This window comes from Lethenteron reissneri, chromosome 16, assembly GCF_015708825.2.
Source record: "Lethenteron reissneri isolate LAM-NWPU_2019-01 chromosome 16, ASM1570882v1, whole genome shotgun sequence".
In the NCBI taxonomy this organism is placed as follows: Eukaryota; Metazoa; Chordata; class Hyperoartia; order Petromyzontiformes; family Petromyzontidae; genus Lethenteron; species Lethenteron reissneri.
Window position 1 is genome coordinate 1,296,612 of NC_083794.1, and position 144,179 is coordinate 1,440,790.

At 49.7% G+C, this 144,179-nt stretch overlaps 5 protein-coding genes and 1 long non-coding RNA gene across 7 annotated transcripts in view; 4 read left to right on the forward strand and 2 right to left on the reverse strand.

Annotated features, from left to right (window-relative positions):
- The first annotated feature begins 15,746 nt into the window (after positions 1-15,746).
- Positions 15,747-53,681, forward strand: LOC133342847 (copper-transporting ATPase 1-like). The gene is given in 23 exon segments (XM_061552173.1): positions 15,747-15,835; positions 16,393-16,554; positions 22,492-23,049; positions 23,051-23,750; positions 24,529-24,774; positions 29,868-30,034; positions 30,453-30,614; positions 31,336-31,415; positions 32,483-32,657; positions 33,543-33,776; positions 34,794-34,885; positions 35,986-36,113; positions 40,357-40,511; positions 41,192-41,326; positions 44,277-44,471; positions 45,526-45,708; positions 46,408-46,621; positions 47,098-47,235; positions 47,750-47,892; positions 48,474-48,677; positions 49,467-49,584; positions 50,956-51,058; positions 52,353-53,681. Coding segments are annotated over 22 exon segments (4,482 nt in total). The 5' UTR covers positions 15,747-15,835; positions 16,393-16,437; the 3' UTR covers positions 52,588-53,681.
- A 2,746-nt stretch (positions 53,682-56,427) lies between these two features.
- LOC133342848 (endothelin-converting enzyme 1-like) lies at positions 56,428-91,277 on the reverse strand. The gene is given in 21 exon segments (XM_061552174.1): positions 56,428-57,620; positions 57,958-58,053; positions 58,586-58,788; positions 59,387-59,454; positions 60,735-60,845; positions 62,071-62,183; positions 62,482-62,559; positions 64,635-64,733; positions 65,566-65,679; positions 67,238-67,352; positions 68,229-68,371; positions 69,984-70,163; positions 75,619-75,684; positions 79,457-79,627; positions 80,062-80,189; positions 80,552-80,600; positions 80,602-80,777; positions 83,937-84,069; positions 87,661-87,705; positions 90,706-90,905; positions 91,162-91,277. Coding segments are annotated over 20 exon segments (2,331 nt in total). The 5' UTR covers positions 90,769-90,905; positions 91,162-91,277; the 3' UTR covers positions 56,428-57,440.
- Positions 91,278-106,432: 15,155 nt separating this feature from the next.
- On the reverse strand, positions 106,433-108,171 carry LOC133342810 (uncharacterized). Its single transcript, XR_009755184.1, has 4 exons — positions 108,084-108,171; positions 107,696-107,862; positions 107,186-107,344; positions 106,433-106,986 (listed from the first exon to the last, which is right to left on the reverse strand). It is a non-coding gene; the product is annotated as an uncharacterized LOC133342810 (long non-coding RNA).
- Positions 108,172-108,264: 93 nt separating this feature from the next.
- LOC133342811 (nicotinamide N-methyltransferase-like) lies at positions 108,265-115,655 on the forward strand. Its single transcript, XM_061552110.1, has 4 exons — positions 108,265-108,737; positions 111,186-111,364; positions 112,056-112,263; positions 115,125-115,655. The coding sequence occupies exons 2-4, from the start codon at positions 111,199-111,201 to the stop codon at positions 115,549-115,551; spliced, it is 801 nt and encodes a 266-aa protein (XP_061408094.1). The 5' UTR covers positions 108,265-108,737; positions 111,186-111,198; the 3' UTR covers positions 115,552-115,655.
- A 4,476-nt stretch (positions 115,656-120,131) lies between these two features.
- Positions 120,132-134,905, forward strand: LOC133343097 (putative beta-lactamase-like 1). The gene is made up of 5 exons (XM_061552601.1): positions 120,132-120,225; positions 122,263-122,452; positions 128,522-128,711; positions 130,649-130,790; positions 133,175-134,905. The coding sequence occupies exons 1-5, from the start codon at positions 120,132-120,134 to the stop codon at positions 133,234-133,236; spliced, it is 678 nt and encodes a 225-aa protein (XP_061408585.1). The 3' UTR covers positions 133,237-134,905.
- A 4,802-nt stretch (positions 134,906-139,707) lies between these two features.
- LOC133342812 (caspase recruitment domain-containing protein 11-like) overlaps positions 139,708-144,179 on the forward strand; it is a 47,677-nt gene continuing 43,205 nt past the window's right edge. For both annotated transcript variants that reach the window (XM_061552112.1, XM_061552111.1), the window contains exon 1: positions 139,708-139,887. The gene's annotated coding sequence lies outside the window, so the exon portion shown is untranslated. The remainder of the gene's footprint in view (positions 139,888-144,179) is intronic.

Genomic DNA, 144,179 nt, shown 5'->3' on the forward strand with positions numbered 1-144,179 from the left:
GACAAACTCTTTATTGAAGCCTTCCTGTGTCCACCAGACCGCGACATTGGTATTTAGCCCCTGAAAGTGTCAGTGGCAGACACAAGAACATAATCACCCAAAGTAAAGTGCTTCTGTTTAGTAGTGGCACCATTGTGAACAATGAGAAGGCAGAGAACGGAGAATTTGATAGTCCGTTAAAAAGAGTTTCCAACAGTGCCGTTTATGATAGTGATGAAAAGTAAAATAAAAACTATCCGTACCAAAGGGAGGATTTTATGCAATGGTAAATGTTCAACATCCGTTAAAATGTGAAGGAGTCTAAGTGTGGCAATAACAAAGTTGTAAGTTTAACACTTTTAGGCATTGCCACGTGTGCACCACATGACCTGTTTGCCATTACTCTGACAAATGTAAATGGTAAAATACAAGAAAATAATTAAAGCGAGAAGATACTCAAATTAAAGCTTTATTTTCACAGTCTTAAAGTGAGAGCTTTGCAATTTTTGTGTGGCGTGTAAGTAAGATTGTGTGATGCCGCCGCCACGAAGCCGTTCGGCAGACACCAAATCCCCGACCTCGCCACCACCAAGCAACGGAGCCGACCCCGCGTCCCCCTCACCTCACCTCACATGAACACACCCGCACTCATTTCCCCCCCCCCCCCCCATAGAGCTCCGAGGGGAGGTCGCCTGACCGACCGGTTTTTATCCGAGAGACCCTTATCGGGATTAATTCTCACGGTTTCCGGCGATCAGGGAATTGGATGACCTCCCCCGTGCTACGTGGCACCGCGGCGCTGTGGCCGGCCTTAATATGGTGTGGTCGCGGCGTGGGGCATTCGGCCACCGCGGTTGAGGCGCATTTTCCCCCCACACACACCCCCACGAGTCGACGGGGCAAGCAGGGGAGGCACGGGACAGCAGGAATAGCGGGATCACAGGGGCTGTTGCGCATAGTCATGGAGGTTTGGGATAATTGCGCTTGAGCGCGCAGGCCCCATTGTCAGGGAGGGTAAGGGATTAAGTAGGATTTACGCCTTGCACGCAGCACACTGATTAGCATATCAACAGCGCCCAGAACCGCCGTGCGCGTGCCAGAGGATCGCGAGCCCATTGTTTAGCGCAGCATCCCCTTTGAGGTAGGGAGGATAAATAGAGGGGCGCAGAGGGAAAATAGCTCTCTTCTCTCCAGCGCCAGGCGACAGGACGCTCTCCAGTCCAGCGACCCGATCGTCCGTGAGACGCATCGAGGTGCGCTGCGAGCACGGGATCAACGAACCGCCGTGGGCATCCAGCAGGAAGTAAGTAGGTGAATTAGAATCATAGCAGATAAATCGGGAATAGGTATAAAGGTATCAGCGTAGGCCAGCCTCGTCGACTCACTGATTTAACATTAAATTACCAGGTATCAGATAAATCATTAATAGCGAAGCGTGGTCTCGCGTGATATTGTCGTGCAGTGTGAGCGTGTGGGTGCGCGTGTGTACACTGTGGTTCACCACGTGAGTGAGCGCTGCATAGAGCGGCGCACGAGTGGGTGTCGCGTGTGTGCAGGTGTGTGCGCTCGTAGTGTGGGTGAAGGGGTCGGTGCGTCCGCAGGTCCCCGATCCGTCTGTCGCCGCCGGGACTCGCGCAGTGTGAGGGCAGCGTCGTTCGCCCCCGACCCCCGTTTAATAGCGCGTGATCCGTGGAGAGACAACGCAGCGTCTGCAGGTGAACGAGGGCGTGCGGCGAGCTATGCCTCTCACACGAGCTCGCGGAGGGACGGACCAGGGAGGGGAGCCGTCGGGCGATGAGCCCAGCGACGGCAGCAGCTGCTCGCAGAGCAGCGAGGGGTCGGCGCATGGCGGAGCCCCTGCCATAGGCACGGAGCAGGGAGGGACTCCGGGGACCAGCGGCCCCAACAACTTGGTGTCAGAAGTGGGACGAACCCTCACATCTTCACGGGAAGGTGGCGCGCTACTCCACGCAAAGGTAAGGCATGTGTTCACCGGCCAGGGGACCCCTACATGGAAAGCGTTTTCCCGTAATATCATAGGGGATAAAGAGCTTAATGGCTGGTCGGACGCGCAGGCGTTGCGACATCTTACGTTAAACTTAGACGGGCGGGCAGCCGACTTTGTAGAGGCACTACCCGAAAGCGCGCAAACCCAACTAGAAGAACTAATGCGTAGATTAGACCTGCGTTTCGGCACGCGCAACGCGATACGGGCGAAGACCGCCTTAGAGGCGCGCCGACGCCAAACTGGCGAGGACTTCCGAGACTACGCTGAGGACGTGCGATCACTAACCCGGATCGCCCGTCCAGAGTTCTCGAAGGAGGTCATTGACGCGCTAGCTGCAGACAAGCTACTCAGGTACCTAGCTCGCACCGCGTGGTGGCAGCCCAAAAAGAGTAGCGCAGGCCTCCCTTTCGATACCCTAGTCGAGCAAGCGCTGGAGTGTGAGGAGCTCTCCAGCGAACGCGCGCAGCTCCGAGGGTCGGGACAGGAGTACACCGTGGCGAGCCTGATCCCTGACGAGGAGGAGGATGGGGATGAGCCCGCCAGCCCCATGGGGAGACGGGCAAGAGAGGCCCAGAAACCCCGCGAGACAACCCCGGGTTGGGTAGCTGGGTTACAGACCGGCATGGGAGATATTGCTGGCCGAGTAGACCGAATGGACGGTAAGGTAACCCAAGTAGGGGAGAGGGTAACCCACGTAGGTGAGAGGGTAACCCAGGTACGCGAGGAAGCGAATAAAAATATGAAGACCCTCCAGTCTGAGATGGGGGAACTACGCTCGACCGTAGGGGGGCTGGCCAGGAGAGTAGCCCTATTAGAGTCCGATGTGGGACAACTTCGTACTGGGGGAGGGAGAGGGAGCGGACAGGGGACCCGCTACGGAGCCGCCCCCCCTCCCCGGGCATGTTATATGTGCGACCGCCGAGGGCATCTAGTGAGGGACTGTCCTCAGGTCGCCCGAGCTAGACAAGAGCTAAGGTCAAACACTAAGGCCCCCCTAGAGAGGGGACCACCGGGGGGCGAAATCGACGTAGCCCCGACACAAACAAGCTGTGAGAATAATGGCGAGCGAGTGATCTCCACACAGGTTCCAGCAACAACGCCCACAGAAACGGTGACTCCTGGCGACTGGCTGCGGGAACTGGTGGCGGGGATCACGGGGGCCACGTCGCTGGTGGAAGGGGAGGTAAACGGAGTGCGTACCCGAATCCTGCTGGACACGGGGGCGGTGGCCTCGCTCGTGAGCGCAGCGCACTGCAGCGCGATCGGGGTCGACGTGCGTCACCTGCAGGCCCCGGACCGCGCGCTGCACACTGCGAGCGGAGCCGGAATGGGGCTGCTGGGGAGAGCCACCCTAGAGGTCCGCATAGGCAGCCAGGTGTGCACGCAGGAGTTCTACGTGTCGAGTGCGTTGTGTCACGAGTGTATCGCAGGCACCGACCTCCTAGAACGGTTGGGACTCAACGTGCAACCCCGCCAGCGATGCGCCACCATGGAGAGCAACGGCGAGCGGATACCGTTCCTGGGACGAGAACCAACGCGCCGCCGCTTTGCACCTGTGGCCGCTATCCTGGCGACGACAGTCACCATCGGCCCGCTCACCGAGATGCTGGTGCCGGTGGCAACATCCCCCACCGACCCCGCGCTCCGACCATCAGGGGAGGTAATGCTAACTCCTCACCCGGAGTTGGCAAAACGGTATGGGGTTGTGGGATCCGCCACGTTGGTAAACGCAGATGGGGACCGATTGTTTATGCGGATGTTTAACCCCCACAATACCCCAGCGATACTGCGACGGCGCACCCCGATAGCCACAGTACACCCCCTGCACGCACGCCACTCTAACGACTCGGTGTTCGCACTCTGGGCTGAGGACCCCGGGCGTCCTGAGGGTGACCAGGACCTGGCCTGGCGAGTCGGCCCGACTCCCCGAGCCGAGGTCGTTCCCCTGCTCGACGCGTTACATGTACCATGGGCGGATTTACCTAAGGGAGAGGCCGATCGGCTGCGCGAGTTACTGCGGGAGTATGCCGACGTATTCAGTGAACACGACTCGGACGTGGGTCGGACCGATCTTGTTAAGCACCAAATTGACACCGGTGCAGCCCGACCCATCAAACTCCCTGCGTACCGAGTGGGCGCACCCGAACGCGCCCAAATCAAAGAGGCAGTTGGGGACATGCTTCGCGATAACATAATTCAGCCCTCGGCGAGCCCCTGGTCAGCCCCGGTGGTACTAGTAACGAAAAAGGATGGGTCAACACGGTTCTGCGTCGATTACCGTAAACTAAATGCAGTCACGCTCGGCGATGCCTTCCCTATACCCCGCATCGACGACACCTTCGACAGCCTCGCCGGAGCGCGATATTTTTCCACCCTCGATCTCGCGTCCGGGTACTGGCAGGTGGAGATGGCGGAGGAGGATCGGCCGAAAACCGCATTCACCACCCCGATGGGGCTATTCGAGTTTCGAGTACTCCCGTTCGGACTCACCAATGCGCCCGCGACGTTCCAGCGGCTGATGGAGTTGGTGATGCGGGGCTTGTAATGGGAACAGTGCCTGATTTACTTGGACGATGTGATAGTGTTCAGTAGATCTTTGTCTGAGCATTGGTCCAGGCTTCGAGAGGTGTTCCAGCGACTGCGAGCGGCTCATCTCAAGCTCAAGCCACGTAAGTGTTACATCGCACAACGCGAGATGGGGTACCTCGGGCATCGCGTCAGCGAGGCAGGCGTGCACACCGATCCGGAGAAGGTACGCGCCGTAGTGGAGTGGCCACGGCCAAGGAATCTGACGGAGATCAGATCATTTTTGGGGCTTGCCACCTATTATCGTCGATTTGTAAAGGGATTCAGCGAGATTGCACGCCCCCTCACCCAACTCACTTCCCCTAAGCACCCCTATCAGTGGACGGGGGCCTGCCAGACGGCCTTCACCACTCTCAAAGACCACCTCACCCACGCCCCCACCCTCGCTTTCCCCGATTTTACCACCGATTTTATTTTGGACACCGACGCCTGCAGCAGCGGGCTGGGCGCGGTGTTGTCACAGGTACAGGATGGGATGGAACGAGTCATCGCGTATGCCAGCCGGACCTTGAGTGGGGCCGAGCTGAACTATTGCGTGACCCGCCAAGAGTTGTACGCCGTGATTTTCGCATGTAAGCAGTTCCGGCCGTATTTGTACGGCAGGAGATGTCGCGTACGCACTGACCATTATGCTCTTCAGTTCCTTCTTACATTCAAGGAGCCGCGGGGGCAGATGGCCCGTTGGTTGGCGCAGTTGCAGGAGTACAACCTGCAAATCGAGTATCGGGCTGGCCGGACGCATGCAAACGCGGACGCCTTGTCAAGGCGGCCCACGGTGTACGCCGAGACAAGGGCGGAGGAGGCCTGCCCCTGTTTCACGGGGGGACGCTGCCGGCAGGCAACGGACCCCCGAGAGGCCGCGGCCACTGACCCCCCCCCAGCGAGAGAGAGTGCAGTGTGCGCCACAGAGACCCTCACAGGTGGCACCGAGGATCCCGTCGACCGCCCGGCAAGCGCGGGACCCGCGGCTCGGGACCCGATCGGACGGATCCAGGAGGACGTCGGCTGCGCCTTCCCGGGCCTGAACGACGAGCAGCTGAGACAGACCCAGCAGCGAGATCCGGATCTGGCGGCCGTGGAGGCGGCACTGCGGGAGGAAAAGAGCGCCCTACCAGGACCCTGGAGCGGTTTGTATGCCCGGTTGTGTGTGCAGAACGGAGTGGTACGGGAGTTAACCGAGGCCGGCCAGCCGGGGTGCATCTGTGTTCCTGCCCAGGTGCGACCCCAGCTGCTACGGCTGGTGCATGACCACCCACTCGGGGGCCACGATGGGGAACGACGCACTCGAGAGACCCTGCGTCGCCAGTATCTCTGGCCCAAATTGGCACAAGACGTGGCGGCCTGGGTACAGGGCTGCCGCGCCTGTCAGCAGTGCGGGCCGAAACCGGCACGATACCAGGTACCCCTAAGGCCGTTCCGCGTCAGCCGCACGAATCAGCTGGTCGGGATCGATCTACAGGGGCCATTCCCACGATCCCATCGAGGCAACCGGTATATTCTAGTCGCAGTAGAGTATTTCACCCGCTACCCCGTGGCAGTGGCCATCCCTGATAAAACGGCCTTGGTGGTGGCCCGGGCATTTGTAGAACATTACGTACTCAAGCACGGGATCCCGGAACGAGTCCTCACCGACCAGGGTAGCGAGTTCGAGGCCGAGCTGTTCCAGGCACTGTGCCGAGAATTCGGAATCCAGAAGGACCGAACCACAGCGTATCACCCCCAAGCGAACGGTATGGTAGAGCGCATGAATCAGACCCTAGCAGGGAAACTCAAACGTATGGCGGCCGCAAATCAACGGGATTGGGACGAACACCTCCCCTACGCCCTTTTCGCCTACGCCACCACCGTACACACGTCGACGGGACAAACCCCGTTTTTAATGATGTTCGGCCGTGAGTCTCGTTTACCCGCAGATCTGCTATTCGGCGTCCCTTCCCCCCAGCCGGAGGAGGGAAGCCGCCCCGTGGAACACCTGTTGGAGACCCTGCGAGAAGCCCGAGGCCGAGCATACCCGCAAGGGGAAGCCGCGCATCGGCGGCAGGAACAGGGCACCCGACCCCGCATGGAACCCCCCTTATTCCTGACAGGCGCTAAGGTGTGGCTACACACCCCTCGCGTCGGGGCCGGGCAGGTGGGGAAACTGACGACCTACTGGCGGGGACCCTGGACCGTGGTGCGGCAGATATCCCCCTGGACGGTACTAATTTACGGCGGGGAGAGGGGTCGAGAGACGGTGGTCAATGTCCGCCGCTTAAAACCATGGAAAGCGGCCCCGGCGAGAGAGGACTCCGTCACCCGAAAGCCCCGAAATCCAGGAGTACCCGCACCCCTCGTGTTGGGGGGCCTCGCACACTACATGGGCCCCGCCTGGTCCCCGAGACGCCCCGATCCAGTCCGGAGACGGCGCGGACGACGGCCACTAAACCCTTCCGCTGCTGAGTTTGTGCCCCAGCCCACAGGTGCCGGGGGACGGGGAGAGCCGCTGGAGTGGAGGAGGAGACCGCCGCAGGAGCTACAGAGGACGGAACCACCCGCCCCGAGGCCAGCCACCAGGTCCGGACGGATCCCCCGGACCCCGCAACGTTTCCTCGTGGGCGCGGCCCAAGCGAGGTGCTCCAGTCAACCCGGGACGGGGACTGGCACCTCGGGGGGCTATGTGATGCCGCCGCCACGAAGCCGTTCGGCAGACACCAAATCCCCGACCTCGCCACCACCAAGCAACGGAGCCGACCCCGCGTCCCCCTCACCTCACCTCACATGAACACACCCGCACTCATTTCCCCCCCCCCCCATAGAGCTCCGAGGGGAGGTCGCCTGACCGACCGGTTTTTATCCGAGAGACCCTTATCGGGATTAATTCTCACGGTTTCCGGCGATCAGGGAATTGGATGACCTCCCCCGTGCTACGTGGCACCGCGGCGCTGCGGCCGGCCTTAATATGGTATGGTCGCGGCGTGGGGCATTCGGCCACCGCGGTTGAGGCGCATTTTCCCCCCACACACACCCCCACGAGTCGACGGGGCAAGCAGGGGAGGCACGGGACAGCAGGAATAGCGGGATCACAGGGGCTGTTGCGCATAGTCATGGAGGGTTGGGATAATTGCGCTTGAGCGCGCAGGCCCCATTGTCAGGGAGGGTAAGGGATTAAGTAGGATTTACGCCTTGCACGCAGCACACTGATTAGCATATCAACAGCGCCCAGAACCGCCGTGCGCGTGCCAGAGGATCGCGAGCCCATTGTTTAGCGCAGCATCCCCTTTGAGGTAGGGAGGATAAATAGAGGGGCGCAGAGGGAAAATAGCTCTCTTCTCTCCAGCGCCAGGCGACAGGACGCTTTCCAGTCCAGCGACCCGATCGTCCGTGAGACGCATCGAGGTGCGCTGCGAGCACGGGATCAACGAACCGCCGTGGGCATCCAGCAGGAAGTAAGTAGGTGAATTAGAATCATAGCAGATAAATCGGGAATAGGTATAAAGGTATCAGCGTAGGCCAGCCTCGTCGACTCACTGATTTAACATTAAATTACCAGGTATCAGATAATAAATCATTAATAGCGAAGCGTGGTCTCGCGTGATATTGTCGTGCAGTGTGAGCGTGTGGGTGCGCGTGTGTACACTGTGGTTCACCACGTGAGTGAGCGCTGCGTAGAGCGGCGCACGAGTGGGTGTCGCGTGTGTGCAGGTGTGTGCGCTCGTAGTGTGGGTGAAGGGGTCGGTGCGTCCGCAGGTCCCCGATCCGTCTGTCGCCGCCGGGACTCGCGCAGTGTGAGGGCAGCGTCGTTCGCCCCCGACCCCCGTTTAATAGCGCGTGATCCGTGGAGAGACAACGCAGCGTCTGCAGGTGAACGAGGGCGTGCGGCGAGCTATGCCTCTCACACGAGCTCGCGGAGGGACGGACCAGGGAGGGGAGCCGTCGGGCGATGAGCCCAGCGACGGCAGCAGCTGCTCGCAGAGCAGCGAGGGGTCGGCGCACGGCGGAGCCCCTGCCATAGGCACGGAGCAGGGAGGGACTCCGGGGACCAGCGGCCCCAACAATTGCAGTGTACGTAGTTATTTGCAATATAACCTACAACACTACTATATGCTACATGGGATTGTTATTACTATTATAAGACATAAAATGTTAACGTTTATAATGCTAATTTATAAATATGGATGCGGCAGTGGTGTAAATAGCACACTGGAATCCATAATACGTCGACAGTTGCATGAGCATTCTGTAACTATGTTGGCAGGCGCGCTTCGTCCACTAGGGGCTTCGGGGCACTGCCCCAACAAGCAGCTGGAGATGAGAAATTATTTTTAAAAAACCTTTTCTATAAATTGTTTCACTCTGTTTAAAATCAATAAAATTGTATTCTTTCCACGTGAATTGCCTAATGAAGATAGCATTTTAAGTTGTTCATATTGGAAACCGCTGCCACACCAATGTCTGATTTGTGCCTCGGGGAAGTCTCGGGGCGGCTGTGAAGACGTCCGAGTGAGAGATTTCTCTTCATCAATTGCGATGAGCTTCTCGCATTTTAGCCACGCCGTTTGAGACCCATTCAGGGCGGTGAACAAGGCGCCCATGGCTACAGTGACGATGTCACAACGCGAGGTGGCACTGTGCAAATCGAGCAGGTCACGCCTTGCACCCACTCGGCTCTTGCCAGTGTCAAAGGGGTTGTGTGGTGTGGACTTGAGAGTCGTGGGGACAGCATTTGAGTGCTTTGTTCTTCTGCTTCGTATTGTTTATAAATGCCTCACCGTCGGTAGACAAGGCAGTGAAATCACTTCCACGTGGAGGCCAATAACAAGACGAGGTTTTTCTCAAGTAGAACACCGTCTCTTCACAGGCCGCTCGCAGCAGCCCCACCTAGTGGGCATGCCACGAGCCACCCCACCCAGTGGGCATGCCACGAGCCACCCCACCTAGTGGGCATGCCACGAGCCACCCCACCTAGTGTGCATGCCACGAGCCACCCCACCTAGTGGGCATGCCACGAGCCACCCCACCGCTGCTGCTGCTGCCACCGCTGGAGGAGTGGCGGTCCCTGACCGCACTGCTGCCCACGTGGGTGGGGAGCGGTGGCGCAGCGGTCAGGGCCTTGCGCTACGAACCTGCCGACCCGGCTTCGATTCCCGCTCACGGCCACCGGGCACCAGTGACGATTATGTGAACCGGTCCTGGGCCTCCCCTAGGTCGACTCAGCCTCAAAATAGTATCTTGTGTGGTGTGTAAATATCGCTACTGGGGAGACAAAGGCGGGCCGGGCGTGGTGCTGGCCACCCATCCCCTCGTCTGTCCTGTGCTGGCCTTCATAGGTGCTACTCGCTAACAGCACTTGCCCCAACAGTCTGTTACGGCTATACAGGGGGCGGGGGGGGGATGACAAAGTAATAAACAAGTCATAAGAGCGGGTGAGAGCGCTAATGGGCGTTCGTTCTCCACGTGCTGGCGGAGAGGGCCTCCACTCGAGGCAGCCACGGATGTGGTTGTTGTCGCCGACTCTTTCACGCCGAGAAGACACCGTGGCAGAGGTGGGCATACCCAGGCCCCGGGATTGACCATGGGGGGGGTAACAGTCCGGGCACATGCCCGGTGGGACCGGTCCATTCCGAGGGCCGGTGGACCAATCTGTGTAGAGAAATTGCAAATGTGATCAGAGTAATATTTAAAAAAAAAAGTATTGTATTACCTCTACTGTGTACACTGCATTGCTTATTTACGTTCTCAGTTGGAGTGAGGTCCCTTATTCGGCAGTCCCAAATATTCTTCCTCGCCTTGCCCATTTCTTTTTGGGACCCAAATGGGCCAATTAATCTCACGGCAGCATCACGCGAATACGTCGTTTCGCAACATCGAGCTACGGGGTCCGACACATCATGGGACCTTCCTTGCAAAAGGTGTCTATTTGGTGTAGGCCTTGGCAAGGTAAGGTAATTTACCCTTTTTACCGGTTAAAAGGGTAAAGGTGTCGACATGCCAAGGGGTAAGGTCAAGGGTTAAAGGGTAAAGGTAGCTCGCAAGAATTACCCAGTAGGGTAAAGGTAGCGCGAAGTATTACCCAGTAAATACGGTGCCTTGTTTACCACTAAAAGCTCCGTGGCGCAGTCCGTGGCCTCCATTTAATAAGTAATATAAAAAAAACTCTTAAAAACACGCTTTTATTAAATGTACGAATAATAGCAGAACTCCACGACTCCAGGAAGTGGCCCCGAAGCTTGTCACGACATGAGGGACCGTGGCCAATTACAGCCAACGTCAGTTGAGCGTGGACAATTAGACCCAAGCCGAAACATAACATATAAAAAAGGATTTTATGATAGAATATAGTGTTGTCATCAGTATGACATAAGTATACCAAGTTTGCAGTCGATACCACATTAGGAAGTGGGTAAAAATGTAGTTACAAAATTTGAGGATACAACAACGACAACAAGCGTGTAAAATTGTAATCATCGAGAGTATTCTATATGAATAAAGCGCTCTACCTTGTAGCATTCACCGTTATACACCTTGTTCATGTGTAGTAGTTCCCCAGTAATTACCCTGTAATCGGGTCATTTGTATGGGGTAAGGGTAAAAGGTAGGCTCGTTGCTTTTTACCTTGTACCTTACCTGCTAAAGGGTAAAAGGTAGGGTAGAGTGATTGTATTGTGGTAAGGTAAACGGTAGGGTAAAGGTAGGCTCGTTTTTTTTACCTTTTAACTTTTACCTTACCTTGCCGAGGCCTAATTTGGTGTTCACATACAGTGTCAACACGCGCGCTTTAGCCGTATTTTTGTACAGGCAAATAGAGTTTTCAGGCCCACGCGGCGTACAGCCGTTTCATTATGGGTGAAACAACACATTGTTTATTTGTGCTCTTTCGTGATGAGAATTTGTAGGATGAACGTTGAGACGTATAAGGGCACGGGTTGACGAATAAGGTTTGAATTGGTCTGGAATAAGGTTGGCACTGATAAGGGGTTGGCAGTTACGTGTTCCAATATCCTAACGCCTGTTTTATTGCCAGAAAGGCTAACACATTATTACGAGTACTACACAGTTTACATGTTATCGCACAACCCATTTATGGCCCCAAAAAGGCGTCTAAAAAAACGAAAAGGGGACGCCGAACATTTAAAAGAGAAACATTCATATTTGTCCTTATCCCGAAATTGAGCCGGTGTGTTTACAAAGGCCTGGGTCGATCTTGTTTTGCCCCAGTCCGTCACCGGACGTGCACACACTTTACCCCACGCCGCTCGTCACCTGCGGAGCGAGCTGTTGCAGTGCACCCCCCATTGACTTCTCGTGTTGGGTGGATAGAGGAGGCGGTGGAGGGTGGGTGCCGGTGGGATGTGGCGGTGGCGGTGGGGGCATTCAATCAACGAGTCCCATTCTTTAAACTGCTACCGCCGCCGGGAGATGGGATCGAACCGAAGCCCTCTGGATTGCAAGTCCAATTCGCTGACCATCGCACCGCCGCTGTGGCAGACACTCACCCCCCTTCGCTTCTCTCACTTCAAGAGATAGTGATGTAGCGTTTAAGACTCGACACGTCATCTGTATGTTCGGTGAACCGGTAACCGGTTTGTTTCCTTTTTCTCAGACGGCCATAACCAATTTCAACAGCACCCCCCCCCCCCCGAGTTTAACAGTACCACTTACCTGGGTGGCTTTTGTAGCTGGGTGCTTTGTCGAGTCGTCAGGGGGCGGCGAGATGGTAACTACCTCCTCGCCGGGTGCGAAGAAAGTCGTGGGTTCGATCCCGACCCTGACGCCCGCTGTTTTATTTGGAGTTTGCATTTCGTTCTCACCGTGATCGCGTGGATTTTTCTCCGTTTTTTCCCCTTCCACATTTACAAAAAAAAGTGCGTTTAGAGTATTTGGCTGCTATGCATTTCCACGTGACCAGTCACTTCATTTGGGCTATCATTTGTGGCCAGGGCGCGCTTCTGTTAAAGTAAAAAAAATAGTTAATCTACGTGACTGCGTTTGTTTATGTACCATTCCACGCGTGCGTCCACGTGTTTTGTGCTGGAAGGTGTGCGAGTGAGTCCGTGAGTGCGGAGAATTCCCCCGAGTCTGGCCAGATGCCACGTTGCGTAAGCGTCTTAGGATCGGATTAACGTGGCGCACAGAGCCTCGTTACGCGATGTTAAACGCACGGCAGATAATCGCAGGTGCACCTCATTAGAGAGACACACTTGAGCAGGTGAGTTGTAATAGTTGAGGAAGAAGGATTAAGGTTGGAATTGTCATCACCCTTAATTCAAGGTCTGAGCACTGGCTTGGAGCTGATGATGCTGGATGTAATCCGGCGAAATGTGCGTAACCATTCTTTAATTTTGCTGGGAAACTGGTGAAAATGTCTTTACTCATCCCTGGGTGGTGCTGGCTGTGGCCGAATAACCCCATGCCGGCTACGGTTAAGAGGAATTTATTGTCTTCTGTGCAGAGTAATTGAGCGAATATCACTTAACCGAAAACCAGCAGCTGTAATAATAGCACGAGGTTCCACATGCAGAGTGAAAAGTTGAAAGCTAAAATTAGCGTGCGGATTGAACCACCTCCCCCCCCCCCCATAGATGTTATACGTTAATTCAATGAGACATTGATGTTGTCGGTCGTAGCCGGTGTAAGTGATTAGTGAACGGGACTTCTGGCGTGTGAGGGCTGTGACTGAAGGAGGAGGAATGAGGCCATTGTGAGTTCCCGGCCCTCGCGTTTCGCGGGTGACGTCACCGGGATACTTCAACTTCGCGGATTTCGTCCGAGGAGGAACAATGCCGCGGCGCGGTCTTGACTTGGCTTGGCTGCTCAAGTGCATAATCAAAGCTGTTAACTCGTCGGCCAGGGTTATATACAGAGGCGACCTCGAGGGTGCGGCGAATCGGGGCGACTGCCCCGGGCCCCGCACATTGGGGGGGGGGGGTTACGATGTAATACAGTTTAGTTTGATGGTGTCGGGCCCCCCCCCCCCACACAGCGTGGCATTTGCCCCGGGCCCACGACCCCCTATGGACCGCCCTGGGTACAGTATCATGTATTGAACTTATTTAAATACACGCCAATGAAATAACACGTGTGTTGGTTTCGTCATTTTTAGTTTTTACCCAAGATAATAATTCGGGGAGATGTGCATGACGACGTGCGGGGTGTGTGTGGAGGACGTTGGTGATGTTTTATGGATTTCCCCACCCCCCACCAACACCTTTTCGTGCGAACACAAACACGAGAAGCAGCGATAAAGTCTCCCGTCTCGGCCGTGGACCCCAGCAGCAGCAGCAGCAAGCGAGTGCGTCTCCACCCCCCACACCACCCCGACCCGTGTGTGACCCCCTCGCACATGGCTCGCAGTCGACACGCGCTCGCCGCGTGCTGCTGACGCTCTTTGTTGCCGCGGTCGCGTTGGGAGAGTTTCTCGCGTTCGGTGGAGGCGGCGACCGCGGATGCGACGACGCCAGGTGGAGCAGCGGGCTCCCTCATGGCTGGGTTGGCGGTGGGGGCGCGGCGGTGGCGAAGAGACGTTAACTACCTCGCCTGGTATCTGCTGTATATTTGGAGTTTGCACGTTTTCCCCGTGGTCGCGTGGACTTTTTTCTCCAGGTCCTCCGTTTTTTCCCCTCCACGTTTAGGAACACGATCGTTCGGCTGCTCTACATTGCCGCGTGATAAGCCACTTCGTTGAGCTATCATTTGTGGCCAGGTCGCATCTGAAAAAGAGCTGTATCGCTCTGTAGTGCTTTACCTTGTAAAATAAAAAAACGAGTCTTCGGGATGATGTTTACGGTCTCCAAGTTACTGCTCCACGGCTCTCCCATGCTGCCCATATCCTAGTGACCTAGTCTCAGATTCTCCGTGTTTACGTTATTTAACCAGCATGGTGAGTAGCAGATTCTCCCGTGGCAAAGTTTTCTGCTCATGAAGAGCAATGGCAGGGCACAAAACAAACGTATACATCATGAGAGCGTCATTATTACGGCGCTGTGAATGAGGTCTTAGCTGTATATTTGCTTGACATAATAAGCAACCAAGATTACATCGTTTTATACAATAGAGATTGGCATGATTTTTTTTATTTTTTTCTATCTACGTGGCTTTACCGAAAGACCCCAAGAATTGTGATTAATGTCATCGGAGAATGGTATGCAGACAGATCGCACTGCTGCATGTATTTTAAACATTTGGATTTGGTTGACTTTGAATTTAGAGCGATTTCTTAATTCCATGAGCCTGCTAGCTCGTTGGGACGTGACCACAGCCCATGGCTTTGTGACCATAGACCCCTGCGTACATCCGTTACAGATGTACACACGTACGAAGTGGACGTGCCCAGTGACACAAGCACGTGCCTGGTGGAGAGTACAGTCTGTTCTACAAACAGTCTGTTCTATGACGCCGCGTGTTGTTTTCACAACGTGAATTAGATATAAGGCAATGAACGTGTTGGGGAACATATTTTTTCGAACGCGGATGCGAATTGGATATAACGCGATTGAGTGAATGGAAACTCCGTCGCGCGAGTCGGACTAAGCGGTCCTACGGCTGCCTCGGCGTAGCATCATCGCACAAGGCAGTGGGATGCTGCTGGATGATTCTAGACTGCCACCCACGCGCCCTCAGTCTTTGTTCAGCCCGCGTAGGCATCTCACGTGTTATCATGCGAACTGTGCTTTACCCCCTATGTTATATACTATTATGACGGAATCTTTCCATAACGTGGTGTTCTTCTGGAACGTAACAACCACCGCGTTATAGAAGAGACTGCGAGTGCAGGGCAACTTCTGACGTTACACGCAGTGTGCTCTGTGCTACTGCATCACGATCGTATGATTCATGCTGTAGATTCAAGCTGGCTACTGTCGTGCTTATGAATGACTCCGCCGAGTTGTGTTATGAAATTGTGGTAAATGAGGTTATGCTAATCGGCATAATGAACCAAGAGGGCATTCATTGACTTAAAGAAAGAGCAGCAGTTGGCAACGATGGCAGAATGCTGCGTGAAATCCAGGCCCCCACCAGCATGAGTTTGCAGTTTTCCATACGGGACACTGCTCTTGAAAATCAGTTTTTTCCGTTTTTTCTGGCAGCTTTGTGGATCCATTCATCGAGGTCGGCGCGGAGCTCTGCGGTGGGAGGAGGAGGAGCAGCAGCAGCAGCAGCAGGGGTCGGAGTGCGTGGAGCGGGAGGGGGTCGTGCGCTGCCCACACAACACCCACGGGGACGGTTCACGTTGGTCCATCAGTGGTGGCGCATCTTCGCCGCCACCGGCACGGCAAGCTGACGGAGGTGTGTGTGTTCCGGAGGTTATGGTTGATCCAGGTTGATTTTTGACAGCGCTAATAGTTGGTAAATGATTACTGATTTTTATTAGGCGTTAGTTGAATAGCTGTTTTGCTTCTCCACTCGCGTAGCCATCGGTCAGTAATGTCCATTTGTCGGTGCTGGATCCTATCGATGTGTTTGTTTTTCGCTGACTCTCTCCAACTGTACACATTGTGAGTCGATCGATAGAAACGTGGATGGTTGAAAATCTGCGTACGGGCGTATTGAATCCTGCGACTCCCCCTTAACTTGTATTTAAGAGCTTGTTTCTTGGAGTTTTGCCTCACTTGATACAGTAAATTTAGCTGTGACGGTCCCACCTGATGACGGAGACTTGTGTTGCCTCCGAAACGTCGTGATTTATTATTTTATTTCTATTATTATTTCTATTATTTTATTGTATTATTTATTTTTACCTACGTGACTTTACCGAAAAAACCTAAGAGAATGCTGCGACTGTTTGAGAACTCTCCGGCTCGCCGATATCATCTGGAATTTTTTTGTCACGTGTATGTTTACAGCGATCGCCCACGATCCCCCGCAACTGTGCTTGCACACCACACGAGATGGCTGGAGGAGAAGCTTGGTGTGTGACCCTGGCCGTGGATGGCATGACCTGCGACGCCTGTGTCAAGAGCATTGAGGAGCAGCTTTCCCAACTCCCAGGAGTTTACGATATTAAGGTAAGCCAGCTGTCGCGGTGGCCTCTGTGCGTAGAGAGGCAACATCGATATTATTGATTTGAAGCTTTCGTGACTGCAGGAATCCATACTCTTTGGTTCTTTCGGTAAAGTCACGTAGGTAGAAAATAAAATAAATCACGACGTTTCGGGCGCAACACAAGCGTCCGTCATCAGGTGCTTTCCCGCGCCCGAAACGTCGTGATTTATTTAATTTTATACCTATGTGACTTTACCGAAAGAACCAAAGAGTATAGATATTATTTTAACATTAAAAATATATATTTGCGGTCTTTTTTTTCCGCATTTATTCCCATTGTGCTTTTGGCACCGTGTCATGAGATGGAAATTCCATTTGCAAAGCTCGCACCATGTGTGAGAGCGGCTACAGGAGAGAGATTCGACAAGACTCTGGAACAATCCTTCCAGCGGCATTTTTATCTTTGGCACAAGAGGGGGTCGCCACTTTTCCACGCACTCCATTAAGAAATAGCCGCTTTAGCCAAACCGATACGTTTACATTTTCAGTCCAGGAATCGAGTTAAAACGCACGTGGATTCCATGCACGGATCCCTCCCGGCATGTGCTCACTCCATCCGTGGCCCCGTTGTGCGTGGGTGAGGGCAACTCGCCTGGCACGTGGCCCCCATCCCTCCCGGCCTTGCTGAGCAACTGCTCAGGTCGTTTTTATTTTGCCGACTGTTTACATCGCCGCGGTGGCCAGGAGATGTTAACTACCTCACCTGGTATACAGGAAGTCGTGGATTCGATGCCGACCCTGACGCCTGCTGTATATACGGAATTTACGTGTCTCTCTCCATGTGGTCGCGTGGATTTTTATCCGGGTCCTCCGGTTTTTCCCTCCACATTTTAGAAACATGCGTTTAGAGTACTTGGCTGCCTATGAGTTTCCACGTGAGAAGCCGCTTCGTTGAGCTATCATTTGTGGTAGCCAGGTCGCTTCTGAAAAAAGAGCTATATAGCTCAGTGGGCCTTACCTGGTAAATTAAAATAGTGTATTGTTTAATATCAATCCATCTAGCTCCTCGACAGTGTTGTGCATGGTTGCGAGGGTGGGAGGGTTGCCAGGTGTGGCAGTGCCTCAGTCCTAATTCCGGTGTCTTAGAGGCTGATTCTGTGGAGCACACAGCGACGAGTAATCGCCCAGAAAAATGAATGAATAACCAATTATTTATCGGGGGAATCCCTCTTGAGGCTCAACACCTTTCTAAGAGGGATCTGCCTTTGTGATATTTGATAGGTGTCGTAGCGTTTGACCAACGCCTCGGGAATTCACGTTGGGCATTGTCTCATGGATGAGAAGAAAAAAGTAAATTTTATTTGAGGCATTTTTTTTTGCGTTTAAAAATTGGCATTTTGAAACTAAATGTGCAAGCCTAGCGCTTACGTCGGTAGACTTGGCCAAGTGTGCACGGTGATGCGTCAAGTGGCAGGGAATCTGTTTATCCGTGAAGATTCCCATTGACATGCCACCGGACAGACCTAGCCCGCCACGAACTGCGTAGGGTGGTAATTAATGGCCCGGTGTAAACGCCATGGCCTATGGGCCCTTGGCCACGAGCTCTCACCAACAACAGCTGCCAAAGCACTGACGGGTGAGCTGTGAATCGCGCCCTGTAATGAGTAATGTGCGTTGTACCTTGAAGTGGGAGTTTTTATTGTCTATGGAGGACTTCACTGAAACGTTTCACTGCCCATTGAACAGCCACAGCCTTTGGTTTACAGTCCACTCGAGGTTGTTTTTGCACTCGCGCAAGCCCATTGCCTAGACAGGGCCTCTTCCCGCGCAACGTGAGGTGTTGGGGTTTGTTTGATCATACTTCACGACGTTCAGTGCGGATTTGTCGAAAGGGGCGTAAACGTGGGAGCGTGGAGTACATGACAGCGACATGTTTTGCCGTGCTGTCCTCTGCTGCTGCCCACTTCGTAGCCACGCAGCAGCCTGTAGCACCTGCTGTACATGCTGGTTGCCCCCTTAAAGCACTTTCCAGGCTCATGCTTGCTTAGTTTCTGGGATCTGATGAGATCGGATGCATTCCGGGTGACTTGGTTCAAGGAAACTTGCACCATCCTGCCCTGGCAGGAGTGGTGCAACTGCGTATACCGCATGTTTCGATGGAGAACGGCACGTGCTCTGTATCCGCATGGCATTTGATTAGCACTGTTGGCTACGTACGGCGCGAAGGAAGTTCCACTCCTCCTGTCCACGATCAAAACCCAGAACTACGTTGTTGTTGGATCGTCAGAAATTCCACGTTTAGGCCCCATTTTCAGATGTTCCGGGCGAGGTTTGCTATTGTTCCGATCGAGAGGATCCACGGGTAGCCTCCTCCACGCAGATGTGGGTTGCCAGAGTTTCCCTTAAATGTTCCATTTTGTGGACAGCTACTCCGGTGTTTACAATGCATCCCGTAACAATAGGAACGTGAAATGTACACAAATGGCTCCGAGCGACCAACAGAGGTGGGCACTGCCACTGACTGCCCGAGCTCAACTTGTGATTGATATGAATGCTGAACGTACGTCAGCCGTGTTGTGCGTCGCGATGGATCTAAGTATATTACTGTAATGAAGCCAGTCACGTCATTCCCCTTCCTGTTCCGTCAAACCCACACTGACCGGCGTGGTGAAGTATGGTCAAGAAAACCCCCACGATCGACACGGCATGGGGAGGCCTTCATCCAGCAGTGGATTGACAGAGTGCTGTCAATTATAACTATTATAGCACGTGAGCAAAATCCGGGCATCCCTCGCATAACGAGAAACATGCGTTCCGGGAATACAGCGCGCGAGTCGAATCGCGCTGCATGAAGCCTATTATCCCACAGACATTGTACATGTCATACGGGGGGGTTGGGGGAGGGGGTGCGTTACAGAATAAAAATTAAGTATCATTACATCCTTTTACCCTGGATTTCCAAAATGCGTATAAAGGTAAAAATAAATAATGTTATTAATATTACAAAAAAATTACTGAAATAGGAGTTAAGAACGAATAATGACAATTAAGATTAAAAAGATTGCTACTTGCAAACATTAGTTAATGAGGATGAACTTCAGGGCTTCCACTCAGATCTAAGGGTGGCTACGCCCAGCCCATGACACTGGGCGCTGCCATGATGTGGTGACGCCATCATATTGGGATTCTAGTTGGTTAACCTGCCAAATATTTTATGTAATTTTAATTTTGTCATTCAAAGAATTGTTTGGGAAAACGATAATGTATTTTCTTTCTTTTTTCTTGAGCGCGTAACTGTGAAACGCATTGCTAACGTGTGTCCCTAAAAGATGAGTTGCGTCACTGCGAATTCACGCTATTGGGGGGCATACCTCGCATTACGCTAGGGATGCCTGGATTCACGTTTGTGAAATTATAAACACATGGCTGCTGTCGTTTGTCAGCAAGGCGAGCAGGCGGTATTGAGTTAGCAGAGCCGAGTTTCTCACCAACAGTCCTACTTATTGTTTTAACCCTCTCACCACGCCAAAGTGATTTGTTTGGACGATTTATTGTAAAAGCCTTGCGCGTGGCCGCATCGTTCCTGACATTGAAATAGCAACCATCCCGGCGCAGCTGGTGGTGTGGCTGCGACGTTTGGTTTGTGTTCACCTCATCTCGGTCGCATTGAGTTGCGGTCCTCGGTCACAGCGCTGCGGTCATTGCCGACTCGGGACGCACAATGACCGCGTTCGCGTCGTCGGCCCGGGCGAGCCGAGCTCGCGCCGCAGCCGTCGCCGTTTCCCGCCGCGAGCCGCCACCGCCGCGCGTTCTGCGTGCGTCCGCGTGGACCATCGCGTGGTGGTGCGCGCGCATGTGTGTACGCACGTTTACTGCACGCATGTGTGTACGCACGTTTACTGCACGCATGTGTGTACGCACGTTTACTGCACGCATGTGTGTACGCACGTTTACTGCACGCATGTGTGTACGCACGTTTACTGCACGCATGTGTGTACGCACGTTTACTGCACGCATGTGTGTACGCACGTTTACTGCACGCATGTGTGTACGCACGTTTACTGCACGCATGTGTGTACGCACGTTTACTGCACGTGCGTGCGATGTGTGAACGTTGCCACCGGGGTATACAAAGGCGGCCGGGGGTGGTGTTGGCTATCCGCTGACTCGTGCACCGTGCTGGCCTTCATAGGTGCTCGCAAACAGCAGTGGGTTGAGAGAGAATCGTACATCATCATGACGTACCCAGGCTGAGTGCGAAGCGTATGTGTACTCTTTGGGTCTTTCGGTAAGTTCACGTAGATTAAAAAAATGATAATAAAACAATCACGACGTATCGATTGCAACGCAAGCAATCGTCTTCAGGTGAATAAATACAGCAGGCGGACTGCTGAGGCAGGAAGAAATGTAGCGAGAGAGCTACTGCAGCCAAAGGTTATACAGATAGTCCCCGAGTAACGATGGTCCGACTTACGATATTTCGATCTTACGATGGCGATAGCGATACGACAAAATTGTAAAATATTTTAAATTTCGCGAGTCAGCCAAACCCAGAAGCGTACGAATCGTGGTGAGTACAGTACAATATGATACGTTACGGTACATTCAATGCATGTTAAAAAAAAATATTTTATAGCAGATAGGATTGTTTCCTGAAACAACTTTCTGTTAAATTGCAGTTCATAGTCGGTAGGCTAAGAATTTACCTTGTTTTTTTTACTTTACATTTTACTGTGCAATACCGTATTGTAATTAATAAATACATACAGTATATAGTTGATACAGTACGGTACTGTAAACTGCTCTGTTTTGCTAAATTATCACCATTCTTTAAGACTCCTGGGTAGGCTAGGCCATCAAGACGTATGATATTTTTGAATTACGATGGGGTCGTTGTAACGCATCTCCATCGTAAGTAGAGGACTACCTGTAAAGGTTTGAGATGGGTACAACCCCAAGGGTAAGTGGGCGGGGCTAGAGATGGAATTTGAAAGTAAATGTAAGATCGCAGAGCTAGGAATACCTCGGCTATTGTGTTGCTAGATATTAGCATACAGCAGCAGATGTGAGTGTAAATGCGATCGGTGTTACCTTGGTGTCCCGGCATCTCTTCAGAGAAGTGAGCGACTCGATCTAGAGAGCCCTCTTGTCTCGGAGTCTGTTCACATATATACTGGTTGTGTGGAAACCTTCCCCGTAGAGGCGGTTCAATCTTGACTTCAAGCTTTCGTGACTGCAGGAATTCATAAAGTCACGAAAGACCTAAAGAGTATGAATTCCTGCAAGATTGTATTGTGTATGTGTGTATGTATGTTGAACTTCTTTCGAACCGACACTCACATGCTGTGGGTCAATGAGGGGGGGCGGGGCGGTGGGTGAGAGGGTGGAGAGGCGGAAGAGAGTGGCGTAGTGGGCAAGAGGTGAGATGATGGATGAGTGGGAGGAGAAGGGAGGATGATCACAAGCAGTTGTTCAACCTCGCTTGGAGCAATGTGCCGCACCTCTGATAAAAAAAAAACCCTGTATTGGTGGACTTCTTCACAAATCTGACTGTCGCCTGATGAAGCTTGTTGTAATTTACTGGCGAAACGTCATACTCAGATTGTAAATGTTGTGGCTTGGCTCTCCAACACACCGGTGTGCTGTACTAGTGACGAATTGGCCACGTTCTGTTTACGTGACAACCCTTACTAGTTGGTTGTGTCGGGTGGTGGTGGGTTTAACAATACATTTATATATTTACGCGATCTAACCCAAAAACACCTCTATTATGGACTATATATTTTTTCCTGGTAAGGCCCACAAGGCTATGTAGCTTTTTTTCATAAATGACCTGTCGACAAATGATAGCTGATTGAAGTGGCTTATCAACCTAAACAACGAGCTGCAGGCGGGGTGCGTTACCTTGGGGTTGGTTTGTTGTTGCGAGGCTCGTGAGAAGGTCTGCGTGTGCGCGCCAGGTGTCGCTGCGCGACATGAGCGCCCGCGTGCTGTACGACGCCCGGCGCCAGGCGCCCGAGAGCCTCCTGGAGGCCGTGGAGCAGGCCGGTTTCGAGGCGTCACTAAACCTCGATGGCGACGGCTCCAGGTTCCCGGCCGACACCGAGTCCGTCGAGATCCTGGTCACCGGCGCCACGCCGTCCGCCGAGCTTCGCGGGCGCTCCCTGGCGGACCTCGCGGCCTCCCTGCGCGGCGTCACGGCGACAGACGTCGCCCGATTGCCAAGCGAAGAGGCCGAGGACGCGCGCCGTAAGATGACCGTGACCTTTTTGCCGGAGCTCACGGGCGCCAATGCGATCTGCCAGAGAATAGAGGACTTTGGCTACCGGGCCACCCTGCAGGCCAGTCGGCGGCAGCCGGGCCTCGCCACGCTGGTCGTGGCGGTTGAGGGCATGAAGCGGCAGACGTGCGCCCGCCACGTTGAGAGCGCGCTCGCCAAGCTGCCGGGGGTGGAGCACGTCGAAGCTTCTCTCGCCAGCCAGGAGGTGCGGGTCGGCTATAAATCTCACCTGATTAACTGCCTCGGAGCTGCGGAGGCAGATCGAGGCATTGGGGTTCGCTGTGCTGTTGCCAAAATCGCCGTTGAAAAAGATCCAGGCCAGGGAGAAGTCACGGGCGTTGCCTGCGGATCCGCAATCGTCTGCACCGCCCGGCGAGGTTATTCAAAGTACCACGATAACTTTAGGTGTGGAAGGCATGCATTGCAAGTCGTGCGTCAACAACATAGAAAGTCACGTCGGAGAACTGGCGGCGGTTTACAGCATAGAGGTATCTCTGTCTGAAAGTAAAGCCGATATCCGTTACAATCCAACGCTTATAGGACCGGCTGATTTAAAACAAGCCATAGAAAGCCTCCCTCCTGGGAATCTCTCCGTTTCCTTCGGGCTGAGGAGCACAGATCTTCCCTCGCCAAATGTGTACCGAAGCCTGCTCAGCAGGTGCGCCAAGGGGGCGGTGAAGGAGCCGGTGCCCGTAAGTGAAACCACGTTTTCCCTTCCGCGCACCGACAACCCGACGGTGGTGCTGCGTGTCGCCGGCATGACGTGCGACTCCTGCGTGCAAAACGTCGAAGGGGGCCTGGCCAAGCGTGCGGGAGTGCGATCCGTGAGCGTCTCCCTGGGCGACGGGACGGCCACCGTCTCCTACGACCGAGGTGTGACGAGCCCCGAGATCCTACAGGGCGCCGTCGAGGACATGGGCTATGGCGCCACTCTCACCGGTAACGCCCCCCCCCCCCCCTCACCGGTAACATCAACTCACTCTGTTGTTGTTGTTGTTGTATCCTCAAATCGTGTAACTCAATTTTAACCCAGTTCCCAATGTGGTATCTACTGCAAACTTGGTATACTTATGTCATACTGATGACAATACTATATTCTATCATTAAAAATGTTTTAATATTCTTTTTTATATGTTATGTTTCGGCTTGGGTCTCCACGACTCCACTTCCTGGAGTCGTGGAGTTCTTCCATTACTAGTAGGGTACATTTCATTAAAGCGTGTTTTTAAAAAGTTTTTTAAAATATTAATTATTTTATTTGTAAATTTTCTTCAAATTGAGAAAATTTTAACCTTTCGTTATGTCTGAGAAGAGGAAATGTGATGCACATGCAGAAAAGTGCTTACTGATTTTCAAATGTAAGTGTTTGTTTTTACTTATTATATGTTTTGTAAAAGTTATGTTAAGTTCAATCTAGATTTTTACGTTAAGTTACAATAAATGTGTGTTTGGGTTATTTTAATTCATTTTCGTGGTCAATTTTGATATTTTATCGTATGTAATGGGTTTCCAGGAATGGAACTCCAATTCACCTTAGGGAGATAAGGGGGAATCAATTAGGTCGTAGGTTCGGTGGTCGCCTGTAAACTGGGTACTGTAACTTATTCATCATCTTCATTGCTGAATATGTATACGTTCATAATATTTTGAGTTTACAGCTCTATCACGTGGTCTACTCTCTAGACGCTGATAGTCTCCCACGCGTTCTGCCCTCTAGATGGACGTGACTCCGTGCAGGCCCCGCGGGGGTGCAGGGAGAAGGACGTGGGGGGTGCGCCGACGCCGCCCAAGGTGGGGTGCGAGGGGGGGCAGCGTCCCGACTACGTGATCAGCGAGCTGCCGCCCAAGCCGAGCGGGGAGCGCGAGGCCGCGCGGGAGCCTGAGAAGTGCCTCCTGCGGGTCAGCGGCATGACGTGCGCCTCCTGCGTGGCCAATATCGAAAACAACCTGAAGAAGAAGGACGGTGGGTGAAGGCAACACTCGACACCGCCACTGTCGTCATGAATAACGTCCACCACGCCTCCCCATGCAGTACAGTCTGTTCTCCTATAATGCCATACTAGTTGTGTTCCTGAAGAACATCGCATTATGGAAAAACAATCAAGTTACAATAAATAATATGGATTATGGGATAAAGCACGGTCCAGGATAACGTGTGAGATGCGTAACGCAGGCCGAACAAAGACTGAGGCGCGTGGGTAACATCTAGAAGCATCCAGCAGCCAATCCGTGGTCGAGCGCTGCGATGCAAGAGACCCCCACGTGCTTTGTGGGTGACGTTCGGTGTCTTACGGATGACCATTGTAACCACGGCATGCGGCATCCATTTTTTTGCGATTTGAGTCACGTGAAAAGATCCTCAGTGATGTGCACATTCAGACGCATGATCCGAGAGAGACGGATGAGATTGTGGAGTTCACACCATTGGAACCTCCTTTGCCAGTAGCAAAATATGATAATTGTTTTTTTACCCTTTTATTTGGCAACAAAACTGACTACCTTTTTTTACAAGGAGTCATGTTTGCATTGGCCACAATACCTGCGGTTGGAATGCAAAAAAAAACACAACTCTGATAATGTATGCACTGTCCTTGAAATTGATTGGTCCACACCCGAGCCAGCTTTTCTTAGAGCCTCGTCTCACATCGTGTTGGACCAGATGACGCCAAAAGGCGTACAACTCAAAGACAATGCACCATCAGAGTATGAGAGCTCGGGGTAAGCATTTACACCATTGGAACCTCCTTTTCCAGTAGCAAAATATGATAATTGTTTTTTTACCCTTTTATCTGGTGTCAGTTTTGTTGCCAGATAAAAGGGTAAAAAAACAATTATCATTGTGGAGTTCATATCGCCGCCTGGGCTCAACCAAGTGTCATCCTCCTGGGCTCATCAAACGTCTACCACTTTGTGGACAGTCAACAACAATGTTCAAGACGCAGAGGGACTTGCTCCTGTCATGGGAATGTGGCCTCTCCACCGCTAGCTGAGGACGACTGACAGAATCGAGTGTCACCTCTCTAGTTGTTGAGCAGGGAGACGCGTTGGCTGATTTAGTACTAAATGACATTTGCCTGAGGTATCCGATTGTGCAGTTCCTGTAAAAGCAGAGGCTCTCTACTGGTTCAATTGCATTCATTTTATGAGAGGTCCTTTCGGTACTTGTATTTTTCCATGGATTTGCCCTGCGATTTGATATAATATATAGCATTTGCTTGTGCATGCATATTTCTGGATCCATGTGCACATGACGTGTGTGTATCTGCAAATGCACTGTGGAAACAAGCGGTCGTAGGGGTTAGCACGCTGCGCTAGTTCGATTCCCGCTCATGGCCGACACCAGTGACGATGATTTGAACTGGTCCTGGGCTTCTGCTAGGTCGACTAAGCCACAAATGAGTACCTGTTGTGGTGTGTAGTAAACATCGCCACTAGGGAGACAAAGCCGGGTGGCCGTGGTGCTGGCCACCCACCCTGTCGTTTACCATTCCGGCCATAGGTGCTCGCTAATAGCACTTGCCCCAACAGTCTTTTGAGGCTATACAGGGGATCTTTGTCCTTTGCTTAGTGTCTGTAAATGCACTGTAGAAACGAGTGTGCACTTGTTTAGATGAGGAACAATACACCTAAAAACTGAGCCTGGGCTTTTAGCGTCGCGTGTTCAAGTATTGTTACCTGACCCTACCTACAGAGGCGACGCTATCGCTCCACCGGAGGTGCTCGCTGTGGGCAGTGAACGAACGCTACGAGAGACAAAGACAAAGATCCCCCAGTTTAGCCTTTCCAGACTGTTGGGGCAAGTGCTGTTAGCGAGCACCTAATGAAGGCCGCAATGGCACATGAGAGGGTGGGTGGCCAGCACCATGCCTGGCCACCTTTGTCTCCCTAGTGGTGATGTTTTACACATCGCACCAGGTTACCCATTTGACACTGAGTTCAAGTTCAAGTTCATTTATTAGGTATAGCCCTGTGAGCCTTACGGCTCTTGAATCGGGTGCAACCGCAACAAACAAAAAAACTAAAACATGAACAAAAAACATCTTAAAGTGAGTTGACCTCGGGGAGGCTCTGGACCGGTTCAGATGATAGTCACTGGAGTTGGCCGTGAGCAGCAATCAAACTCGGGTCACCGGGTTCGTAGCACAGCGTGCTAACCACTCCACCACTGCTCCCCATCCCTGCATTCACAGACAATAGCAACATGGAAACAATAGCAAAATGGAACCAATAGCAACAATTCACGGCCCTTTGTGAAGCAACAGCTTTGTCAAAGTTGCTTCGCACTGTGTCGTCCACGAGGCTTGGTTGACCATACTGGACCACAGGTTTGATGAAGGGGGTTAACTACGTACGGTCTGCAAGAAGTTCAACATGCGTCCGTCCATACATACACACGCCACTCAGGGGCGGTTTCTTCATTAGGGCGATTGGGCGACGCACCACCAATGTCATTGAACCACAGAGTCACGCTAGACGTCACTGTCAGCCTCTGGATATAGTCCAATCAGCGTCATGTCACGTTATGTGGAGTACCGCCTCTTTTTGGGCGATTTCACTCCGGCTGAGAATCGCCCCGAGTGGCCCCATAGACTTACATTGAAAGATGTTTTTTTTCGACCGGGGGGCGCTCCAATGCATTCTCTATGGCTTCCGGGAGGGCAAGCCCTAACGTGCTTACGTCATCATACGTGCTAACGTCCTCATACGTAAGCACGTTTCATCCAACAATATAATTTATCGCCACTTAGTGGAATCTTCTTCTTGGTTCTTTCGGTAAAGTCACGTAAAGGGAAGTAATAAAATAATAAAAATAAAACATAATAAAATTATTCTCACGACGTTTCGGCCACAACGCAAGTTATTCTCACGACGTTTCGGCCACAACGTTCCACTCACTGGCATGGTGCAGTGTGCAGAGTAATGTATGGTGTCGTAATTGTATAGTAAATATATAGCAGTGTGATACACATTAGGGTGGGTAGAATAATACATAGTGTTATATTAAAATGGATAAGGCAGCAACTGCAGCAGCAGCAGCAACTGCAGCAGCAGCAGCAACTGCAGCAGCAGCAGCAACTGCAGCAGCAGCAGCAACTGCAGCAGCAGCAGCAACTGCAGCAGCAGCAGCAACTGCAGCTCCCTGTGATGCTGTTAATCCTGCATAATGCACATGCATATGTAGTACTAATCACATTCCTGCATTTCCCATAAATATGCTAAATTCCTCTTTTATATGCAAATTCCTTTGTCAAGGCGCCCAGCTTATATATATGCTCCAAGCTCGTGTGCTGTTTCATTCAGACTCTGTCGCCTCGACGGACCTGGTTTTCACCTGAGGATGGCTGCTTGCGTTGTGGCCGAAACGTCGTGAGAATAATTTTATTATGTTTTATTTTTATTATTTTATTACTTCCCTTCTACGTGACTTTACCGAAAGAACCAAGAAGATGAATCCCTGCAGTCACGAAAGTTTTAAATCAAAATCTAGTGGAATCTTTAATAAAATAAACTTGAGTGGTTTGTTTTAATAGTGAGTATAGAAACAAACAAGATGTATTGTAAGAGTCACTTTATTTTTCATTAATATTAAAGAAGTGAAGTTGCCTTTACATGCTTAAGCTGTTAATTTATCCATTGCATGGGTGGACCTTATCCTTATCAATCATCCAGACATTTGCCCCCCCTGAGAGATTTTGCAGGAGCCGCAACTGACGCCACTGATGTTCGCCGTGGCCAGAAACCAAACTCATCAAGCAGCGTGCTGACCACTGTGCCGCCTCTCCAGCCCGTACAAAACAGCCTATCCTGGTGGTGGCGTCACTCATGTGGTTCCCAGAATGCACTGGACCAACTTTTGGGCAGATTTTTGGTCATATTTTCTTAAAGTGTTTTTTTAACGTAATTTGCAGTCTTTAATATATTTTTTTATTCTAAATAACTATTCCTTTGATATCTAACGAATGGCTTCTCTCCGTGTTAAGTGGAGAATGTTAAGGTGCAGCCCTGCAATGCTTTGCTGACGCCACTGCTGGTGGAAGGGCCTCCGCTAGACGGATCTCCACAGAGCCCCCCTCGAGCTTGTCATACAGCAGTCAAAATCTTCTGCCATCTCATTTTTTTTCCAAAGAAGGGTTCTTTTGGATTATTTCGTAATGACATACTGTCCACTTCGCTGGAACACACGGTTAATGAAGAATGCCGCCAATGAGTTTGGACCGCAAATGGAGTAATTACCCCAGTTTATGAGGGAGATGCATTCCTAAAAGGTGTGACCAACATCGAAACGACGCAAATCAAAGCATATTTTTCCAAATCGCCAAAATACTGGACATAAATAATATACAGTATTGTAGTCTACAGTACGGTACATGTCTTGTTGAGCGTCACAAAGTGGTTCATGTGCAGGGTAGGTGGGGGCGAAGGCTGAGAGGCGACGGATGGTGATGTCAGCGACGTGAGTGCAGGTTGAGGTGACGCAAATTGGATAGTGGTGTTAACCCTTTCTCGTTCTGAGACGTCTGCAAGTTGCAGGGTGGATGTCCCATTAACCGCTGAATCTCGGAACGTGCGAGCGGCTCGCCGTTAATTTTATTGAGAGACGTAGAGTTGCTGTTTTTAAAGATATTCTACTGTACTCGCCACAAGGGACTGTAGCGACACGATCGCACCCTGAGATAGCTGGCACCTAAACTGTGCCACGCGCCCTCCCGCATGGCCTTTTACTTCTGATTCCATTCAAAACTGATTCGACTCTAAACAGAATCGTTTACGTTCCGATGACGTAAAACGCACGGAATCGGAAGAAAAACTGACGGTGCACACGTACGCCATCGGCAGGGGAAAGGGTTCATAAAATGACGACGTGTTTGCGAAACGATGTAAAGGGGGGCAGACGTAAACCGGGAGGGGGGGGGGGGTATCCTCGCCGTACGTTGGGGTTAACCCTGAAACTCTAGAGCAGATCGAGGGACTATTCTGCCGCCCAAATGCGAGTGGACGTGCGAGTTTCCGGTGCGTGCCGCTGCCGCCATCGTGCGCGGTGGGCCCCGTCTGCAGGGATCCTGTCGGTGCTCGTCGCCCTGATTGCCGGCAAGGCCGAGGTGAAGTACGACCCGGCGCTGACGAGCCCCGAGGAGATCGCCGCCTGGGTGCGGTGGATGGGCTTCGGGGCCGACGTCGTGGACGTCAACCTGGAGGGCTCAAACGGAGTCGTCGAGCTCACCGTGAGTTCCCGAAAGCGAGCGCAGACCCCCGCGCGGTGATCGCTCCCGGATTTGTACGGTTGGCTAATGTATGGTGCGAAAAAAGTTCAACGTACATGCATACATACAACTTACACCGTATGTTCGTGTTTAAAGAGATACACAACATGTGCATGAAATGTAGATGCACATTGCTCTGACATCTGATGGGCTGTGACTGTACTAATTGCACAAGCTGTCATGAGTGAATTTGCTGAGTTGTTGGCTTTTAGATCTGAGTTTGTAGTCTCGAAATTCAGCGAAAGGTTTATCTGAGTGTCACAGCACTGCGTGCCGTTGCGCTGTGTGTCAGTGTCACAGGGTGCTGTGTGTGAGTGTCGCCGTGCTGCGTGCCGGAGCGCTGAGTGTGCCACCGCTGGTTGGATGCGTCCCGCCCCAGGTGACGGGGATGACGTGCGCGTCGTGCGTGCACGGCATCGAGTCCACTCTGCTCCAAAACGACGGCGTCTTCACCGCTTCGGTCGCTTTGGCGACGGGCAGGGCCCGCGTGGAATTTGACTCGGAGAAGATCGGACCCCGAGGCATCATCCTCATCGTCGAGGTGAGAGCCGCCGGCTGCTCTGTGCGCTCGCGGTTGACTTCACAACGAGGGACCTGGAGTGGCTCGTCCGTCGGTTCTCTCAAATGGCCAGGAGCCCTGCCGCGAGCCCTTTTTACACAACAGAAAATGAGCTCAAATCAACTATTTTTATTCTGTAAGGTAAGACACCACTGAGCTGTGTAGCTCTTTTTCAGAAGTGACCTGGCCGCAAATGATAGCTCAACGAAGTGGCTTTTTGTGTGGAAATTTATAGCTGCAAAATATTCTAAATGTGGAGGGAAAAACCGGAGGACCCGGAGAAAAATCCACGCGACCACGTGGAGGGAGACACGCAAAACTCCAAATGTACAGCAGGCATCAGGGTCGGGATCGAACCCACGAGCTCCTGCAAACCAGGCGAGGTAGTTATCATCTCCTAGCCACCGTGAGGTCACAATGCCTCAATAGCACAATACCAAATTGTCATGGAGGCATGTTATTTTTCTGGAATGTTTTGAAGGAAATGGTCTCAATGAACCTCCTCGTGGTTCTGTCACGTTTACATCTAAAGACAAGGAGTCGATAACACGGCAGGAATGCCTTAACATTATCCCGCGTCATTCCTGTGTTTTTACTGCGTAATGTAATGGGGCGAACAAGCGCTCGCGTGTCTCGTGCTGGCCTGCGTTCCACGTCTCTGACGCGATGTTCCCCCGTTTGTGCTCTTACCGCGGCTGAACAGCGCATGGGCTACACGGCGGCCCTGGTCAAGCAAGATTGCCGTGACACCAGCCACCTGGAGCACACGGACGAGATCAGGCAGTGTGTGGGGCAGCACGCGTTACACCACTTGCACAGAGTTTTGTCGCAATCCACACCGAGCGTCGTTTATTTTAACTGAGCGTTGTTGTTGTTGTCAGCCGTAGGGCTTTACTGTACAAGGCAAAACTAATCTCATCTCGTCCACCTCTCCTCTGCAGGGACTAGGGGTTAATGGTGATATTCTGCGAGGCTCCAATTATAACCTTAAGTAGCTTAGGCGTAATTTTCCATTCTGTTTCGCAGTTTTGTCCGTAATCAAATTTCATTACAATCACTCAGGTTCTCTCCCTCTTTTTACGTCGTTAAAACAACAGTGCTCTTAATTTTCCATTTCCAAACTGCATTCCACTAAATTTGCTGGCCCATTAATGTGACTCAAAATGTATTTAGCGTGCCCCAATAGTACATTTTAAAAAGGACGCGATCAAGAAGCATTGAAATTTAAAGGGATGGAATTATTCTAAGGGATGGAATTTCGTCCGTGTACATTTATCATCCCCACCCCAGGTCACGCAGTGTGATCTTCGTTTAACCTCATTCTCTGGTCAGGAGGCTCGTTGGCCATCACAGGTGGTGATGTTTTACGAAGCAGGCAACTAGAGTGGCTCACACAGCGGTGTAGTTTTTAGTGTAAAAGTCAAGCGGTAATGCGCTCCATCCAAGCCAAGTGGTGTCTAGACGGGTGACGCTGGGCTGACGATGAGCTCACAAGGAGGTAGCAACTCATTCAGCGTCTTCGCACTGGGCAGCCGGACTAACGTCTCTTGCCGGAAATGTTCAATAATTCAGTTTTAAATATACTTGTTGTTTTGTTTTTGTAGCATATTAATATATCCTATGATGCTTTGCAGACTAATCTATTATATCCCATACATCTTGTCGCTGGATCGATTTGCTCTGTCCTCCTAATTAGGGTGTTTGGACTCCGAAGGTCTAAAATGTTGATGTGACCCCCCATCGGCTCTGCACATGTAACACCGGGCTAAAGATGAACGCATACGACAGGTGGGAGAGGATGTTGAACGCCAACGCGAATGCCCCGTTGAGAACAAGCACCTTCCCTCTAGATGGCGGAATGCCTTCCTGCTGAACCTGCTGTTTGGCACCCCGGTGATGGCTCTGATGATCTACATGATCGTGATGGACTCCCAAAAGAAGCACAACTATCTGATGAATCACATGGTCCTCCCTGGGCTCTCCACAATCAACCTGGTTTTCTTTGCGCTCTGCACCCCTGTACAGGTACGATGATGCACCTTGCGCTTTGTGCATCTTCCCAGGAGTTGGTCTCTGTGATCGGCCCTGCTTTGTCTTACCAGTCATTCTCAATGCTCGTCTGTAAAACCACTAGTTCACAAGTTAATCGAATCACCCGCTGGACTTGACATTCAGAGGGCGTCGATTCAATTCCATCTCCTGTCTTGGAAGTTGATACAATGGGTTGCAAGTTTCTTAAATCGCCCTCCACTTCTGTCCACATAGCAGTGTGGATGGGTTCACCACATTTAAGTCACTTGGCAGGTTGTGGAAGAGTAGGCCGAATACCCTCCAGAGGGGCTCTCTACAGCTTTCTCTAATGGAGGAAATTTCGCCGACAGTGGCACAAGCAATCAATTTACTGGGCTGAGACTACTTTTACCTTAGAGGGACGGTTATAAGAGAGTTCCAGCAATGCATTTGGACGACACGGTGGCTAGGAGATGTTAACTACCTCGCCCAGGAGATGTTAACTACCTCACCTGGTATACAGGAGGTTGTGGGTTCAATCCCGTCCCTGACGCCTACTGTATATTTGGAGATTGCACGTTCTCCCCGTGGTCACGTGGATTTTTCTCCGAGTCCTCCACTTTTTCCCTCCACATTTAGAATCAGCATGCATTGAGAGTATTTGGCTGCTATAGATGTCCAAATGATAAGCCGCTTCGTTGGGCTATAATTTGTGAGGGCCAGGTCGCTTCTGACAAAGATCAATACAACGGTTCAGTGGGCCTTACCTGGTAAAATAAAAAAATATTTTATCGCTTTTAGTTCACAAAGCGCAACGCGGCTATTAACCGAGCAAGAACCGCGTCGCGCTTTCGCCGCGTCCCGCGGAAGCCACGAGCGCTGTCGCGTCCCCCCTGGCAGTTTGTGGGAGGGAGGCACTTCTACTTGCGAGCGTACAAGTCTGTCAAGCACCGGGCGGCCAACATGGACGTGCTGATCGTGCTGGCCACCAGCATCGCGTACGTCTACTCGGTGGTGATCCTCCTCGTGGCCATGGCCGAGCGGGCCCCACGCAGCCCGCTCACCTTCTTCGACACGCCGCCCATGCTCTTTGTGTTCATCACGCTGGGCCGCTGGCTTGAGCACCTGGCCAAGGTGAGCGTGCCGGACCCACCGACGCCTGCTGCTGTATATTTGGAGTTTTCGTGTCTCTCTCTCTCCCCGTGCTCGTGTGGATTTTTGTGCGGGTCCTCCTCATGACGGACAGACACTTGTGAATTATATAGATGCAGACACTAACAGAGTCGCATTCAATTTCAGACCATTTCCAACCATGGATAGACGCGGTACACAATGTAAAATGTGCACATCGTGAGTTGTCAACTACCTTGCCTGGTATGTAGGAGGTTGTGGGTTCGATCCCAACCCTGACACCTGTATATTTAGAGTTCGTGTCTTCTCCCCGTGGTCGTGTGGATTTTTCTCCGGGATCTCCGGTTTTTCCCTCCAGGTTTAGAATCAACACGCGTTTAGAGTATTTGGCTGCAATAAATTTCCACGTGATAAGCCACTTCGTTGGGCTATCATTTGTGGCCAGGTCGTTGAAAAAGAGCCATATAGTATCTCAGTGGGCCTTACCTGGTGAAATCAAAAGTGTCGAGTTGTATTTATGCAACGTGTGGTGAGAGTCGAGACTGACTTGGAACGCGGGCCCCGTACCGAACATCGCCGCTACTCTTTCGGTGGCGGAAGCAGCCTGCTTATTAATGCTGATGGACATTAGCGTATACGTGTAGTTTGCATGACTTGTAAAAGATAATTTCTTAGATGCGTGACACAGTGCATGTGTCATGAGCTTGACAATTTATTTTACTCAACGAATCAATGAGATTCCTCACGAACACTTTACGCATGTCCGATTAGCACGGTCGGCTACGTAAACAGTGCGAAACAAGTTGAACACGCACACACACATACGTGTACAGTAATCAAGTTGAACACACACACACGTGTACAGTAATCAAGTTGAACACGCACACACACATACGTGTACAGTAATCAAGTTGAACACACACACACGTGTACAGTACTTCCCTCGTGCACCGTCTCGTATGCCTCTGAAGCGCCACGTGAGTGGCTCGTGGCTGAGCGCTGCTCTGCCCATCGCCGCAGGGGAAGACGTCGGAGGCGCTGGCGAAGCTGATGTCCTTGCAGGCGGCCGAGGCCACGCTCGTCACGCTGGGCCCCGACAACTCCCTCCTCAGGTGGGTCACTCGCGCAGGGGCCAAGGGACTTGTGGGCCACGGCACTTGTGGGCCACGGGACTTGTGGGCCAAGGGACTTGTGGGCCACGGCACTTGTGGGCCACGGGACTTGTGGGCCACGGGACTTGTGAGCCACGGCACTTGTGGGCCACGGGACTTGTGAGCCACGGCACTTGTGGGCCACGGGACTTGTGAGCCACGGGACTTGTGGGCCACGGCACTTGTGGGCCAAGGGACTTGTGGGCCACGGGACTTGTGGGCCAAGGGACTTGTGGGCCACGGGACTTGTGGGCCAAGGGACTTGTGGGCCACGGGACTTGTGGGCCACAGGGACTTGTGGGCCACGGGACTTGTGGGCCATGGGACTTGTGGGCCACGGCACTTGTGGGCCAAGGGACTTGTGGGCCACGGGACTTGTGGGCCAAGGGACTTGTGGGCCAAGGGACTTGTGGGCCACGGGACTTGTGGGCCACGGCACTTGTGGGCCACGGGACTTGTGGGCCACGGGACTTGTGGGCCACAGGGCTCGCGGGGGCCGTGGGGCACGTGCACGCTGGCCTCGGAGCTTGCATTCGAGTGGATATTTTTCACCAGGTTAGAACTCGAGTGACCGAGTCTTCATTTGCTCGAGTGAAAGTTGGGTCGGATTTTTAAGCCATTTACAGGAAAACTGAGTGACAGAAACTTAAACAGATTTAGGATAATTGTTGCCCGAATATGTAAGCAGTGCGTATGGTTTGTGAGTGTGTGTGGTGTGTAGTGTGTGTGTGGTGTAGCGGGGAGCGCTAGTATAGCGGTTTGCGCTGTGCTTCAAACCCGGCAACCCAAGTTCGATTCCGTGACGATTATTTGAACCAGTAATGGGCCTCCCCTAGGTCGACTAAGCCTTAAATGAGTATCTGGTACAGTGTGTAAACATGGCCACTGGGGAGACAAAGGCGGCCAGGCGTGGTGCTGGCCACCGATCCCCTCATCTGCCGTGTCGGCCTTCACAGGTGCTACTCGCCAACAGCACTTGCCCCAACAGCCTGTCAAGGCTACACGGGGGATCTTTGTCTTTGTGTCACTGAGTGCCACGGCGGTGTGCGGCGCGCGTGCAGCGAGGAGCAGGTGGAGGTGGAGCTGCTGCAGCGAGGGGACGCGCTGCGCGTCGTGCCCGGCGCCCGCTTCCCCGTGGATGGGCGCGTCATCGCCGGCTCCTCCATGGCGGACGAGTCGATCATCACAGGTGGGCGCTGTGGGGTCGTCCGGCCCGGCGCTGGCACCGGCTCGAACTCCGGCTCGAACTCCGCCTCGATCTAGCCATCAAACAAAGACGGTCGCCGCATCACGCGGCGCTTTCAGATGCGCTTCTGCGACCGTCTGGAACGCTCTCCCTTCTGATATTAGGAAGCGACCGGAGCTGTGTACTTTTAAATCATCATCTAGATTGTAAACCAATTTCTTTAGAACTGCCTTTTGTCCTTCCCCTGTGCCTCCGATTAGCACGGTTGGCCACGTACGGTGCGAAAGAAGTTCAAATTACATACGTACAACGGCAACAGCGGGGCACGTGCCGCTGAAGCGTGTTTGAACTTTAACGGACAGGCCCATGGGTGGTGCTGTGGCAGAGCAGACTCGGACTATAAATGAAACGTAAGAAGATAAGGCATTTTCGGGGGGAAAATGTCAAAACTGGGTGGTTTTTAACTTTTGCCGACAAAACTGGATCCCAAATGTCAAAACTGGGTGCACCCTGGGTGGCCAAAAACTTGAGTTTTGGACACTCAGGGTGCACCCAGTTTTGACATTTGTCAAATACACTTGATAATTGTATACTAGCACAGTGTGCCAGCACCCCATTCATCAAAACACTTGGTATTTGTATACTGGCACACTGTGCCAGCACCCCATTCATCTAAACACTTGGTATTAGTATGCTGGCACAGTGTGCCAGCACCATATAACTACACACACTTGATATTTGTACGCTGGCACAGTGTGCCAGCACCCCAACGACCAACATTTCAAGCTACGGCTCGGACTCGGAAGTGAGCTCGGGGCGGGCTTGCGACCAGGCGGGCGCACTGCCACCTTGCGTGATGACCTAGACTAGTGACTCGCGTCAATACCAAACTTTTGGATTGTTGGTTGATGCTACGCGCTACTGTACACCCTTAAATTTGCCATGGATTCGACCATAGCCCGCCAAACGACCAAGCACAGAGACAAAGGCGACGTCCTTGGGAGATGGACCAGCCTGCTTGACGCTCCTGACCATGGTCCCAATGGTGCGGAACAAACCAACGAATGCGCATCTCATTGATTGGTCAATCCTTTGGCCCACCGTTACGGTGATTGGCGGAAATATTGTGTGAAAAATCAAATTGCTGGCAATGAAAATAGACATATTGTCTCGTGAAAAATTGAAAGTAGACGTAGAAACGTGATTTTTCACAAGCATTTTTCACGAAACAGGTGGAGGAGCGGCTCACATTCGAATGGCAACCCTCCACCCCAAGAAGACTTTTACCACGCGCCGCGAGGCCATCCACGGCATCCAAGACTTTGCTTTGCAACAAGGCAAGCGCGCGGTCCTTGACCTCAAGCGAAGCGGCGGATGGCACGTTGCCATCGTCTGCTCTAGTTCAACACCTTGTTCCTTCAAGGTGAAGCTGACAAAGGTCACGGGGGAACGACGCGGCTTCCGCGTCTCGGCGCTGTGCACGGATCACCACGGCTGCACGGGCACTACCAAGATCACGCAGCGCCAAGTGGAGGCGAACACGACAGCCCGTTCGGCCTTTCGCGCCAACCCCCGTACCTCCGCACCGACTGTCATTGCCCAGGTCGCCGACGTTGCTCGCGTCATTGTCCCGACCCGGATGATGTACCGCGCCAAGGACACGTGCATCGCGGCGAACGAGAGTGCGGCCCATGCAGGCTTCGAGTTCATCAACTCGCTGGTGGAGACGTTCGGCAAGCTCAACGCGACGACCTGCAGTGTGCGAGAAGACGCGGGCATCTTCTGGGGTGCGTTCATCTGCAACCCGATCGCACGCTCGTTGCAGCCAAGTCTTCAACGCGTCGTCGGCATCGACGGGTCGCACATGAAGGCGCGCGCCTACAACGGAACCATGCTCGTCCTCGTTGGGCGCGACGGCAACAACCGCAACGTCCTTCTCGCCGTGGCGCTGGTGCCGTCCGAGACGGCAGCGGCCTACGACTGGTTTCTCAACTGCTGCACGACCAACGACATCGAGCTCGACGGCACGCCGGTCTTCTGCGATCGTGGCACGGGCATCCTAGCCTCCGACTGGAAGGACCTCATGCTCATCCACTGCACGCGGCATTTGATCTGCAACGGCGTGGACAACATCGGCTCCGCGTTCACGCCCGACCTCCAAGGCATCATCTACGATGCTCAAGGGTGCGCCTCTGAGGCCGCGTTCCGCAGCTCCTTGGGCTGCTTGGACGTAGCTCTGCCTGCGGCGGCCACGTACTACAACAAGATCGACCCCCACACGTGGGCGCTCTACCCGCACCTGCACATGACGCCATTGTACGGCTGGCGCACGACGAACTTTGTGGAGTCCACGAACAGCGAGGCCCTGCCGGCTCGCGAGATGGACCCCTTCCACTTCCTCATGCACCACATGGAAGACATGATGACGACGGCCTTTGCCCACCGCAGCGACGCCGAGAAGTGGGCCGCTCAAGGGCGTGTCATTACGCCGTACGCTCGAGGACTCATCGACGCTCAGCAGGCGTTGGCCCCGAGGTACAAGGTCTACGAGAGTACCTCGACGCGTGCATACGTCAAGGATCCAGACGCCTACGCCTCTGCCAAGCGCCGAGTCGATCTCAGCTCTCGGTCGTGCACGTGCGGGTACATGAAGCAGATGGGCTTGCCGTGTCGGCACTATATTCGTGCCCTCATGGCGTTTGGGCGGATGCCCGAGCTCTACGACGCATGTGCGGTGTGTTACCAAGTCTCTGCCATCAACACGACATGGACCTCGGTTGCCGGTATCGAGCTGCCCATTGCCGAGGAGCTGCAACGCGACAACACCATGATGCCACCTCCTCGCCAGAAGAAGGCTGGCCGCTCGAAGAAGCGTCGGATTCGCAACCGTGGCGAAGGTGGCCCATTGGGCCTCACGCGGTGCTCCTTCTGTCGCGCCAAGGGCCACAACAAGCGCTCTTGCCCGTCGAAGTAGTTATATATATGTAACAAACATGTTTTGTTCTAAGTGTGCAGCACCATACTTCTCGACGCAAACACTATCTACCGTTGTTCTACTGTAGTAGGTGTAGCATGCAAGCTGGCACACTGTACCAGTATACAAATGGCAAGTTCGTGTATGTTCGCGAGCTGAAAGTGTTACTGTAGTTGCAAGCTGGCACACTGTGCCAGTATACATATGGCAAGTAAGTGTTACTGTAGTAGCGAGCTGGCACACTGTGCCAGTATACAAACGGCAAGTAAGCGAGCTGGCACACTGTGCCAGTATACAAACGGCAAGTAAGCGAGCTGGCACACTGTGCCAGTATGCAAACGGGAAGTTTGTGGTGCAAGGTATGGAACATGAGCCACGAGAAACATCATTTGGAACGCTCTAAATCTGTGGCGACATATGGATGAATAACGCAAGGACCTAAACGTGTACAAAATGATACATTAAATCGTACACCTTCTTCACCCAGTTTTGACATTTGTCCACATTGAACATCACCCAGTTTTGTCATATCAAAAAGCACCACCCTGTTTTGCCTGTCGTTTTCCAAGACCACCCAGTTTTGACATTTGGGATCCAGTTTTGTCGGCAAAAGTTAAAAACCACCCAGTTTTGACATTTTCCCCATTTTCGGGCTCAGCCCAGCCACTCGTCCCTCTGAGTGGCAGCCTGTGGGCAGGCGATGTGCACTTCCTCTACCTCGGGCCACCACCGTAGAGGAGCGCACCACAGCCTCGCACCATCGACGTTGCGACACGCCTTCTTTAATTGTCTCAGACAACTCTTTGGTTCTTTCGGCAGAGTCACATAGAAAGAGAAAATAATAAATTAAATAATAGCGTACGACGTTTCGATTGCAACACAAGCAATCATCATCAGGTATAAATGAAAAAGAAAACAAAACCTGGTAGGGTGTTGACTGTTATGTTAGCCGACTATCGGTGTTGTATTGCATTATATTTCTAAGTGTACTAGGTTTTGTTTTCTTTTTCATTTGTACCTGATGATGATTGCTTGTGTTGCAATCGAAACGTCGTACACTATTATTCAATTTATAATTTTCTCTTTCTACGTGACTTTACCGAAAGAACCAAAGAGTAATTCCTGCAGTCACGAAAGCGCCAAATCAAGTTTGTCTCAAACGAATTAATCGGCACCGCTGATGGCGTTGAGAAACGCGAGGACTTTTGCGAGTTTTGTTCACGGGAAGTGATTGCGGGTTCTCTGACGGAGCGTTCGCCACTTGCCCCGCAGGGGAGGTGATGCCCGTGTCGAAGGGCCCAGGCAGCCTGGTGATCGCCGGCTCCATCAACCAGATGGGGTCGCTGCTGGTGGAGGCGACGCACGTCGGCGCGGACACCACGCTGGCCCAGATCGTCCGCCTCGTGGAAGAGGCGCAGACGTCAAAGGTGAGGCTCGCGGGGGTCACGCACAGTCGTGGCGCGGCGACTGGACTTGCACGCTCCGTTGGATAAATTCCTCTCAAATATGTAATTGATACGTTACTTTGTCGTTTGCATGCAATATTCCGCTTGATGTCTATTAATGAAAAAAACCGTTGGTGAGCACGTAAATTAATGTATATGCATGCACCTTATAAATTTAAATGGAACGACCCATTGCAAAGTTGTGAGAGAGCAAGTCTCGCGTGCGTGTCGCATTAGTTATGAAGCAGGGAACTTCCTAAGTTGCCTGAAGAACTTGGAAGCGATGACTTGGTTGATGATAGGTGCTCATGTCAGGAAATGTCTACACTTCACACCATCATGTGAACAGAGACAAATCTCCCTCGGCTTTCTGCGTTTCTGAACCCTATTGTACTGCCTTTGTTGACAACGATCGAAATGCTATACTTTGTGCTTTGCAATGAACCGTGGCCGTGAGCCACTGCACCACAGCGGTGAGCCGAGTCGTCGGGCATCAGAAGCCGTCGCACGCCGTGGCATTCTTCTGAAGTCCCTCTTGCTTGAAATCGAGTGTGACCGGGCAACCACCTGCGTGACACGATAGGCCGTGTCACGTGCGATCTCCGCTACGACCAAAAGGCAGCTACGGCGGCGGTACTTACGGTCCGTCCGCTCTCTTGCAGGCTCCCATCCAGCAGCTGGCCGACCGACTGAGTGGCTACTTCGTGCCGACCGTCGTGCTGCTGTCCACCCTCACGCTCGTCACCTGGATCGTCGTGGGCTTTGCGGACTTTGTGGTTGTGCAGAAGTACTTCCCGGTGAGTGTGTGGCTCGGGCGGTCCGTGTCCCCCGCGGCCTCCGACATTCGTTGAAGAAAGAAAGTTTGTTTCATGTGAACTCCCGACTGTTATGTTAATGCAATCAGTTCATTATCGCTGCACTTGTCACAATTATATTCTCACCAATGGCAATATGTTGAGGATCTAAATGCCAATGTTGGGTTCTGCTGCCTACGAGAGTTTTGCTTTTCCTCCTCCGTTGAAGGGAGCGCAGATTCCAGCGGTTTACTGCATGGTCAATATTTGTTTCTGATTGTGACGGATGCAGTTGCAATAAAATATGATGTACTTATTATTATTGTTATTTATATAATTATATTCGTAATTTTTTCTTGTAAACACCTGCTGTTTCCCTTGATAGTGGTGTGCTAACCACTGTAAAGACATTAGTTCCCATTGAGACGTTCAAGTGAGTCAAATCTCCGCTCCTTGTGCTTGTGCGTCCGATGATGCTGACAATGCAATTTCCTGCGATGACATCACTTCCTGCTGCAGCCTTCCTGGGGTCAGGGAGGCCTAGGGGGTAGCTCTTGATTGGCCAAGGCGGCGTATACATTGAGGCTCGTGAAACCAGAGGTTGGTTTCGGCACAGCTCCAGGGGATTGGGATGAGGGCCTTGAGCTGTTCCTGCGAACATTCTAGGAGTTCTCCATCGCACTGCGTACGTGTCTTTCCCCCGGCGGCACCCCTCCGATGAGCACAGTTGGCTAGGCACAGTGCAACAGTTGAACATACAAAGGCTCGATCAACTTGAGACTATTCTAATACAAACACGACAAATACGTAATTACAAAACACAAATGTCAAATACTGTTAAGTTAACTGTCTAATCATTAATGACACGCAAGCTTAGCGTTGTTAAATATTAAACATCCAGTGAGGAGTTGCTGGGGCAGGTCATTTGTGGACATGCACTTTGCTAATGATTGATCTGGCTGCGGGAGGGACAAGGTAGTTTTGGAGTAATGTGGTCAGTTTGAGGAGAGTTACAGTTTGAAGCAGTTGTTGACTGGTCTGGCTGTTTGGGTACTTGTGTTACCTCATTCAAATTAAACGTTCTAAAATAAAGTAAAAATTTACGAGATTTATTTGGCAGTATAAAAGGACGACTTGAGCATCTGCGATCTCTGTCATAAAATTTACATCAGGTACATCGATATTAAACAACAACAGAATAAATAGTATTAAATATAAATGTATGCCACGTTTAAGGTGAACATGCCAGGGTGAAGGATGTGAACCCTGGTGTCCCCCAGTGGGTGTGGGCCCATGCCAGGAGCCTCCTTGGGACGCTTAGCATGGACCTCTGTGGTTGTCGACCATAAACTAAACTACAAACTATTTTTACACGCTTTATTTATTATTGTTGTTGTCGTTGTTGTGTCCTCAAATCTTGTAACTACATTTTAACCCACTTCCCAATGTGGTATTGACTGCAAACTTGGTATACTTATGTCATACTGATGACAATACTATATTCTATCATAAAGAATATATATTTTAAAACATTCATTTATATGTTATGCTTCGGCTTGGGTCTAATTGTCCACGCTCAACTGACGTTGGCTGTAAATCACCACGGCCCCTTACGTTGTGGCAAGCGTCGGGGCCACTTCCTGGAGTCGTAGAGTTCTTCCATTACTCGTACGATACATTTCATTAAAGCGTGTTTAAAAAAAAAAGTTTTCATAAATATTCTTTATTTTACCAGGTAAGGCCCGCTGAGCTATATAGTTATATTCCGGAAGCGACCCAGCCACAAATGATAGTCCAACGAAGTGACTTATCATGTGGAAATTTATAGCAGCCAAATACTCTGAAGGGATGTTTCTGAATGTGGAGAGAAAAGCTTAGCACCAGGAGAAAAATTCACACGACCACAGGGAGAACATGCAAGCTCCAAATATACAGCAGGCATCAGGGTCGGGATCAAACCCACGACCTCCTGTATACCAGGCGAGGTAGTTAACATCTCGATTCAAAGCTTCCGTGACTGCAGGGATTCATCTTCTTGGTTCTTTCGGTAAAGTCACGTAGAAGGGAAGTAATAAAATAATAAAAATAAAACAAAATAAAATAATTCTCACGACGTTTCGGCCACAACACAAGCAGCTGTCCTCAGGTGAAGACCAGGTCTGTCGAGGCGACAGCGTCTACCTGAGGACGGCTGCTTGTGTTGTGGCCGAAACGTCGTGAGAATTATTTTATTATGTTTTATTTTTATTATTTTATTACTTCCCTTCTACGTGACTTTACCGAAAGAACCAAGAAGATAGTTAACATCTCACCACTGTGGTGCCCAATTGATTATGTGTACAAAAAAATAACAGCTTCTGCACTGCCATTAAACCACAGTAATTCCTTGTTTAGCGCGGTGGATGCATTCCTGAATAGTGCCTCGTTCAACGAGAAATTATTGTATACACATTGCAGGGCATAAATAACGTGCATTCTTATCAAAATCAGGCTGCAGCCATCCCATGGTGGGACAAAGAACTTTGATGAGGTTACGTCCTCCACGTACCGTATCACTCCGCATGGTTTCCCAGAATTCCCGTACCGACCAGCTGTGCAGCTGAAGAAAGTAGTTCATCGTTGGCCACTCAGAAACTGCGCTGTAACGGGCGCGTTGTGTGTGACCAATTCAAGAATCGTGTCATAGCGAAAACGCGTTGTGTGAAAATGCATCACGTGAGGACTTACCGTACCCATATATAATAATACGTTACAGCCTTCTCTAAATTTGTCCACCCCATATCCGCATGCAGGCATTTCTTAACGGTTCATCAGCAACGGGCGGATGAGGATGCACAGAAGCATGGCTGCTGCTGCTGCTGCCACCCACGAGTCTGCTTCCCGCACACTCGCTAACATTGTCGTGGACTTTCTTCCCCCCTGCCGCACTTCCCTGTCTGTCTGTCCGTTCCAGGATTTCGACCCGTCGCTGCCGCACGGGGAGGTGGTGCTGCGCTTTGCGTTCCAGGCGGCCATCACGGTGCTGAGCATCGCGTGCCCGTGCGCTCTCGGCCTCGCCACGCCCACGGCCGTCATGGTGGGCACCGGCGTCGGGGCGCAGAACGGCATCCTCATCAAGGGCGGAGAGCCGCTGGAGATGGCTCACAAGGTACGCTTTCGCGGGGACGCTGCCTTGCTTGACGCACGACGCCGCGCCCCGTGTCGCGTAGCCCAACCTGTGAGACGATGCGGAAGGACACCCGGTGTATGATTGTTGTGTTGTTTTCAAGGACTACAGTCTGTTCTCATAACGCGAATTGGATATAACACGACGAATGTGTTGAGGAACACATTTGTTAGAACGTGGATGCGAGCAGCACTACATCGTGCGAGTAGGAATAAGCGGTCGTACGGCTGCGTCGGCGTAGCATCGCACAAGGCGGGATGCTGCTGGATGCTTCTAAATGCTACCCACACCGCCTCAATCGTTGCTCAGCTTGAGTACGCATCTCATGTGTTATCACAGACTGTGCAGTACCCTATATTATATATTATGATGCGATTTTTACACAACGCAGTGTTCTTCAGGAATGCGCAACTACTCCCAAGTTATAGGAGAATAGACTGTACTTTCCTTTTCTTTTGCTTGCATATCTCAGTTGAGCCAGCGTGCGGCCATCCCTCTTGGCACGGGGTGGTTTTCCACTGGGGATTTTTGCCTCACGAGAAATCCTGGCCCGTGGCCAAGCTGGGCCAGGGACAGGGAGTCGAATGACGAGTTCAGTGCGCGCGTGGCCGTCTGTGCAAGTCAAACAGAGTGTCGCCCCTTCGTCTACACGCGTCTCCACTCGTTGGGTGCGATGTCGGCATCGTGCGGCTCGGTTTCTGCGGTGAAAAATGACGTGGCTCCTCCTGAGCTGTGCCGGGCTGGCTTAATCGCTGCTGAAATTGTGCACCTCCCAGAAGGCCTGGTGATTAAACTAAACAAACATTCTTTAAACTAAACTAACTTGAAGTGTGGTTTTATGTGGAGAGACAGATCTATAAACGAGGCATATCGTCTGCTTATTTATTTTGCTCCCTGTTTTCTCAACAACGGTGCTCGTGATTATTTTGTGTTCCACTATAATCCCCGCCTGCTAGAGGGAACCACCCGAATATGAAAGCCGTGGCCAGGCACCAGAATTGAGCTCACGTGCAGCGCGTCCACCGTGCGCTCGCAGATCAAGGCCGTGGTGTTCGACAAGACGGGCACGCTGACTCACGGGATGCCACGGGTGCTGAGATTCGCGCTGTTCGGCAGCCGAGCGCGCGTCTCCCCGAGGAGGCTGACGGCCATCGTGGGCACGGCGGAGGCGAGCAGCGAGCACCCCCTGGGAGTGGCCATCACCAAGCACTGCAAGCAGGCGCGTGGCGCCCCGGGGGACACGCGGAGCAAAGGGAGATGTAGACTCGCACGTCGCGCGGCGGCTCAACGCCCCCGCCAGAAGAGGAGCTTTGCGGTGGTGCGGTGTGCGTTGGTTCTTAACCGGACAGAGCCTTGGCCCGCTTCGCTCGGGGAACCGCTCCTCGGTACCGAAAATGGTTCTGGACACAATTTTGGACCGTTTAGCCGTAACGCAATAATGTTGTACACGGCGCTCCCTGTAGGCTGTGGATGCCGCTGTTTCCTGCGATCAACGGCTGTGCCTTGAATAACAGGGTGGCCTCTTGTCCATTAAGTGTACGAGCTATTAGGGAATATCAGAAGAATAGTGACAGGCGTTAATCTGATGTATACGAGGTGTCTGTGACAACTGTATAACCGTGTAACGATCAGTCTACATTGCATCTGCCCGAGCCGACTTGCGCCACAGAGAATGTATTACTTAACGTTGTTTTACATTCGTGCAATATATTCCAATTCCCATGTGACACAGTTATTATTTTGCTCTTTATTTCTATTCGCTTAATTTGCTGTTCTCTATTTTATTTCATTTTGTTTTGCGTCTTTAATTTCGGGGACCCGGGTCACTCGTGCAAGTGAGACCCCTGTCATGGCCCCTTGAGTTCTCACCGGGGCCCAACGACGTCGGCCGGACTCGGGCGTCTGTCCGCGCGTGCAGGAGCTGTCCACGGAGAGGCTGGGCTCCTGCCAGGCCTTCCAGGCGGTGCCGGGCTTTGGGATCTCCTGCGAGGTGTCGAACGTGGACGCAGCGCTGACCGCCGTCGATGAGGAGAACGAGAAGAACGAGAAGAACGCCTCTCCCTCCGCGCCAGCCGACCGCTCGGCGCCACACATCATCATGGACGGTGACGAATCGACGGCCACATGTCACGGTAAGCAACGGCGGCTCGGTGCAAACGTGTAGTTGGCTGTCCGTGTCGTCGGCTGTCCGTGGACTTCACCGCGGTACAGGATATGTCGTCTCGCCGCGGTGGCGAGAATGTTGTCCGTCTCGCCTGGTTGCAGAAGGTCGTGGGTTCGATCCCGACCCTTGACGCCTGCTGTATGTTTGGAGTTTGCGTGTCTCTCTCCGCGTGGTAGCGTGGATTTTTCTCTTAGTTGAGCTCTAACTTGTGGCCAGGTGGCTTCTGAAAAAGAGCTATACAGCTCACTGAGCCTTACCCGGTGAAATTAAAATTAGTTTAGTTTAGAAAACGGGTCTTGGGACTCCATCAGGCTTTCCTGGGTAAACAAACGCTGCAATAATTATGTTCTAATAAGCTGCAAGGCAGTGTTCCTGTAATCCTGCGATATGCGGTGGCCGTTGCCGTGGCGACGTCGGTGTCGGTGGTTGTTGGATCGCGTGCAGAGCCGCAGCGCTACGCCGTGCTGATCGGGAACCGCGAGTGGATGGGGCGCAGCGGCGTGGAGGTGGCCCCCGCCGTGCACGCCGCCATGGCCCAGCATGAGGAGCAGGGCCACACGGCCGTGCTGGTAGCCGTTGACGGTACGGGCCCCACGCACGCACACATGCACGCATGCACACACGCACGCACGCACGCACGCAAGCTCGCACGCACGCAAGCTCGCACGCACGCACGCACGCACACAAGCTCGCACGCACGCAAGCTCGCACGCACGCACGTTTGCCGGGGGCCGTTTCCCATTCCGGCAAAACTGGGCACTGCGCTTGGGGGGCGACGGGCCGGGCCCCGCACCACCGAGTGTCCGTTCGTCTCACCCAAGGTCACTCTTCATCACTGTTATGATGGCCCCCCAGGCAACAGCTGTACCCCCACCCCCCCATCAGAGAAGGGCTGAAGCCGTGCCTGGCAAAAACTTTAGTCACAACCAATTTACACCGGTTACATGATGATGCTGCATCTGCTGCTTGCATTAGCAGTGCTGCTTGAGCATAAATAACTAAAGCAAAAAGAAAACATGCGTGCATCAATACCACTGCCTGAAAGGGCTTGCCGGCATGGCGTGCTGCGTGATGGCCTTGCCGCTGCGTGTGCCAGGCCAGCTGTGCGGCATGTTGGCGATCGCCGACGCTGTGAAGGAGGAGGCCGCGCTGGTCGTGCGCACGCTCACCGCCATGGGGCTCCACGTGATCCTGCTCACGGGCGACAACCGCCGGACGGCGCGCGCCATCGCCGCGCAGGTGAGCCAGACCGACACGGCCGCCCCCGAACCCTCCACCCTCGCCGACCTCGCCGTTGCCGTCGCGGCGACACCAGATGCTGCCAGCCGACGAGGGGGAGAGCGCAACGCTCCGTTTGTAATGGGTGGTGGCGTTCCTGTGTGGCTGGTGGAGCAGCTGCGTTCCTCGCAGTGCCGAGCTGGTGCCAAGGGGCACCCGTGGTTACAGCAGGTTCACGGGTGTCTATATCTATCTATATTATAATACACAAGTGTCTGTCCGACATGCTCTGGATCTCCCAAACGTTATGTGGGGGGAAAACACGTGTACAGTTCTGTTAAAAGATCTGCGAATAAACATAAAGAATATATTAAAAATATATAACATTGCTTTATTGAGTGTGTTGCTGAAGCAGGAAAAACAATGTATGCATCGATGCTCATGTCATCCACCCCCCTTGCTCAGTTGGTATGCTGCAGATCTGGGGCAGGAGTGACGTATTCGTGAGCTCCCCCAGTGATTCCTTCCCCATTTCCAGCCCATCGTATGACGCGAAGCGACGCGCTGCTGCTGCTGCCGCTCGCTGCGTCGGCCGCGTGCAGGTGGGCGTGCGCACCGCCTACGCCGAGGTGCTGCCGGCGGACAAGGTGCGCGAGGTGCAGCGCCTGCAGCGGCGCGGCCTGCGCGTCGCCATGGTCGGCGACGGCGTCAACGACTCGCCGGCGCTCGCCCAGGCCGACGTCGGCATCGCCATCGGCTCCGGCACCGACGTGGCCATCGCCGCCGCCGACATCGTCCTCATCCGCGTGGGTGCAGCGCGCGGCGCACGGCGCGCGGGGCGCGGCGCGAGGACCTAGATGAGGCCATCGCCTTCCGCTCTCCGCCTTCCCCCAGGGCCTCGGACGCTCCGTTCCCCGTGGGCCTCGGTGCAATTGCACCAGCCACATGCCCGCAGCTCCGCTGCTTTAGCGAGACGTTACTTGGCTTGGGGAGCTTCCTCCGTGCGGCGACGCGGTGTGCCGTCCCCCGGGCGTCAGCCATTGCTGCTGTCGTTTATATGGCCGCTAAATGAACAGCTGCCACTAAGGTGGGACATTCACCTCCTGTGGTGGTGGCGCACACCTCTGCAAACCTTTGGAGGCAGGGTTGGTGGGTCACCTAGAGATCATTGTGTGTGCTGTGCATCTCCTAAAAACCGCTGGGCTGTAATGTGTCCGGGCAGTACGGCAATGAAATCTTGACTCTATCTGTGCGGAGCTTTGCGTGTCAGCTCCTTGTACTCGTGGGTCTTCTCCGAGTACTCCAGTTTCCTGCCACATGAAAAACGCTCGATCGTAAAAAATAAACTGTCCAACATCCTAATGCACAACCCTCCTGAATAATTCATGTCTCGAGGCTTTCATAGACAAAGCACGTGACTCTATTTTGTATTCATAGCTGTAATGGCTGGAGGTTATTGCGATACTGTATTAGTATTGAAACCAATCAGTACTGCACTTGAGCACGAAGCGTTGAAGTTCATTGCTGCGCTCTCTGGTTCCGTGCCGTCCCGTCGCCTCTGCTCGTGCTCCCGTCCGCACCGTGCGTCTCCACAGAGCAACCTCCTGGACGTCGTGTCGAGCATCGAGCTCTCGAAGAAAACCGTGCTCCGCATCCGCATCAACTTCGTCTTCGCCCTCGTCTACAACCTGCTGGGCCTTCCCATCGCTGCAGGTGCAGGGCTGGGTGCAGCCGGGGGCAGTGTGCCTCTGCACGGGATACGGGGCAGTGTGCCTCTGCACGGGATACGGGGCAGTGTGCCTCTGTACGGGATACGGGGCAGTGTGCCTCTGTACGGGATACGGGGCAGTGTGCCTCTGCACGGGATACGGGGCAGTGTGCCTCTGTACGGGATACGGGGCAGTGTGCCTCTGTACGGGATACGGGGCAGTGTGCCTCTGTACGGGATACGGGGCAGTGTGCCTCTGCACGGGATACGGGGCAGTGTGCCTCTGCACCGGATACGGGGCAGTGTGCCTCTGTACGGGATACGGGGAAGTGTGGCTCTGTATGGGATACGGGAGAGTGTGGCTCTGTATGGGATACGGGGAGTGTGGTTCTGTATGGGATACGGGGAAGTGTGGCTCTGTACGGGATACGGGGGAGTGTGGCGCTGTATGGGATACGGGGGAGTGTGGTTCTGTATGGGATACGGGGGAGTGTGGTTCTGTACGGGATACGGGGGAGTGTGGCGCTGTATGGGATACGGGGGAGTGTGGTTCTGTACGGGATACGGGGGAGTGTGGTTCTGTATGGGATACGGGGGAGTGTGGTTCTGTACGGGATACGGGGGAGTGTGGTTCTGTATGGGATACGGGGGAGTGTGGTTCTGTATGGGATACGGGGGAGTGTGGTTCTGTACGGGATACGGGGGAGTGTGGTTCTGTATGGGATACGGGGGAGTGTGGCTCTGCACGGGATACGGGGGAGTGTGGTTCTGTACGGGATACGGGGGAGTGTGGTTCTGTACGGAATACGGGGGAGTGTGGTTCTGTATGGGATATGGGGGAGTGTGGTTCTGTATGGGATACGGGGGAGTGTGGCTCTGCACGGGATACGGGGGAGTGTGGTTCTGTACGGGATACGGGGGAGTGTGGTTCTGTATGGGATATGGGGGAGTGTGGTTCCGTATGGGATATGGGGGAGTGTGGTTCTGTATGGGATACGGGGGAGTGTGGTTCTGTATGGGATATGGGGCAGTGTGGTTCTGTATGGGATACGGGGGAGTGTGGTTCTGTATGGGATACGGGGAAGTGTGGTTCTGTATGGGATACGGGGAAGTGTGGTTCTGTACGGGATACGGGGGAGTGTTGTTCTGTACGGGATACCGGGAGTGTGGTTCTACACGGGATACAAACTTAGCTCTGGGAGAAATTCTGAGAACCCGGAGCAAGTCCATGAAGAACCAGGGGGCGAACATACCAGCGCCACGCAGAAAGCTTCTTCAATCAGGAATCAAACGCAGGCCGTTCCTGCTGCGAGGTGCGAGCGTTCACTGTGGGCCCTGCCTCTCTCCCACGCCCCCCCCTCCCCCCGTGCCCCCAGGGGTCTTCCTGCCCGTGGGCCTCGTGCTGCAGCCGTGGATGGCCTCGGCCGCCATGGCGGCCTCCTCCGTCTCCGTGCTGCTCTCTTCGCTCCTCCTGCGCCTGTGAGTTTGTCTCCCCCCCCCCACCGCTCACCCCGCCCAGACGAAGCGGCAGAACGCGCTCACGGGCGCATGCACGTTTGTCGCCGTCGCACTGGGATTGAGACCAAAACTCAAAGCTGGGATCGGGGCTCCGTCACCCGTCGCGCTCCGTGCCACACTGGGGCACGCTAGATATTCCGCACGACGTTTCACGATGGGCGTCGTGCGTTTGTGCGCGTTCATCACGAGAGACCGAGGGCGATGGACAACTCTAGTTTGAGCCTGCCCAATGGGTGAGGGTGACTGACCATCCTGGCCAAAAATTTTTGTGTGCCCAGTCAAGAATTTGTGGTGGTTTGGTTTGGATCATCGATGTTATAAATGCCGATTAGCTGAGTGGCTCTACTCCACACACACAGACACGCTTTACGAATTTATTTTTGTCAAAGAGCAGCATTTAAAGAGTTTCAAATCATGGAGGGGGGGGAGCTGCCTCTACTCCTTGGCCAAGTCAAGTGTCACATTCGCCTCGACCCGGCATTTGACTTATAATACTGCGGAGGATTGAGCACGGCAGTTACTAAGAGGCGCGGCGCCTGCCATTATCAAGGCGGGCTCGGTCGACTGCCCCCGGCCTGCTTGAATATGCGGGGCTATCGGTGTCGAGCATCAACGATTGTATTTTTCTGTTTATGTATTTTCTCTGCAACACAGTGGTTTTTAGCCTTTACTGCAGCCTTGGTTCTCAAAATATGTTTTTGCACCCCTTATCAAACATCGTTGAAGTAGCTCACTTCTTTAAAGCAAAGATATATCATAACTATGGAATGAATTTACCTTCTAAAAAAATCTGGCATGTCCCGTACCCCCAGAAAGGGCATCTCGCATCCCCAGGGAGTGCCTGCACCCCAGGTTAAGAACCACTGCTTAAAGACGACTTAGGGCACAACAGCGGTCTCCTCCTCGCTTGTTCTCCGTACGCGGCCGCGATGCCGGTGTGGAGGTCGTACAGATGCTGTGTGAGCCTCAACGATGCCACGACACTCAGGAGAAGCAGTCCACTGTACATTGTTTATCGAGCGCACACAGCTACCTACACTTTTGCAATTGTTCCCCCGACAATGTTTTTCGTGGCTCGGCGTTCACTACCTAGGAAGGATTAGCACAGTCGCCTACGTAGGGTGCGAAAGAAGTTCAACACACGCACATCCACATGCGTTCCCCGCGTCTCCTCGGCATTGCTCGGTGCGCGAATGACGACGATGACGACGGCACCGCTGCCGATCAACGCTGTCGCCTGCCGTCACCTGCGCAGGTACCGCAAGCGGAGCCGGGAGCAGCTGGAGGCCGCCTCGTCGGGCTGGAAGGTGTTGGCGGCCGAGGATGTGCAGGTGCACGTGGGGGTCGAGCGGGAGGGCGGCGGCGGTGGTGCCGCGGGCCGCTCCCTGGCGGGGGGCTGGAGCCCGGGCGCTGTCGCGAGCGGCGCGACGCTACCCACGGGAGTGGACAATGGGGCCTTTGAGTCGGAGAGTAGCCACCTGCGGGTGTGACCAAGAGCCGGACCGACGTCGCTTAGCTTCCTTAGAAACAAATACTTCCACCTGTGCGGTAGCGGCCACTTAATTGCAATTGTCGAGATGCCCTCGGTCCCGTCCCGTGTCGCTGACGATGAGCGGAACATGAGCGCGAGTGAAGTTGGCGCGACCGCCTGGCGACCGCACGGGCCGACGCGAGCACTCGTGACCAGCGCCCGTCGTCCCCCTGGAACCGGCTCGCACCTCAAGCGGCAGCCGTCTAACGTGTTGCACTTCCCGAGCTGCTGTGTCCGGCGCACGCTGCGTACCGTCGCACGGCAATCGCTCGTCACCTACGGGTGGCATCGTGGGATGGCGCTACGGCACCTCCCTACCCCGCTCGTGGCCCCGGACGATTTTATCCCGGACGAGCCGTGCGCTTCATTGACCAACATCGCTCTGCACACAATTCACCTGGGGCAATGGGGGGGGGGGGGGGGGGGTAGAATCCCTGCAGCTCGCAGTCCTCAATCGCTGGCGGTTTTCACAGGGACTGGCCCTGTGACGCAGCCGGAAGGCTGCTCACGGCTGCGGTGGCTACGACGATTGGTTTCTTTATTAGAACGTCGCAATGCAACTTCCACTCGCCCTCATCACAATGCCGTGAGTCCTAATGCTTGCAGATTTCACAACACTACGTGTAACTTTTGAAAGTACAAATTGAAACACTTACTAATTGTTATTGTACCTTGGGAGTTAAAATGTAAATGTCTGTGTGGTGTTATTACAGGTTGTTTAAGTATAACGTTCCTATACCCGTCAAGTGGTTTCTCCGAAGTGCAATCACGAAAATAAACATTTAAGCGGAACAACGCGAGCATGGACTCTCCTACGCGATTCAAGCAAAACGTGCACTCAACGCATCTGTGAAATTGGGAATCCTGGCAACACGATCGTAACAAAATAAAATCGTCATAACGAGTCCAAGTGGAATCCTCCTACAGACGACACCCAGTGCACGACCCTCTAACCCTCTGGCCCGGTCACCTCCTGCGTGCATGTCGGCATGATTTCTGTGACCCGACCTTTTGAAGTGAATGTATGACTTTTGATTTAAAGCTTTCGTGACTGCAGGGATTCATATTCTTGGTTCTTTCGGTAAAGTCATCACGTAGAAGGGAAATAATATATATTTATTATTTTATTATTTCCCTTCTACGTGACTTTACCGAAAGAACCAAGAATATGAATGTATGGCATGAAATTTAATGGGCAGAGGATTGTGGCACTGTGCCTTCCGTTAATCACCTCCGCATTTCCTAAATTTGCCGTGGAGATGTTACGTAGACCGTGGCCTAACACACCTGACGCTGAAGTTTTCACTAATTTGGTCATTTGAGGCTGTGAAAATCCAACAAATGCACAAAGCGTTAATAGAAAATAAATTTGGACAAAGACGTGCTGTCAAGCTAGGTGTGGTGCGAGCACTGTGGACTGTGAATGCTACACACGGATTGATTTACAAAGTGAAAGACCCACACTCTCGTGTTTGTGCCCCAGTGAAAGAGTAACTCTTGGTAAGAATGCCTAGGACGAGGCTTCATCGTGTTGCTGGCATTTGCAAGCATCAGTCGTAGAACTAAAATAAAGAACATTTGAATTGGCGAGCAGATATGGCTCCTACCTAACACAACTTATGATGAAATCATCCTCACGGTGCCTTCTCATGTTAGGTCTCGGGAGCCTCGCGGGGACCTGGCTTATTGCTTGGATAGGAAACTGCCTCCTGCGATGACAAGTGGCGTGAGTTGACGTGGCCAGGATGTGGCCGTACCGCGATGGCTCCGCGTGATATTTGTGCCGCCTGCTTTGAGTGCTGTCCCCCTCCTGTGGGCAGATTTTTTTTCACGGATTCTCCATTTTCAACCCACCTGCCAAACTTGACTAGGATTGGACAAATATCCTCAATGGAAAATACTGTCTGAAAAGAGTCTTGAGACCCATTGAGGCTTTCCTTCGTGAAAACCATTATTCATTTCATTGTATTGGGAAGGTGGGGGGGGGGGGAGTTTCTGTTCTGTGAACCCAGAAATTCCGAGTGATTCCCAGACACTGGACATGAGTGGCGAGTGACGGTTGAACCCGTCCTGCAACCAACCCCTCTGCACAGTGGAGGGGCACCTTCATCTACGAGCGGATTGTTAAAAGGGCTCTACAATTATTAAAGAAAAACAAAAATGATTTCGATTTGTTCATTGTAAACACAGGCAACTGTGCGTGAAAAACGTGGGACTGGAGTTTGATAGTGCCGATGGGTCCACGGGGTGGGCAGACGACAACAGAGGCGTGCTGCAGTTGGAGGGCGCTTGATCCAGTTGAAGAGCACGCGGTCAAACCCCAGTCGGGTCGGCTAGGCCCATCCTCCCTGCAGGGTTGGTGGACGTACCGCTGTTTGAGAAGTCAACAGAAGTTGTCCTTTGCAGATACTGATGCTTGCCATAGGAATGTGGAATTCAAATGTAATTACACATTCTTATACATCTACTGTTGCTTAGGGCTGTCACGGGAGATGTAAATACCACAAGTGCCTGTGTAAGCAGGAAGACGGATTGACGCCGGAAACGTTAGCGATTTGCCTTGTTAAGTAATGGAAACGTCAATGCATTTTTGCCAAAGATTGGACAAAAAGGGACATTTGCCAACAATGCATAAATCTATGGTCTGTTGACTTTAACGTAGGGCTCAGGACGACCCTAGTCCCGGGATCAAGACAACATTACCGTGTTGACGGCAGTAAGTTTGTAAAGAAGCTCCTTCGCGCAGGTTCCATTTTCCAGACGATTTATTTCCCGATGACGTATTTACAAGGCGAGAGTACGACTAACACGTTTCACAGGGCTATGCCTATCTGCAGCCCCGGTGGTTTCCACGAGATTCATCTCTAACAGTCCTTCTTGATGGTTTCCACCACGTCGATCTCTAACAGTCGGCCCCGAAGTCGTTCACCTGCAGTCGTCCTTCAGTCCCCAAGCCGGCGCCCCGATCGTGGGCCTTGCTCCCCTTTATACAGCCGCTCGGCCACGCCATGGTAACTTCCAGCACTTTCCCCCGGTAGAGTCTTCCAGCAGACTCTACTGTCTTCTACTTCCCACCTGTTTCCACCCATCTCCACTGACCCCAATATGACCCTTGCCATGTACAGTACCCTACAAGTTTATTGGTTCCATAACGCCCGAATACGGTTCAACGGCACAAACGGCAGAAGAGCATGGCACGTGTCATGTTATCCTTGCGATTATATGGGCATCGGGGCTTTGATTTCTATTACAGAACGCTCTATGAGAGCTGCCACGAATGGCAACTCCATCCTACAGTCAGGTAGCCTTCAGGGTCTGTTTTACCTCGAACTTACTGGGCCCTCTATAAATGTGCAGAGGTTCGCCCGGGCGCTTTACCTGTAAAACGAATGCACGAGCAAGTGACTGAATACATTCCAGGCGGAGGCTCCCACACGCACGTCCGACAGGACTCTGGCTTCGAGCTGGGTGGGAGACCGTCATCTGGATTTCTGATCTCGGCAGCACCAAGCTGGTCGTTGCATACAATTACCGAGCGGCCACCCGGCTCTCGCCACTGTGTACCAAACACACAGCTCATGCACAATCCCCTATTAAGCACAAACATTTAGAACAATATTTGTATTCTAAAAACCATCTGATTTTCACATTCAGTCATTACCTCTTGAAAAGCGTCTTTCCAAAATGTTAAAAAAATTGTACAAAATGTCTCAACTAAATTTTCTGCAAGATAAACTACTGTAATTAGCATATAAAATGTGAATCATGGGTTTGTCAAAGGATCCTATTTTCTTCCCAGTGAAATTATCACTTAGTATTTTTATTAAAAAACAAACTATATACTCTACAACAACCGCCGTTTGCCACGAAGTAGCGATGACGTCAGCAAGGTGCTCTTGCCAGGCTAGGTGCACCTTGAGGAAATTACATGACGTAGGCCCGCTGGCAGGAGTTCAGGGACAGACGCAGCGGGTGCCATGGGTTGCCTGACCGAGACGACTGGCAGATGCACCACCTGTGCCCCCCCCACTGTGCCACCTTACGGCGTTTGAGCTGCCCGTTGCTGGCCTCGTGAGCGTCGCTCGCCATACGCAAAGCGCGCGATTGCTTAGCGATTGCTTAGCGATTCTTAGCGATTGTTTAGCGATTGCTTAGCGCGTGAACACCCCGACTCACAGCAGCTCCCCCGGCCGTGGCTGCTGATCAGGCGATGGCTTCCCCGCTCTCAACAGCCCTCAACAGCCCTGCTCGTCTGGCCCCTCTATTCTCAAGCGGCTAAGCACATGGGAGTATCAAACAAATTATTTGGCGACGCTGCACTGGCAGTGGTGCACAAGCTCAAACAGTAAGTCATAAAAACCTCAACGCGTTCTTCAATATTGCCGTGTGACCATCTAAGTAAGAGACGGTGGATAATGGGCGGTGTTTCACAGTGCGTCGAGGGGCTGGAGAGGTGCAGCGGGGGGCCTCTCTCTTGCGCTGTGAAGAATGGCCATTCCGCGACACCGTCACCTATTGTACACCGTTCCTGATGAAGGCCACAGTGTTATTGCTGCTTCTTTTGTTGCATTGGTATAGACACACTGGTAAATACTGGTAAACATTTTGACCGCACGTTCAAGGCAGACTGTTCGATCACAAAGCAACACACAAAGCCGCTCGTTCCCACTCTCCCAAGACGCCGGCTGGGCACTGTGGGATCCCGAAAACTCGTGGTCGCAAACTCCACGCTGGTGGCTTGGCAGTGGGCCCTCAAAGCGCCCGACCCTCCCGCCTCCCAGCGGTGAAACGGGCGCCCGGCGCCGCCCCGGGTCACCAGACGTCGCACTTGTTCCGCGGGTTCATCGGCGCCGCCGCGGGGCAGTTGAAGGTGGCGGCGAACTCGGCCGAGTTGGACAGAGACGCCAGCGTCCGGACGCGTGCGGGGCTGTGCGTGTCCCGCGGCAGGAGCTGGCGCCGGCGGTCCTCCGCCGTCTCCACGGAGCACCACACCTGCGGCACGAAGCGCGCGGCGCCGAGGCTGATTTTAGTCGGCGCTGAGTGGGCCGACTCGCCCCCCCCAGCCCCCCGAAGCTCGGCTATGTGCAGGGTGGTGAATCGGGCGTTGGTTTTTGGGCCTGTTGTGTAAGCCCCTCGGCGTCCCCCGTGTGTTGTGTGTGTGTGCCGAGTGGCTCTGAACATTAGCAGGGAAATAAGAGGGAAGATTACGATGCTGAGAGGTGAACGGTGGTTAGAGGTGAGCGGCGGCGATGAGAGTTGTGTGGTCACGGTGCCGTACGAGGCGTTGCGTGAAACGCCGAATCGGGGGCTCGTGATGACCGCATCCTACCTGAGAGAAGGCTGTGAAGAAGATTTGCCGGTCGGTGAGATTCCTCACTGGCAGGAAGGCTTCCTCGCCCCTCTCCTCTGTCCACATCTCGTAGGCCTACAAAGACAAATATCCCCCGGGTATTCTTAACAAAATGTTGGGGCAAGTGCTGTTAGCGAGCACCTATGAAGGCCGGCACGGCACAGCAGATTGCCTTTTTATTCCCAGTGGCGATGTTTACACACCGCACCAGGTACTCATTCTGAGGCTCAGTCGACCTAGGGGAGGCCCAGGACAGGTTCAGATAATATTCACTGGTGTTAGCCATGAGCGGGAATCGAACTCGGGTCGCCGGGTTCTAGGCGCAGCGTTGCGCTAACCGCTACACCGCCGCTCCTCACACACAGGCCTACAAAGATAAAGATCCCCCATATAGCCTGAACAGACTGTTGAGGCAAGTGCTGTTAGCGAGTAGCACCTATGAAGGCCGGCACTGTGGCACACGAGGGGGTGGGTGGCCAGCAGCACACCCGGTCCGCCTTTATCTCCCCAGTGGCGATGTTTACACACCCACCGCACCGGGTACTCATTTCGAGGCCGAGTCAACCTAGCGGAGGCCAGCGCCGTGCGGCGCCGTGGCGCTTCGGACCCGGAATGCCGTCTTGATGCCGCCCAAGTCGGCGACGTTCTCCCCCAGGGTCTGCCGGCCGCTGAAGCGCCCCTCGCCGCCCCCCGCCGCTGCCGCCCAGCGCTCGTAGAGCCCCACCAGGCAGTCGCTGCGCCGCTTGAAGGCGGCGAGCGACGCGCTCGACCACCACGCACGCATCCGGCCCTGGCCGTCGAACCTCCGGCCTGCACGCGCAATCACGGTCGCGACACGAAGCCGATGATCATGTTGGTGATCCTTGTGCATTTTTTCTGTTGCAGGGGCAGCGTTATTCGGCGTGCGTCTCCTGACAGGGTGCTCTACCATCTCAAAAACAGAATCGGGAGCACGATTATTCGTTTTTTACGAATGCCGTGCGTTCGATACGCTGGTTACGACACAGAGGTGTGTTGAGTTTTCGATAAATGCCATCAACGGATCCGCACAGATGCCATGGTGACCGTACCCTGTGCCCGTCTCGTCGTGAACGTTTCCCGAGTACAACCACGGTTGGAGTTCTACACAAGAAATGACGAGGAGGAGGCGTCGCGAGCGCTGACCGCGCCAGCTCCAACCGGCAACCAAACGCGTTCCGTGCGCCCCGAGTGTCGATAGTCCAGAGGCGTGAGCTCGGCTCGTGCGGCTTCTTGCCGAGGCTCGGTGCCTCTCCGGATCTCAATGCGTTGCCACACTCTCGACTTCCGCTAGTTTATGCTTTTACCGGTCCATGCGTGAATTAAGAACGATCACGTTGGATTCGTCATTGATCAAAAAGCACGCGCGGAAGTTTGCATTGCACCCCACCTTGGTCGTCGAACGCGTGAGTCACTTCGTGGCCGATGACGACGCCAATTTTGCCGAAATTCACCGCCCTGAAACCCACGAGCAGAACGACGCACAGACCTCCATCACCTACAGTCAGCACACAAACCTTCACCTACAGTCATCACACAGACCTCCATTATCCTACAGTCATCACACATAATTCTATCATCCTAGACGAGCGTACACGACACATCAACCTCCGACACGTCAACACGTCGACCAAAGATTGTCCCATAAATACAGGCATGTAATCTTACGTGGGCACACAGCATTAAATTCATTTTTTCAAAATATAATTTCTCCGGGTTGTCGGCATCGCTGGTGATGTGGCAGTGATGGTGGTGCCCATCGCGAGCTGCGATTGGGTCGGGACAATATTTGTGACAGTGGCGGCACTGGGCCTTCTGCTTGGCCCGCTGGATGCCGTTCGCAGCAGCGCTGCATGGGAGCTCAAATGATGTCTCACACCAATGGTATCACAACATGAATTATGACTGCTGCACGCTGGTTTTCTCAGGCAATATTATGGTGTCTAATGACAGAGGTGTGGTCAATATCGAGACGTGGCCTAACCCAAAAATCATAATCAACCGTGCATGTGGAATCGCGCGTTGTGGTGCATTATGGGTACAAGCATTTACAATCAAAAACTCTGTTGTGTCTCCACATATCATGAAGAATGTTTAGTCCACTGGCTTATCCACACTCTCAATCGCTTAGCGGTCATTGCATAAATCTTTAATTGTTTTTTACTTTTTTCTCCAATATTCCAAATGCTTTATCGGCACTGTGTCACGAGACGGGTAAATTAGCTCTCACAGTAAGCAGTGCATCACACTGCAGATATCACAGCACTGCTCCAGAAGTCACCTCAACAGGCCTCTCACATCCAGAACTCGACGGAACTCCAATTCCCTTGCAGAGAGCGTTCGTCTCACGGAATTCAAAGCTGACATTTGTATTCCTCAAGGCAGTGATTACGCCAAAGTGAAAAAGCCGAGTCGAGTTTGGTTGTTCGGTCATTGGTGACCAGGGTTGAGACCATCAACATCGCTACACCTTGGAAGCCACGTCAATCACGAGTGGCTGCTGGAATTCAAAACGCAAACCCCCAGCGATGTTGGCGCAGTGCTCCGGCACAGTGATCATCGGTTTCAACCGCCATTTGTGGGTTTTTATAGTCAAAAGCTTTTTGTTTTCGGCGTTCTGCCAACACTAAATATCACGATCGACTCAAAGAGCACGGGGTCCCCGTCTCCCGAGACGCCACGCGCTGCAGGCAGGCAGGCGGGCAGGCGGCGCGCCGAGGGGTGCGTGGCCGGCGTACATGGGGAAGTCTTCGTGGAAAAGCGGCGGCTGGAAGAGCGCCGCGGGGAGGACGACGGTGTTCTCCTCCGGGGAGTAGTACGCGTTGGCCGTCTGAGGGTTCATGCTCCACCTGGGCGGGCACGCGCACGCACGAGCGTGAACACGCGCGCGCACGCCGTGGCAGCAGACGCTCGCGTGTAGGTACTGGCAAGCAGCGAGCACAGAGGGTCTGCTTCATAGAGCAATGACGATGACGGCGTGTAAGGTGCCGCGCACGAGACTCGGAGGCGGTAGAGAGAGGAACCACAGACGGCCGGGAAAGCAGAAGCAGCGGTGAGGCCACGCCAAATTCCCTTCCCAAGCTCTGCTCCTCTGCAGTCATTAAGATGTTATCGGGCCAATGGACTGAGTGTTTACGTGTAACGTGTAGTAGTAATACATGTTTACGTCGTGTCGTTAATGCTGTTATTAAATATGGCCTTTTTGCGAGACACTCGTGCACCCAGACTAAGGCTAATTCAACTATTCACAGGCGCACTTTTGCTGAATTTCTCGGGGTGGGGGGGAACCACAACAATCCCCTTCGTGATGAATCGATGCAAAAGGTCAATAAACACAACACAGCGATGGACTACGCTGGCAGTGGTGAACAAATTAAAACCCCCCTGGCACCAATGGCACTTATACTCTTAGGTTTTTTCGGTAAAGTCACGTAGGTAAAAAAAAGAAATGAAAAATTACTAAATAAAATCGCGACGTTTCGGAGGCAACACAAGTGTCCGTCTTCAGGTGGGACCAGTCACAGCTATTTTTTATTTTTACCTACGTGACTTTACCGAAAAAACCTAAGAGTATGAATCCTTGCAGTCACGAAAGCTTTCAAATCTAGAACCAATGGCCCTTGCCACTGCGCACGTGCACGAGGAGCTTACGTTTCTGAACCATTTCTCAAAAAGTGACTGGCACACATTTGTTTATGTTACCAGCCAGCCGCACCTGCGATTAGCACGGTTGGCTACGTACAGTGCTGAAAGACGCTCAACGTCCGGGTGTTCTGGTTTTTCCCTCCAGATTTCGAATCAAATGCGTGTTCAGAGTATTTGGCTACTGCTATAAATTTGCACTTGACGATAAGCCACTTCGTTGAGCCTATCGTTCGTGATAGCCAGGTCGGCTTCGGACAAAAGAGCTACACAGCTCAGGGGGGGCCCCTAACCTGGTAAAATTTTAAACGAGAGTAAAAAAAAGAGTTGAAAGCCACGATGAATCGTGAATGTGTCTGCACGCCGCTTATCAGAGGGCCCCCTTGGCAGTGAGGGTTCTGCACGGAGGAGGACAGGGGCCTCACAACGCACCCATTGTTGTCGTCGTTGGTGTCCACGGGTGCGCTCAGCTGCTGCTGCAGGGTTTCCCTCCGCGTCCGGTACAGCTCCAGCGTGTTCTCAAACAAGCTTCCCGACACCGTGACCTGAGAGGGACGTGGTTTTCCGACAGATCCGCTGCGATTGGCGACGTCACAACGCAACCACCGTGCGTCTACGGTTTGAACTTGCGTTTAACTTACGTTTAACCGTTTCGGATTTCTCGCGAGTAATCGGCATCCCCATAAGATTATTTCTTATTATTTTTCACTTTATATTTTTAATGTTGTTTCAAACAAAAACATCGTTTTCAACCCCATGATGTATGCGTCGACTGAGGGTTGAGGCACCAAAGTGACTCTGGGCGTGGAGAAGCAATGGGTCCCGATCTGAGCGACCACTTACATTGGCGTACAATCGATCCAGGAATCCTGGCTCAAGCATCCCTTCGGGATACCCAACTTGAAATTTGATGGACATGGACTGTGGAGATAAGGCACAAAACGCGTCTACCATAACGGTGACATGGCGTGGCACGGTGGTAATGGCATCACATCAGTGTGACTGAAGCACATCTGCACGTATTAACACATTCCTGCGGAGGGAGCTGGTAGGAACGTTGGGTTGCTCGGTCAATGGCCAGGGTCAACGGCGGCGTGGTGTATTCCGCAAATATGGCCGACTGTGAGGGCGGGCACAAGCCGGCGTGAGTAGGTTAAACGTTGAGTTTTATAATGGCACCACGGGGTGACCAGCCCCTCCCCACCCAGGTCCACCCCTCCCACCCCCCACCCAGCCCCACCATCCCCACCCAGCCCCTCCCCACCCAGCCCCTCCCCACCCTGTCCACCAAGCCCCTCCCCACCCTCCACTCCCCACTCAGCCCCTCCCTGCACGACGGACGCAATAATCCCCTGTGGGCTGGTGTAACCAGGAGGTTCCTACCAGTATAACCCTTTCCGAGACGTCCGCGAATTGCAGGGTGTGGTGGTGGTTCCGTTCACCGCTGAATTACTCGCGAACGCGCAAGTGGCTCGGCGTGAATTTTATTCAGAGAGGCGTAGTAGCGCCGCTGTGTTTAAAAACATTGTCACTCACCGCAGAGAACCGTAGCGACACGACCTGCACTCTACGATTACTTCCGCCAAACCGTGCCACACGACCTCCCGTGTGGCCTTTTACTTCCGATTCCATTTCATTCTTCGATGACGTAAACGTACGTCATCGGAAAACGGAATCCGAAGGAAAAACTGTCTCCTCCATCGGAACGGTGAAGGGTTGAAGGCCAGGGAGCAGAAGCGGTATTGTCATGTCTGAAGGTCCAGATGGTGTCTTTTTTGTTGTTATAAATGACATTAAATCTGTGCTCACTGGGTTTGTTTGGCTGGGCAACTCGGCTCTCAGGAATGTTCCCAGTAAGTCCATCCTGGATTTGGGCCGACGCACACCCAGCCCAACCCGAGCCATTTGGGAGCCGATTGGAGTTCAGATTCACGTTGGACCGAGTGTTAAGGCGCATCTCCAGGGCCGGATTTACTGGGCAAGGGCTCGGGGCCCAGTTCAACCCTCGGTGCTAACTTCCCTTTCACTGTTTGGATGGAAACTTGTCATTATTGCTTCACACATCACCCATCAGCTTCATATCATTGCTCAAAGGTGGGCAGCCATCAGTTGATGCCCACCAGCTGATGCCCACCAGCTGATGCCCACCAGCTGATGTCCACCAACTGATGTCCACCAGCTGATGTCCACCAGCTGATGCCCACCAGCTGATGTCCACCAGCTGATGCCCACCAGCTGATGCTCACCAGCTGATGCCCACCAGCTGATGTCCACCAACTGATGTCCACCAGCTGATGTCCACCAGCTGATGTCCACCAGCTGATGCCCATCAGCTGATGCCCACCAGTTGATGCCCACCAGCTGATGTCCACCAACTGATGCCCACCAGCTGATGTCCACCAGCTGATGCCCACCAGCTGGTGCCCACCAGCTGATGTCCACCAGCTGAAGCTCACCATCTGATGCCCACCAGCTGATGCTCACCAGCTGATGTCCACCAGCTGAAGCTCACCATCTGATGCCCACCAGCTGGTGTCCACCAGCTGAAGCTCACCATCTGATGTCCACCAGCTGATGCTCACCAGCTGATGTCCACCAGCTGATGTCCACCAGCTGAAGCTCACCATCTGATGTCCACCAGCTGAAGCTCACCAGCTGATGTCCACCAGCTGAAGCTCACCATCTGATGTCCACCAGCTGATGCTCACCAGCTGATGCCCACCAGCTGATGTCCACCAGCTGAAGCCCACCAGCTGATGTCCACCAGCTGAAGCTCACCATCTGATGCCCACCAGCTGATGCCCACCAGCTGATGCCCACCAGCTGATGTCCACCAGCTGATGTCCACCAGCTGATGTCCACCAGCTGATGCCCACCAGCTGATGCCCACCAGCTGATGCCCACCAGCTGATGTCCACCAGCTGATGCCCACCAGCTGATGCCCACCAACAGCCCAGCCGCCCTTGCCCGCGAGGTGCCGTGCACGTCCCCCCTACCTTCTCTTTGGCTGCCGCGCGAGTCTTGCCGTCCATCCACGCGATGCTGTCCAGGTTGCTCACGAATGCATTTCGTATCCTTGTAACGATGTCCTCCGCCTGCGAGGTTCATTGACCGTTTGTTCGTGGGGAGAAGAGGAAACCAAGTTAAGAGTTTACGGGACCCTTTTTGCCAGTATCAAGATGATGAACATTTTTTTAAAAGAAAAAAGAAAAGGTTTTACCCTTTCTAGCAAGAATACAGGAGGTGTTACGATGTTCAAACACCAAATCGACAGCTATCACAAAGCGTCAAGTCTGCATTAACCACACATCCTTGTCGTAAAGCATGCAAACAAACATCCTAGTATAATGTATGCATGTTTTACCACGAGCATGTGTGGTTAATGCAGACTTGATGCCTTGTGATAGCTGCCGATTTGGTGTTTGAACATCTTAACACCTCCTGTATTCCTGCCAAAAAAGGGAAATCCTTTTTTTTTATTTTAAAGCCCAAGTTGAAGTTTGCTTTAGTGTTCAGTTACAAAGTGTCACACGCGACGACATCAGTATGGCAAGCAAAGCCCCGCGACACCGCAGTTCTACTCTTGCTGCTGCTGCTGTCTGGTGCTTCTGACTGCTGCTGGCTGCTGCTGACTGCCGCTGCTACCGCTGCTGACTGCTGCTGCTGCTGGCGGCTGCTGACTGCTGCTGCTGACTGCCGCTGGCTGATGCTGCCGCTGCTACTGCTGGCTACTGCTACTGTTGCTGCTGCTACTGCTGCTGCTGTTGCTGCTGCTTCTGCTGCTGCTGTTGGCTGCTGCTACTGACTGCTGCTGCTGTTGCTGCTGCTACTGCTGCTGTTGGCTGCTGCTACTACTACTGCTGCTGGCTGCTGCCTGCTCCTGGCTGTTGCTGCTGCCTCTGCTGCAGAGCGTGCTGTGGCTCGTACCGTGCGCCGCTGCGTTGCGTTGAACGTGGCCCTGGCGTAAAGAGCTCCCAGGCCCAGGGGCAGGGCCCGGTTGGTCTCCTCCACGCAGAACTCCCAGCGCGCTCGTGACTCGACCTGCGAGCGCACAAACAGCGCGCGGGTTACAGCGGAGCCATGGGGGGACAGAAACCAGCAGCTGCCTGGTGCTGCAGCCACTGCCACTGATGTGTGGACGAGATGAGCTCAGGACAGCAGTTCATGAACATTTGCCATAAATGATCAACATTCACATCATGTAGACGCACAGTGTACCGCCCACTGGAGGCTGAAAATGAAGAATGTCAAGCCTATCGCGGAGTTTCACACTGCACGGCAGAGTGCGGCAACAAGTGACCGTGAACGTGGTATGAATGTTTTAATTCGATGAGACTGATTTTTTTTAACGCTCACCGAGTCTCAAGAGTAGTTTTCGGGAGGGTCCTGCCGTAAACTTTGCAGGAGAAGGCGACGTTGCCGTCAGTGCCGGAGTATCCCAGTACAGGCCCCGCACTTTCAAGGCCCTGCGCTAAATGCTTTCAAGCTATCAATTCCGGTTCAGTGATTCTGCACTTGCTCTATTACCATAGTACTATACTGCCTTCAACTCTTATGAACGACTGGGTGTTTAAGGTTGGCCATTTGTCGTATTATCTGGCTGTATAACAAATGAAAAAATACAATTACTTTATTATGCAAGTTCAACATTTATGTGTTTTAATATTTTTGTGTTTATTTATTTTTTTATGGCCCCTTTATAACATATGCTGCAGGCCCCGCACTAGCTTAATCCGAAACTGGTTTCCGTCGATTCTTGCAATTGAGGAATTCATTTGAAGCGTAAATTCTCGAAACTGGGCAGTGACGCTACGCTCGTGTCTGAAGAGCGTGGCGAGGTCGTTAGTGTTCATTCTGAAGCCATAGTAGGCGAGTCGTGCTGTACCGCTAAAATGCACCCCGCGGTATTATCCAGGGCGGCACGCGGCTCCCATTGCGGACCTCTGCAACAGGCGCGATGGCTCGGCCATCGCGATGTCCCGAGGTCAGAACGGAGAATCTTTATTTAGACTGCAGGAAGAATCCGATGAGCTATGAAGCTCTTTTTCACAGATGTCCAGTAGCGGCACGGGGTAAGAATGTTACAACAAACTATACAATCATCTACCCTAGGGGTGGGGAACCTTTTTCCTGCCAAGGGCCATTTGGATATGTATAACTTCATTCGCGGGCCATACAAAATTATCAACTGAAAAATTAGCCTGTTATATTTGGTCAAACATTGAATTAACTCACCCCTAATGCGATGGCTGGAACTGCTTCTCTTTGGTGAGGCATGTGATGTTAGCTGGTGTTGATGATGTTGCTACTCGCAACTGATTTTCCAGCTTGGTCCTAGATTATTGAATTTCGAGTCTCGCCTGCGGTTGCCTTGGCAGGGTCTTATACGGCCCGCGTGCCGGACGTTCCCCACCCCTGATTATTCTACACGATTAAAGAACTCGTTGCAGGAGGCAGCTATGGTGTAACAGAATGCATGCCTAATGCAGCCAATCGGAGGCGATGCCACACGGTCAGCGACCAATGGGAAGCGTCGATATTTCACCGATTCATGCTCCGGCTTTACAGCGCCACCACAGCAGCCACTCAACCAACTCACATTGTCCGCTCCGTGGATTGCCACCATGAGGTCTTGCTTGGCGTCCTCGTACCTCCCATCCAAACTGGGCAACAGCTGCCGCACGAGGCTCCACAACGCATACAGACGCAGCACTCTGCCAACACAAAGACAAAGATCCCCCCTATAGCCTTAACAGACTATTGGGGCAAGTGCTGTTAGTGAGCACCTATGAAGGCCGGCACGACGCAAGAAGGGGTGGGTGGCCCAGCCGCCTTTGTCTCCCCAGTGGCGATGTTTACACACCAGGTAATCATTTGAGGCTGAGTAGAGAGGAGGCCCAGAACCAGTTCAGATAATCGTCACCGGTGTTGGCCGTGAGCGGGAATCGAACTCTTGTCGTCAGGTTCGTGGCACAGCGCGCTAACCGCTGCACTGCCAACACACAGACACATGAACACGTGTGTGTGTCGCGTGTCAGGTGCGCTTCTGTTGACCGTACAACGTCAGCACCAAGCGCTGCCAAGCTGACCGCACGCTCTACGAAGTTAATTTCAGAATCAGGATCAGGAGTTTGTTCTCGGAGTAAATAACCCACAGAGGCATGCGGCTCTCTTTCAACGGTGCTCGGCCAGCAGACACGTCAGCAAGTGTTACACATTAATAAATAAACTCGATATCAAATATAATTGTCTCCTTCGTATTTGTGGTTCGGGGCATTGCGCCATTATACGTTTTACGATTTTTTCTGGATAACCTCAGTCGCACACTAGAAAGTTTTTCCATTTGTGCGTCAGGTATCCGCATCAGCGGTTTAGGGTGGACCATGAGCTTCGTGGAAGATCAAACCCAGGGAACTTCTTGGTTTGTGCGGTGAAAACACTTCACCACACACGCGTTTTGCTTCTGGGCTGAAACTTGCTCTTAAGGGGAAGGAATTACTGCACGACGCAAACGCACAAGTGATACGTGACACTCATATCGGTGCTACCTTTACAGTCCGACACCGCGTGGCCCTGCTGGGGAGGCTCACCTTCTGTCTGTGTTGTTGACGACGTGAAACGCGCCGTGGAAGTACTCCTTGTTATCGATCACCACGGTTCTTTGACCGTACGGAGCCAGTGGGTAGAACACCTCACGGAAATACTGGGCCCAGTCCAGTAATGGTAACATATCCTTAAGGGGGAAGGAAAAATAAAATGAAAAAAACAACAAGCATATTAAACTACAACATGATCACTTTTGTTCAAACTTTACCAAGACATCTATTGCTTAGAGTAAACGGAATGTGTGTGTGTGTGTGGCACACGATTTGTATACTTTGTATCTATCACATGGACTGTAAAAGCTCAAGTTCTACCCTCCACAATACAAATGTGACCAAAAGCAAGTAATCTTCCCGATGTATTGACTTTCATGATCTGTATTTATCCTGGAGGAATCCGATGAGCTGTGAAGCTCTTTTTGACAGATGACCACATTGACACGTGTCCATGACGATGCATTACTTGGGAACAAATTTCCATAATATTTGAAGCTTGGGACTGGGGTGAGTGGAAGCGTCGGGGGTTTGTGGTGCTTTGTGAAGGGGTCCTGTGATGATGCTTGTTGTCAGAACTGGCTGGGCAGGCTGACAGCCATTGCATTGTCCAGTGAGTCACAGTGAGCCACAGTGAACCATAGTGAGCCACAGTGAGCCACACCGCACGAGGGTGAGCGTTATTGACTGCTGCGGAATGTTACAGGGCATCACAGCTGTTTGTTTGAAGCAGACTATAAAACCGCGGGACATTGCTCACAAATGCAATCCACTGTGCGCACTCAAGTGCTCACCCTCATGTGAAAGGTGCATTCAACTGGGCTGTAGGATAATGGCAATGCCAATCCGTTTCCAAAGCCAATAGATGGTGCCACGGTGGCTAGGAGATGTTAACTACCTCGCCCGGTATACAGGAGGTCGTGGGTTCAATCCCGACCCTGACGACACCTGCTGCTGTATATTTGGAGTTTGCGTGTCTCTATCATTATCATCATCACGGTGGCTAGGAGATGTTAACTACCTCGCCCGGTATACAGGAGGTCGTGGGTTCAATCCCGACCCTGACGATGCCTGCTGTATATTTGGAGTTTGCGTGTCTCTATCATTATCATCATCACGGTGGCTAGGAGATGTTAACTACCTCGCCCGGTATACAGGAGGTCGTGGGTTCAATCCCGACCCTGACAAAACCTGCTGTATATTTTGAGTTTGCGTGTCTCTATCATTATCATCATCACGGTGGCTAGGAGATGTTAACTACCTCGCCCGGTATACAGGAGGTCGTGGGTTCAATCCTGACCCTGACGACGCCTGCTGCTGTATATTGGGAGTTTGCATGTTCTCCAAGTAAGGCCCACTGAGCTATTTTGCTCTTTTTCAGAAGTGACCTGGCCACAAACAATAACTCAACAAAGTGGCTAATGATGTGGAAAATGTATAGCAGGCAAATACTGTAAACGCACATTGAGTCTAAATGTGGAGGGGAAAAAACGGAGGATCTGGAGAAAAATCCACGCATACTAGGCGAGGGAGATAAAATCTCGCCACCAAAATGCCCTTACTCAATCCATCAATCAATGCGAGATCCTTGGTGGCCTCAGCCAACCACGCGGTAGATTTCATTTTCCTAGCAAATTAGGTGTGATATACCTCCAGTAAAAAAAAAAACCGAGCAAAATGTGTTCATGTTGCTGTGTAGTCGTGCATTGCGGATTGGTCCTTCACTGTTCAGAGGGGCAGGGTGTGTACCTGCAGGTCCCTGAACGTGATGAATCCGGGATTCCTGCTGCTGCCTGTCAGAGCCATGATCCCAGCGAGCCTCGACTCGAGCTGCAGCACGAGGCGCATGTCGGACGACGCGGCCCGCTCGTCCGCACCGCCCAGCAGCTGTCGGATCCTGACCATGAAGTCCAGGTAGGCGGTGAGCACCTGTGACAACTTGTCAGTCAGACAGACCACTGACACAGCATTCCGCTTCACCTAGAGCACAGGCAAAGCGTTCCCCTTCACCTAGAGCACAGCATTCCCCTTCAACTAGAGCACAGACACAGCGTTCCCCTTCACCCAGACCACAGGCACAGCATCCCCTTCACCCAGAGCACAGGCACAACATTCCCCTTCACCCAGACCACAGGCACAGCATCCCCTTCACCCAGACCACAGACACAGCATTCCCTTCACCCAGACCACAGGCACAGCATCCCCTTCACCCAGACCACAGGCACAGCATCCCCTTCACCCAGACCACAGGCACAGCATTCCCCTTCACCCAGAGCACAGGCACAGCATTCCCCTTCACCCAGACCACAGGCACAGCGTTCCCCTTCACCCAGACCACAGGCACAGCGTTCCCCTTCACCCAGACCACAGGCACAGCATCCCCTTCACCCAGACCACAGGCACAGCATCCCCTTCACCCAGAGCACAGGCACAGCATTCCCCTTCACCCAGACCACAGGCACAGCGTTCCCCTTCACCCAGACCACAGGCACAGCATTCCCCTTCACCCAGAGCACAGGCACAGCATCCCCTTCACCTAGAGCACAGGCACAGCATCCCCTTCACCCAGAGCACAGGCACAGCATCCCCTTCACCCAGACCACAGACACAGCATTCCCCTTCACCCAGACCACAGGCACAGCATTCCCCTTCACCCAGACCACAGGCACAGCATCCCCTTCACCCAGACCACAGGCACAGCATCCCCTTCACCCAGAGCACAGGCACAGCATCCCCTTCACCCAGACCACAGGCACAGCATTCCCCTTCACCCAGACCACAGGCACAGCATCCCCTTCACCCAGACCACAGGCACAGCATCCCCTTCACCCAGACCACAGGCACAGCATTCCCCTTCACCCTGACCACAGGCACAGCATCCCCTTCACCCAGACCACAGGCACAGCATTCCCCTTCACCCAGACCACAGGCACAGCATTCCCCTTCACCCAGACCACAGGCACAGCACTCCCCTTCACCCAGACCACAGGCACAGCATTCCCCTTCACCCAGACCACAGGCACAGCATTCCCCTTCACCCAGACCACAGGCACAGCATTCCCCTTCACCCAGACCACAGGCACAGCATTCCCCTTCACCCAGACCACAGGCACAGCATTCCCCTTCACCCAGACCACAGGCACAGCGTTCCCCTTCACCCAGACCACAGGCACAGCATTCCCCTTCACCCAGACCACAGGCACAGCATTCCCCTTCACCCAGACCACAGGCACAGCATTCCCCTTCACCCAGACCACAGGCACAGCATTCCCCTTCACCCAGACCACAGGCACAGCATTCCCCTTCACCCAGACCACAGGCACAGCATCCCCTTCACCCAGACCACAGGCGCAGCATTCCCCTTCACCCAGACCACAGGCACAGCATCCCCTTCACCCAGACCACAGGCACAGCATCCCCTTCACCCAGAGCACAGGCACAGCATTCCCCTTCACCCAGACCACAGGCACAGCGTTCCCCTTCACCCAGACCACAGGCACAGCGTTCCCCTTCACCCAGACCACAGGCACAGCATTCCCCTTCACCCAGAGCACAGGCACAGCATCCCCTTCACCTAGAGCACAGGCACAGCATCCCCTTCACCCAGAGCACAGGCACAGCATCCCCTTCACCCAGACCACAGACACAGCATTCCCCTTCACCCAGACCACAGGCACAGCATTCCCCTTCACCCAGACCACAGGCACAGCATCCCCTTCACCCAGACCACAGGCACAGCATCCCCTTCACCCAGAGCACAGGCACAGCATCCCCTTCACCCAGACCACAGGCACAGCATTCCCCTTCACCCAGATCACAGGCACAGCATCCCCTTCACCCAGACCACAGGCACAGCATTCCCCTTCACCCAGAGCACAGGCACAGCATTCCCCTTCACCCAGACCACAGGCACAGCATTCCCCTTCACCTAGACCACAGGCACAGCATTCCCCTTCACCCAGACCACAGGCACAGCATCCCCTTCACCCAGAGCACAGGCACAGCATTCCCCTTCACCCAGAGCACAGGCACAGCATCCCCTTCACCCAGACCACAGGCACAGCATTCCCCTTCACCCTGACCACAGGCACAGCATCCCCTTCACCCAGACCACAGGCACAGCATTCCCCTTCACCCAGACCACAGGCACAGCATTCCCCTTCACCCAGACCACAGACACAGCATTCCCCTTCACCCAGACCACAGGCACAGCGTTCCCCTTCACCCAGACCACAGGCACAGCATTCCCCTTCACCCAGACCACAGGCACAGCATTCCCCTTCACCCAGACCACAGGCACAGCATTCCCCTTCACCCAGACCACAGGCACAGCATTCCCCTTCACCCAGACCACAGGCACAGCATTCCCCTTCACCCAGACCACAGACACAGCATTCCCCTTCACCCAGACCACAGGCACAGCATTCCCCTTCACCCAGACCACAGGCACAGCGTTCCCCTTCACCCAGACCACAGGCACAGCATTCCCCTTCACCCAGACCACAGGCACAGCATTCCCCTTCACCCAGACCACAGGCACAGCATTCCCCTTCACCCAGACCACAGGCACAGCATTCCCCTTCACCTAGACCACAGGCACAGCATTCCTCTTCACCCAGAGCACAGGCACAGCATTTCCCTTCACCCAGACCACAGGCACAGCATTCCCCTTCACCCAGAGCACAGGCACAGCATTTCCCTTCACCCAGACCACAGGCACAGCGTTCCCCTTCACCCAGACCACAGGCACAGCATTCCCCTTCACCCAGACCACAGGCACAGCATTCCCCTTCACCCAGACCACAGGCACAGCGTTCCCCTTCACCCAGACCACAGGCACAGCATTCCCCTTCACCCAGACCACAGGCACAGCATTCCTCTTCACCCAGACCACAGGCACAGCATTCCCCTTCACCTAGACCACAGGCACAGCATCCCCTTCACCCAGACCACAGGCACAGCATTCCCCTTCACCCAGAGCACAGGCACAGCATTTCCCTTCACCCAGAGCACAGGCACAGCATTCCCCTTCACCCAGAGCACAGGCACAGCATTTCCCTTCACCCAGACCACAGGCACAGCATTCCCCTTCACCCAGACCACAGGCACAGCATTCCTCTTCACCCAGAGCACAGGCACAGCATTCCCCTTCACCCAGACCACAGGCACAGCATTCCCCTTCACCCAGACCACAGGCACAGCATTCCCCTTCACCCAGACCACAGGCACAGCATTCCCCTTCACCTAGACCACAGGCACAGCATTCCTCTTCACCCAGAGCACAGGCACAGCATTTCCCTTCACCCAGACCACAGGCACAGCATTCCCCTTCACCCAGACCACAGGCACAGCATTTCCCTTCACCCAGACCACAGGCACAGCGTTCCCCTTCACCCAGACCACAGGCACAGCATTCCCCTTCACCCAGACCACAGGCACAGCATTCCCCTTCACCCAGACCACAGGCACAGCGTTCCCCTTCACCCAGAGCACAGGCACAGCATTTCCCTTCACCCAGAGCACAGGCACAGCATTCCCCTTCACCCAGAGCACAGGCACAGCATTTCCCTTCACCCAGAGCACAGGCACAGCATTTCCCTTCACCCAGAGCACAGGCACAGCATTCCCCTTCACCCAGACCACAGGCACAGCATTCCCCTTCACCCAGACCACAGGTACAGCATTCCCCTTCACCCAGACCACAGGCACAGCATTCCTCTTCACCCAGAGCACAGGCACAGCATTTCCCTTCACCCAGACCACAGGCACAGCATTCCCCTTCACCCAGACCACAGGCACAGCATTCCCCTTCACCCAGACCACAGGCACAGCATTCCTCTTCACCCAGAGCACAGGCACAGCATTTCCCTTCACCCAGAGCACAGGCACAGCATTCCCCTTCACCCAGAGCACAGGCACAGCATTTCCCTTCACCCAGAGCACAGGCACAGCATTTCCCTTCACCCAGAGCACAGGCACAGCATTCCCCTTCACCCAGACCACAGGCACAGCATTACTCTTCACCCAGAGCACAGGCACAGCATTCCCCTTCACCCAGACCACAGGCACAGCATTCCCTTTCACCCAGACCACAGGCACAGCATTCCCCTTCACCCAGAGCACAGGCACAGCATTCCCCTTCACCTAGACCACAGGCACAGCATCCCCTTCACCCAGACCACAGGCACAGCATTCCCCTTCACCCAGACCACAGGCACAGCATTCCCCTTCACCCAGAGCACAGGCACAGCATTCCCCTTCACCTAGACCACAGGCACAGCATCCCCTTCACCCAGACCACAGGCACAGCATTTCCCTTCACCCAGAGCACAGGCACAGCATTCCCCTTCACCTAGACCACAGGCACAGCATTCCCCTTCACCCAGACCACAGGCACAGCATTCCCCTTCACCCAGACCACAGACACAGCATTCCCCTTCACCCAGACCACAGGCACAGCATTCCCCTTCACCCAGACCACAGGCACAGCATGCCTTGTTGCCCACAATGCCGTGCCCAGGCAGTGTTTGTGTCTTGTTACACAGTGAGTATTCGCGGTTGTGCTGCCATACCGCCCTTCGATGGTATTTACATTTTGTTTGGCACGATGTCTGACGTTTTGCTCGACCTTCTGCGAGGGAACGGAATAAATTCGGCCGCTGATTTGCACACTGTGCTATGTGCGGCATAGCACCAAGTTCATGGCTGCCTGTATGTTTAATCAGGACACTTGGGGAATTAATGAAACGCGAATTGAAATGGATAGAGGCCTGAATCATTGTTGTACCTCAATGCAATTGAGAGGGTAAAAAAAGACCACAACACTAGAATCAATTAAAATGTCTGCGTCGCGTGATAAATACTTGATCACGATGATCAAATATTTATTTTGCACAAGAAGGCTCTTAGGCATGAAGAGACCCTCGTGAATAGCAGATGAAACCTTTGCCTCGTGTACTTCATGTTGACAAGCAATTAGCCGTGATGATTCAAAACCATCCGTTTGAAAATACCCTCAGAGGAGAGACAGAACCCGTATTTTATGAAAATAACAATCCATGTTTAAGTTATTTACCACGATCTGCATTAAACAGATGATCAGCCATTGCGACAACACAAACCTCGTCCGGATTGTGTACGCACATTGTGTAAGCACATTTCTACTTGCCACGAGATAATCTCATTGCAAACACAGTTCTAAGCGCCATGTTTCAGTAGGTGTGAGTGTAGTCACATTTTGTACGTATGCATGTTAAACTTTTTTCGCAACAAACGTAGCCGACAGTGCTAATCGGAGGTGTGTATGTTCGCATGTATGTATGTTCAAGAGCTTCGTGTAAATCTGAGCTTTAATACTAATTCCCTGAAATGTGCGCAGATGTACCTTATCATCTGCCGTCGTGTTAAGGTAATAGTCAGGAGATGGCAGGCCCAGGTCTGGAACTGAAAGCTGTGAATGGAAATTGCAAAAAAAAAGATCGTCAGCTGTACTGCCATAAATAATCACTCCGGCTCGTCAAAACATGTCACGTGTTTAGCTGGGCAGTGGTGATGGCTGTGCACGCGGCCTGTAATCCAACACTCTGGAGGCAGTGAGGGTTGACGGATCACACAAATGTTGCGAAACTCCTTTCCCGTAGGCGTCGAGGAGGTGCCGTACTCTGGCTTACCAGTAGACGGCAGTACAGCACAAGATGTGGACTCCACTTGCTCTGTCTGTACGAAATAGCGTGTTTCTCCGGATTCTCCGGTTTCCTCTCACATGTAAACACGCATTAATTGGCCGTTAACGCCTTCAAATATATATAGAGGAGCGCAGAGCTTGGGCAATTGTTGTGGCTGCCCTCCCGTTCGTTTGTGGTTCCTCCTCGCACCTTTCGAATCGTTCTCTACTAGAGTGAGCGACTACCGTGCACATTACGAGTTGAAATTATGAACATTACAAGCGCTACACCAATTCTATCTGAAAGTGAAATGCTTTTCCGGAGCTACTGCAGGTGTCAAATGAGACCCATAACATATTTTATTACGCTCTATTATTATTCATGTGATTTCTTGGTGAAGTTTACATTTGTCCACGGAACTTCATGAAGACGCTAACGTAATTTAATCTACCGACGCAATGGGTGGTCCCTGGACCCTGAATACAATGTTATCTTGTTCAAATAAAATTCACGCGATCTAACCCAAAAACCTCTATTATGAATAATATTGGTCGCAAAAGTCTTTATACGTGTTAAATTGCTCAAACAAGGTAACATTTTAGGCTTTACCCTTTCCGCCAAGACTACAGGAGGTGTTAAGACATCAAATAGACACCCATCACAAGGCATCGAGTCAGCATTAACCACGCATGCTTGTGGTAAAATATGCAAACAAATCATGCTATGATAATTATTTATGCATGTTTTTGCCACAAGTACGTGTGGCTAATGCAGACTTGATTCCTTGCAAAGATATATTTATATTTGGCGTTTCAAAATGTTATCACTTGTTTTATTTCCAGAAAGGGTAAAACCCTTTATATACCACGTGTTTAATGACGCTAATCTGCTGTGCCGTGAGCAACTCTTCCAATGAAAAAACTCACAGGGCCAATGGCAAATGCGCACGCACGCACGGGCGCGCGTAAGGGCCGTACATGATGAGTCAGCAAGGCCGGCAATGTTTTCCTCCCACAGTGGAACCAGATAACGATGATTACGCCACGGATGGTAAAAATTACAATTAATCTATATTAATTATATTAATTATTTCAACTCGTAACGCGCATGGCAAGTCGCTCGCTGCCGTAGACAGAGGACGACTCAGAGGGGCGAGTGGCCACGGACAAGCGGGAGGGCGGCCACGCGACGAGACGGAGCCAACAACTGCCCAAGCTCTGCGCTCCTCTATATATTCAGGTGTCATCGGCCAATTAACGAGTGTTTACATGTGGGAGGAAACCGGAGCACCCGGAGAAAACTCACGTGTGCGAGGGGGAAACACTCTATCCCATAAAGATGGAACAGGTGGAGTCCACATTTTAGCTGTACCGCCATCTCCTGACGAGGCGGGGTACGGTTCCTCCTCAGTGCCCACAGGAAGGGAGTTTCGCAACGTTTGTGTGGTGATCCACCAACCCTCGCCGGTGCCTCCACAGGGCTGTATGACCACACGCCGCGTGCGTAGCCACCACTAGTCGGCACGCGGCGTCAGCACGGTCGATAAGATGTGTGTCACGCCACGCCTCTGTATCTTACAAAAAAACGCATGTGTACGCATTTGTGTGCTTTTATTTTACACACAATCATAAAATTACGATGAAGTGTGCAAAACGATTTGACGTTCAGGTCAGGGCTTGGATATCAGCATTATGGGTAGAGCCCTCTGAAGTGGCTAAGCACTGTGCCCTCCCCGATATGCAGAGGGTAACGGGCAAATACTCCATGCGAGCCATGGGGTCGTGAAAGTCAGAGTGAAGAAAATGGGAATACATTCCACAAAGCTGTGCCTGCAAGGTTAATAAACACAAGTGTGTGTAAGTAAGCCAATTCCCACACATTCTGAACATGTTGTGATACCCAGCAGACAGAGATGTGCACACGGGCCGGAAAAATAAACCGTAATAATCCTAAACGTATAATCTCTCCTCCCATCATGTCATACATGTCACATGACAACACCATACTGGGTGCATCTGGGCAGTCTAAAACAAGGCTTACATGTGTAGTGTCAACGATTCAGAGACCAAGTTTCTAGGAGGCACTTTCTTTAGGAGCTCAGCCTAGCCTGTACACAACACTATCCGTCTAAGACTGACGGCATTGACTGAGATAGCCAACTACTGTCCTTCCTAACGTGATATCTAGCGGAGACGTTTAGCGATGACGGCGACGAGATGACAGCAACGACGAGACGAGTCCACTCCCAGAACCGGCAGCCTCGAGCCCCCCGCTCTCAGGCCCTTTCATGCTCCCAGCACGGCCTGGCTCCGCCCTGACCGCGCCTCCCTTCTAGAACCCACCAGCAGGTTCCAGGAGCCTCCAGATGGGGTCCTCCGTGACCCTTACCCTCGTTCCTCCGCTCTGCCAACACAGCCGTGCTCACGCTCACCGGCGTGTGCTGTCTGTCCACCGCAGTTGCCGCTGCTGTCCACCAGCCGGCGCTATTACACTACATATGCAACATGGTGGTGTCAGGTGACGTCCGAGGTGATGTCACGTGACGTGATTGAAGGACCAAAGCTATGGTCGCAATCGAACATTTGAGAATTATCGCTCTTACAAGTATGTACCTGCACTGTGTGTAGAGGTGTTACTTGCTGAAATATTCTGCTTAAACTGTCGGCTGGCAGGGACACTGCACCGCATGGGAGAGAGACGTTCACTGACACCACACTGCACGGGAAATGTTCACCGACACTGCACCGCATGGGAGAGAGACGTTCACCGACACTTAATCACATGGCAGACGTTCACCGACACCACACCACATGGGAGATGTTCACCGACACTGCAACGCTCGGGAGAGATACGTTCACGGACACCGTATCACACAGGGGAGAGAGACGTTCACCGACACCGCACCACACGTGAGAGAGACGTTCACCAACACCGCACCACACGGGAGAGAGAGACGTTCACCGACACCGCACCACACGGGAGAGAGAGACGTTCACCGACACCGCACCACACGGGGGAGAGAGACGTTCACCGACACCGCACCACACGGGAGAGAGAGACGTTCACCGACACCGCACCACATGGGAGAGAGAGACGTTCACCGACACCGCACCACATGGGGGAGAGAGACGTTCACCGACACCGCACCACACGGGAGAGAGACGTTCACCGACACCGCACCACATGGGGGAGAGAGACGTTCACCGACACCGCACCACACGGGAGAGAGACGTTCACCGACACCGCACCACACGGGAGAGAGAGACGTTCACCAACACCGCACCACACGGGGGAGAGACGTTCACCGACACCGCACCACACGGGGGAGAGACGTTCACCAACACCGCACCACACGGGAGAGAGAGACGTTCACCAACACCGCACCACACGTGAGAGAGACGTTCACCAACACCGCACCACACGTGAGAGAGACGTTCACCGACACCGCACCACACGGGGGAGAGAGACGTTCACCGACACCGCACCACACGTGAGAGAGACGTTCACCGACGGGTTTCATGGCACGCATTGTGGGTGTCGCGTGAGGCGAGTGCTCACCCTGAGGGCTCTCTGCTTGGAGTCGAACGGCAGGGAGCCGACGCCCAGCTTGAAGAACGCTCCGAGGGAGAAGTTCCTGCCGAGGAGCTGCAGTAGCTGCTGCAGCTCAGCGTCGCCAGTGGTGGCGCCGGTGGTGGTGGTGGTGGGGAGCCCGCCGTGCCACCCGCCCAGCTGGCAGAACACACACAGGCAGCACCAGTGCGTGCTCGCGCTTCCAGCAACCCGGCGGCCAGACCGCACCACAGGATTCGCGAGGGCTCCTCTGGGAATCAAATTTCGGTGGCTTGCGGCGGCGCAACGAGTTAATTTTTTTCTATTTCGTTTGCTTCGCATGTGAAACTCGACACTTTTCAAAGTGTACGGTGCAACAAAATACGTACTCTAAATCGCTACGAGTAGGGGGAGGTCACACCTTTGTATTTGAAAAGCAATCCACAGTGGCCTCATATAAAACTCGATTGGAGATTTGGTTTGAACACATCTCGCAGAAGGTGTTTCGCAGCGCAGCGAAGGCGCCCCCACTCCTGCCTGAAATCCGCTCTCATCGAAGTGAGGCTCAGAGTGGTGCCGCGGACGCCTCGCTTCGCACGACAGCGCCCCGCTACCTGGCTGATGATGCCGTTGAGTGATCGGCTCCCAAGCAGAGTTCTGCTGCTGCTGCTGCTGTTCAGGCATGAGAGGTAAAACCGCTGGACTTTTCTCTCCGCGTCGGTCTCCTTGATCGTAGCGTTTTCTGAACAAAGTCGTCACACACACAGCACTGACATCAACTTGGGAACACATGACCCGAGTGATATTACTGCGTGAGCCTGGCTGTACGATTCAACATAATCCACGTGATTGGGTTGCACATCGTTTTTATGGTTATATTTTGAAAAGTTAACAAATTTTCGGATATCCTGCCCTTGCAGCGTAATCAGGCAACTCAAGTGCATTGTGTGCCACCTACGATCCTGATCTGACAATCGCACATTATTTCTGACTTGTTTGAAGATTAACTTTTCATTATCACATAGAGAGCGATGGCTTTCAGTCATCGACTAACGCATTTGCACGGGGGTGGGGGCGTGGGGGGGGGGGGGCAACGGCTATTACCCAGAAATCTGTGCATGGCTATCTGGTTATTTTTGTCGAGCTCCTGCCAAGGTTCCCCGGTGAGGTTTCCCCGTGGGCTGCTCGCTCCCCTGGAGCCATCGGCCACAGCTGAAGCCGTAGAAGTCCTCGCAGGGGTCGCCCGACGAGTTCAGAGCCTCCCACATGGCGCTCACGGCCTGCACGCAGTGGCTCGTCGTGCACGTGCGCCACTTCTGTACGTCTCCAGCTGTGGACACGAAAGAAACCCAAGGGGCAGCGCCGCGCGTCACACTCGTCCCTCGTGATACGGCTGAGAGAAGCGACTTAAGGATAAGTTTGACCCTTTCTGGCAATAAAACAGCTGTGTTAGGATGTTAAAACACCGAACAGAAAACGTTTGCAGGGAATCATGTCTGCATTAACCACATATATACTTATGGCGAACATTAACATAAAAAAAAACATGCCGTCCCATGATGTAGCTGCTCACCCCGAGCTCTCAATGTCCTGATAGTACATTGTCTTTGTGCTGTTCACGTTTTGGCGTCCTCTGGTCTAACACTGTGTGAGAATAGGATCTAAAGAAAGCTGTCTCTGATGTGGACCAATCAGTTTCAAAGAAAATACATATAATCTTGACTTAAAGCTTTCGTGACTGCAGGAATTCATATTCCTTGAAGTCTTTCGGTAAAGTCACGTTGATAGGTTAAAAAAAAATAACAAAAAACTATGACGTTTCGATCGCAACACAAGCGACCGTCAACAGCTAACCCCCCTCTTCCTGTTCTTCTGCCAAAAAAATGTCCCGTGAACTTCCTTCTCGCGGACAAAGCGCGCGGACTGTCAACAATGTCCCTCTCCTTGTCACGCTCGAAGCAGCAGGAAGTGGTCACAGGCAGCTGCGATCCGAGTAAAGCTTCGGCACTGCCAACGAGAGGCCGCGTGCCGATAAAAACAGGCGGGGGCAAAAGGTCGATGGCCAAACTCCAAATCTTCTCCGCGCGGTGGGAGAACGCAGACGTAGTAAATGCGTCTCACCGCTTTGAACAATAACGTTGCTTGCATCGTAATGGGCAGGGTACTGAAAGTGCAGGACAAAGCAGAAGAGAAGAAAGCAAGCAAAGGCTGTGAAAGATAAGGCCAGATATGAAATAAAAACGTGATTGCCAAATAACTGTAAAAGCATTAGGAACCCATGAGCACATTCATATAAATATAAATATTCTACGTGCACCTGCATACATAGTTTATACATTGCTGTATGGTATATAATGTATGGCACTTTACCACCAATCAAACACATTTCATAGCTACAGCTGCGAATACAACCCGAACCATCAAGGCAGTGACGTCTGCTTGTGGGGAAAATAAAAACACCTCACGATTGTTGACAAAACAAAAAAGACGTTTGGCCAATTACGTTAAATGACTCTGTGGTTCTTTTGGTAAAGTCACGCAGAAAGAAAATAAATTAAATCATAGAGTACAACGTTTCGATTGCAACACAAGCAACTGTCATCAGGTAGAACTACATTTCAGAGAGAGACAAAACACAGACACGGAGACACACAGACAGACACACAAGCAGAGAGAAAAGATCGAATGTCCCTATGAGAGCCTGGTACATTTTTAGAGAGAAATAGTTTGAGAAAAAAACTTAGCCAATTTTTGGAAATGTAATGTAATGCAACACAGAGAGTCGGCTAACACACAGTTAACGCATAGCCATATCTTCTCTCTGTGTTGCATTACATTACATTTCCAAAATATTAGCTAAATTTTGTTTTCTCAAACTATTTCTCTCTATAAAATGTACCAGGCTCTTATAGGGCTATTCGATCTTCTTTCCCTCGGTCGCTTCGGGGTGGATTCATTGACATGCTCATTTCTCTGCTCCAGCAGCTGCTCCAGCAGACCAACCTCTCTCTCTGCCCCCTCCCCCCTATCTCTATTTAAGGCCTCGACACAGAAGCATTGGGTATCTGTGTGTCTATGTTGTGTGTCTCTCTCTGTGTTGTCTCTCTCTCTGCTTGTGTGTCTGTCTGAATGTCTCCGTGTCTGTGTTTTGTCTCTCTCAAATTTAGTTCTACCTGATGACGGTTGCTTGTTTTGCAATCGAAACGTCGTACTCTATTATTACATTTATTTTCTTTCTACGTGACTTTACCGAAAGAACCAAAGAGTAATTCCTGCAGTCACGAAAGCTTCAAATCGAGTTTAATTACATTAAATTCTGCTGCGCAGACTGTTCGTTCACCAATCGGTCGGTTACAGGACTAAGGTGAGTAATGTTCATAAAAAAAATGTATATAATTTTTTTTATATATATATATAAAAACAATGACGGTAACGTTTCATGTGATCCGTCTGTTGGGGGTTTCGTTAAGTAATCAAAATTTCCACGTCAAGAATCGCTTACATTTGCATGAGGTAGTTTTTTTTTACACGTTTATCCTAGTCGTAATAATGCCAGTTACAATTCTGAAAGAGCCAGCAATAATTAATTTTGAGGAACTGAAACACACCATGATACACCACTTCCCTCCCGCTACTGGGAACGTGACACCTACGCGTGTCCAACGTGTGATCACGATGAGCGCACTGCTGCCGTGCCTGAGCAGTCCAACCAGAACCTCATCCTTCACAAGTCTTGCCATCGTGTTCCCAGGGAGTGTTCATACGGCCGGCGCATTACTTGGTGGACTCAGTTACTGGCTCATACGGCCGACACCTGAGTGTATGCGGAGTCTGTGAACAAAAACTTTTAATATATATATAAAAATTGTCCCTGTGAATATCTCTTATTATTACGCTTGTTTTCCCAGGAAAGCCTCGCCGAGTCTCCTAACTCTTCTCCATGAGTTTTCTCAGTTACAGATTTGACTGATTGATGCTTAAGCCATTGGTGTCCCCAGTGTAAAGGTACACGCCCTCTCCTTAGGAGGATCCCAGAGGCATAGGGCAGCAGGGGGTGACTACTGATGAGTCGTAATAATCACAAAAACTGGTCTGCAGTTCAGTTTGTGTTTAACTTCTGCCTGGTGGGACGGCCATATTTTCTGAACTCTTTTGAGTTGGCGGTCTAAATGTACAAATTCTCCACACATGCAGTTATTTTTGAGCTGCTGGTCTGGATAAGGCCCGAAAGCTTTTGTCCACACAATGCACATCCTTGCGTATTGTTAAATCTATTTATTTTTCTCTTGCTATGGGTTTTGGCGTCATTTTGCAAATGTCACGACGGATCTCAGTGGCGAGCGATAACTGAAGTGGCGCAGGGTACTCCGCCAACCAACCAACCCCGGCATTGACGAGCGTGGCCAAGTGCGCTCAAATGTCCCTCACGACCGACACGAAGACTGACAAAGGACAAAGGTGGTGGGAGGCGACACGGTTTTTGGCGAACCTGTTGCCCGTGGCGGCAGCATTAGGGCCACGACGCAGCCGGTGAGTGCGAGGGTCAACACCGCGGTCAGGGCCCACAGGAGACAACGCCACCTCCACGTGCCCATTCTCAAACAACTCTTCACGCACTCAACCTGCGGGCGAACAACAAGAAACAAAACACGGGGCAGCACACAGGACTTGACGGGAGGAGGAAGCTCTCTGCCTGCAGCGATCTCACCACGTCGATCACGCACACCACCTACCACTCGCCACCACAAAGACAAAGACCCCCCTGTATCCTTTACAGACTGTTGGGGCAAGTGCTGTTAGTGAGCGCCTATGAAGGCCGGCACAGCACAAGAGAGGGTGGGTGAACAGCACCACGCCCGGCCGCCTTTGTCTCCCCAGTGGCGGCGATGGTTTTACACACAGCACCAGGTACTCATTTGAGGCTGAGTCGACCTAGGGGAGGCCCAAGACCGGTTCAGATAATCGTTACTGGTGTTGGCCGTGAGCGGGAATCGAACTCGGAGTGCCGGGGTCGTAGTGCAGCGCACTAACCACTACACTACCGCTCCCCATCACCAGCACTCACCCACCACCACCCACCATCACACACCACCACTCACCAGCACTCACCAGCGCTCACCCACCATCACACACCACCACACACCACCACTCACCAGCACTCACCAGCGTTCACCCACCATCACACACCACCACACACCACCACTCACCAGCACTCACCCACCACCACTCACCACCATCACACACCACCACTCACCAGCACTCACCCACCATCACACACCACCACTCACCCACAACTCACCAGCACTCGCACACCACCACTCACCACCACTCACCACCACCACCCACCACCATACACCACCACTGACCCACCACCACTCACCACCATCACACACCACCACACACCAGCACTCACCCACCATCACACACCACCACTCACCCACAACTCACCAGCACTCGCACACCACCACTCACCACCACTCACCACCACCACCCACCACCATACACCACCACTGACCCACCACCACTCACCACCATCACACACCACCACACACCAGCACTCACCCACCATCACACACCACCACTCACCCACAACTCACCAGCACTCGCACACCACCACTCACCACCACTCACCACCACCACACACCACCATACACCACCACTGACCCACCACCACTCACCACCATCACACACCACCACACACCAGCACTCACCACAACTCACCAGCACTCACCCGCTGCTCCTCCCAGTGTGAATGCATCACTCACCCACCACTCAGCACCTCTCACCCACTGCTAACGCGTGTTGTTTGTGTACACTTACACCGCGTAATTATTTCTACGTTAAATTAATAAGTTGTGTGGGTCTCAAGACATATTTTTAATTGTCCATCTGCGACTTTCACATCACCATTTTACATGACGTCTCGCGCATGACCCTGTCCATCTCAGAGTGATCCCAATGAATACTTACCGAGTACTCCATGCCCCGATACAATACATGCAAAGCAATCGAGATCTAATCTCATCATTGATACAGCAGAATCATTATAACAAGGCCGTATCCATGGAGCCAACATTGTGGGGGGCAAATCTTCCAGGGGGTCTGGGGGTCCCCCCCCCAGAAAAAAAAAATCTAAATTTGAAAACGAATTTCCTGCCTAAAATATAAAAAATTCACTAACACGTAGGATTGACTTTTAATTTATTTTTAACAATAATGTTTAAGAGTATATTGTATTACATTGCTCTGTTTTTTCTTTTTTACTTTTTCTTGTTTCATTGTATGTAATGGCAGAGATTAGGGATTTATAAAGTACAACCATAACCACAATCATATACACAGAAATCTATTTTATAGCAATATATTGAGGGGGGGGGGGGGACATTTTTGCATATTTGAATATTGGAAGGGATGTGTCCCCCCCAATATTTATTATAATTACGGCCTCGCATTTATAGATACATGTATATATAGATTCACGTTTGCAGATTCATGTTTAAAAATAGATTCATCTGCACAAACATGTTTAGTTTACTTTCATGAGCACGTAATGTACCTGTGTTTAAATCAACATGGCTTTTTTTACAGACATACATTGTGAAATAATGGAAGCTGCTCTCACATTGAGCTGTTCATAGATCAAGAAAAATGTCAAGGCACCCTTAGTGCAGTGACTCTCAGCCACTCAAAACTGACAATTTGCGTACAACCAGACCAGTGGCATTCCTCTTTTTAGAGCCATGCAAATATTACAATACTCGCTAACCTGCTACCGGGTTTAGATACAGTACGGACAGTCCTCGGGTCACGAACCTAGTTCGTTTCTGAGACCCGTTCTTAAGTCGACCTGTTCGTAAGTCGACCCGTTCGTAAGTCGAGGCGTTCGTAAGTCGATGACTCCCTGAACAGTAGACCCCTTCTTAACGATGGTAATTGGTTCCATGAAGCCGGCTGTTAAGTGATTTGGCCGTTAAACAAGTATAGGAATTACACTTTAAAGGCTTAATTCGTTTCGATTGCATCGAAAGTTACCCTTTTCACCCAAAAAACGTACTTATAATATTTAAACAATGTAAATTAATACATAAAGATACTAACAGAATTTTACACACATAATATTAAAATAAACATGGTTAATCAATGCATTAATTAATATTTACTGTACTTACAACAGCCCGTTGTTAACAGGGCACTGGTCAGTAAGCGAACACATTGGGCTCTATGGAGGCCCGTCGTTAAGCGATTAGTCGTTAAGAGGGGTGTTCGTCAAGAGGGCTTCTACTCTACACTGCATTCAACAGGCGTCAGTCCTTGTTTTTCGATGGAGGCCTTGACCCTAATGCTGCCACTACGATGGACACGCCACTGCCATTAGGCATAACGTACGATGTTGCGCAGATTCATGCTCGCACGGTTAACGCTAAGCTTCCTTGACAATGTGATTGTATGTGCTAGGAAGAAGAGCCATTACCCAAAACGTCGCCTATGATATATTGTGGTGTCAAGCAGAGTTATTGACAAATGTGAGGTTTTTTCTTCTGTTGTGTGCTGGTGCACTACTGCCAAAGCAGCAGCAGCACCATTGAACACTTTCTAATCCTTGATAATACTTAAATATCACGGAGGGTTAAAAGCAAGTCAAGTCGAGGCAGCTTCGTAACTTATTCATTACCACTGCCTCTATCACACCTCCGATTAGCACGGTTGTCTATGTATGGTGCAAAAGAAGTTCAACATACAGGTACATACGCACATCTACCCATCTGTGCTGTACCATTAGATTGAAAGGCGGAGCGTTCAAGAAGAGGGTACAATGTTTTAAACGTGAAAAACTTCGTTGCTCTTGTTAAGCCACCAACACTATTCGCCCGGGGGCCAGCAAACTTTAAAATGGGACAAAGTCCAGATTTTTTACAACTGCTTCAGGACATCACCGGCAACAGCCTCTTCTCTTCACGACAGCCGAGGGCTGCCCTCAGTTGTCCCAGCCAAAGGAGGACGTCTCTTCACTTTATCCATCATCAACTGCAATGGAATGTGCCAACCCGACGTTTTCTATTCAGTCGGTTTAGTCTTGCTAATTTTTTGTTTCCGTATCTATTGTCAACATAGAGAAATGAAATACTGTGCAGTAGTTTTCGCGGTACTGGAATAAGAGAGGCACGACTTTGTGTGCGTGTGCACGCAGAATAAACACAGGGCCCAGTACTTACGTGCGCCCCATGACGTTTCGCACAGACGCATTGCAACCACGGATACTGTGAACACAGAAAAAAGAAAGTGGAGTTTCTTTTCACTTAAGCATTTAAATTCACACACTCACTCACTGAAATGTGAGAAACCTGAGCTGGTCCACCAGCGATTCACTCTCAGTTGCAGATTTAACTTTACTTGAGCAATTTCAGTCGTGCGGTTGAGAGTACGTAAGTGCTGATATTGTGACCATGAGAAGCCAGGGACCTAATATATTGGCGACGAGCTACTCATGACCACAGTACATTTCATGGATAAATGGCATCACAATTATTACGTCATTGTTATCATCATTTTTTTGGGTTCTTTGGACCATAATTTCTGCCACTACCCAGAAGTTACACTCCATAATCTTATCTGTGGGGAATCGCGAATAGGAGGCGTTTTTGTGAGTCAGCTGAACGCAGGGTGACCTAATCTTCTTCCCCGGTTGTCCGCAGCATCATGATGAGCAACGGAACGTGTCATGGCCTGCTGACCAACGACCAAGCTTCTCTCATCCACAACCTCATGGACATTCTTAATTTTGGAGCTTTCGTGACTGCAGGAATTATTCTTTGGTTCTTTCGGTTAAGTCACATCTAAAGATAACATAATAAATTAAATAATAGCATATTACAACGTTTCGATTGCAAGCGAATACTGTGGATCATAGGAAGAATCAAGCTGCAGGCTCACGGGATTCTACACGGAATATATTTGTGGCTGCGAATAGTAGAATTTACAGTATAAGAGGTTCACAGACAGGAGGAGTTTCGCTGTGTTTTGTGCAGTTGCTACGCAGCCTGTGCGGGTAAAAGGTGCCATTTGAAGTGAAGTAAAAACATAAACACTTTTCAGCTGAAGATCGTGCACAACGTGAACCGCACAGTACAAATGAGGAAATGCGTTTCAAGAGTAATGAATGGTGCCGTGTCACGCTGCGACCTCCCCGTACCAAGGGAACCTCACCCACATCCTTACAAGTCGTTCAAAGTAACAAGGGGGAAAAACCCCAAACCAAATCACCCTTGTTTTCTCCAAGAGGTAATCCACTGTTTATTGGAAGAGAAACAGCAATCGAATGTACGTATAGCAATTTAAACGCTCTACAAATGCAAATGTAGTGGCGTAACGCGCGCAGTTTGCAAACAGCATTATGTACGGGGTTGCAGACAGTGAGGTCAGCTAAGGATAAGCAGGTGCCGGCGGGTGGCCTGGGTGACAGCAGACAGAGAGATGTCAGCAATTAGGGAGAGAGGCAGTGATTGGCTGGCTGCAAATGCGGAGTAGGCGCCATGGAGGCGAGAGATAGTGGCGATAAGGGGGAGAACAAGTGCGTGAGGCGTGGGGAGGACGCGGGCTTAATGAGGGCCATCTGGGGGCACTTAATGAGGAGGAGGATACAAGGGGCACGTGTGAGGCAGTTGGGTTGAGTTGGTTGGAGTGAAGACAAGAGAGAATTCAAGAGAAGTCCGGGACCCCGCTCGCCACACCGCGTCCTCTCCAGCGGTGTTGGCTGATCCCCCGCTGGAGGCACGGGCGAGGTCGGAGGAGTGAGGGTAGAGAGGCTAGCGGAATCCTAAGTGTGAGAAGGCTAGCAGTGGAGAAGCTAGCAGAGTGCAACATAGCAGGCTAGCGGAGCGAGAGAGAGCGAGCAGAGCAAACTAGCAGTACAAGAGGAAGAGTTGTGACGGATATGCGTGGTGTTGAACGCGATGAGTTCTGTATGAATAAAGTGACACAGGATAAAAAGAAGTTATCCGTGTGAAATAGCACCACAACACAAATATTACATACAGTAAACCTCGATATACAAAGTAGATGCGTTCCTGGAGCTTCGTTTGTATATCGAAACGTCATATATTGAATAACTTATAACATTAGTACGATGAGGATGCGTTCCCAACCTTCGTGACTTGCCATTTCATTATATAAACACTTCATAACTTATCATTCAGATTGTAAGCAAAGACAATTTATATTGAAAATAAAATAATATTTTTCATACTGTACACAATATAAAAATATTTTTTTTACAAATAAAAGGGATGATGAAACATAATTGTATTGTTATTTATAGTGTGCTGTAGAGAGAATAATTATTTATTAATTCATTTTGGTGCATCTATTTCTTTATTTTTAAATCCTTTATATTAAGTTCGCTTGCGTGCTTGCTTGCTTGCTTACGACCGTGCAAACCTTTTGGTCGTTTTTTAACCCACTTCCCGTGATCCAATCGAGCTGACATTTTGCACACAGACTCGTTGTGCGAGACAATTAATGTTCGTGAAAAAAATTCCAAAATTTTACACTGTTTAGGGAAAACAAATTAAATATTTAATTACCAATTGTTTAATACTGGCAGACAATCATCTGACCCATAGGTGGCAGCCATCTCAAGCCAGAGGACGAGAGGACTCTAGTCGCCACGCATATAAAGGATTTAGAGTGAAAAACTTTGTTTTTACGGGTTATACTTATTAGCTTTTTGTGTAAAATAATGGTAGAAAAAATCCAAAGTTCGTGATACTGAAACTTCATTGATCGAATATACGCATAGCCACTGGGGATGCCCCACCATATGGATGAGATGAGTTTCCAAAAGCAATTTAAGTGCCCAGACTTAATGCATACCTCGGTGTCATTCCAGTACATGTGCCGCATTTACCTACAGCATGGCACTGCAAAATCATCCTTAGACTGCCAATAAAGCAATACTCGCTGCAACTGTCGTTATCAGCCATTGTCACTCTACTGCTGGATGGAAATCCTCCCCAACCCGCCGCCATCTCTCACCATGCATTTATTAAAGCCGCCTAGCACCGGCACACGGACCCATTTCATCGCTCCATCTCCTCGGAGGCGTCGCTATAGCAGCACGGTGCAGTCGTGACAGCGTCAACACGAGAGAAATGGAGCGTGCTGAGCCCCCCCCCCACCACAGAGCCCCCCACCACAGAGCCCCCCACCACCACCACAGAGCCTCCCCCCCCCCCCACCACAGAGGTGCCCACCGCACATACCCGGGCTGGGGGTCGCGATCCCTCCTCCAGCAACGCAGCCAGCCCCGCCGCCTCCATCTCCATGCGCTCCGAGTGGCAGCGACAGCAGCAGCAGCGGCGACAGTGTTGATGTTTCGAGACGGTAGTAGTATTATGGATGCAAAATGACACTCCCGTTCTAGGCAAGTCCTTATTGGCAAGCACTGACAATGGCTGTGTTCCTACAAAGACAAAGGCCACATGCGTAGGTAGTATGTAAACACAGCGACACGTACAACACCGCTCGCGTGTGTGTAGGCGCGTGTGTGTGTAGGTGTGTGTGTGTAGGCGTGTGTGTGTGTAGGCGTGTGTGTGTGTAGGTGTGTGTGTGTAGGCGTGTGTGTGTGTAGGCGTGTGTGTGTGTAGGCGTGTGTGTGTAGGCGTGTGTGTGTGTAGGCGTGTGTGTGTAGGTGTGTGTAGGTACGTGCACACACCTACACACACACGCGCGCATCGTTGACTTTGACACCCGCTCACGGTTCACGCGCGCACTGCTGCTGCTGCTGCACATGGAGGCAGTCACGAGCGGCGAGTGCTGCTGCTGCCCTTGTCCTGCACAAGCCCTGAGCTTGTCGCTGTAGCACACACAACATAACTCTATGGGCCGTCCATAAATGACGTCACGCACCTAGGGGGGGGGCGGGGGTCAGACATTTGTGACGATGTGTGACGAGGGGGGGGGTGCGAAATGTGACGTCACATCAAAATGCGCAACTTTAAATAAATATAGAATTGTTGTAACAACTCTCCTACATCAGAGTGCAGCGCCACATTAAATACGCACTACAATGACAATAGTTTAAAGCGATCTGAAGCATGTTTTATTTTCAAAATGGAAATATGTTTTTTTGGGGAGGGGGCAGAGCTTTGTGACGTCATATTTGAGGGGGGGGGGTCTGACTTTTTGTTAGCGCGCTGCGCTACGAACCCGGCGATCCGAAGTTCGAATCCCGCTCACGGTCAACACCGGTGATAATTATCCAAACCGGTCATGGGCTTCCCCTAGGTCGACTCAGCCTCAAATGAGTACCTGGTGCGGTGTGTAAAGATCACCACTGGGGAGACAAAGGCGGCCACCCACCCCCTCGCGCGCCGTGCCGGCCTTCATAGGTGCTCGCTAACAGCACTTGCCCCAACAGTCCGTTAAGGCTATAGGGGGGACATCTGTCTTCATAGGGCATGATATATCCTGTGCTGGCAATGTGTACATACTGTACAGTGTAAACATTGGCACACACCCTAATTGTCTATTATCATGTGTGCAAATGGTGTATGTATAGTATACATTGTGTAAGTACACCGAAAACCATTATAGCAATGTTCATTTGTCAATTCACTTCTGGATACAGGCCTTCTAACATCGTCCCCGTCGTGAGTGTTGTTTGACCATACTTCACCTCGCTGGTCAGTGAATGCTAACCCAGGCTGGGAATCGAACTCAGGTATCCACAGGCGAGAATATATACGAGAGGATCGTCGATTAGATCAGCTGTTGTGCAGGAGCGAGATGGATTGTTGCATCACAAGGCCACGAGGAATGGCAATGGGAGCGCGCCTTCATGTCTGACGCTCATCACTAAAAACATAAATGACGAGCAGAAAATTTGAGCTTTTTTGCTGTTCAACTGTAGAACAATGAAAAAAGAACAACCATTTATCGGGAAAATTAAAGATGTTTTTTTTTATGTTTGATGGAAATCCATAATCAAGTATTATAGTAAACTGGGAAATTAGTCAAATTGGACATTTCACATTTGTTCCAAATGCGTATTATCAGGCAGCCACATTTGTGCAGGAAAACCACCAAACCAGCATTATCTGCTTTGCAATCACAAATGTGCTGTGTTGTTATCACCGCCATACTTGTGTCGGACTCGTATATACTGACGCGACAGCTTCTTTGTCTTTCTCGGTTCTTTATTAACTCGTATAGTTTCACATCTCCTCCGTCGGCATCACTCAATGTCCCTCTGTACTCTTCAACTCACAACTCCCCATCAACATCACTCAATGTCCCTCCATTCGCTCGCTCCACTCCGCTCGCTTTCCTTCTGCTCCTCCAGGGACCCTCCTCTCTGCTCTCTCTTTCTTCAGCTTGGTCGCTTTTTGTTAACTCTGTCGTCCCACTCCGTCGTAGCTGTCTCCACCAAGGTCCGATGCTCCGCTGCTATCCTGCGCTGTACTCGCTCCGTCCACTGCTACTCTATCCGTATTCTCTCTGTACACTGTATTCCCTTTGTCCACTGCTACTCTATACTATACTCTCTTTGTCCACTGCTACATTATACTATACCCACTCTATCCGCTGCTCCGTCTCTCCATCCGTTCTTCACTCATCCCAGGCACCAACTCCCGTTTCCCTCCACGCTCTCCGCCTATATCCCTGAACCAATTCTCCTTAATTAATTGGATCATCCCCCGCTTCGCTACTCGCCCCCATCCCCCAGTGCCACGTGGCGTTGTTGTTGTAGACACAGCGGCGCCAATTTATGACACCCATACCTCTCGTCCAATCACCGGCCTGCGTCATCGATTACCCCCGGCCACCTGCGGCCGAACCTTTCTGGAGCTTGCAATCATTCCCTTCTCTCTCTTTATCTTCTTGTGGCTAACAACAATTTTTAGAAGCAACGTGCGTTAGGGCAGCAACTGAAGCAACATTTTCCCGACACCCGATGATTGCAATCTTAAGGGTCTACTGTAAGGGGTGAGCAGTGTGACCCTACTCACCCGACATCAAGAACCATACCAACAATAACCATAACACACTTCCACGTTGTTCGAGGGAACCCTTCCATCGCTTGTGGGTTGGGCGTGGAGCCTAATAGCGCAACCTTATGCATTTTGACCGGGTTCTCGACGCCGGTCCCCCGCTCATGGCGGAATCTTGTGCCTTTCCGGGCGTCAAGGGTTCGCAGAACAGCCTTGAAGGGTTAGGCTCATCCCTGGCTTCTTTTGAAGAATTTGACCGGGCTCCAGACACCGGTCCCTCGCACGTGGCATATCCTTGAGACACCCCGGGCCTCAGGGGCTCGGAAACTGTGGGCGGCACAACACATTGTCTTTGGCGTACGGTTTACTTGACTGAGCGCCCCAGCACTTCGGACACACCAGACATCGGCCATACAGGACATGGGGATGAGCTGTCTGGGTGGGGATGGATATAAGTTTTGAGGCGGGACGGGTGGACGAACCAACGGCGACGCCCTGTCTGTTTTCGTACACACTGCAGCCGTTTCACCTCTATGACCTCCACCGGACCCCACCATGGGCGGTGCAACTTGGGGGACGTACCCGGTGGCACCTGTGGGCAATACAACAATGCCCTGTCCCCGACTGCCCATGGAAGCACGTGTTCTCGCCACCCCGTGTTCTTTTCATTACTCAGGTCGCTTTGATAAATATACGTTCATTAAATACTAAGGCACTACTAGTAAATTATTTCATTCTATAAAATGCCCTGGACCTCATGTGCTTGACTGAGACCTGGCATAGACCTTCCGACCATTTGTCACTAATTGAGGCAACACCTTCAGGCTTTTCCTTTCACGATAGACCCTGAGCTTCTGGTCGTGGATGAGGACTTGCATTTAACCACAGTAACACGAACCTCCATTCAACTTCATTAACTTTGTTCCATTCTTTTGAACACATACCTCTGTTGGAAAACATTTCAATCACTGCTATTATTAAATCCTTCATATTAAGTTCGCTTGCTTGCTTAGAACCGTGCAAATCTTTCGGTCGTGTTTTAACCCACTTCCCGTGATCCAATCGAGCTGAAATTTTGCACACATACTCGTTGTGCGAGACAATTAATGTTCGTGAATTTTTTCTCTCCAAAATTTTACACTTTTTAGGCAAAAAAAAATGTGTTTTACATTTATTCAAATATAACTCATTCATGGCTTTGGCTGAACGTCACAGTGTAAGAGCCCAGAGCGTGACACCTCCACAGGCCGTGGCGGAGTAGCGCAGTTGGTAGTGCCCTCGCTTCCCATGCCAAAGATCGCGGGATCGATCCCCGCGTCCTCCACAGGCGAATGTATTTTTTTACATTTATTCAAATAGAACTCATTCATGGCTTTGGCTGAACGTCACAGTGTAGGAGCCCAGAGCGTGACACCTCCACAGGCCCTGGCGGAGTAGCGCAGTTGGTAGCGCCCTCGCTTCCCATGCCAAAGGTTGCGGGATCGATCCCCGCGTCCTCCACAGGCGAATATATTTTTAAATCCTTTATATTAAGTTCACTTGCTTGCTTGCGCGCTTACGACCGTGCAAATCTTTCGGTCGTTTTTTAACCCACTTCCCGTGATCCAATCGAGCTGACATTTTGCACACAGACTCGTTTTTTCCAAAATTTTACACTTTTTTGGACAAAAATATTATATTTAATTACCAATTGCTTAATGGTGGCAGGCAATCATCTGACCCATATGTGGCAGCCATCTCAAGCCAGAGGACGAGAGGACTCTAGCCGCCACGCATATAAAGGATTTATAGTGAAAAACTTTGTTTTTACGGGTTATACTTGTTTTTGCTTTACCGTCCATCCAGTCCAACCACTACCTTCCTTGCTGACTTCCCTGATCTCCTCTCAATGGTGTGCTCTAAATTCAACCGGATTCTGCTATGTGGGAACTTTAACATTGATGTAGACTCCCCATCTATCACTGCAATTACAGATTTTGTAGCCATCTTAAAATTGTTTGGTTTTTCACATGTTTAGGGCTCTACTCAGTCAGATGGCCATACATTACACTTAATCCGCCCCACTGGGTTCTCAGCTTAATACCTTTCTATTGCTGATGTAGTCGTTTGAGATCACTCTGCAATAATCTTTGAGTTACCCCCCCCCCCAATCTGGTTCCCTTAAGCATCATATCACATATTGCAGCATAAAGTATAGCCCCTCCACTTCTACTGCCCAGTCTATTGCCCTTTCTCCCCTCTCTAAGCTTAATTCACTTTCAGTGGATGAGGCAGCCTCGTCATATCACTTCTCCCTTCACACAATACTGGATTCGCTGGCCTCTCTTAAAAACAGACACATTTCAGCCATCAAATCCTCACCTTGGTTCTCCACTCAATTACGTATACTTAAAACTGCACTCCGCAAATCTGAATGTGCCTGGAAAAAATCTGGTTCAACCATACATTATCAAATGTTTAAAACCTTACTTCGCACTTATAGTGACGTACACACCCTCGCAATATCTTCCTTCCTCACCAACCAAATTGCTTACGGTAAAATAAACCCTAAAGTTGTATTTCTAAACATAAAAAAGCTCTTAAACCAACCTAACTACTGGTACTCGACCAGCCACTCTCTGAGGCTAGGGGCTGTTTGTGCGCTGGGAGAGGCATCGAGCGGTAATCATTTAAAACTCTGTGGCCCGCCCTTTCAAGTGGTAAGAGTTTCATTCATAGGCGGTTCGTGGTTGCAGAGATATAGAGATTTCAAATCTGGACGACCTTTTTAAAACACCCTTATTTGACAGCCACTGGTTGCAGGTGGTATCCTGCAGGGGCAGTGTTTCATAGGTAAGACTGGGTATGATGGTTGCAGATGCCCCTGTGTCAATAAGCAATCACATTCGATAACCCCCTACCTTACCTATGAGGATGGACGTTCCCGATTAATTATGTTTGTGAGTATATGTGGGATATGTTTTGTTGATGTGGAAGAGGTGTTAACGTCATTCTTACGTACGTTCGGGTCGTTTTTCCCCGTTTACAGTTATCAATGCACGTGTCTGTCAGAGAGTGTGTGGGGAGCGGTGGTGTAGCGGTTAGCGCGCTGCGCTATGAATCTGGCGACCCGGGTTCGATTCCCGCTCACGGCTAACACCAGTGACGATTATCTGAACCGGTCCTGGGCCTCCCCTAGGTCGACTCAGCCTTAAATGAGTACCTGGTGCGGTGTGTAAACATCGCCACTAGGGAGACAAAGGCGGTCGGGCGTGGTGCTGGCCACCCACCCCCTCGTGTACCGTTCCGGCCTTCATAGGTGCTCGCTAACAGCACTTGCCCCTACAGTCTGTTCAGGCTATACGGGGGATCTTTGTCTTTGTCTAAGTGGACGTGTGGTACTGGCCAGGCGTGTGGGTTTTGCCACTGTGTTGATCCTGGTCCCATGAGGTCGCATATTTAACATTATTTTGGCACAGATAAGCTATGTGCTCTGCTTGACTGAAGCGGAAGTAGGTAATCCAATCCAGGTTGCGCGTATAGGTGTGTGTCTGGTCGTGTGGCGTCCAACGCTGCATGTGATTCACTGTATTCTGGTGTGTGGAGGTAAGGTATTTTATCGCAGCAACCATCTCTCCCATTGCGGGCTCCAAGTGGGCCTTGTTGGTTGTCTCCTGTGCTTGTTTAATTTGGCACTTGCGTTGTCACCACTGCCATGAGTAGAGGCTCCCGCGTGGTCGGTGACTTGTGTGACCATCCGTGGGGACTCGCGCATGTCTTCCGCGGCTCTAATGCTACGGGCCAGCCATTATGAAGTGGGCAAATAATTCTCCCCCGGCATTAAAAATGTTTGTTTTGGTAGGTATACTCTTGGAGGTGCTTTGCTACCATGGCATCGATGTCTTGTTTCACTGCCTTCAGGAAAGCATATCTCGCCAATGCTAATAGCATGCTTCTATAGATGAGCGGCGAGTCACCGATCCCCCATTGGCACTTTTTGAAGCATGATTTAGTGCTGTGCGGTGGCTTGAAGATGGCACCCATTTCTTTGAAAACGGCCTCCAGGGTTGTCTTCTTGTCTGCTGGTATGCCCGTAAGAATGGTGGGCGCTTCGTCTCTGAGTGTTGTTGGTAGTGTAGCCAGTACCTCGGCATCTGACCAACCTGATGCTTTATACATTTCTTCAAAGCGGCAAATGTTCCCCAATTGTTGATGGTTGTCACAAACTTATTCATTGCGACAAGGCACCACGGCTGCTCCAGTGGCTGCGATGGTGGCTGTTGCAGCTGCTGCTCTGGTGGCCATTGCTGCTGCTGTGCTGGTGGCTGTTGCTGCTGCTGCTCTGGGGGTTGTTGCTGTTGCTGCACTGGGGGTTGTTGCAGCTGCTGCTCTGGTGGCCATTACTGCTGCTGTGCTGGTGGCTGTTGCTGCTGCTGCTCTGGGGGTTGTTGTTGTTGCTGCGATGGCGGCTGTTGCAGCTGCTGAGCTGGTGGCTGTTGCAGCTGTTGCTGTTGCAGCTGCTGATATTGCAGTAGCCCTGTGACTACCTCCAACAGACTGTCCAGTTTCGCTTCCACTCTGGACACATTTCTTCTCGGGTCTCGTTTGGCCACTGCACGGGTCAGCCACGTGATCCCTGTGGTCCGGGTGGACCGACGTGAACGTGGGGGTGATCTCGCAGGGCGTCTCTGAGGGCCTCCCGCTCCAGACACCTCAGTCTCCTCGTTGATGTCCTCTATTCCTTCAATTTCAGGCTCTATTTGGTGTGGTTATGTACTATTCCACCGCTACCACCACTTCTAAGAAGGAATGCAGAGGCTCAACACACGGGGAAGGGCCCTCTTTATTGCCTTCCAGCGTGGCCTTGCTCTGCCCTGGCCACGCCCCCCTTCTGGAGCCTACTAGAAGGTTCCCGGGGCTTCCAGATGGACCCTTCCTGAGCTTTTCCCTTAGTTGTCTTCCCCCCCCCCCCCTGTAGAAACTGTCACCTGCTGACGTGTGTACTGCCTTACACTATCAGTACCACTTTCCATCAGCAGCAAACGCTATTACTCTACTCATGCATAGCGTTCTGAGAACGATTGGTTGACGCTTTATACATTTTAATTAATATTAAATTATTATTATTATTAATCCTTGCAGTCCTGTGATTCCATGTGTAGGACGCAATTTGCGAGTGCAGAGTCTTGAAAAAGGCTCTAGCAATTCGGGTAGGGATAGTCCTCAGGCGGTAGAAGAGTTTAGGTAGAACCATTGTTTTCACCATGTGGGTGTGGTTGGGGAGGGAAAGAGGAATACCATTCCATATAAAGAGCGAGGTAGAGAGTGGAAATCACGATAACATCTTGCACCTGTTCCAGTAAAGCTGGCTCATATGTGTCTCTGCATCTATAATTCTACACCAATTTCTGGTGATAGGGAGATAAGAGAGCGCATGCTGAGTATTTATAAAATTAAGTTTTACATTCTAGCCAGGAGAACAGTTGGGTTAAGGACAATTTTTATGGTGTTAATAGGCATCATCCCCAATGCTGTCGCCAGCCAGCATGTTACTTTGCCATGCTGATTAAACAAGTTCTACGCTGTGTACTCTGGTTTATAATAAACTTCCAGTAAAACAATTACATATTTCAGCTAAGGACATTCAACTTTATTATAATTTTGTAATGAGAATAAACAGCTTTGCTTGACATGTCTTTTGTACTTGTGGTTAAATAGTGACGTCATGTGTCACCACATTCATCGTGCCATCATTGGTGGATAAGAGGGTAATTGGATAATTCAGTTTTTGTGTGGGCAACTAACAAAAAGTAAATAAAAAGTCTTCCCGTACGTGTTTTGCAAGTTTAAATGTACAATTTTTGCTTTTCTTGACTTTTTAAAATTCTCTTCTGCTGGTTGGAAGGACGGGGTGCACCGGGCATCTTGTCTCATTAGGTTCCAGCAACTTTGGGGAGGGAGACAGAATGCCACGGGGGACACATAAATGGTCAGGCCACATGATCCAGTTGGTCGTGATAAGAGGAGCTGATTTTTTTTGTAGCCTAAGGCAACTACGGATGTTGCTGTCTGGGTACAAGGTCTATTTTAGTTTGGTCCTTTGTAATTGTATCTGCGTGGATATATTTTCTGACTGAATAAAAACGTAACATTTTGTAATATGTTTATACAATACTTGTCTTGATTTACAACTAAGCTAACTCTCCCTAATTGAGGACACCATCATTGAGTTTATCAATGTTTCATCAATCGTGACATCTTGTAAATAATTGTGTCATCTTTCAATCATTATCAGCCTGACATCGTTAAGTTGTCATTCATTCACGTACATTTTAAAACTCAACCTTTTACGGAAAATGATTGTTCAAAAGAACATTTTGTCTCTTATTGTGCGGATTTCTAATTATACTTCGAGTGGCTGAAGTGGTGACAGTCATGCCTCACAACAAAAGCCGCTTGGGTTTGATTCCTGACTGGGGCGCCGTTCTGTGTGGAGTTTCTATGTTCTCTCTCTGCTCGTCATGGGTTTCCTCCAGGTTCTCCGATGTCCTGCCATAGCTAACACAAATCATCCCAACAGAATGTGTTAGGCTAAACATCCCATTGCTAAAGAATTGCCTGCAATTACTCAAGTGGGATTACACAGCAGCAACCTCGCCCCCACTACTTTGAAAAGTTGGCAGGACCCCCCTGAAAAAAAGTCTTGACAGTGAGGCTTTTATGGGCAAGTAGCATAATAATACAATAAATATCCCACTAAAGAACAATATATATTGATACAGAGTGGAATTATGTAACGTTTAGCTCACCACACACAGCGAAGCTTCCAATCAGTCATCCAGTCACTATTCTTCCTGTGATACAAACTTCTGAATCAATCCGTGGATATTCCTATGATCAGAGGCCTTGGTTTATGAAAGACGCCTTTACATATATAACGTTTGATATATTGATCCGAACATCAATTTTCATATTATCTAAGATTTTGTGCGGTAGCATTGCATTAATGGAAACTTCTTCCGTTCGTCCACGCTTATCCGCTGGTTGACCTGACAAGAGATTAAAATGGACGTGTCCCTAAAGTGCACTGCGTAAATTCATCCCATTCTGCACCCTTTTGCATGGACAAAAGGAGTCAGGAAAGAAGTGGTGGAAAATGTATTTCGTTCTCCAAACGAACCACTCTACTTTGTACAGCTAAGGGTAGAATGTGAAGATATCTGCAGATCAAGGCCGTAATTATAATATATATTGGGGGAAACATATCCCCCCCCCCCAATATTCAAATATGCTCAAAATGTCCCTCCCAATATATTGATATTACAAATATTTAAAACATAATAATTGCTATGCTATGACAGGCAACCACGCACCGCCATCCGAAATGATCATTAGCAACTGTAATCATAACCAAACTTAACAAATTGCCCTTATTACTACTACTACCGGTTCTAGTATTACGGTGTACTGCAGTTCTGCGTGTGGTTAGTCCCAGTGGTGTTGCTGTACCACAGCAGAAGCCGTTGCTCGACTGCTGTGGGAAGGTACAATCAATGTCAAACACTGTGCTGTCTCTCCATTTCATTACTCTCAAATTTATTAAAAAGTGGAAAACTAGAATATAATATGAGTGTTACGTAGGCTATCTCACTGTCGAGTTGAAACAAACGTTTTTGGTGAAAACGGGCCGATTTGCGATTGCTAATCAATCAACCATTTGGAAAGTTACTTGGAAAGTTAATAAGCCACACATTCACCCAGCGACCAACAATGGCGCTCACGGGCGTATTTAACTAACGTTAATGTCTTTACTACGTTATATTTGTCAGAAAGCCCACGTGAAGTCTGAGTAAAGTGTCAATCATTTATGTTGCGCTGCATGTGTACTATTTGTAGTAGCTTTCATTTATTGCATATTCGTATAGTATAGTGTATAGCTGTACTTGCTTATGATAAATAGCATTATTAGTGTTTCTTTGATTAAAGTGCAAGCAGTTGTATTACAGTCAGCTTTCATTCACAGTGAGTGTCATCATGAGCAAGAGGAAGGGTGGAAGATTTTTTTCTGGTGGGGGCACCCCCAGACGCCCTGGAAAATTTGGTCCCCCCCAATGTTGACTCCATGGCTACGGCCTTGCTGCAGATAACAGGATAAATTCAAATAATAGGATCAACCAAAAGTGCCCACAGGCATTGTATCCCCCAACACGTGGAGGATACGATGGAGGTATTGTATCCTCCACACGTTCGCAAATCTGGACTGAAAAACGCTGCCTTTGTAAAAAAGCAATGGCTATTTAAGAGTGTACCACCACCTCATGTTACGCAGTGAATATATATTTCCAAACACACACCTCATGGCACACACCCAAGAGATAACTGCGCAGAGATAAACTAACGTAGTTAGATTGCACTCACGGCTTGTCGTAATGTCGTAAGGATCTGCCGATTGCTATCTCCGTTCGCCTGGTGATAGCACGGAGCCATATAAAGCATGCACGCTCTGTTATCTCAAATGCAGCTGAAGGGGATTCTCGTAATATTTGCATTGCAAACTATACTTAGCAATAGGTTATTCTAATATTAGTATTATCCTCATTATATACGAACTTAAAATATAAAATAGGTTTTGGGCAACTTGTTTAAATTTAGTCATACCTCGCTGAACGTGGGGCTACGTTCCTGGAAAATGCCGTGCTTAGCGAAACAGCGTTCGATAAATAATTATAATAGACCTTATGGGAAAATAGGGTTGCGTTCCTGAGTCTTAAAATGATCACCCCCTTCGTCTTTGTGTAACGAATGCTATATGAATTTCCCCCACTTGGTATCACATAAAATACAGACACATTAAACATGTAACTAGAATAAGGGAAAATATATATTAAGAAAAAAAGTGAAATTGAAATGTTTTACTTACAATAATTGATAATGGTGATGATTATCACCCTATCCCTCTTTGTTTAGTCTCCATTGTATTGCATGTCAGGAATGACCTCCTTCACAGATGGATCACAGATCACAAATTTTGTGTACTGTATTGAATCGGACCTGGATCTTGTGTTTGTTTAAGATTTTGGAAATCTTTTACCCTGGGGTCTACAAACTGAGTTGTACCTGCGGTAGCAGTTACATTGGGGAAACGAAATGCAATGTCTCGGACCGTGTTCGTGAACACAAGGCAGATCTGAAACATGGCAGAACCAATACCTCTGCCGTAGCTGACCATTGTTATAACGCTGTGGGCTCGCATGATATTGTTTCTTCCGAGACCAAGGTACTCTGCAAACCTTCTGGCTACTATCAAAGGTTTGTTCATGAAGCCATCCAGATATATAAACATAGACATAACTTCAACCTAGAAGATGGATACAAATTGAGCAATCATTGGAAGGATGTTATTAACCAGGTAAAGCCTTAACTGGTTGTGGTTTCCATCCTACCTGCCGTTGACGAGTAGATTTTTTCCGAGTTACTTTCCCTCCGTGTCCCACACTCAGCTTCCCACTTCCCCCTCCCCAGCCTCACACCTTCTCCCCCTAGCGCTCACGCAGCCCCCCTTCCCCTGCCCCACACCCCCCCCCCTCTCTCTCTCCCCCCTTGCCTCCCCCTTTCTTACCTATATAACCTCTTTCCACGGCAGCTGTCTCGCCTACTTCAGCATTTTTCTTGCTGTGGTTGTTCCACCTGATGAAGATTGCTTGTGTTGCAATCGAAACGTCGTGATTTGTTTTATTTTATTTCTACCTACGTGACTTTACCGAAATAACCAAAGAGTATGGATTCCTGTAGTCACGAAAGCTTTAAATAAAAATACTCCACATCTAATTCGCGAGCACATCACCAATGCCGAGGTCCATCGGGGAACAAGCATTTCTGGCGGTGACTGAAATTGTCAGGGTCGGGAGATTTCACCTCTTCAGAAACGTTGCCTGGGCGGACGACGCAACTGCTCACAGCAGAGCCCTGTGCACCACCACCACCATCGTCGTCGTCGGCTTACCGCAGCACTGGAGCCGACCTCGAGGCTGATCCCAGTTGATGCGCAGCTACTTAGACCTTGGGCTGTGCTCAGCTTTGTGGCATGCCCACGATCGAGTCGCGTGTGTGGCCTCTCATAGGGGACAGCTCTTCTCCAGCCATGATGATGAATCAATTCACGGACATTCCTATTATCGGGGGGCCTTGGTTTAAGAAAGGCCTTTGATTTATTTGAATGTTTTCTTATTTTCACAGATTTTGTTGTCATAACCTGAGAGTGACTGAAACTACTTTTATTATGCATGGTTATCCCAAAGTTGACCTGATAGAGCTTTACATGGAAGTGGTCTTCCTGTAGTGCACTGTACAATTCCTCCTATTATGCACATTTTCACATGGATAAGAGCAGTAACGAAGACGCAGTGGCAAATTAATTCCGTTATCCACATGTACCGCTCTCCTGTTAGCAAGCACCTATGAAGGCGAGAACGGCACACGAGGGGATGGGTGGCCAACACCACGCCCGGCCGCCTTTGTCTCCCCAGTGGCGATGTTTACACACCGCACCAGGTGCTCATTTGAGGCTGAGTCGACCTAGAGGAGGCCCAGGCACCGGTTTGGATAATCGTCACTGATGGTGCTGGTGTCTCTGAGCAGGAGTCGAACTCGAGTCGGCAGGTTCATGGCACAACACGCGAACCGCTACACTGCCGTTCCCGGCTACACTGGCACACACACAAACTAAAGAGATAAAGATCCCCTGTACAGCCTGAGCAGGTTGTTGGCAAAATTCCTGTTAGGCCATAAGGTGAACTAGGAAAGAGTAGCTAGAAAATGATTTTCGTTCCCACACCTGGGCACTACTTTTTAAATGATTTTTTTCATAGACAAAACCATTATCGACTTTATGTTAAAAGTTCTCCGCAAAATACCCTGCAGTTTTTTGTCACAATCCATAAATGTATATAATTGTGAATTGGAAAAAAGAAAATCGTATGCTGCTGGTTTTGTTTGTAACTTTATTTATATACATTTTAGCAACACAAAATATCTCTCAAACTGACATTTATACATGTACCTAAACACTTGAGACAGGTTTTGGTGCATTATATACTCAAGTGTGAATGTAGACCATGAAATATGGCACATTTGTAGAAAATGCTTCAACTTCACGGATTGGCACTAAGCCAAATTAAACATAAACATAAATTTAGCAAAACTGTGTTATATATCAAAATTTTCAGTAGGTACTGTGTAATCACAGAAAGATACAAATATAAGCACACTTTAGCCCAAGTTGGCTGAAATTACTCGAAATGCTACACTGTCCCCTTATTTTGGAATGCTGCCAATTTTTTTTTACAATTCTACAACAGATTCTTTACAGCTCAAAATCACCTTATATTATAACACAGCGCATATTTACTCATCGGTATCATCCCTATCACTATCAGAGCCATCATCCCATGTAGGTCTTTCTTCTGTTTCCTGTGAAACATTTGCACAATTTTGGCACCGACATAAATCAGTACAAGACAGTCTTGCAGACATACAGGAACATCTTCCAGTCTCACATTTGCTATGCTTGCAACTGCAGTGGACTGCCTGCAACACACTTTCAGGGGCAGGATTTCTAGTCATCCAGGTCACTGTTAACTCACCATCCTCGATGTGCCATCCATTGCCAACGGGTGAAGGGGCACACATTATACCTTTCAGAGAATGTCTCATTATGGCTGCTTGGTAGTTTGCCCTTTTGCAGTGTTGGTACAGGGCGTCACTTGTCGGGGGCATGGATAGTTCTGGAAAAGCTGACGATGCCATACAGAATGCTTTGTATCTTGCATCGTTCACATTTTTGGCAGATGACTGGCCATACAGGTGGCACACATATGTGCAAAGTAGCTCAAAGGTAGACTGGTCTAGGTTAAAACTGCTACCCAGATTTGTAAAAGGCAGTCAGATATTCCTCTTTCTCACAAGCAACAGGAAATGCCTTTCTTTTGCCTTTGCCATAAAAGGCACTTGTAGAGTCACAACCTGAGAAGGTATGGATCCCAATAAGTGCCAAACAGACACTTGTGCCAAGAGCTGACGACACCTTAGCTAAGTCAATGAGCCTTGTTTTGTTGTCAACCCCCGTGAAAAAATACAACCTACATGGTAAATCTGACGGCAGACTTAAAGCAATCACTGCCACATCAGTATCAGGGCTCTTGATGACTACAGTTTGATGTTCCTGTGCAGCATATTGTGCATGTAAAAACACCCTGGTGTCACATTCCTCATGTTCACATGTCAGATCTTCAACAGCACTGAGAGTTTGTAAACCCTTCATTACAGTCACACAGTGACACAGGTCTCCATGTGCTATGTACAAGTTTAAGTCCTTGCCCACAGTGGTAAGATCAGCCTCTCGCCACACAACATAGAGGAGTTCTGCCAGTGCCTCTTTGTTTGTTCCATCTGATTGAAACTTTTTCCATTGTGTTGGTGTCTTCTGATCCCGTCCATAAATTTACACGTTCGTACGCAAAAAACCATGCCATCATCAAGCGCACTGTTGACAGGTGAAGCTGCCAATCCGGATTCTCGTGTTGCTCTCACAAATAGAAGGAGTATCTGTACCATGTCGATGTATGAACACCAGAAGGAAAACGTTGGGTTTTCTGCTCTTCTTCTTTTAACAAAGTCTTCATATTTCGAACACATTTTGTCAAATTTCTCATTTGCACACAAAACATCCATTGTTTTTTCAGGGAATGCACATTTGATCTCATTGATGACATCCAGACACTCATATCTCTCCTCTGGTGGCAGAGAATCTAAGAAGGTGAGAAGTCTGATGCGTTGCAGACTCTCATACAGAAGTTTGTGTGCCCTCATGCTGCGGTTGTAATGATGACCACTGATCACTCCATTGATGGATCCTGGGGCAACAACTTCGGACTCAATGAGTATGTCTTGCAGTCCTGCATCTCCAAACCTTTTTCCTAGAATGCTCAGGTAGGACATGCATGTGTGAAATTCACATAGTCTAATCACTTAGGGGTCTGCCTCCGACCCTTAGATGCAAGATACACAATGTCTTGACAGATAGATATCACTTTTAGGTTCAAATCATCTAGAATATCAACATAATGGGCCAGTGTTGGTTCCTCAGTTGCACCAATAATCCAGGAAATCAGATTGTACAGTTCAATTGGAAGGACAGATTTTGCCTAGCTCACATTTAGGTCATCTGATGTGGGTGGCCACGAGCATTTCATACCGGGAGAGTCACACAGAAGCATCTTTAATATTAATGCCGCACTGTAAAGTGTCCTCGTGTCCTCCGCAGTATTGATGGAGGCCATTGAACTTGGTCTTTGTGGACCAGCTTTTGCACTAGCCCTGTTTTCACAGTCACTTTCGCTAGTTACCTCAGTTGACTCTGTTGTTTCCGTACCTGATGGATGAGGTAGCCTGTCTATCAGCTTATCTGCAGACAATGTCTCAACTAAAACCATCTCACTTATGTTGCGCTTCTTGGGGGAGTGAAACACCAGCTGGGGGAAATCATGGGCCAACCTCCTCTTCAATTTATCCTGCCTGAATCAAAAAGATAGAGTGAAAGATGATCACAATGGTATAAATATATATTCACACTGAATTTGTTTTTAAGTTAAAATACACTGTTAACAGATTCTACACGTTATAAAATATGATTATGATTATGAATTCCATTTTTGTTAGAAAAACAATGTTGCATAAACGTTCTTTCCAAAGACATTTGTGGTATTCAAATTACCTGTAGTTTGAAGCATCAAGATCTTCATGTTTTTTCACCAGATTTAAAAAGATCCTTCTTAGCTGAGTCATTGTCAACACCTCTTGGTTTACAATTATTCTATGGGGGATGATCCTGTCACAGAAGATCTTGTAGCTGGCATCGAAGGTTGGCTCATTTCTGAAAAGAAAACACATTAAAAACAGAAAAGATGTATTACTGTATGTGCCATAACTATTGCACAATGGCTTCAATTTTAAATGTAGTATAAATAGTAGCGAATCGAAACCTGACAAAGTGATTTGAGATTTTTTTTTTATTCTTCAGCAATAAAATTATTTATAGTTTCTTCTACCTTAACAAATCACTAAACATTTTTTCATTTAGAATTACTGGTGCAATAGTTATGCAGTCAAGACTGTGTTTACAGACAAATCGACAATATAGATGGTCAATGCTTTACTTTTCAAATGTGAAAATGTGAGGGAATTATTAATTATTATTTAATAATATAAAATATTAATAACTCACTGTTCTTCTGAGGTCACAGTAACTGATGCACTAGACTTTGTCAAGAATTTGGTGTACTGTCTATAACAGGACTTGTGGTATCGCACCTCCAGAGACACAGTCTTTGTCTCGAATATGCACAAGAATGCTAGTGTCTTCCTTTATCTCAGCAGCTTTCAGCAACTTGCCTGTAAATAAATAAATACGAATTAAACTAATAAAAAACTGTGTTAAGAATTAAACAATATTGAGTGTTCTGGCTGTAGCTGTATGCAAAACAATGCAAATCTGTCTCTGACTGTAAAATAAACATTACATAAATTATGTAATTGTAATTGAAAGTTAGCCATGGTACCCAGCATAAGGGAATAAAAGTTCAAACGTGTGTGTGTGTTTTGTTTTTACCTACCTGCTGACGTTTCTGCCTGTGAAAGATGGTCCTTCTGGCCTTTGCCTCCCACAGTAATGTACTTGTCCGCTTTCATCTTGGACTAACGTTTACCTGTCGTCCCAAAAAAGCGGCCACCTTATTGGTCTAGCGGGAAGCACGTGGCGATTGTTCCGCGAAGCCTCATCACTGATGATCAAAATGTGATTACGCGAGGAAAGAAATATTGCCGACTTTAAACAGTAATAAAAAGTAAACTGCAGGATTACACATGGAGAATTTTTATTTTCACGCCCAAAAACAATAGATCTTTTTATTAGAATGAAAATAATTTAGTGCCCCATATATGGGAACGGGATTAAACGTAAAACGTCTTCACCTTACGGCCTATGTTAGCGAGCACCTCTTAAGGCCTGAACCGCACCCAAGGGAGGCAGCCAGCACCACGCGCGGCCGCTTTGGTCTCCCTGGTGGCGATGTTTTCAAAGCACACACCTCACAGCACTTATCCAAGAGATAACCACGCAGAGATAAAACTGTTGTAGTTAGATTGCACTCACGGCTTCTGCCCTAAGGATCTGCCGATTGCTATCTCAGTGCATCTGGTGATAGCACTGGGCGCTATAAAAGCACGCCCGCTCTGACATCTCACATCCAGCTGAAGAGGAGATTCAGGTAAGAGTGCATTGCACACGATGCTTAGCACAAGGTTCTTCTATGATCATTATAATCCTCATATTCGTATTTTTAATTGGTATACGTTAAAACATATACGAAGAAATGTTCTGTTTACAATCACTCGAGGGATATTTTCTAATGTATTTATGTTTATCTCGAGGAATAATGGGCAATAGATGCTGATGATGAAAAAAAACCTTGTAGATAAAATAAGAATAAAATGTTACCCTGTTTGTCGGTGATCATGAATGTGAGATTATGTATGTGCTATCCAACTGTGCTGCGCTTTTCTGAGATCACCATCAAAATAAGGTCCACGTTGTGTAAAGAGTTCCTTTACTGCACAGAGGGATGCATTATATTTCTGGCCCAGACTACAAAGCCACTCTTGCAGTATAACAAAACAATCACACGTTGCCTTTTACTATATAATACACAAACTATCTGGAGATATTGTTCATACATGTTATGTATAATACTGCTGCTACTGAACATAATCACCTAGACGTTCATCTATTGATATTCAATAATGTACAATCTGTGCAGTTCAGCAGTGATTGCTGCAGTTTTGGATTCCTCTGTTGGTTATATAGAAACACGCGTTTAGAGCATTTGGCTGCTATACATTTCCAGATGAGCTATACAGCTCAGTGTGCCTTACTTGGAAAAATAAAAAGTTTCGTTTAGTGTAAGAATCACTCTCAAAGGACAACAAATGGTGATATTAATTGAATATGCGTGTACGGGCCCTAGAAAACTTGAAGTTTGTATTAATAAAAAAAATATACGTTTATATGTTTCGACTTGAAAAAACTGATAGAAATGCACTAAAACAATATTTATAGAGCTAAATATATCTCGGGATGAAGCGGATGCCTTGTTGAAAACCCTTGTTGTCATCCAACTCCCTGTGGAGGATTTCCTGTGAGCGAGGCCACCCGTTGGTTTTGTTTCCTTGAGTTGAAAGTGCTTTATTTTGATCATCACAAGATAGAACGCTTATATGTTGAGCCAAGGTAAGTCACTTCAAGTGCATCTGACGAACGCGTGTGTTGCAATCGAAACGTCGTAGTTTTTTTACACGGTTGTCGTATCCTCAAATATTGTAACTCAATTTTAACCCACTTCCCAATGTGGTAGCGACTGCAAACTCGGTATACTTGTGTCATACTGATGACAATACGATATTCTATCATTACAATAAAAAAATATGTTTTTTTTATTTTTTTTTAAATATTATGTTTCGGCTTGGGTCTAATTGTCTACGCTTAACTGACGTTGGCTATAATTGCCCACGGCCACTTACGTTATGGCAAGCTTCGGGGCCACTTCCTGGAGTCGTGGAGTTCTGCCATTACGAGTACGGTACATTTCATTTAAGCGTGTTTAAAAAAAGTTTTTTTTAAATATTACTTAGTTTTTATTGTCTTTGAACCTATCTACGTGACTTCACCGCAAGACCCAAAGAGTATGAGAAAGAACACGTTCACGTTCCGATTTAAAACTTTCGTGACTGCAGGGATTCATCTTCTTGGTTCTTTCGGTAAAGTCACGTAGAAGGGGGGAAAAAAACATTATTAAATAAATTATTATGTTATTACGTTTTTATTTGTATTATTTGTGTTATGTTTTATTTATTATTTCCCTTCTACGTGACTTTACCGAAAGAACCAAGAAGAAGTTCACGTTTTTTTTCTCCATCCGAGTGGTGTAGCCTTGCTTGAATTTACCAACAGCCATACTCCAAGCTCAATGCACACGACTGATATTGCATTCATAAGATTATATATTTTGGGGTCATATATAGTATTTTGTATATGAAGGTTTTGCGTGATCCATTCGGCCACTAGAGGCGATTACATTTCCCGCAACATACACATTTTCCCTAAACCAAATAGTGAGCTTGAATGGGGCATATCGTTATTGAATAACCAGAGGGCTGGAGGTGTGAATCATAACCCTACTATGGTATAAAAGGCAGGTCCTACAACAAGTTTTACAGCCATTTGTCAATCCACTGCTGGATTAATACCTCGATATGCTCAGCCATGGTATGGGTTGGGACAGTTGGTAGAGGGGACAGGACTAGTTCTATTGTTATATGTAAGCCATGTCCAGGAATGGAACTCAGGTCAACGAGCTCAGTGTGCGAATCACTGCGCCACTGCTTCACCAACAACCGTTGTATTTGGTTCATTGAACTTAATGCTGCAAATGTATGATTTTGATGATTTCTCTTGGTGTTTGGCTATTACACAGGCAGTTGTCTGTTAATACAGGTGTGACGTGGACATCATGAACATCTCTGCGGAAACCAGCTTTAAGTGGGGTGCGACAAACTAGCCCAACTGCTGGTTCTGATGTTGATAAGGGGCATCGTGGCCCTTTGCAGTGGGCAACAAAAAGGTTGATGATTGCATTCGCAAACTCTGCTGCCGTTGGCAGAGCAAGGAGGATAATGGCTGTACAGGCGAAAGGCAAACCACACCGAGACTACCACTCGCTCTTCTCGGCACGCTCCTACCTCGAGAAGTACTACGAGCCGCTGCGCATTGGCGACAATAGCGGCGTGGAGGAGGTGGCTATGTTCAACATGCAGTGTCTGCACGAGGCCTACATCAAGGGTAATGCCCCACTCTTCTGGAGGTGTCGTTTATTGTGAAAATTCGGTCACAGTTCCTATGATCACTGTTACATTGCTTTTATGGCTTTATTTTGGTGATGTTTGTTTGTTGTAGTACGGAGTTAGACTGATGGCCTTAATCTAAGTTGTCTTGTGGTTGTTGTTGTTTGTCTTGCATCCCACTGGGATTTTTGCACACAGCGTTGGTGTACGGTGCTTTTTTTCTGGAATTTTTGCTGGTTTTTTTCCTGGATTTTCAGTTTGCACATAGTCACATAGTCACTTTAAGATGGTTTTTTGTTCATGTGTTTGTGTTTTGTTTGTTGCGGTTGCACCCGATTCAAGAGCCGAATGGCTCACAGGGCTATACATAATAAATTAACTTGAACTTGAACAACATTTCACCATTAGTCCACGAGACCTGACCAGATATTCTCATTCGTCGGTACCGCCTAAGGTGGCATAACTTTAGCGGACCCAATTTCTTTACATCGCCAATTCGAGTAAGTTCAATGTATGTTGAACTTTTTTTCACACCGCATGTATCCAACCGTGCTAATCGCAGGTGCTTGATAATGCCATGTCACGCGGCTATTACATAATTATCTGCAGCCGGTGTTATTGACGGATGTGTTGCGTTTGTTTGTTATTCATCCTCGTGCCGGGTGTGCGTGCGTGCGCGTGTGGCGCAGGGCCCGTGAAGGGGACCAGGATGCTGGATGTGGGCTGCGGCCCCACCATCTACCAGCTGCTCTTCGCCTGCGACAGCATCTGCGAGATCACCATGGCCGACTTCACGCCCGCCAACCGCCGCGAGGTGGAGCTGTGGCGTGCAGACGACCCCAGCGCCTACAACTGGGACTCCTACATCCGCTACGCCTGCCATCTGCAGGGAACCCAGTGGGTGGCAACACCAGCCGGCATGCACGCCGTGCACGAGCACAGAACTGTGCAGGGACGGCAGCAATGTTAGCTATCGGTCATGGGCTTCGCAACTGGTGTGCTGAAAGTCCCAGGTGTGCCGCGGTATTTCAGAAATTATAGAAAAGAACCCCACTGCTCGCAAGCTAGGGGGCCGTCCATAAATGACGTCACACACCTAGGGCGGGGGGGGGGGTCAGACATTTGTGACGATGGGGGGGGGGGGTTGAGAAATGTGACGTCACATCAAAATGCGCAACTTTAAATAAATATAGACAACACGTTCTACTTAATTAAATAGACTTTGTAATAAATGTTTTCTCCTACAACATCAAAGTGCAGCGCCACATTAAATACGCACTACAATGACAATAGTTTAAAGCGATTTGAAGCATGTGTGTTTTTTTGGGGGGGGGGCAGAGCTTTGTGACGTCATATTTGAGGGGGGGTTTGACTTTTTGTGACGCCGTGTGACGAAGGGGGGGGGGTCCAAAATCGTCCAAAATCGCGTGACGCCATTTATGGACGGCCCCTAGGACAGACGATCTTTCCTCCTTCAGTCGCCCATCCTGTCTCCAAACCCCACCTCGCGACAGAGACAGCCAGCAAGCCGTCACCTTCGGCTCTCTCAGCTCCCATAGCATGTATGTTCAGTTCGGTGGCTGCACTACTAATTATTTTAGAATGAGTTTGTAAGTGAACTCGGGGGTTGACGTGCTCACAAGGATGGACGCGAATACTTCTCCATGGCAGATTAACTTTTATTCTCTAACTCCCAACTCGAAGTCTGTACGTAGGAGAATGCCACGCTCCGCTCTCAGTCCACGTGTCACAGAACATACCGGGCCGGCATCGCTCCTCTCTGATGATGGCTTTTACTGCGCCACCTGTTGGTCATAGTGAACAAACACTTTTATTTATTTTCCCTGTTTCCGAAAAAAATCCTATTTGAGCCTCTCCCCCCTTTGCCAACATTTTAGCGAGTAACTTATAGTTGGAATTTAACAATGAGATTGACCTATAGTTTCCTACCAGTTCTGGTTGGGTGTTAGGCTTGTGCATAACCGAGATTCTAGCTTCGTTCATGGAAGTCGGAAGACCACCTTAGGGAGAAAGCTGCATTGATGTCCTCGAGCAGGTCCGCAGTCATTTGGGTCCCCACCGCCTTTACAGAATTCAACAGCGAAGCCATCTGGGCCCGGGCCTTGCCAGACGAAGATTGTTTTCATTGCATCACTAAATTCTTTTCTTGTATTATTTGTAATGATTGCTGTTCATTTTTTTCTACGTAATTCTGTTTTGTTAGAGTTTACGTATGATTGTTTAATGTATCTACCTTTGCAATATCCTCTGTAATATTCCACTATTTCACGCATCTTTGGGTTTCACGTCTCTGAGAATGAGCTTCATAGCTCATTGCGTTCTCCCAGCTTAAATAAAGCATCTGTCTCCAGAAGAGATATCATAGACGTCATCTACTTATACATAAGTGGGCTTGTCTTGACATATTCTTGGTTCTTTATATTATAAAATAATATAAATATAATACAGTATTACTATTATTTTATTATTTCCCTTCTACGTGACTTTACCGAAAGAACCAAGAATATGAATCCCTGCAGTCACGAAAGCTTTAAATCAAAATTTGTCTTGACATGTTAAAAAGCATTGGTTAGATACTTTACAGGAATGTAGTTCGAATATAGTTAAACATGCATTGCACACATGTGCAATGCCAGGTTAGCGAGGACGAGGTTTGGTGGATGTGATGCAACAAACATGTGGTCCGAATGGCGTTCCTCACCTCTCTCATTCCAGTCGTGTGGCAATGCGTCCGTGCAAATAGCTCGCCTGTTGAAGCCACCATCAGAAAACAATACCTATGTGTATGATTGTATCATGATTATGCTTGCTTGCCCAGGAAGCCTCACAGTGCCGCCCCAATACTTGTTCGTGAGACCACTGCCACGTTTTCACAGTAAGGGGCGATGTTCCTATTTGTAGCCTCAATTGAGTTAATTTTCAGTAAAAATGTTTTCGGCATTGTGATGTTTGGTCATTGCTAGTTACAGGCATACCCCGGTTTACGCCCAGGATGCGTTCCTGAAAAGCAGAACTTAAATCGAAGCATTTTTGGTGGATCTTAGCGTGGTGACAGAGGATGCTCAGTAATTAATTGCGCATATATACTGTACAACATTTGGTATGCAAAGTAAGTATGTATTAGTAATGTATTAAGATATATTACTACGTCTATTCTATTATATGTATTAATAGTTGTTTATCATGTAAAATCGTTTACACTTGGAAACAAAATAGTCGCCATAAAAAAACAGCATGTGGGGGAAACAAATAGTAGAGTAGAGTGCACATGAAAGAGAGTGTGTTTTTATTTGATTTTTATTTTCACCTACGTGACTTTACCAAAAGAACCAAGGAGTAGAGTGTAGCGGCACTAACACTTGAGCGTAAAAAATAAATTGGGGCCGAATGGTTAAGTTCGTTAATATTGAGTGTGTTATGGCGAGGTACACAGCATGTAATATGGGACTTGTTAATCAATAAGTTGAGTACATTGCAGAGAAAGTACGTGACACGGGAGGGCGTAAATCGATGTGTTACTACATTGTATATTCGTTATGGGAGGAAACCGGAGATCCTGGAGGGAACCCATGCAAAACAGGAGTAGAACATACAAACTCCACACCAGAAAGGCGTCCGAGTCGGGAATCAAACCCAGGTGCCTCTTGCTGTGAATCACAAAGGTTACCATTCCGCTACCCTGCCGTCCAATACTAAAGGCCGCTGAACCCATGCTCTCTGCGTTCCCACTTGTGCAGAGGACAGGAGAAGGCGAGGGCAGAGAGGCTGCGGCGTGCGATCAAGCACGTGCTGCCCTGTGACGTCTTGCAGAGCAACATCGTCCACCCCGAGCAGCCGGCGCCGTTCGACGTCGTGCAGTCGTCCTTCTGCCTGGAGTGCGCGTGCGACACGGAGCTCAGCTTCCGTGCGGCGCTCCGCAACGTGGCCGCGCTGCTGGTGCCGGGCGGGTGGTTTGTGCTCATCGGGGCCCTGGGTCAAACGGTCTACTACGTAGCGGAGCAGAGCTTCGCAGCGCTGCCCCTGAGTGAGGATGTGGTGCGCGCTGCCGTGCACGCGGCGGGCTTGCAGGTTGACACGTTCCGCGTGCTCCCGCGACCCCAAAGCCTCGAGGATCACCTCAGTGACCTGAGTGGCTTCTTCTTCCTTCTGGCCAAGAAGGGATAGTCGATGGGGCATCCTGCCGAGAATGTTGCTCCGTTGCTACCGATTTGAAAAATGCATGCACCAGGCCAATGGATTAAAAAATGTGGATGGATTATGAAACTGCAGTCTGAGCTTCGTTTTCGTGTTGCATGATGATGTTTCTTCAAACTGTTTGTGGGGTATTTGTTTAGATAAGTATTGGTTTACAGATTAATTGCTGCGGCAACTGCCATAATTCTGCCGAGAATTGACAACACGTGATTAAATGCTCAACAAACTAAATATCGATTACAAGTGTAATAATTATTGGTGGAATGGTACGGAATAATGCCTTGTATTTGCAAACATTTGATTTGCAAGGCGGGTTATCCACAAAACTCTCACCACAGCACGGATAATTCGCATCCCGCTTCAGTGTCACATACAACGTGGTTGTTAATCACAGACACACTTTCACCAGGAGCACACTGTGGCTCCAGGTATCCTGTGATCTCTGCCTCTGGATTTCTGGCGAAGAAACCTTGTAGCCTTGCAGGAGAATCAGTTTGTTGACAGCCCACTGGCACGTGACAGCCCACTGGCACGTGACATCCGTGCCTCCCAAACTCCGTGCCTCCTCTTGAACCCCACAGCCCAGCTTCCAACGATTTCCCATCTTTTCGATTCTCATGCATTTCAAACCGTTACACGCTGAGTGCACCTGATGATTCTTGATCACGGAACGCGCTGCACCATGTGGGCCACAAGAACTGGAGATTGAGATGCACCGCATGAAACCTTGCCTCCCCATTCAAAGGATTGTCCTGCCGTCGCCTGCTAATTTCACCTGTTAGGAATCCCCGGTGAAACTCATCTGTCCCATTTATTCTTTACACTTCCAAGTATCCATGCCGTGAAATGATGAGTGGAACATCTTACCACCTGCACTCACCTGCAGATAACAGGAATCACCCGGAAGTGGCTGTAAATGATTTATATTTGGCACGAATAAAGAGTGAGCAGAAGTGTCAGATGCGTCATCCGCACAAGCAGCTCCGAACAGAGGCAGCGCGAATTTGTCAGGGCCACTTTGGTTGTCCCCATTGTTTATTGGGTCGCGCGTCGAGTGAACCCGACACGGACGTTCAGTGTACCCAACACATTTGACCGTCGACGGTGGATGACGAGTCCGCATAGGGAGGCGAGGCGCTCCCACGCACATCCATTTGCGTTGAAACGTCACCCTGATGCAGGGGTCCCGACCGCTGCCCTAATGCGTTCAAGACAAATCTGCTTATGGAAAAAGCAGGTGGCGTGGAGTTACGTAAAGCAGCCGCCGCACTATCGGCACAAGCGCTACGTAGAATTTATCTGCGGGACATGACAAAGCAGAATCAACCTCGTGGCTTCCAACGGGGAATGATTTTATTTCACCAGTAAAGAGAAGTTGCGACTTGCAACAGCCACCTGTGTGTGTGGGGATTGGCGCAGCTGTGAAGGTGTCCCCCAGGTAAGGGGCGCAGAGCGAGCTGAAGTGATTGCTCGCGCTGTGCGCATTGCAGTGGTTAAGCAACGTCCATACAACGGTCGTGGGTCCACGGTGCCAACATTGTGTTCTCGGTTTGTCTTGGTTGGCGTTCCATGTGAGAGAATCCCTCGTTCTGCGTAGCCTGCACGGACAGTAGATTAACATGTGGATGATCACAGGTTCTTCTTTTGACAAAATCATAGTGGGCTTTAAAACGAAAATAAACATCGCACATCAGAGTCACCTGTTAGGCATGCATTTATTAATTAAATGTCCATTACACATTTGTAAGATAATCAGTACCTACAGGAATTCTCTAATATTAAGCGGTTCATTCATTGTGTGTCCATCCGGTCGACTTGGTCAGTGGCAACCGTTTTGTAACCAGGGTGGTGAAAACTCGTGAGCCCAGAACAAGTTTCATCTGTAAGAGTAACCTGGGTTACAAAAATAGCAAAAGCAAAATATAAAGTACGGCAACGAAGCAACATGGAAATTATCACCTTGGCAAAATCTGGTGAACTAACATCTGGCAAAAATATCGGTCGTCCACTATTCTTTGTTGAACATGCATGAACTAAATTGAATGCGCTTGTGACAACTGCCCCAAGCACGAGCTCTCTTCATGTATTTTTTTTGGTCAAATTAATTAAGTCCATCCACGAACAGTTTGCGTTGGCAACAATGACAGCTTGTGGAACCAGGGGGCTGCTGTCCTGACACCAGCGCCGCCTCTGCCCATCCCCACAACACCTCCTATTCTCTCCCCACGAGTCCGTGCATTAAAGCCAATAAGCTTCATAGCAAATGCGGTTAATCCTATTTGCAGCCTAAACTTCTCTTTGAGAATTAGTTTTACATGTTGCATGCGCACAGAACGAGGAGGTGAATATGCTTTAGTGATACTGCACACAGCGCTGCAATACACACATTGGTGTTTGTATATATGGATGTTTAACTTCTTTCGCACCACACGTAGCCAACCGTGCTAATCGGAGGTGCATTTACAAAGCATGTTTTATGGCTGACACACATGCTTTGTAAACGCTGACCCCACAATGTGGTGCATGGCACTGGGGTGGCACTGAAACCAGACTTCGGAGGGAAATTCAAATCACTCTCGGCCTTATAACGATCCAGTGGCGTCCTCTCTCCCTCTTGCGAGTCACTTGGGTTACTTATCGCTCCGTGCCTCCTTCCCACTCTCAAGTTACTCGGACCTCCTCGATGTAAACTAAATAAAACAAGGCAACAAATCAGACTCGCTGGGAATGTTTTCCAATCGCTCTTAGAATTATTTATAGATTACCAGGAGTTAGTTGGGTCCTGGGCATTCTCATCGGATTCTTACAAATTCTAACTTGGCATTCTCAATTCGCCTTCAAAAGCCCATGCCGTCACTTTGAGATATCTTACAAACCTGACTTGATTTTGTTTAACAAAAATACAAATATTTGTTCGATCTATCTCCAAGATAAGCAACCCATCTCATCTCACTCCCAACCGATTGCCTTTTACTCCGTTTATCGCAAACGCTGGTAAGTGCTAATGTGGCGTGGATGTTTGGCTCTGTGCAGACAGCCAGCCTCCTCCCAAGGTGTTGCCTCAGACGCCCACGTGCCCCAAGTATCCTGAGCCAGTCCCTCTGAGACACCCTGTCCCTGCCCTCAAAGAAGCGTTGCTAAAGGTGGGTCATATAATTATTACTTTTAAACTTAAACTATAATTTTTATTTACCAGGTAAGGTCCACTGAGCTTTATATTGCTATTTTTAAGATAACTCGATGAAGTGGCTTATCACGTGGACATTTATAGCAGCAGCCAAATACTCTAAACGCGTGATGTTGATTCTAAATGTGGAGGGAAAACCCGGAGGACCCGGAGAAAAATCCACGGGACCACAGGGAGAATTGGACTCGTGTCAGAAGACATGCACAGTAGTGGCATGCGTGACAGCGAGAGGCTGGAAGAGAGGCAAATAAATTAGCATCTGGACAACGCGTAGAAGTGGGTTTGTTCCCAAGGACAGACGGAGGTGGGACTTTACAAGGAACAAGAGACAACGCGAGATTGAGATCCAAGACTGTGGGCCCTGCATCGGGCGTTGCACACGTGACTGTCAGAAGAAGAGAGAAGGCATATCTACAGTTTGGTTATTTTGGTAAAGTCACGTAGGTATAAAATAAAAAATACATCACGACGTTTCGGGCGCAACACAAGCGTCCATCATTATAACTACGCGACTTTACCGAAAGAACCAAAGAGTATGGATTCCTGCAGTCACGAAAGCTTCAAATCAAGATGTCTACAGTTGTTTTTGCTCCGTTTAAAGTTGGCCGTGTTAGAGCCGTGCGCCAGCTCCATTGACTTCTGGGCTCGAATTCAAAGTGAACATATCAGGAAATTAGAGATTTTCAAGTGGAGTGAGTGGTATGGCTTTAGTCCACTCACCAATAAGTACAACAAACACGTAATTAATCTGGCTTTTCTTTTAACCATTTGTGATCGCTGACATTTGCAAAAAGGTTGTGCAAGTCAGACGAACAATGTACAGAAAAACATTCCTTTGAGGGCATGAGCACTCCCCGTTTTGTGTTTGGATTTATAACAGTGTATCAATATAAATTTTGATATGTCTTTAGGACGACTGTTACCTGTCTCGTGATGGTTTGCTGACCGTAAGACTCTTACAGAAGAACATTTCCGTTTGTAGTCGTCAAGTAGAACACTTGGGATATACAAGAATTGGTGGAAAACATAACGGCTTTGTTGTTTAAATATATTATGGAGGAGATTATGTAAATCAGTCGGATGACGCCAATATTAGAATGTTACTCCAGCATGCTTGAGATCGTGAGCCCTTCAAGGTAAAACCAGGTCATGACGTGAATTCAGCGTGTTGTTCTCAGCCCAGTGACACCACACCACTGTTAACATCCAAAAGCCCGAACGTGCAGTCACAGCTGTCAGATAATAAGCACTTAACGCACTCCCTTTGAGCAGCATGGCGAGCGGTGGGGGGGGGGGTAGAAACAAGTCGTGCATTCGTCCACGCGTCTCGAGTTCAACCGAGCCGGGTCGAACCTCCATCGCGATGTTGCCGTCTCCGCATGTGGACCAGATCCTTCGCTACGAGGTGGACGCCGTGCGGCTCCCGGCCATCGTCTACCGCGACGTCGTGCTGTGGGGCCGGCAAACTTTGGAATGCGCAACGCCTCCGAGCCTCCCTCATCGAGCCCGGACGCGCGCACCCTGCGCAGGTGGCGGCTCTCCGCTGAACCGAACGCCCCAACCCCCACCCAAGCCCCGCCACATTGCGCCGTCGCAGCCGTGGTGTGTTTGTCCCCCCGAGGTGCGATACGCCGGGCAAGAGGCATAGCCTTAATCTCCATTGTCTTATGGTTGTTCTTGTTTGACTAGGCATCCCACTGGGATTTTTTGCACACAGCGTTGAAATGCGGTGTTTTTTTCTGTAAGACTTTGCTGTTTTTTCCAGGATTTTTCTGTTGCGTGGAGTCACTTTAAGATGTTTCTCGTTTGTGTTTTTGTTTTGTTGCGGCGGTTGCACCCTAGTCCAGAGCCGCATGGTTCACAGGGTTATACCTAATGAATGAAACTGAAACCACGAAGAGACGAGCAGGGATTGATGCACGAAATGACCGATGTTTGCCCTAAGTGCTCGATTACACCTGGTATGGTGACAATAAATGTGTAATTTGAGAATGCCAAACTCGTGCAAACTGACGGTTATCATTTAGAGTTTTTTGGTGAATATTGGGCAGTATTTCTACATTTTCGGAGGAAATTAGTTTGAAAATTTTCATGAAAAACTACAAATGAACACACTGCTTGATTGTGACATGAAGGTCACATTTGAGTGCCTCCGTACGTGAATATGGCGCCACGGTGGCGAGATGTGAACTACCTCGCTTGGTTTCTAGGAGATTGTGGCTTTGATCCCGACCCTGACGCCTGTATATTCAGAGTTTGAATGTTTTCCTCGTGATCGCGTGGATTTTGCTCCGAGTCCTCCAATTTTTCCCTCCACGTTTAGAAACATGTGTTTAGAGTATTTGGCTACTATACATTTCCACATGATACGTCACTTCGTTGAGCTATTATTTGTGGCCAGGTCGCTTCTGAAAAAGAGCTATTTAGCTCAGTGGGCCTTACCTGGTGAAATATAAATAGTTTAGTTTAGTAATGTTGCATCAAGGCGTTTTTATTTGCACGAAATGTTGTCAATAATTAACATTAGAATGTGGGAGTACGTATCGTGTTTGTAATTTATAATATTTGCGAGCGTGTTGTCACGCCTGGAGTCTTGCTACGATCGAGGTTGTTCTGCTACCCGCAGGCAGCCGTGCGTCTGCTTACAGCACGGCGCGGCCACGTTCAGATCGGTGGCTTTGTGTGCGGCACTGGTGTCAGGTTTTCCATCAGTAGTGGACAAATCAGGAACTTCCGTGAAAATGCTCTTTATTTTGTACCTTTTCAAAGGGCTCCTTGGTCAGGGATGCTCCCGCGGTGCAATGATCAGTAGGTTGGGTTCAATCACAGTGAGTCGATCGGCAGGTCGCATTGTGGTGGTGTAAAAGTGTGAGGACTTCCACCTCTTCCAAGACGTCTGACCGGCGTGCAAGACTTGGCCAAAACCACCTCTAAATGGGCCTGCTCTCAAGAGCTTTCTTTAATGGAGGTCCCTTCCGCGGCAGCGGCGCGAGCGAGAACTTGCAGTCCTGCGCCTTTACCTTTAAACCAAGGCCGTAATTATAATAGATATAGGGGGGGATACATCCCCAAAGAGACACATCCCCCCCAAAATTCAAATATGTTCAAAATGTCTCCCCCCCCCAAATATATTGCTATAAAATAGATTTCTGGTTATATGATTGTGGTTATGCTTGTACTTTATTAATTCCGAATCTCTGCCATTAAATACAATGAAACAAGAAAAGGTAAAAAAGAAAAAAATAGAGCAATGTAACACAATACACTATTAGACATTGTTGTAAAAAATAAATAAAAAGTCAATCCTTTGTGTTAGTGAATTTTTTACATATTTTAGGCAAGAAATTAATTTTCTAATTTAGATTTTTTTCTCGGGGGGGACCCCCAGACCCCCTAGATTCCTAGAAGATTTGGTCCCCCCCAATGTTGACTCCATGGCTACGGCCTTGCTTTAAACCCCCTCGGCCGCTCCCCTCCTCGCACCGTCTTGCAAGGATCTGCGGCACCCGCAGCTCCTCCCCGCGCTGCTGCTGGCGCGCCTGTGGGAGGAGCGCCGCCTGTGGGAGGAGCGCCGCCTGGCGTCGCTGGACGACGCGCCGGACTCCTCCTCCATGCAGGACCCTGTGGGAGAGGGCTCCGGGCCGCCCGTCGTCACCCTGCGCCGTCTGGCCAGCCACACCTCGGGTACGCGGGTGGGGGGGGGGCCTCCACGTCCCGGCGTGCACCCCCACGGTCGACTGAGCTCGCATTTGCCCACCGGCGTGTGCGTGGCGGGCGAGGTGCGGCTGCCGCCGTGTTAACGGTTATCAACCGGTGGCGTAACGAGCATGGGGGGGGGGGCAGGCAGGGGGTGTCTTGCCCCCCCCTACCCTGGTGGCCAAAGCTACAAGTTGGGGCCCCCCTCCTTAACAACCACTATGAGACTTGTTTTCAACAAGAGTGACAAAGAGCAACAACAAACGTATTTAATACGCGGTTTCAGTTTATTTTCATGAAACGCTTTCACATAGAACTCCGTTTCTGGGATATTCATTTCAAAGAGCCACGACTTCGGCGCTGTCGTGGCTGCATTTTTCGAAGACCGAGCGTCCCTCCAGCGATGTGATTAGGCAAGAGCAGCGGCGGTATCTACTGTAACAGCCTCGGTGCGACCGCGTGAGACAAATCAAATATTGGGGCTCCACCTGGCCAATTGCTGCACCCCCTGAGCTGATAATGTAGCCACGACACCACTGGTTATCACGCACTGGGCTTTTTCAGAGGTAGCTGCCCATGAAACACGCAACGTTGGGCCGACGTTCGTTGACGTTAGCTCAACGCTGCGTGTTTACTGGGTGGTTCGTTCTCCCTGTGTGACGCTTGAAACAATAGTGCACTAATTCTAGATTTGAAGCTTTCGTGACTGCAAGGATTCATATTCTTAGGTTTTTTTCGGTAAAGTCACGTAGGTAAAACATCAAAATTAATAAAAATAAAATAAAATAAAGATCACGACGTTTCGGAGGCAACACAAGTCTCCGTCATCAGGTGGGACCGTCACAGCCAGATTAGCTGCATCAAGTGAGGCAATGATTCAAGATGTAATCCCTTAAAAGCGAGTTGAGGGGGGAGGAGAGAGGGGGGGGGGCTCATCAGAATGTGGTAGCCAATGAATAGAACGTATCGGGAGGGAGGGGGGGCGGGGCCAATAGTGCACATTTAATAAATCCTCCCCCCCACCACCTCCTCTGTCCACCCAGTAGCGTAAGCGGGTTCAACCACAGTCGATGGGCAGGTCGCGTGCGGTGGAGTAACGTGTGGGTACTCCGACTTTGCCGTGATTCTGGTGTCGTTGATTTGCAGCATGAAGCCAAATGTCTTCCAGAATAAACGAGCGTGGAGCGTCGTTCATCTCAGTTATTTCAGTTTTCAGTTTCATTTATTAGGTATAGCCCTGTGAGCCATTCGGCTCTTGAATCGGGTGCAACCGCAACAAACAAAACACATGAACAATAAAACATCTTAAAGTAACTGTGCGCAAACAGACAAATCCAGGAAAAAACAGCAAATTCTTCCAGAAAAAGCGCCGTACACCAACGCTGTGTGCAAAAATCCCAGTGGGATGCAAGTTATTGGTCTTGGAACAATCGTGCCATTTCCATATTTCTATGGTGCTGGCCAGTCTTGCGTAGAGCCAATGTATCCATCCTGGAGGGGTTATGATAACGATGATGATGATGGTGGTGATTAATAGTGGTGGTGATGGCGGTGATGCTCAGGAAGGCTCTTGAGTGGTAGGGTAGATGAGTTCGATTCCCACTCACGACCAATAACAGTGACGATTATCTGAATCAGGTTTTGGGCCTTTCCTAGGTCGGCTCAGCCTCAATTGCGTACCTGGTGTGGTGTATAAACATCGCCATTGCTGGCCACCCACCCCCTAGTGTTCTGTGCCGGCCTTCTTAGATGTTCGTTAACAGCACTTGCCCGAACAGTCTGATTTAAGGCTATACAGAGGATCTTTGTCTTTGGAGGTTCGTGAAGGGCGCTACTGGACAGTCAGAGGCATTTGCACTCCAACAACAGCGGAGGGCAGAGGAGCGATGCTCAAAATGATGAGTGGAGTGCCGAGCGGGTAAAACACAGCAAGTTAACACAGTAGGGGGTACAGGTGGTGCATCTGCCAGTCATCTCAGTCTACCCTTGGAACCTGGATCTGTTCCGTGACCTCCTGCAAGTGAGCCTTCGACACTCCACGTGGCCTCGGAGTGCACCTGGCCTGGCACAAGCGCCGTTGTGACGTCACCGCCGCTTAGTGGCGAATTGCGTCTGTTCTTGTTGATGATTCGCAATCTGTTCAGATCATGAGTCGAGCATTCTGCAGCACCAGCCGGCGGACGATGCTACGGTATCTGTAACGATGTAGAAAGGGCGCGTGTGAAGGAGGGGCCTGGTCGTGCAATAGTTCGCGCGCTGCGCTACGAACACGACGATGTGTTCGATTCCCTATCACAGCTAATACCAGTGACAAATATCTGAACTGGTCCTGAGCTTCTCCTAGGTAGACTCAGCCTCAAATGAGTACCTGGTGCGATGTATAAACAACCACTGGGGATACAAAGGTGGCCGGGCGTGGTGCTGGCCACCGACCCTCTCGTGTGCCGTACCGGCCTTCATAGGTGCTCGCTAACAGCACTTTCCCCAACAACCTGTTAAGGCGACACGGAATATCTTTGTCTCTGTGTTTTTTTTGGGGTGATTGTGGTGATGATTCAACCCCCAACTGGCAATTCGAACTCCCAAACTTTGCCGATTGTAAAGTCGAGCATTCTGCAGCAGCAGCCAGGACAGCGGGGGTGGGGGGTGACGATGTAGCTGTAACGTTGTTGAAAGGATGCGTGCGAGGTGAGATGACTCGCGTGGCCGTGTGGCGGTGGCCTGGCACGGGACCTGCGTGGCACGGGACCTGCTGTGGACGGGCATCACGTGGGAGGCGCTGCTCTAGGAGCACGTGCTCGTGGTCGCTGCCCGGCACGCGGTACGACGACGCCATCACTTGGAAGACATCGTCTTTTGGTGACAACAAAAACAACAACGATCAACGACACCCGAGGCTGTGATATTGATCGTAGATACAACTTTGTGTGAACTCTGACTCAATATTAACACTGTTAAACACTTCAAGGGACTGTGCTTTGGCAGCAGTGTACAATCACACATCAACAGAACTACCCAAATCTATCATGAACACTGCTTCAACATAGCAAAGTGCCGGTGTTAGAGTACAGCAATAATATGCCATTGAGTGGGGAAACAGCCACAGCTGTAAATTGATTACTATTATTCAGAGTACCACGTTATGACGATGCAGTGTGAATGACGACTGTGAGGAGTTATCTTGGATTTGTAGCTGGATTACTTAGGGGCCGGTAATAAATGACGTCACGCACCTGGGGGGGGGGGGGTCAGACATTTGTGACGATGTGTGACGAGGGGGGGGGGGGTGAGAAATGTGACGTCACATCAAAATGCGCAACTTTAAATAAACAGACAACACGTTCTACTGAATTAAATAGACTTTTTAATAAACGTTTCTCCTACAACATCAGAGTGCAGCGCCACATTAAATACGCACGACAATATCAATATATGAAAGCGATTTAAAGCATGTTTGATTTTTTTTTGGGGGGGGGAGCTTTGTCACATCATATTTGAGGGGGATGTCTGACTTTTTGTGACGTCGTGTGAAGAGGGGGGGGGGGGGGGTCAAAAATCGTCCAAAATCGCGTGACGTCATTTATGGACGGCCCCTTAACGCTATATATATTTACCTGCAGTCCCGTGTGGCCCCCATACCCTGCGCTCCTCAGGCCACGCCCTGTTAGCACAACCTACAATTTGTGATTCTACACTGGCGGCAGTAGTGGGGCCTTCTCGAGATGGTGCCGAAGATGTGGGAACTCAGATTGTCTCCGAGCCCCGAACAGTTCAAGAAACTCTGCAAGACTATTTTTTTATTTTGAGCTTTTTCTTGAGCATTGTCCTCTCGATTTAAAGCTTTCGTGACTGCAGGGATTCATATTCTTGGTTCTTTCGGTAAAGTCACATAGAATGGAAATAATAAAATAATAAAAATAAAACATAATAAAATAATTCTCACGACGTTTCGGCCACAACGCAAGCAGCCGTCCTCAGGTGAGTATATAGTACGGTGTAGACTCGTGTGATGTAAGAGAATAAAGTTTAGCTGGAAGCATATTATATTTTTTGCCACATAGAATTGTAATGTATTACTATGGGGACCTCATTTGCCAGTAAAAATATGATAATTGGTTCTTTACCCTTCTATCTGGCAACAAAACTGACACCTTTTTGCAAGGAGTCATGTTTGCATAGACCGCAATACCTGCAGTCATAAATACAAACAAAAGACATAACTCTGATAATGTGCACTGTCCCTGAAGTTTATTGGTCCACACCCGAGACAGCTTTCCTTCGAGCCTAGTCTCATATGGGTTGGACCAGATGACGCCAAAAGGCGCACAACTCAAGGACAATGCACCATCAGAGTATGAGAGCTCGGGGCAAGCATCTACACACTAGCATCTACACACTAGTGTAGATGCTTGCCCCGAGCTCTCATACTCTGATGGTGCATTGTCCTTGAGTTGTGCGCCTTTTGGCGTCATCTGGTCCAACCCATATGAGACTAGGCTCGAAGGAAAGCTGTCTCGGGTGTGGACCAATAAACTTCAGGGACAGTGCACATTATCAGAGTTATGTCTTTTGTTTGTATTTATGACTGCAGGTATTGCGGTCTATGCAAACATGACTCCTTGCAAAAAGGTGTCAGTTTTGTTGCCAGATAGAAGGGTAAAGAACCAATTGTAATGTATTACTTACTGTTAGTAGCTCAGCTTATTGGAGAGTATATTTAGTATACTGATGATACTATGTAGTTTATACTTTAGTTGTTTACGTGGTGTTTTAGTTACTGCAGCTACATACTATTAACATTCCTTCCCTTTATTAATGTTACTCCTATCCCCTCCCTTTGATACTGCTAATCCTGCATAATGCAGGGGCATAATGACTTTAAACCCCCCGCCAAACCTCCTACGCATTTCACAAATAGTACTAATCGCATATCTGCATTTCCCATAAATATGCTAAATTCCTCTTGATATGCAAATTATTTTGTCAAGGCACCCTTCCCCCCTCCATCCCAGCTTAAATAGTCGCTCCAAGCCTGGAGTTTGTCATTCAGACTCTGTCTTCTCGACAGACCTGTTCTTCACCTGAGGACGGCTGCTTGCGTTGTGGCCGAAACGTCGTGAGAATTATTTTATTATGTTTTATTTTTATTATTTTATTATTTCCATTCTACGTGACTTTACCGAAAGAACCAAGAAGAACATTGTCCTCTCATTTTTAATATTTTTTTACGTGTGTCTTGATTTTGTAGGTAGGACTACGTCCGTTTAATTTCTACTGTAAAGTATTGCGATGCCCTATTCAGTGGGGGCGAGCTTTTACAACAAAAATACATGTGATAATTTATTTATTTTTAGCCTCAGGCAACAGCCTTAGATAGATAGTGATGAGAAATGTGAAGAATTTCTGCCAGGTTTAGTCCATTGCTTTCTTCTCCCTGGGTATTTTGAGAACCAGCCCACTGCTTTACTTCTGTAGCCACAAGCTGATAATGTAGAAATTGCGATAATCTTGACCTCATCAAATGCTAATAACAGATTGGTTAAGACAGCTGCACATAATTTTCTTGTTATCCAAACGATCCGTAAATATCGTTGGACATGGAACACGTTTTTTTTTATTGCAACATGTTGCAATTAATTTCCCCTTCAGGAGTACAATCTCTCTGGGACTTTTATCCGGTATTGCATGAAAGCTTTTTTATCTATAGAAATGCTGGAACAGTATGCAACGAGTGTTATCTACTAATATTTCCACTTTCCCAGCAGTGGTCAGGCATTTGCAAGGCATATTATATCTGCACTCGAGGCTGGATTATACAGTAATGTCCATGTGGAAATACAGAATAGCAGTCGTGCATTCATTACATCCCGTTAAAAAATGACTGCATGTTTATGAGGAACAGTAGCTGTGGGGGGTTCTGTCTGAGCTGCGGACTAGCCTGCTGCAGTTGTTCATCCACCTGCTGGGCTCTGGCAACCCACACAACAAACGATCAGATGTTAACCCGCGGTCGGCCCCGGAATGACCATCACCAGCGCGCCTCTGTGCCTCTTCCAGCTGCCACTCCAGCATCGCGGCCACATCCCTGCTGGCGCGCGTGCTCGCTGAGCGGGTTGCGGGAAGCAAGTACGAGGCGTGGCCGGAGCAGAATGTGCTGCTCCCGATGGGGATGAGAGACGCCAACTTCTCCCCGCTCGCCCACGTGGACGCGGGCGGGCGGCCTGAGCGGAGGGGCGCTACGCGGACGGTGAGCGTCTCTCCGCTCTGCAGCGTGGGCTGGTACCGTCCCGCCGGACAGATGCTCTCGAGCGTCGCCGACTTGGCCAAGCTCAGCACCCCGTTGCTGGGCACGTCCCAAAACCCGGTCCTCACGAGGGACACCGTCAAGGTTGGCATAGTTGGCGCCATCGTCGGGGTTTTAGTTTTTTTAAACCAAATTTCCCGTTGCACCAAAAAAATAAAATGTGTCCGCCGACATAAAAAGAGGGAATGTAACCGCACCTTTGTGGCAAGTTCGGACAAGCGCGGCAGAGGCAGGTCACCATTGTGGAGACGCTGAAGGGAAGTGCTTCAGTCACGATCGTGTTTTTGCTGATCGGATTTCACTCCTTGACCTTTCTCACAACCGGTTTGTTCAAACTGCACGTGCCATGCGGTTGATTCACTGTCGCTGGGTCTCTGTACCCCGCATAAGCCACTTGGAGTATATAATAAATAGCCATGCGTCTCTCTCCCAGCGATCGAGGCGGCAGGGATGATGGAGAGCCAGTAGGCACTAACGCGTCGGGAGGGGCGAGTGTGTGGCTGACTCTGCTTCTGAAGGATCAGGAAGTTATCCTAACGATTTGCCTGAGATCACAGAGCTTCACTTTAATACATACGCATGTTTATTATTTTTGTATTATGTACAGGGCAGTCCAAAAGTAAAAACATGTAGGGTTATTATATTTATTTTAACAAATAACGTAGCGTATTTTTTAAACAAAAGTTCAAACTGACTTATATGAACATAAATGCATGCATACATTATTTTGAAATCTATTTAGGACTTTTTTTTTAAATATTACAGCTGTAATATTTAAACATTCATCAATTGTGTTTTGTCTCAATTCATTCGCGGTTCTTGGTCGAATGTTTTAAATGGTGGACTTCGGATGACCCCACAGGAAGAAGAAAAATATCTATTAATAATGATAATAGATCAAATCTAAACTGAACAAAAATAAACAATTACAATGGTTTAATGCAAGTGTTAAAATAATTGAAATAATCCTATGCGTCCTGACTTGTATGCCGACTCTGTATATCAGTAAGATTAACACACAGCTGTTCACGTACACCAAGGCTCGCACTGTCCGTCAAAGTGAAAAACAATCAGCGCTGGTGCTGTTCCCTATACATCAAGCGGCAACAACCAGAGAACACCTTGGGTGACGAACACTACGTATAGAGCAGTCTCGGCGCATGGTGGCTTGAGTCTTCAGTGACCCGTGTAATACAGCACTCACAGTGGCAAATTCCGTGCAGACATCAGATTATTGAGCTGGAAGGTCTTGAATTCCTGAGCTTTAATGTGATCTGCCACTAACACGAGCCACACATGCATACACTGATTTCAAGGAAAGCCCACAGAAGGAGACAATTGCTGCAGCAAACGTGTATTTATGACCTCTACGTTTTAAGTGTGCAATAACTGTGAAGGAAAACGTTGAATTATTGAAATCTTTGTTTTAATTCCCAGACAGACTCTGCTGTTTCGGCAGATGTTGTGGACCCCAGTGCAGGCGTGCCAAGCGGACTTCTTTGCGGCGAAGGCTGGCCTTCCCTGGGAGATGGGGGCCGTCCATTATGACGTCACGACGATTTTTGACCCCCCCCCCCCCCCTATCGTCACACGGCGTCACAACAAGTCAGACCGCCCCTCAGAAAGCTCTGCCACCATCCCCCAAAATAAAACATGCTTCAAATCGCTTTAAACTATTGCCATTGCAGTGCGTATTTAATGTGGCGCTGCACTCTGATGTTGTAGGAGAAAACATTTATTAAAAAGTATATTTAATTAAGTAAAACGTGTTGTCTATATTTATTTTAAGTTGCGCATTTTGATCTGACGTCACATATCTCAAACTCCCCCCCCCCTTCGTCACACATCGTCACAAATGTCTGCCCCCCCCCCCCCCCCAGGTGCGTGACGTCATTTATGGACGGCTCCTTGGGCGCCAGCTGGGATACACGATCCTCAGGAAGGACGGCGATATCGATGGCTATGCTGCCACCTTCTCAATCGTGCCGCAACTGGAGCTGGTATTCGTGTTGCTGATCGCAGGCGAGAGGCAGCAGGGACTGTGTTGTGGGTCGGAATCACGTCGAAGCTGTAATAGCACAGAGTTGACATTTGTTTTTATTATTCCCACGAAGCACTTCAGCGGGGTGTCCCTGTGACGCGCCACTGAACTCGTTATTACTTTGCCGATTTAGAACCTCAGTGTGGGGCTCGACCACTGTTATAAGTCAACAGTGGCTGTCATATGAAGAGCATCGTCTATGTCGTAAAGAAATGTAGAATTCCCACGACAGGGCTACGAACAGAAATTCGCACTACCCATTGCTCAATGGAGTATAGAGGCACGTTCATGTGTTGTCATACTATTTTAGGATGTGATGATCAGAAACCCTCTTCACTGAGGGGTGCCACAGTCGCGAGATATGAACTACCTCACCTGGTAGACAGAAGGTCGTGGGTTCGATCCCGACCTGACGTCTGTATATTTGATATTTGGAGTTTGCATGTCTCTCTCTCCATGGTTACGTGGATTTTTCTGTGGGTCCTCCGGTTTTTCCCTCCACATTTTGAATCAACATGAGTTTTTATTGTATTTAGCTGCTATAAATGTCCATGTCATAAGCCACTTCGTTGAGCTATGATTTGTGATAGGCAGGCCACTTCTGAATAAGAGCCATATAGTCGTTCATTCGTAATGCGGTCATGTGGATGGCCATCAGCCAACCAGTTATTTTGTGCGTTTGAATTGTACCCAGGAGTGCTAGGATAAAGCATTCACATTCTCTACTTGGCAAGGAGGTTCAAATCACCAGTTTTAGCCGCTGAGGTCGTGACAGGTTTCTGCTTTCCGTGCTCCGTGTGCTGTGCCCGTTCTGTTGTAATGTGCACTGATGTACTACTTTATTAAGGGAGATATTGTCACCTAAAATAAAGATTGATTTATGACTTGATTGATTGATCGATAATGTAATACTCTATTCAGACTTCCACTGCAATACCATGCAGTGGGATTGCACTGGGGCCAGCTTGTGACACAAGCAGAATTTTGCATGGCAGCACCTGATCTGACTCATCGAATATCCATAACACCATAAAGCTGCCCTTGGTAGGAACTAATCCAAGTGGGACCCAGGCCAGACCTCTTCAGCTCCCAAGCTGTAACGCGATGATGCCGCAGCGCTAGGGTTATGGCCACCTTACACCCTTCATTGTCAGGTCGTCTTTACAAAAATGAATCAGAGCTGGGCTCTCTGGCTATTCAAGTGATTGATGACTCTACCAATTATTGGGTTCGATTACTTGACTCGTCAGATAACACAGAAACACAGATGGGGTAAACAAGTCTCACTGCTGTGCCCACGTGTGCCGCTGGATGGGTGGTGATGGGCGGGGCTTGGTGACATCATCCGCATCATTGCATCACGCTGTGCTTAACTTGCAGGGGGGTTTCCTGCCTTCAGCCATCAGTTTTAAAAGGAGGCCAAATAACTGACCAAAGACAAAGTACAGTACAGGCAAACCTCTTACAGCGGTGCCTCTTACTGTATAACGCCATTTCGTTATCACACTCTTTGTCTTGGAGGAAAATTCCTGCATGGATCAGCCCAGTGCCTACCTTATTACAGACCAATTCAGACCTTAGTGGTCACCCCGTGCCCATATAAATCTCAGCGTTCATCCTACAAAGTCCCATCGCAAGGGAGAAACACAAACAAATTGCCCTCATTGAAACGCTGCACGCCATATGGATAACCGATGATCGACCGCAATTGATGTTTGATGTACTCGGTGGAAGGGCGAATCCCAGGGGTAGAGTTCAGGAATGGAACCGCAGAACGTTTCAATTATTTAACAAAACAATGACGAAAGACAGGCCAACAATATAATGTATTCTGTGTGTGTGTTATGTATATATTCTATGTGTGTTATGTATATATTTTGTCGTGATTATGAATTTCCACTGCTTCTTGTGGGGTTGGGCATTGGCTTGTTTATGTTCGGAATTGCGTAGCTAATGGGAGTGTTCATTCGCTTGCACCTATCGGCACTCATTTGCTCCAACTGCAACTGTTAATGTTGATGCCTCGATTAATAATTATCAAACATTATTTCTTATTAAGCATTAAGATGTGTATAGAATACACAATGATGGGCGGTTACCAGAGAAAATGCTGAGCATATTCTTAAAATTAAATTGTAATATGCCCTCTTTAATTACAATTGGTGTGGAAAATAACGGATCAAATGATCAATGATAACGATATCGTAATCAATGACACATAATAATCAAAGACACAAATAACCTTTTGTGCATTAACAAAATACGGGCGGCTTTGAGACAATTTTCCTCATTACTGCGTAACCTTGTTGTTCAACCCGCGCGTTATTGGTCATCTTGCGTGGTCGGGGCTGTCTGACCCTCTCAGGCAGACCTCACAGCGGCTGTGTATGCCCAGCTGCTGCCGACCTTCGACCACGTGCTGCGTGAGGTCCCCAGGACTGCCTGGCCGGCTCCTGCGCTACCTCAGCTACTACGCCTACTCCAACGTGACCTTCTACCACATCACCACGAAACCGGAGCAGGACATGATGGAAAACGGCCGCCGGAGTTTCAAGGAGCAGACGCAGACGCGACAACACCGCTTGAAGAAACGCCGAGTAAGTTTCTGACGCGAAGACAAAGGGATAAGGGAAGTCAGGGACAGCAGAAGCAAAATATCAGTGAACTGCCAACAGCAGATAACCCGGAGAGCCTGCTACAGTCAGAGCGGCAGCCAAAAGGCCCCAAAAAACATTGTTTTTGCGATTGTTTGGTCCTAGCATTGAAGTGAAGCTTCTGGAAAAATTCTGCACTTTTCACCTGAGCTACCTTGGCCTACACGTTTTCCTGGCCGAGTTTTTGAGCCCATTTCCCTGCTCTGTGGAGCAGCACTTGAGCCAGGGCCACCCGATCCCACTGGAGCAACAGGACCAACAGATTGTGAACTTCCATCACCCAGACTCAGGTGCACTCTGTCCAGGATTTGACATTCCGGGACTTAACATTTACAATGTCAGGCGTCTAAAGAGCTAGCCTATGTACTGATCATGGCAATGTAACTTTGCTAAATATCTGGTTGTAATTACAGAGCCATGATTAGCACCTCAGATTAGCACGGTTGGCTACGTACGGTGTGAAAAAAGTTCAACATACATACTGAGATAAAAGTAAAAAATCTGTTTGGTCACTATAAAATGGACATTTTGTTCATGGAAGTACACGTTGCAGATGTTGTGGCCCCCAGTAGTAATTAAGTCAGTTTCACATGCCCCTTTCCCATTCTAAATTGTATGTCCCATTGGCACCGTGGATACAACAATATCTATGTATCAAATGATTGAATTGAGGAAGCAGCAATGTTCGTTTTCGATTGAAATATGCAACACGTCACCGACTCCATCCAATCAAGACTCGACCATGAAAACAATGCGCAAATCGCGGCACACGACCATCGGAGTTGCTCTTAAAGAGAAACGACTCCATTCTGAAAACTGTGCCAGCTACTAAACATATCCAAATACATTGCATTTAATCAACCCATTTTTGTATCATGCTGATTAACAGAAAACTCATGATAGCAAAATACTCTTTGGTTTTTTTCGGTAAAGTCACGTAGGTAAAAAATAAAATAAGTGAAAACAACTAAATTAAATCACGACGTTTCGGGCGCAACACAAGCGTCCTTCTTCAGGTGGGGACAACGTAGCGAAAGCACAACCGCTTTTTATCTACGTGACTTTACCGAAAAAAACCAAAGAGTATGAATCCTTGCAGTCACGAAAACTTCAAATCTAGAAAAAAGAAATACGTGTTCTTATCTGTAAATTTACACTTCCTTCATGCATGAGTACTAGTGCTGGAAAACAACGAAATTGAGATCTTAACGTCGTAATTTGGTTGTTAACATTTCCCCCTAACGACTCTTTTATCTTGCCGCGCCTCCGACTATCACGGTTCGCTACGAGTGGTGCAAAAGACGTTCAAAATACAGTACATACATTGTCAACGTCTTCATTGCTGACATTTCAGTGACAGCTGCCAAACTACACGAAGGCTTCCCTAAAACACGAACCCATGAGAAGATTTTTTACAAAAAGTATTGTACAACCGCCCCCCCCCCCCCTCCACAGCACGAGTGTTGAGCGGGTGACCGCCGTGACCCCGCGGGCTGCGGGCCTACACGGTGACCCGCAGAGGGCAGCACATCCACTACTGTTCTGTGGTTCTATTCCATGTACGGGCTCCCAGCCTTCACTGACCCACGTGGTAACTTGTAGTCGAACAACCCCCATGGCGTTGAGAATCCCTCATCCAGCAGTGGATTGACGAAGATGCATTATTGCGCCGTGTGTGTATGATTGTCGAAGAATGAGCATTGGTTTTTTGACAAGAAGATTCTTAAGTAAGGGGCCGTCCATAAATTACGTCACGCTATTTTGAACGATTTTTTGACCCCCCCCCCCCTTCGTCACACGGCGTCACAAAAATCAGACCCCCCTCAAATATGACGTCACAAAGCTCTGCCCCCCCCCCCCAAAATAAAACATGCTTTAAATCGCTTTAAACTATTGTCATTGTAGTGCGTATTTAATGTGGCGCTGCACTCTGATGTTGTAGGAGAAAACATTTATTAAAAAGTATATTTAATTAAGTAGAACGTGTTGTCTATATTTATTTAAAGTTGCGCATTTTGATGTGACGTCACATTTCTAACCCCCCCCCTCCCTCGTCACACATCGTAACAAATGTCTGACCCCCTTCCCCCCCTAGGTGCGTGACTGGAACAACTCCCTTGCGAGGGAGACCTATTGACGTTACGCGGATCTTTACCGATATTAAATCTCGATTTGAAGTTTTCGTGACTGCAGGGATCCAGACTGTTTTGCCCACTTCAGCAATTGTTTCTTGCTGTGGTTGTCCCACCTGATGACGGACGCTTGTGTTGCGCCCGAAACGTCGTGATTTAATTTATTTTATTTTATACCCACGTTACTTTACCGAAAGAACCAAAGAGTATTTACCGATATTTTCCAGCAAAACCACACAATGGAATTACAACTCTTTTTTTTCCACTGTACAATCCGAGCCGTGCTGGGGTTTGTGCCGAGCCAGAAGCCGAGCCGTGCCACACGACCGACGTCGCGTGCCCAGTGAGCGAGTCGAGGCACATGCCGATGACGCAGCGATGTCCTCACGGTGTACTTACTGACGTCACACAATGAAGGTGTCTTTAGCTCCGCCCCCGGCACTGTTTGGCCCCAAACCAGACTGAGATGACCTTTGAGGCCAGTGTATCACGGGTTGGCTCTAGTTAAATACCAATTGCGTGCTATTTTGTGGAAATGCTCCTCTGAAGCACTGCCAGAACAAAGTGAATAGTTCCCCCCCCCGTTCCCCCTTGACGAAGACCGACACCACATCACTGACTCGCAACTGAGCTCTGAACTTAGGCTCTGTAACAATGTGGTCACATTTATATCGCTAAGACTTCCACCACCCAAAACAGAGCCAAACAAATTAAATTGTTACACGTGCGAGCCTTTAACGCACAACTTATTCTTGTTTCGGCTCACTGGCTAGTTGAACAATGATCACATCCAAGTTTATCAATTAGATAAGACTGGTGTAAGCCGTGGCCAACAGTTGAACTCTGTTCATTGGGTTTAGAGCACAGTGCACTAACCATTGCATAACCGCTGCCCCACCCTCCAACAAACAATGCAATAAATAATAACAACATTGAGTGTTTTATATAGGTCATTTATACGACTACACACATGTACCACAACGCTGCGCGGTCCACAAAACACGGTGGCGCAGATAGATGAAGATGTTTTCAGGCAATTAATGATGGGTTCGTCCATACGAGAGGAAACCAGAGCACCCACAGAGGGGGTGGGCTAGGGCGGGGGTGCAACGCTACCCCGTACCGATGGGACAGATGGAGATTAATCCTCTTGCCGTATCGCCTCCTCCTGGTGCACCAGGGTATAGCACCGCCTCAATGCCCACGGGTAGCAGGGAGTTTCGCAACATCTTGTGTGTGTGTGACCCACAGACCCTTGCTGCTGCCTCCACTGTGCCTGAAAATAGGCAGCCACTTGCACAGCGCAGCCACCACCACCGCAGTGGCTCCCAACAAACACCACGATGTAGTAGGCAAAGTGGCTGGCATATTGGGCACACGCCGTGTGTAAAGGTGTATGCTCGCATGTCGGTGATAGCACCGCGTTATAACTTTGTAGAGCCCTTGATCCTTTCTGTACGTCCCTTACAAGAAGTGCGTAAAATCGACTCGGCTTTATTTTTCAAGCTTGCTATTTTTTCACGTATCAAGGGGTGCATGTCCTTAAGCCGTTGCTAGGTACAGAACTGCAGCAGCTCAAATGTCCAATCTGAGCACTAAAGGATCTTAACCGGAGGTCAAAGTCCACCGCGCAACGCTTCAAAACGAGGGTAAAAGTATTTACAGTAGTAGCTCGGTTTATTTAAAAGTTGGGGCGATTAATGCATTTGGTAGATAATGGTGCAGTAAAGTTGGGACAGTGCGTGTGTTGCGGGTTTGCCTAGCCGAAAATAACTTGGGTTGCAAAGAAGCTTGGCTATATACGACGGGCAGTCGGTACAAGGTTGAATTGGAAAAACGATGCCAATGAACGAATCAAGAACAGCCAGGCAGGCGTTGGTGGCTACATGCGTGGCCTGCAAGCCAGCACGGTGGATGCAGCAGTGGAGGATTGGTGGCTCACACAAAACGTTATTTTTTCGGTCGTCAGGATGTCGTAACCCTGGCTTGCCAGGAGATGATACACCAACGTGCATTCTAATATAACCTGTCCCTATATACGGGATATAGTGTGTCCTCGTCACGCAGTGGTTTTCTCTGGGTGCTCCGGTTTCCTTCAACATGTTAAACAATGATTAATTGCCTGAAAACATTTTAATATATAGGGCTTGAGTAATTGTGGGGGTCGGCTCACCAATTGACCACTGCCTTCCAGCTCGTGAGTGGTTCCTCGGCGATTATGAGAGGTGCAATTTGCAGGAACAATGACGCTTTATGTGAAACTACTAAATGTGATTCTAACGCGCTGGACGGTCAACAGCCGGTGCAACACTGACTACATACCACTGACTACACACCACTGACTACACGCCACTGACTACACGCCACTGACTACACGCCACTGATTAGTATGTTTCTCAGCTCCGCTCCCCGATGGGAGCTGACGGGGCTGCTGCTTTATTGCAACTCTCTCACGGTCCCACTGCTACCTTAACCTACTCAAGATCAAGCTCATATATTGAAAACAATCTTCAAATAATGACTGTACACTTCGGGTGCAGTGACCTAGGGATGTGTAATAGTGAATCTGCAATAGGCGGATTAATTTATAATACTGTAACAGGGTTTTCCCTCTTTTTTTCTGGCGACAAAACTGAAACCTTTTGCAAGGAATCATGTTTACATTAACCACAATACTTGCAGTCAAATGCAAACAAAAAACACACTGATAATTTATGCATTGTCCTTGAAACTGATTGGTCCACACCAGAGACAGCTTTCCTTGAGCCTAGTCTCATACAGTGTTCGACCAGATGACGCCAAAAGGCGCACAGTTCAAAGACAATAAATAACACTGGTCAACACACTTTTTCTGGCATAAGGTATTCCAACGATTGTAAGGTAATTTTGGGGTGCTGATTCCAAATCTGGCATCAGTTTTTGTCTATCACATCAGGTTTTTGAGATATCCAATATTGCATTTTCAATAAAAACTGCAAAAGAAAAATATTAAATAAATGTGGATATTTACATAAAATTATATTATAAACACACTATCCTAAAAATACAGCACCATATATTAACACTAAAGCAGTCACTGACTCGCAACAACTTGCAATCATAAGTGACAGAGTTAATTTCGGGTAAAATCAATGAAAATGGGGTATGCCGATAGCATAAAAATGAGATGTGATAGATCAAATCTGAGATCAGATTTGGAATCAGCACCCTGAAATTAGTCTAAAACAGCTGCAAAAGTCCAGGCCAGAAAAAAATGTTTTTTTTATTGTTGACCAGTGTAATCATAGTGTTGTTTCTTGTTTGCAGTTTGACTGAAAGTATTGTGGTTAATGTAAACATTATTCCTTGCAAAAGGTTTCAGTTTTGTCGCCAGAAAAAAGGGATAAAAACCCCTATTATTATATTTTAGTACCGGCAAAGGAGGCCTCATGATATAGATTCATTTTAATTTTGTGTGTAATTTTTTTAAATTGAAAACATGATACGAGTAGAACGTATAATACCGGCAGAGTACTAGACACACCTCAAGGTGTGTGTGTTTTTTTTTCAATGTAGACCCGAACCATGCTTCGCAAAACTCGTTGGTAAAAGTCCGCATCAAAACGACATCAACTTCAAAAGTGGACGTTACAACGCGGTGTCGTGAGGTGACGAGGTACGTAGAGGGCCGTCCATAAATGACGTCACGCGATTTTGGACGATTTTTGCCTCCCACCCCCCGTCGTCACGCGGCGTCACAAAAAGTCAGACCCCCCTCAATATGACGTCACAAAACTCTCCCCCCCGCAAAAAAATAGGACATGCTTCAAATAACTTTAAACTATTGTCATTGTAGTGCGTATTTAATGTGGCGCTGCACTCTGTGTTGTAGGAGAAAACATTTATTAAAACGTCTATTTAATTAAGTAGAACGTGTTGTCTATATTTATTTGAAGTTGCGCATTTTGATGTGACGTCACATTTCTCAACCCCCCCCCCCCCATCGTCACAAATGTCTGACCCCCCCAGGTGCGTGACGTCATTTATGGACGGCCCCTAGGAGACACGCACACGGTAGGTGAGAGATATGTGCTGATCGCGCGCGTTCCACCTTGTTTGTGGTCTGCCAACGCCCACGCCACCTTTACGTGATCGCCTCCTGGCCGTGCTCCCTCCCACTGGCCGCTGCCCTGCTCATGCTGCTCATGCTGCTGCTTCTCTTCCTCGTCGCCTCTGCCCCCCCCGGCTTCTTTCACTTTCATAGCTCGAGCGCGCACAGCGAGGACGTTGGCCTACGACGGTAACTCCTGCAGGTAAATGGGCATTTTGCGCCGACGTTACAATCGCGTCTTTGTGTTGCTTGCTGTTCTAACTTTCTTACCCGCCCCTGCTGGGCATCTGCGAAGAAGAGCTTCATAGCTCATCGGATTCCTCCGGCATGAATACAGATTCTGATTCTGAAGTTACCACTGTGTTCGGATTGTGCGGTGCTATACTGCAACTTGTTATGACATCTGATACTTCTACAAACATTAATTCCACTCTATAACATTCATCAATTCTAGTTCTGCCTTTGGAAGTGCTGTTTGTTCGTGGCTTGGGTGATGGTTTGAATCTGTGATCCTTAATAATTATTAAAGATCACAGATTCGATTTTTTTCAGTACCATGATGGCCGAAAAATGAGCTTAGCGTCTGACTTCACAGCGATGGAGGCACGCGTGCTGCAGCTTCAGGATATGTCGTACACGGTAGGCAGTTTGACGATGACAGCATGGGATGAAAATGGGTTGGGTGTTACATAGAGGCCACACGTGTTATTTCAATGTTACTAGCAATGCGCATATCCTTTGGTCGTGACCGTCCATTCGTTCGTCCCTTCAGCCACCTAACCAGCCAGCCAAACTTAAAACACACATATAGAGATTATACGTTGAGTCTGTTTCGCTGAGATGTCATAGGAATAGCATCGCATCACCCAGATTGAATGAGTGAAGTGAAACTCACAGACTGTGTGTACATAATGTAGTTAAAGTCCCCCATGTATTTGTAGGGGTGTCAGGGGAAGGATTCCCACCAATAGATGGGTTAGTGGGAGGGGTGATCGAAGAGATATAAGGAGAGAACGGGCGGGAAGAAGGGGCCTTTGGCGGGAACGAGATTGGGACGGCTGGGGACAGGTGTGGATGGAAGGAAGGGAATAAAGGACGAGACCCCTGCAATCTGGTGTCGGCTCCTACTTTACATATTCATAACTCTGTCCATGTGAGTTCTAATTGCCGGCTGTGGAGCGAGTTACTGCAGAATCAGTAATTGGCTTCTGCTATTCTCCAGCTGCTGATGATAATTTATCGATCCTCTTTTGTATTTTTTTGGGACTATATCAGGGGTTAAAAAAAGGTTATGAAATACAATCTGCTGGTAACCTTCTGACGAGCAGTGATGTGTTTGCAAGCCGATTCTGTTTTTCATCTGTGGGACACGTAGATCGTAATGGTAAACAAATATATATATTAGATCAGCCTGCTCTTGTGGTTGGTCTCTGCATTGTATGCATGTATGTATGTATGTATATTCGACCTCTTTCTCGCCGTACGTAGCCAACCGTGCTAATCGGAGGTGCGGGCGAAGGACAACAAACTAAACACAAAATGCGTTTTCAATCCATAAAACTAATCTCCATTACTCTGTTCACCTTGGTGAGCAGTTTAGGTATCTGCAACAAGAGGCCAATGGGTCTATACATCTTCACATTAGTTTTGTTTCTGTAACATCAAATTGGGGCCACCAACATACCACTGCGGCTCAGCCACTGCTAAGACTCTGCGTGCATTGACACTGCTTACACACTGGAAGGACATTTGGCAGCAGCGACAAGTTGGCAGCACAGGTGTTCAAGAGTGATCTCTCGTGAAGAGCTTTCATTGGCGTGTATAGAACGATGAGAGTGACAATACGTACATTGCTGGACATAGCACTGCCTTTGGCTGTTTTGGGCGCCAAACGGTTACTGTGGAAACCCCAGTGGCCTCTCCCTGTTCCTATTTTTAGGTTTTTTCGGTAAAGTCACGTAGGTAAAACATTAAAATTAATAAAAGTAAAATAAAATAAAAATCACGACGTTTCGGAGGCAACACAAGCTTCCGTCTTCAGGTGTTCCGTATGTAATGACGACTTGACACACTTCTCTTGAGATGGCACTTTATTGAAGACACGTTCACTTGACATCAGGCCGAGACCCCACTGCAACAGCCCCGAGTCTCCCGCGCATCTCCCCCTTATATACGGACCGAAGCCACGCCCCTCTTCTCGATCATTCTCGTTGACTTTGGACGCTCGCTCCATCGGCAGACTCCACCGTCCTCTTCCGTCACCTGACCACACTCCCTTCTCGATCATTCCCGTTATAGCCACCAGTCCCTTCACACTCACAACTGACTCCCCTGTCATTACCTCCCGTGGCCACTAGTGCATTCGCACTGGAGGCTGAGTCCCCTGTCATTGCCTCCGGTGGCCACTAGTCCACTCACAGCGCATGTAGGTTCTACTGTCATTACACATATATTACTACTGTAAGTTGACGATATTATACAGGGTATACAGGGAGTGGTCCAGATGTCTTGTGACCCCCCCCCCCCCCCCCCCATTGATCTAAAACGTAATATATTTTAAAAAGTGAGGTTTATTTAAAACATACATGAATTTGCAACGGAAAAACAAATGTGAGGGGTAAATTAATGGAATATATTTATCGTAATTTTTTTCGCTCCTGAGTGAAATTCTACAATTTGGCACAAAAAGATGGCATCACAATTTGATGCTAGGCTGCAATTGCATTTGACAAACATCTTCATCTCTTAACGCTACAATAGTCACTCTCCCTATCGATCTGTATTCATGTTTCCATAACTTAATGCCAAGTGTACTCCGATATATTCCAACAATCATCTGGCTAAGCTGACTTCCGCTGCTGCAAATGCATTATTTAACGTAGATTTATGGTTGTGCAATTTCCCATGTGACAAGACTCCGCTGTTTTAGGCTCCAATTTCTCTGGCGTCGATACTGTGATTTATTCTCCATTTGCCATTTTTAGTGACCCAAATCACTCTTGCAACTGGGACTCCAGTATCCTGGTCTCTTGATGTCTGCTCTGGTTAAACAAATGTTACACTGTATGTATATATTTGAACATAACCTTCCAATCGGGAACGCCTCAGTGAGCACGATGCTGCAGTTAGCGAGTCGGAAGATACCAGATCAATAACGTTACACTGGGACCTATGTAATAACTAAAAAACAACCATACTTCGGACTTATATACAGGGTGCTTCACATTTTTTTTGTTATACTTCTGATAATTTGCAACAATAACACAATAAATATACCTCCCGGAGAGGATTCCATGCAACGTGTTGACAATGATGGTGAACAAGCATAGACTGGCCTGATGAAGCTAGTTGTAATTACTGTCGAAACGTCGTACTCAGATTGTAAATGTTGTGGCTTGGCTCTTTAACACACCGGTGTGCTGTACTCGTGATGAATTGGCATGTTCTGTTTACGTGAAAACCCTTATTAGTTGGCTGTGTCGGATGGTGGCGGGTTTTAACGACACAGTTCAACTGAGTCACAGACGCACTTCTTGGATGCAACACGTTTATTAATCCCAACACACGGGGTAACTGCCCTTTAACGAGATAACAACCTGTGGTGGTGAACCACCAGGCTAACTGCACTAATTACACCGTAACTAGCTACAACGGACCAGACCACAGCTTGGCTCCAGGTCCATGTGTTGGTGACTCTGTCAGATGTAGAACATAGAACGTAAATTCTTCAGGATGAACAACAGTAGCCGGTCCCCTTTTTGTGGCAACAAAACAGGTGTTAAGATGTTAAAATACCAAACTGAAACCTTTTACAAGGAATCATGTCTGCATTAACCACAATACTTGTGGTCATAATACAAACAAAAAACACATACTCTAATAATATACAGTGAGGGGAAAAAGTATTTGATCCCCTGCTGATTTTGTACGTTTGCCCACTGACAAAGAAATTATCAATCTATAATTTTAATGGTAGGTTTATTTGAACAGTGAGAGACAACATAACAACAAAAATCCAGAAAAACGCATGTCAAAAATGTTATAAATTTATTTGCATTTTAATGAGTGAAAAACGTATTTGACCCCATCTCAATCAGAAAGATTTCTGGCTCCCAGGTGTCTTTTATACAGGTAACAAGCTGAGATTAGGAGCACTCCCTTTAAGAGTGTGCTCCTAATCTCAGCTCGTTACCTGTATAAAAGGCACCTGTTCACAGAAGCAATCAATCAATCAGATTCCAAACACTCCACCATGGCCAAGACCAAAGAGCTCTCCAAGGATGTCAGGGACAAGATTGTAGACCTACACAAGGCTGGAATGAATTTCGATTTAAAGCTTTCGTGACTGCAGGGATTCATCTTCTTGGTTCTTTCGGTAAAGTCACGTAGAAGGGAAGTAATAAAATAATAAAAATAAAACATAATAAAATAATTCTCACGACGTTTCGGCCACAACGCAAGCAGCCGTCCTCAGGTGAAAACCAGGTCCGTCGA

Bases quoted from the DNA above. Each gene is read 5' to 3' on its own strand.
- LOC133342811 (XM_061552110.1), top strand. From the start codon at position 111,199: ATGGCTGTACAGGCGAAAGGCAAACCACACCGAGACTACCACTCGCTC. The intron at 111,365-112,055 runs GTAATGCCCCAC...CGTGTGGCGCAG, and splicing joins GCACGAGGCCTACATCAAGG to GGCCCGTGAAGGGGACCAGG. The intron at 112,264-115,124 runs GTGGGTGGCAAC...CCACTTGTGCAG, and splicing joins TGCCATCTGCAGGGAACCCA to AGGACAGGAGAAGGCGAGGG.
- LOC133343097 (XM_061552601.1), top strand. From the start codon at position 120,132: ATGTTGCCGTCTCCGCATGTGGACCAGATCCTTCGCTACGAGGTGGAC. The intron at 120,226-122,262 runs GCCGGCAAACTT...CCGTCTTGCAAG, and splicing joins CCGCGACGTCGTGCTGTGGG to GATCTGCGGCACCCGCAGCT. The intron at 130,791-133,174 runs GCGAGAGGCAGC...TGACCCTCTCAG, and splicing joins ATTCGTGTTGCTGATCGCAG to GCAGACCTCACAGCGGCTGT.